The 144,179-nt window shown below is 36.0% G+C and overlaps 1 protein-coding gene across 1 annotated transcript; it reads left to right on the forward strand.

Moving 5' to 3' along the window:
- Positions 1-17,753: 17,753 nt before the first annotated feature.
- LOC131044528 (pentatricopeptide repeat-containing protein At1g09900) lies at positions 17,754-20,509 on the forward strand. Its single transcript, XM_057977873.2, has one exon. It carries the CDS (start codon positions 17,844-17,846, stop codon positions 19,053-19,055), a length of 1,212 nt encoding a protein of 403 aa, XP_057833856.1. The 5' UTR covers positions 17,754-17,843; the 3' UTR covers positions 19,056-20,509.
- The last annotated feature ends 123,670 nt before the right edge of the window (positions 20,510-144,179 follow it).

The following is a 144,179-nucleotide window of genomic DNA, read 5'->3' on the forward strand; positions in this document are numbered from 1 at the left end:
TGGGTCCTCCTCCTTCATCTTATAGAGAGAAGCGAATTACCTCTCCTATTGTCCAACCTAAAATAACCTCAACCCATTCATCCTTCCTTAAAAGAAGAGACGAAGCCTATACCTAATGAGCCTAACCCTTCTCAACCTTTAGCCAAAACTAGACAAAACCATTGTGTGAGAGAACGTCAATGAAGATGTCATGCTAGAGCTCGGTAAGTTTCTTCCCAAACCATTTCTTCTCCTAAAACACCAACAATTGATATGATTCCATTTTCTCCTAAACAAGAGATTCAACCTAATTCTCTGAGACGCAAAATGCTTAAGACAAATGATGGCTCAAGTTCTATTCATATTAGAGCTCCTATTCTTATTAATCTTGATGAAGAAATAGGTGAAAGTGTTCTTAATGAGGAAAATGTTGATCCTAATATTTCGAATGATGAATATGAATATGTTGATGTTGACAATGGCATCTGCAAAATTTTCAAAAGCATTAATCCTAGCTCCTAGTCACGAACAAAGTGACTCATCATTAGAGCATGGTCCTTGTTTGGAACTTGCGATAGCTCCATCTATCATTCTCCATGTGGCTCCTCTTGCATATTGTCCACCTTCCCAAAATAATGATCAGCAAGATCTAGGGGAGGACTGTTGGACATTGTTGCTGCTAGGATATGTTGTTGTCACTAATGTCAACATATTCCTATGATTTATTGCTCTGGTGGTTGCAGATTGGTTTATTGGGATCATGGTTCAGTATATGGAGTATTCCTAGTATCATTATATCTTTCTACATTGGATTTTGTGATCCGGAAGCTTACTTGATCATATCATATGATTCGGTTTACAACTTGGTTTTTCTTATTAGTACTTTGCAGAGTTTGGTATTTCCTTCGGTATATTCCAGTGTGATCAGATCTTGTGCTGCAATTTGGGGAGATTGTTTGGAATGTTCTTGTGTATCTTCTTTTTATATGGTTTTTGATTTGGTGCTCTGCAAGTTATCTTTCCTTGTGACAGTTGTTGTTGTTTGAGTGTTCTTGAGTTTCAGATGTTGATCGATGAAGATTTGATAAGTGGTGTTGGTACATGATGCAGTCACCAGTTAGGAGGGACCTCAAAGAGATCAATCTAGATCATTCAACAATAGGAAACACAAGGATATGATGGAGGCAATGTAGAACTGAATGAATTATATCATGAAAATTGTTTACAATCATTCAGTAACAACTAGGTTACAGAAACCGGCTCATCGGCCTGCTAAAACATGCTTAATTACAGAACAAGTCACAACCGAGACCTCAAGTCTTAAGATCTATCTTCTATATCTTTATTGATCTACATTATAATGCTCAATTACAATTATTTATACAATCCAAGGGGATCCAGTCGGCCCAAAAAGGGATCAAATGTTGAAGAACAAGACCTAACATGTAAAAATGACAAGGCCGACCTCTGCCAAAGAGATTCCTCCGTAAAATCCAAAGGATGAAGTGAAAATCAAAGGGAAGGTCGGCCACATGCCAGGGAACATCGAAATCAATGCTCAAGGCTCTGCAAGCTACATAAGGGATCCGATAGATTCCAATAGATTACAAATGCAAATAGGTCCAGGCAACCGGTACCAAAAAACTATCTCGGAAACCGGTAGTGATAACTTGCTGGAAAATGATCCAAATGCTCTACGGTTTGTGAATAAGGTAGATGATCAAGTCCTCAAGCAAAAATCAAACTCCTTGAGATCTGATGAGCCAATACCAGATAATGCAGAATGAAATGTTGAAACTGCAAAACAGAAAGGAAATATTTTTGGTTGATGCAAGATTGCCATGAACTGGGGATGCTATTGCATCAAACATCTGGGGTTGTTGAAAAAAAGCAAGTCTCTCAGTCTACCTCTTCCTGAGAAATCCAAGATGAATCTTCAACTGGTCTATCCTTCCATTTTACTAGATACTCCTTATACTGACTACTCCGGGTACTACACCCAATCCTACCGTCCAAACTATCTTCAATCTGATTTGGTTCCTTCTGTGGCAACTATTTCTCCAAGTCTACAATATTGTCCTCACTAAATTCTGGTTCATGATACTGATGTAGATTTGCAATGTTAAATATAGGTTAAATAAGATTTGCAATGTTAAATATAGGTTAAATACTTTGACTATCCTGTAACTCCACTTCATATGCATTTCTGGAACTTTCTCAAAATCTTTCAAGGTCCAAACTTCCTCATTTGCAACTTGTTATAGGTTCCAACCGGGAATCTTTCTTTTCTCGGATACACCATCACTTCATCACCAACTTCAAATTCCTTATGTCTCCTCTTCTCATTTTCTTTCTCCTTATACTTGTTGTTCATGTCCTCCAAATGTTGCTTAGCTTGAATATGTAAGTCCTTTATGTGACCTGCAAATTCTTTTGCTTCTGAACTTTTTTGGTCTTCACTGTTGATATCTCTTATTTCTGATAGACCTCTAGGGTGTGCTCCGATAACAATCTAAAAAGGTGTCCTTTCGGTACTCCTATTTATTGAATTATTGTAGGCAAACTCTGCTTGTGCAAGAATAAAATCCCAACTTCCAGTTTTGTCTCCAACTAAGCATCTTAACAAATTTCCCAAGCTCTGGTTAACTACTTATGTCTGTTCATCAGTATGTGGGTGAAAAGTAGAACCAAACTTCAAATCCATCTTCATCTTCTTCCAAAGTCTTCTCCAAAAATAACCAAAAAACTTTGTATCTCTATTTGAAACTATGCTCTTAGGTAATCCATGCAATCTTACCACTTCCTTAAAAAATAGGTCAGCTATATGCATTGCATTTGATGTCTTCTTACAAAGTATGAAATGAGTCATCTTCAAGAATCTATCCACTACTAAAAATATATAATTATTCCCTCTCTGTGTTTTAGGCAATCCAAGCATGAAATCCAAGCTTATATCTTCCCAAGGGCTCTCTGGTACTGTCAAAGGTTTATACTGTTGGGAAAAATGGTGTCTCAACCTTGCATTTATGTGAGGTTACTATTTATAGTAAGTTTTCATTTGAGCACGAAATGGTGCGAAACTCTCCCTGAAGCTTCTGGTTGGCTAGATAAGCATTCCGGTAAAGTTTCATCGCAAGGTCACAGCTAGTTTTGAAGATATTAAAGTTTTCGTCTTAGAGGGGTGTAATAAAATGTTTAAACTTAATTTTGGGGACTTTAGAGGCTCCAAAATGCCCTGAAAAGTGGCCGTAACTGGCGAAGCGGGTTACGAGGTGATAGAGAACTTCGCGAGCTTTCCGGCGCTTCAAACGGTTCGTCAATCGGACACCCGGTTCTCAAGTTATGGCCTCCGGAAGTTTGTACTCCTGAAATAGGAAAAATAATTTGTATCGGATACATAAATGAGTTGTAAAAGGGAGCAACACGTGTTGATGTGTGCTTTAACATGTCATAGGGCATCTAGAAGGGAGATAAGGTCGGCTACACCTTATTGGGTGGTTTTAGCCCATGGTTTTGTAATACCGTTTGACGGTTTCCTGTATTGTATCTCCTATTTATGAGGTGTGTGAGATAGAGGTTGTGTATAAAAAAAGTTCTATGGCTATTGAGTTGCCTCTGAATCTCTGATTAGTGATACTCCTGCGAAGAGCTTGCTCTGCGAGTATTTTGTAATCTGTTTTTGATTGCTGAATAAAATATTGAGCTGCTCTTGGAGGGTGGGGTTTTTCTCCCGAAAGGGTTTTCCCCACGTAAATCATTGTGTTGTGGTATGAATGCTATTATATCTATTTCTATTTTCTGTAACTGTTGTAATGATCTGAAAAAGTTTTGCATTACCCTCCTCTCAAGGTTAGTGTAGGAAGTTGTTTCCGCTACTTAACTTCCTTACAAGTGGTATCAGAGCCTGATCACCTTTGGTTTCAATTGTGGGCAGTTGGGTTTTTTGAACTAATCCAGATTTGAGTGGGAGCTTGTGCAGAAGACACTTTTTGATCTTGTTGCAGGAATATTCAGATGGCGAGTTCGTCAGGGAGAATAGAGGTGGAGAAATTTAACGGAAGTAATTTTGAGATGTGGAAGCTGAAGATGGAAGATCTGCTAATAGATCAAGATCTTTGGGATGCTATTGATGCGAATGTCCAAAGGCCCTCAGATCCTACTGCGGCAGCTCAGTATGATGTTATGGACCGAAAAGCCAAGGGTCTAATCAGACTGTGCCTGGCAGACTCTGTTCTAATCAATGTCCATGAAGAAAACTCTGCAAAGAAGCTATGGACTAAGCTTGGTGAGATGTATCAAGTGAAATCTTTATTAAATCAAATTTTCTTAAGAAAGAAATTGTATTCCTTGAAGATGGAAGAGGGTGGACGAATTGCAGACCACCTAGAAGCATTCAATATGATTGTGACTCAATTAGTATCCGTCGGTGTTAAGATGGACGAGGAGGAAAAATGTCAGATCTTGCTTTGCTCTTTGCCTGATTCGTGGGATTCTCTTGTTATGGCTATCGGTAGTACTTCTGTTGTTTTGAAATCTGAAGATGTGGTGGGTGCCCTACTCGGTGAAGAGATGCGAAGGAAGGTATCCATCAGTTCAAAGGAAGCCCTAACCGTTCATGGAAGACCTAAGGAGAAAGGCAAGAAGAATGAGAAGCGCGGCAAGTCCAAATCCAAAGGGAGATCGAAATCTCCTGGAAAGTCCAAAGTCATTTGCTGGAATTGCGGTAAACCGGGTCACATCCGTAAGGACTGCAAAGAAGAAAAGAAGAAGAAAAAGAAAAAGTTCGATTCTGATTCTGAGTCCGACAAGGAAGATGGCGATGCATTTATTGCGGCTTTGGCGACTCATGCAGGTAATGATGCCTGGCTAATTGACTCAGGTGCATCTTTTCATATGACTTCCAATAGAAATTGGTTTTCTGAATATGAAGGATTTAATGGAGGTAAGGTGTACTTGGGTGATGATTCACCTCTAGACATTGTTGGTCGAGGTAAAGTTAGAATCAAGTTTTCTGATGGTAGAATAAAAGAGATTAATGGTGTGCTGCATATCCCTGGATTAAAACGAAACCTGTTATCTATGAGCAAACTAATAGATGCAGGTGTGCAGGTAGTCTTTTCTGAAACAGGATGTAAGATGATTAAGGGTGCTATGGTAGTTGCTAGAGGTGTCAGGTTTGGCACTTTGTATAAGCTTGAAGCATATACTGTTGAGTGTAATAGCACTTCTGTAAAAAGTAAATCTGTGGATACTTCACTGGAAGATTTGAAGGTTTCACCTTCACCAGATGGAAATGGTTTTTGGGTACCTAAGGGTGCTCTTTCGTCTAAAGCAAAGTTACCTGCAGAGAAGACTATGTTATGGCACCAGAGACTTGGCCACATTGGAGAAAAGGGTCTAAGGACCTTGAAAAATAAAAACCTTGTTGAAGGTTTGAATGACTGTAACCTTGACTTTGATTTCTGTGAGCATTGCATTTATGGAAAACAAAACCGCGTTCAGTTTTACTCGAGTTCTCATAAAACTTGTGGTGTTTTGGATCTTATCCATTCTGATGTGTTTGGTCCAGTAGATGTCTCTTCGATTGGAAAATCCACATATTATGTTTCATTTATTGATGATTTTAGTAGAAGGACATGGGTTTATTTTCTAAAGAGTAAATCTGAAGTTTTTAGTCGTTTTAAAGAATTTAAAGCAATGGTTGAGTTGCAGACTGGAAAGAAAATAAAATGTTTGAGAACTGATAATGGCAGTGAGTTTTGCTCTAATAATTTTGATAGATTCTGTAAAGACTGTGGAATTAACAGGCAGAAGACAACTCCGTATTCTCCACAGCAGAATGGAGTTGCAGAAAGAATGAACAGGACACTGATGGAGAAGGCTAGGAGTATGTTGAGTGGTGCTGGTCTCGAATAAAAGTTTTGGGCTGAAGCTGTTGCCACTGCTTGCTACCTGATTAACAGGTCTCCTACATCAGCTCTTGTTGATAAAAAGCCTATGGAAGCATGGTCAGGTCACAAGCCTTCATTGAGACATCTTAGAGTTTTTGGTTGCGAGGCATATGCACATGTGCCAAAGGAGAAGCGGAAAAAGTTGGAGAACAAGGCTGTGAAATGTATCTTCATCGGGTATAGTTATGGTGTGAAAGGATACAAGCTTTGGGACCCTGTTGCACAAAAGGTAATTCATAGTAGAAGTGTTATTTTTAGAGAAATTAAGTCTCCTTCTGTTACATTGCAGCCAGAACAGACTAAAAAAGAAGATGTGATTCAACTTCCTTCTACACCTGAAAGAATTGAATCGAGACCCCTAGATAGGCAAGAATTTGAGGAGAGCTCGTCTAGCTCTGAATCTTCAGAAGAAGAGGAAGAACCTCCAACTTAGCTTGTTCGAAGGTCTACAAGACATAGACAACCACCTGAAAGGTATTCACCTGATGATTGGAGATGTATTTTTGCTCTGAATACTAGTGTGGATGAACCGAAATCTGTAGAAGAGGCATTAGGTATGAATGATGCAGAATCTTCGAAGATTGCTATGGAGGAAGAAATGGCAGCTTTGAAAAAGAATGATACATGGGATCTTGTACCATTGCCTGAAGGACGAAAACCTGTTGGTTGTAAATGGGTGTTCAAGAAAAAGATTGGTTCAGATGGAAGCATTGAGAAGTATAAAGCAAGGTTGGTTGCAAAAGGCTACTCTCAGGTTGAGGGTGTTGATTACGGTGAGATATTTTCTTCTGTTGCAAAAATGACGTCCATTAGATTTTTGCTTTCTATTGCTACTGCTTATGATTTAGAGGTTGAGCAAATGGATGTGAAAACTGCTTTCCTTCATGGTGATTTGGAGGAAGATATTTATATGACACAGCCGGGGCATTATGTGGTGAAAGGCAAAAGTAATTTGGTCTGTAAATTGAAGAAATCTTTGTATGGCCTCAAACAAAGTCCTAGGATGTGGTACCAGAAATTTGATACATATGTGTTGAGTTTGGGATTTGAACGTTCTAAATCAGATCACTGTGTTTATTATAAATCTTATGGTGATCATTTCTTATTCATTGCATTGTATGTTGATGATATGTTATTCATTGGCAAAGGGAAAGGTATGATTTCAGAACTGAAGTCTCAGCTCGCTACTAAATTTGAAATGAAAGATCTTGGTGCAGCAAAGCACATTCTTGGGATGGAAATTAGAAGAGATAGGGTGAACAGAAAGCTATGGCTAGGCCAGAGTATGTGAATTCAGTGTTACAGAGGTTCAACATGCAGAATTGTAGACCATTGAGTGTTCCTTTTACAGTTGGAATGAAACTATCTATTTCAGATTGTCCTACATCCCCATTGGAGATGGAAGACATGAGCAGAGTGCCTTACCAGAGTGTGGTTGGAAGCTTGATGTATGCTATGGTCTGTACTAGACCAGATATTGCCCAAGTAGTGGGAGTACTTTCTAGATATATGTCTAATCCTGGTAGAGTTCATTGGGATGCAGTCAAAAGAGTCTTCAGATATTTGAAGGGCACTTCAGAATATTCTTTGTGTTATCATGGTAATTCAGTTGGAGACATGACTTCCCTTGATATCCATGGTTATGTGGATTCAGATTGGGCAGGTGATATTGATAGCAGAAGATCCACCAGTGCTTATGTGTTTACTTTGTTTGGTGGTGCAATTAGTTGGATGAGTAAGCGACAGGCTGTGGTTGCTTTATCCACTACTGAAGCAGAGTATATGGCAGCTACTCATGCTTGTAAAGAGGCCATTTGGCTTAAGAGACTGTGTTCGGATATTGGAATAAAACAAGGTACAATGACAGTTTACTGTGACAGTCAGAGTGCAATTAGCCTAGCTAAGAACCCGACATTTCATGCCCGGACCAAACATATTGATGTTCAGTATCATTTTGTTAGAGATATGGTCGAAGATGGTAGGGTGAAGCTGGTTAAGGTGGAAAATTTGATGAATGTTGCAGATGCTTTAACTAAGGCTGTAAGCACAGAGAAGTTCAGATGGTGTTCAGAGTCTATGGGCCTTATGGCCCCTAGCAATTGATTCATTGTGTTGACATTCCCTTCCGCTCATGCAAGGTGTTCGACAAGTGGGAGATTTGTTGGGAAAAATGGTGTCTCAACCTTGCATTTATGTGAGGTTACTATTTATAGTAAGTTTTCATTTGAGCACGAAATGGTGCGAAACTCTCCCTGAAGCTTCTAGTTGGCTAGATAAGCATTCCGGTAAAGTTTCATTGCAAGGTCACAACTAGTTTTGAAGATATTAAAGTTTTCGTCTTGGAGGGGTACAATAAAATGTTTAAACTTAATTTTGGGGACTTTAGAGGCTCCGAAACGCCTTGAAAAGTGGCCGTAACCGGCGAAGCGGGTTACGAGGTGATAGAGCACTTCACGAGCTTTCCGACGCTTCAAACGGTTCGTCAATCGGACACCCGGTTCTCAAGTTATGGCCTCCGGAAGTTTGTACTCCTGAAATAGGAAAAATAATTTGTATCAGATACATAAATGAGCTGTAAAAGGGAGCAACACATGTTGATGTGTGCTTTAACATGTCATAGGGCATCTAGAAGGGAGATAAGGTCGGCTACACCTTATTGGGTGGTTTTAGCCCATGGTTTTGTAATACCGTTTGACGGTTTCCTGTATTGTATCTCCTATTTATGAGGTGTGTGAGATAGAGGTTGTGTGTAAAAAAAGTTCTATGGCTATTGAGTTGCCTCTGAATCTCTGATTAGTGATACTCCTGCGAAGAGCTTGCTCTGCGAGTATTTTGTAATTTGTTTTTGATTGCTGAATAAAATATTGAGCTGCTCTTGGAGGGTGGGGTTTTTCTCCCGAAAGGGTTTTCCCCATGTAAATCATTGTGTTGTGGTATGAATGCTATTATATCTATTTCTATTTTCTGTAACTGTTGTAATGATCTGAAAAAGTTTTGCATTACCCTCCTCTCAAGGTTAGTGTAGGAAGTTGTTTCCGCTACTTAACTTCCTTACATATACAATCCCACTTTCTGACTACTACCCTTTGCAACTTGACAAACTCTACAACTTTGCACATTATTTCTGACATCCTTATGAATTTGGGGCCAAAAGTAATGCTCACTCACCAATGCTATTATTTTATCAATGTCAAAGTGTCTGACTAATCCTCCACTATGTTTCTCATTTATCAGATTTTCCCTCATAGAACTCTTAGGTATGCACAACTAAACTCCTCTGAATAACATCTCATCCCGAATGAAGTAATCCAACCACTTGCTTCTATCTACCGTAAATAGTTCTCTACATGCTCTCCAAGGTTTTGCAAAATATGGGTCATTGTCATACAAGGTCTTCAACTCCTCAAATCCTAATACTGTCGCTCTCATAGCTATCAGCAAATTCCTCCTTCTACTCAAGGCATCAACAACTTTTTTATATTTCCCACTTCTATGCTTCAACACAAAGGTGTAACTCTACACAAATTCTACCCATCTCACATGTCTTTGATTCAACTTACCCTGACTGTTCAAATACTGCAAAGCACGATGATCCATATACAACACAAACTCCTTAGGCAACAAGTAATATCTCCACTTCTTCAAGGCTTGAACTATGGCATAAAATTATTGATCATACACTGAATATCTCCTCCGAGAATAATTCAATTTCTCATTGAAATAAGCTACTGCTCTCCCTTCTTGATTCAAGATTGGTCCTATTGTTGTTCCACTTGCATCACAATCCACTTGAAATACTTTATTGAAATCTGGTAAAGATAACACAGGCTACTTAGTCACTTTATATTTCAATAGTTCAAAACTTTTGTTTGCTCTGGTGGTCCACTTGAATTCCTTCCTATCTCCCCTCATTGTCTCAGTCATAGGGTTACAAACTGAATTGAAATTTTTAATAAACTTTCGGTAGAAACTAACCAATCCATGAAATGATCTTACCTCTCCAATGCTTTCCGATGTAGGCCATTCAAAAAATTGCTTTTACTTTCTCAAGGTCCATCTTCAAATCATCCTAAGATATTACAAATCCCAAACAGTCTCACTCTTCCTTCATGAGGGTACACTTCTTAACATTTATCAACAACTTTTATTCTCTCAACCTCTGCAAAACTTGTCTTAAATGCAACAAATTCTCCTCTTTTGCTAATGAAAATAAAAATGTCATCCAAATATACAATAATAAACTTACCCAATAATTTATTCAATACCTCATTCATCAGCCTCATGAAAGTACTCAGTGAATTTGTTAACCCAAAAGGCATCACCAACCACTCATACAGTCCTTCATTTGCCTTGAATGTTGTCTTCCACTCATCTCCTTCTCTGATCCTGATATGATGATATCCACTCTTCAAGTCTATCTTTGTAAAGTATTTGGCTCCACTCAAACAGTCTATTATGTCATCCATCCTAGGCAATGGAAACCGGTATTTCACTGTGATCTTGTTTATTGCTTTGGAATCGGTACACATCCTCCATTCTCCATTCTTCTTAGGTGCTAATACTCCTGGTACTGCACAAGGACTCAAACTTTCTCTGATAAAATATTTCTTCAACAATTCTTGCACTTGTCTATTCAACTCTTCATTCTCTGTCGGTGTCATCTGGTGTGCAGCTTTGTTAGGCAAACTAGCTCCGAGAATAAGGTCCATGCAATGACTGATATTTCTCACAGGCGGTAATCCATCAGGCACATTATTTGAAATGGTGTCTTCATACTCTGTCAGCAACTCTTTTATCTCTTCCGTTTGTTCTTCTTCATGCTCGAGATTCTCAGTCTTCTTAGGAACTAAGGAAAAACACACATTCTCATGTCTCATTCCATCCACCAAACAAATTCTAGCATTCGTACATTCTTCACTCTTTAAAGGTTCATCCAAGGGCAACAAGGTTTTCTTCATCCCATTGGCCACAATAGTGTATGTATTCTTCCTCCCATTATGTATTGCATGTCTATCAAACTGCCAAGGTCTACCCAACAAAAGGTGAGAAATATCCATACGCATAATATCACACAAGACTTCATCATGATAATTCCCAATCACCAAACATTGCTCACTTACCAACAACTTATGATCATCCTGAATCCATGCTATTTGATACGGCTTAGGGTGTTTCAATCTTTTCAAATTCAATTTATTCACCATCTCTTCTAAAAATAGATTATCCAAACTACCACTATCAATAACAACTTTACAACACTTACCAGATACCTTACATTTGGTCTTCAACAAATTCTTCCTCTACAAGGTCTCTTCATCTCCTCTAGTATGACACAAAGCTCTCCTCATCATCAACAATTCTCCATCTTTTGGTTTATTAGCTAACTCGGTGGGGCTTTCTTCTGGTATTCTCTATCTTCTTACACTCAAAGGCATGATGTCCTTCTCCTCCACATTTATAGAAAGTTCCTCTAAACACTCTCTTGCCTTATCTTCTACCATCTTTTCCAAAATTCTCATTCTGGTAGTCATCCGGTTCTCTCCTCTGGTAGAAATTTCTATCATCTTTTCGGTATAAATTACCTTCTTTGCTTACTTCCTTTTCCTTGTTCTGATCTGTATAGGTTCCTCTACCTCTAGTATATCCTCTTCCTCCTTGAATTTTTCTTCTAGAAAACCTTCCACCTCTACCTCTCTGCCTCTGCTCATGTCTTTTGTTCAACTTCTCTTCTGCTTTCAGGGCATACTAGTAAGCTTCTTCAACACTCTAGAATTTGATCTAACTGAGTTCATCTTGTATAGAAATCGACAATCCATTCAAATATCTTGTAACTTGTTCAAATTCTTCATCAACATGTCTAGATCTGATATTCAACTTGTAAAATGCTTCAGTGTACTCCTTCACACTAGATTCCTTCTGCTTCAAATTCTGCAACTTTTGGAACAGATTCACTTGGTAGTCAGCTAGCATAAATTTTGATTTCAACTTAGCAACCATCCAATCCCATGTCTTGATCTTCTCTTTACCTCTTCTTTGTCTATTAACCTACAAATACTCCCACCAAAGAGATGCATGACCCTTCAACCGGGTACAGGCATATTTCACCTTTCTTTCCTCTACGATGTTTTCAGTATCAAATATTTCTCCATCTCTGAGATCCAATCCATCAATTCATCTGAATCCAAGTTTCCATCATATTCTTATGGGGTAAAATGTGGTTTAGTATTCGCCCTACTCAAAACCCGTAAAAACCTTTCTTCATGTGGATCAATCGCCAATGGGTTTACTTGTTCTGTTGGGGATTCTTCTCCTTCATCTTCACTCACATCTTCAATATATCAACCTCTTCTCTGGGCTGTCTCAACGACTTCCAATAGGGCTGCAATTCCTCGCAACATTTCCATCACAGTAGGGTCTGCATTCCCACGTGCTCCACCATTCCTATTTCCTCTTCGCGCCATCTCCATGCCATTCCTCTGCAGCTGTAGATCAGATCCACAGTCTGCCACCCTACAACAAAATTTCTCAGGACAATGCAATCTCTAGAATGAAAGATCGCTCTGATACCACTTGATGCAGTCATTGGTTAGGAGGGACCTTAAAGAGATCAATACGGACTGGTTAGCAAGAGTAAACACAATGGAAACATAAGGATATGATGGAGGCAATGCAGAACTGAATGAATTATATCATGAAAACTGTTTACAATCAACCGGTAACAACTGGAGAAACCAACTCAGTGGCTTGCTAAAATATACTTAATTACAGAACAGGTCACAAGCAGGACCTCAAATCTTAAGATCTATCTTCTATGTTCTATATCTTAACTGATATACATTCTAATGGTCAATTACAATGATTTATACAATCCAAGGGGATCTAGTCGGCCCAAAAAGGGATCAAATGCTGAAGAACAAAACCTAACATGTAAAAACAACAAGGCCGACCTCTGCCAAAGAGATTCCTCCGAAAAATCCAAAGGATGAAGTGCAGATCAAAGGGAAGGTTGACCACATGCCAAGGAACATAGGAATCAACACTCAGGGCTTTGCAAGCTATGGAAGGGATCCGGTAGATTCTAGTAGATTACAAATGCAAATAGGTCCAGGCAACCAGTACCAAAAAACTGTCTTGGAAACCAGTAGCGATAACTTGCTGGAAAATGATCCAAATGCTCCGCGATTTGTGAATAAGGTAGATGATCAAGTCCTCAAGCAAAAATCCAACTCCTCGAGATCCGGTGAGCCAATACTAGGTAATGCAGAATGAAATGCTGAAACTGTAAAATAGAAAGGAAATATTTTTGGTTGATACAAGATTGCCACGAACCGAGGATGCTCCTACATCAGTATAGTTGTTATAGACGATTCTAACATGCTTGTTGGTGTTTCCTAATTGTGTCCTATTTTTTTTGGTGGTCTGCATTGATCCTTGTGCGTGTTATTTATAATTTTGTTGAATTGGTGATATTCTTTGTGTTATGCGGTATTCTTGGTGTAGCATGTTGTGATTGATATTGGCATGATTTTCGGTGGTGTTGCGTGTTTGAGAATTTGGTTTAGGTCCATGTTATGTCATGTATACCATTATATTGGTCCAGTGGTTGATCTTTGTATTGTGTGATGTAATTTTATAATTGTGAGAAGAGGGTTTAGCTGATCTTGTTGCCAAGGTTGATGATCGGTATATATAGATGATTTAGTCATGTAATTTGAGTGTCGATGTAGTGTTTTCACTATCAAAGAGTGGTATATGTGGTGCTTCAACGAATTTATCCTTCAGTGTGGTGTATTGAGCAAAGATTGTTGCTGGGAAAACAAATGTTCTTAACCAAAACTATCATTAGGCATAAGGAGATGCTACATTTGCAGTTCATGTAATCTGGATTGTAGTCTGATCATTATTGTAAGGTAGTGAACTTTCCATGAGGGTTGTAGCCTTCTGGTTCATCCTATTTTGAGCAGTGAGCTCTAGGCAGTGCGCCTGAATGCATGTGCATTCCCCTTTGCAATATTTACACATACTATTGTAGAGTATCATCTTATTGTGGGTAGGTTTCCACTGTGGTTTTTCCCTTAACTGGGTTTTCCACGTCAAAATCTTGGTGTTGTGTGTTGTGCTATCAATTTGCTTATCTTTGTTGTTACTGCAGTTTATTAGATTTGCATTTGAGGTTAAGTTTGATAATTTGGTGAAAATTGATTCACCCCCCCTTCTTAGTTTTCCTTCATTGTTGTTGCCAACAATTGGTATTAGAGCTAGATCCTCTGGAAGAAGCTTGATCACTTGAGGAGACCCGAGATGGCAACTAGAATTTTTATTTTTAAGAAGGAAAGTGCGAGATTTGGTAGAAGTAATTATGCTATATGGAAGAACCGGATGGAGGTGCACTTGAGATGTCTTGGAGAGGATTACTAGAAGATTACAAAGGGTGCCTATTCTGTTCCTCATAATGGACCGGTTACTGCTGTTGCGATCAAGGATGCTGAAAATAAAATTAGAGCTAAGGAAGCATTGCTGATTGCTTTGATTGATTCTAAGATGACTAATGTGATGGGACTTTAGACTACACATGAGATTTGGGAGAAGCTTGAGACCTTGTATGAAGGAAACAAACAAGTGAAAGTTGCTAAGTTGCAGATCTTGAAAGGGAAGTATGAGATGTTGAAAATGGGAGAAGATGAGAACATAAACTCCTTTATGGCTAAGGTGAATGAACTTGTCCTTGGTATTAGATGTGCCAGTGGAACCCTTGAAGAAGATGAAATTGTTGCTAAGGTGCTAAGATCATTGCCTCCTTCTTATAAACATAAGGTAGCCGCTATTGATGAGATCCAGAGTGTGACTATTGTGAGAAGAGATATGTTGGTTGGAAAGATTGCTGCATTTGAACTGAGCGTTCATTTGGTGAATCACATGGAAAGTCTGAGATAGCATTTAGAGAATCTGTATCCGGAAAGAAGAAGTGTGACCCTGATGAATGTAGAATATCTAGATATGAAAGAGAGAGAAGAGAGATGGAAGAGAAAGAAAGAGAATTGGATGATCTTGAAGCATTGATTGCCTGAAGATTGCCTAAAGGTGCTAGTAAGTATGATGGTAAATTGCCTTTGAAATGTTTTTCTTGCAATAAGATAGTACATTTTGCTTCTAGGTCCCCGAAGAGAATGTCTAAGTATGCACATTTTGCTTCTAGGTCCCCGAAGAGAATGTCTAAGTATGATAGGCATGATAGAAATGATAGATATGAGAAGCATGAGAAGTATGATAAGCCCTACAAGTCTAACCGGAAGTATAAGCATCAGAAGAACTATTATTATGTTGTTGATGAAGGTGTTATAGATGAAGAATCAAAAGGAGATGAAATTGTGTTTATTGCTATCAAAGAAGATGGGCCAATACCTATTAATTCCACAAGCTGCACTATTGAGGAGAAAGCTTTAGTTGCTAAGGTTGAAGAGAAAGATGAATGGGTGATTGACAGTGGTTGTTCACATCACATTGCCGGTGATAAAAGAAAATTTGTGAATATGGAGAGGTATGATGGTGGAATAGTAAGATTTGGAGATGGCAAAGTCTATGTGATCCGTGGTAGAGGTTCTATTTCATTTGATGGTAAGCATAACACTGATGATGTCTTATATGTTGAAGGTTTGAAGCATAATCTTTTGAGTGTTGGACAAATGGTGGACAAAGGTTATGACTTGCGATTTAGGAATGGAAAATGCAAGATCCTAAATGCCTCCCGTATAGAGATTGCATCAGGAACTAAGATTGAAGGTAATATATTTCATTTGAATGCCGGTGAGAAAAATTGCTTGATTGCTCAAATTGATGAAAGTTGGTAATGTCATAGGAGAATTTGTCATGTTAATTTTGACTCAATGATTAAGATCAGTTCTACCGAAGCTGTTAGAGATTTGCCTATAACTGTTAAGCCTGCTAATCCAGTATGTAAGGAATGTCAAATGGGTAAGCAAACACAAATTTCTTTCAAGAGTAAGCAACATTCATCTGATGGATTGCTAGATCTTGTGCATATTGACCAATGTGGACCTACTACAATAAGAAGCGTGCAGGGTGACAAATATTTCATGTTACTAATTGATGATTATTCCAGGATGATGTGGGTTGATTTTTTTAGGGAGAAATCTGAAGCATTGGACAAATTCAAGATATTTAAAGCAAAAGTTGAAACTGAGATAGGAATGAAGCTGAAATGTCTGAGATCTGACATAGGAGGATTGAAGTTGAAGTTGAACATAGGTTTTGTCACAAATGCAACAAAAGTAATATGAAAGTGAAAAATTGCCATTATGTGCAATTTATGACACTACGCTAATGCAAAGGGCTAACTTTTGGAGGCTATAACTTTGGATCTTAGAAGTTGACCTTGAGACTTTTTGTTAAATTGAAACTCTAAGAGACCTTCATGTCACCATAACTAACTTGCTTTTTTTTGATGAATGGGCATTTCCATTAAAATTTAAATAGAAATACACTATTCACAAAAAAATGTAGGGGGATACAAGATCACCCCTCAGGAGTCATACGAGCAGCACCGAAAAATAACATCAAACACAAATAGCATTGATTAAATACTAATACGATATTTTTTAGGGCTAAAATCAACCTCTATAACTCAAATAGCATTTTTTTGTTCCCAACATTATGATGCAAGGTTGAGACACATTTTTCTAATTAGACAAAGCATCCTGGTGAAATAGAGAACACTATGCCATATAATTTAATCCTATTTGTGACCACAAGTACAAATATATATGAGAGAAAAAATAAAACGAAAAGTGAAAATGTTTATGGATTAGCTACTGACTAGCTCACATCATTTTAAGTGTGAGATTAGAACGCAAACAATGTGATTGGGGAGATATACTATAACAAAATGATGTTACATCATAGAATGTCTAGCCAACAAAAATATCCAAATCTAATACATCTATATCTTGACAGTTGATTCCTTATTTGCTTATTTTTTATTTTAGTTTTGATGGAGGATTTTATATCATCCATAAAGAACTTTTAGCTATTCGATATGGCAACATGAACCTTTAAGAAGTCAAGTAAGGGCTTTGGGTTCTTCCTATGTAGGTCTCAAGTTAGATTCTCTTCAATTAGGTTTACCTAGTTGTAGGCTTGATCGAGCCAGATGTACCACTCGAAGAAGTGATAGGGGGCCTTGCCCTATCAACGAGTTAAGCTTCGACTCATGAGAGTGACCTCTCAATTCCTCTTGATATAAAAAAGAAAAAAGAAAAAATAAGCCAAAGACAAACAATATTTATTTCGACAAATTTACAATCTTGACCTCATCTCTTATGATTTTAGAACCTTGCACTTACAAGACTTGGTACCATTCAACTTCACCAATATATCAAGAACCTTTAAAAATATTCATTATCATATTAAAAACATTCATTCATTTTAACTATCTCCATGACCGCTCCATAATATAAAAAACATTCATTCATTTTAACTATCTCCATGACCGCTCCATAATATTAAAAACATTCATTCATTTAACTGTCTTTATGACTGCTCCTTAATAATAATTTAAAAATATTCATTATCATATTAAAAACATTCATTCATTTTAACTATCTCCATAACCTCTCCATAATATAAAAAAACATTCATTCATTTAACTGTCTTTGTGACTGCTCCTTAATAATAAATCGAATCCACAAAATTGACTTATTTAACTGTCTTCATGACCGCTCCTTAATCATAAATCAAACCCACAAAATCACTAATTATGACGGCTCATTCCTTCATTTAACTGTCTTCGTGACCGCTTCTTAATAATAAATCGAACCCACAAAATCACTAATTGGGGCTACAAGAAACTACAATTTAGAACTCGCAGAGCACATCTCAGTCTTAACTTTTTTGTCCATGGCTCTCTGGGCCATCAAATGTTCAATTTCACCCTACAATAATGGCATCCACAGCGAAGTGCCGCTTAATACACCCAACAGGTTTAACACACAACAGCCACTACGCCGATCTCCTCCTGCCATTCACACGAGCAGGAGGAAGAAGAAAAGGAACTTCTCTTCCCTCAAGATACTAACCCCCAAGCCTCCTAACAATAGAGATACTGACCTCGTCTTTTACAGCAGACGGCTCTACATGCTCTGTAAAAATGCACAGGTTGACGAAGCAATCAGATTATTACGTTCGATGGAGGACAACAAGGGATTGGTTCCGGACACGGTAACATACAATGTTCTCATCAATGCCCTCTGCAGAGATGGGCAGCTGGAATTGGGTCTCTTGCTGCTGGGTGAAATGCAGGACAAGGGCTGCACTCCCACAGTTATAACATATACTACACTCATTCATGGCTTTTGCGAAGCAGGCCGACTGGAATATGCTTTAAAGCTTCTGGATTTGATGCGAAGCAAGGAGATTGGAATTACCCCAACTACGGTCACATGCACGGCCCTCATCCAGGGTCTATGTGCACAAGGGGAGCTGAAAAGAGCCCTGGATTTGTTGAATCAGATGAAATCTATGGGACCCAATTGCGCCCCCAATGAGCTAACATATAAGAAGCTCATCCATGGGCTATGCCAAGAGGGGTTACATGAATTGGGTGTGGAGCTTTTGCACGAGATGGTTCAAAGAGGCTTCAGGCCTGATGAGATTACTTCTAGTGCACTCATTCGTGGGCTGTGCCAGTCGGGGGCGTTTTTAAGAGCTGCTCTTTTTGTCAGTGAGATGGTTTATGCTGGGGTTCAGCTTGATCTTGCGACCTACGGTTGTCTCTTAGATGCTCTTTGCAAGGTGGGTGAGGCAGCCCTTGTGAGGGATACAATAAGGCTAATGTGTGAAAGGGATGTGGCTCTTGATTCATCTGCTTACAGTGGTCTGATTCAGAGGCTGTGCGACAAAGGCATGGTGGATGAGGCTGTGGGATTGAAGGAGGAGATGAGAAGGAAGGGAATTGATCCTAACAGCGTGGCTTATACTAGTCTAGTTGACGGACTCAGACAAGCAGGGAAAAATGACCATGTATTGGAGCTGGTTCATGAAATGGAGAGCAAGGGGCTTCAGCCTGTTGGTAACATTTTAAAAGTATTGTTTCAGAGTTTTTACAGTTAGATTTGAGCTGCTTTAAATGGGTGAGATCATGAGTCTGTTTCAGTTGGGCTGTGTTTATTTTGAAAATTTATAAAGCTTAGCAATGGTGGTTTCTGGAATGTTGCTGTGCTCGCTCCGGGTATCTTAGGAAGTTAAGTGCAAAATGGTAGCTACATTAATCTAATACTTCTCTCTCTTATCAGCTCCAAAATGACTCTAGCAGAGCGGCAATTATCATCAACCATGGGACCATTTTACAGCAAAAATGTAGCAGAATTATCTTTGGGTGTATTGAGAATTGCAGCTTTAATGGGACCACTAGGAAAGCTATTTAGATTTGATGGTCTACAGGGATGTGGCAATTTCTTTTAGGATTAGATTTAATCCTCAGGTCATCAGGATCACCTACCTAACTTTCAACCGATGCGTACCCTCACTTTAAGCCCGCCTAGTAATTGAGCTATGAGCCTCATTAGCTGGAATGTGCCAAAGAGTACTAACAAGAGCTTATCTCAGATATTTCATTTTTATACCTACTATTTGGTCATTTTCTCACTTCTGCATGCTCTTTATTTGTCATCCTGATGATGGATCCAAAGTTGATTAATCTTGTTGAGATTGAGCCCTGAGGCTCAACAGCTGAAATATCTTAATGAAGAAAATTTGTGAGTTACACCTGCTTTCGAAGCAGGTATAGATAGTTCTTATCTGAAATTATCCAGTTAGTAGCTAAACTAATGTCATTTCTAATAATCAAGGCTGGCTAGCAGTCTTGTCCTGACTCCTAACTATGGGCAGTTGGCCAAAGAAGAGTCCGTTTCTATTTTGTTTGGGCAAGAAGTTTTAAATTCCTTTGGTGAAGAAACTGTAATGTGCCTTCAGTGCAGAAGGTTCAAAGCACCTCCAAAGGTGTTTGATATAGAAAAAATTTCCGATTTTATAAAATCAACTTGCTAGATCTGTGTATCTGACTCAGCCGTTTATCCTGTATCGAGTGACACAGAAGAATGCATTTTATTTGATGCATAATGAAAACCACTAAGAGGTGTTCTAATGAATAGGATGCACTTCAAAAAGCATACAGTAGAGATGAAGTTTGGTATGGCGTCAAAACTCCTCTGAAATAGTTTAGCTGTTGCAATTGAGTTGAATTAGCATGCAAATAGTGGAAGTTGAACTGGGCACTGGAAATGTACTTAGATGTTGTATCTGAAGTGGAAATGTTGACCATCAAATGGCACTACTTGCTGCTGTAAAGAAATGAAGTATGAACTAAGCTATGTATAAGACAAGAACAACTCTGAAATCCACCGTTAATTGATTATATTTAAATGAAGAAACAACTTGATGACTGAAAAACCATATTAATCTATGATAAGAATGACTTGTCCTCATATGCTTCAGGCATTTGGTTAAATGTAATCTCTTCACTGTTGAATGAAATCAAAGCTGAAACCACTGTAAGTGATTTGTTACCTTCATAAAATCAACTTTCATGCTGTTTTGAAAAAGGAACATACAACTTCTAAGAATCTTGCCAAAGAATCGATTGATAATGACCAGTGGTAACTTGTAAGAGTAAAATCTCATCACGAGCAAACTGTGAGATGACAACTCCGAGTACTTGCAGCTCAGGGCAGTTCTCCATCACCCCTCTCCAAGTTCAACATATTTTTACATACTTCATTAAATGGAATGATATTTAAACTCGAGTTAGAAGATATTAAATCAATTGTGTCTTTTCTCTTAGCAGGAGCTCTGCCTGTCAATACGAGGCAAAGAGCAATTTCACATGTAATATGTTACCAATGTACGTCTTAGCATAGACTCGACAGGCTGAGTTTTGTCTTGGAAATGGATTCAGTAAAAACGAAATACAGAATTGATACTTTAAAACAGTTGATTTTCAAATTTGTTTCTGCAAAGATTACCAGACTCAGATCCAGAACAAAATCAACAATCCCCCTTTGGGCCTGAGATGAAGCCCTTTCCTGTAATTCATGTGGTATGAAAATCATTTGCCTGAGCCCTTTCCTGTAATTCATGTGGTATAAAAATCATTTGCTTGAATCATGAGAGACATCTTGTTACTAAGACCTTCCAAACTGTTTATTCAACAACATCTAGGTACATGGGTGTACTTTGGTTTGGGTAAACTTCGATTTAGAAGATTCTGCATGGACTATTTGATAGTTTCTGAGTTTCACTCATTTGGCAGCACTTGAGTTTTTGACATTTTGAACTGTGGCAAATAAAAATTTCAACAAGGTAGAGGTGCCAGAATTTTGATTTCTGGAATATAGTTGAAGTTTCTAGTATGGAGGCTAAGGTAGTTTATAGTGTAAAAAATATTCTAGATTGAGCAATGAAAAGTCTAAAAATATTGTAAATTGGACTGTAGATGAAATTTCCAAAAATTTGTACATCTCCAGTTTCTATCAAATTAGAGAACATATAGTTGCCCCTGTAATTTGTCTCGCTTATGTGTCTAATTGCTGAGCCACTTTTTAACATGACCTCAGAAAGCTTTGAGTAATGTAGTCTTTAAAAATCTATTAGTGGTTACAAGTAGCATGGCTCAAACTGCCCTAGTTCTCAAGGCACAGAAAATTGTGTGAAGTTTTTTTCATTGCGGATCGCTGTAGACAACCTACAGCAATTTCCCAAATTGGAAACCTATAAATAGTATGGTGAACCCCAAAATATAGAAAAATCACATTACCATATACATAAAATTTTCAAAATAAAAAGAATTACTTGCAATATATACGAAGTAGTCCTGATCAACTAACTTGATATTGTACTTCGTCAAGCCCCCAATACGAAATGCTGCATAATACAACCATAGAAGGAAAACCCATGTTTAAGGTCAACCCCCAGGCAGCACACAAATTTGATGTGTGAGCGTGACTTCCCTTGTGAAAGCTTTTAGGAGGATTGTGTCTTCTTCATTCGCCTTGTGCAATGGACTCCCTCCAGATTTGAACTTATGACCTTCTTTATGGAACTAGTGCAGACCTACTCAGGTCTTCAAATGAGATTCACTGTACTGAAAATGCAAAACATACAAATATCAAACAGTCAAGTTTCAGTGTTCTAAGGTTTAAAGAACCACCTGTGATGCCAGTATTTTTTTTAAAGAGTAATCATGATGCTACAATACATCCCGATTTTTATCTTGGAAAATGCAGGGCATCATAAGAACACAACAAAAATGAACTGTCATTTTTCCTTCAAAAAAAGGCTATAAAGAAGAAAAGGTCCTACATATTTAATGACTTCAAATTAGAGATTGGATACAGCTGAACGTGTACCCTCGAAGAATTTTTTAGGCATAATGACGGTATAATATTCCTATCCTTTCCAAGCCATATATTTCAACAAATGATTCAAAGAAGCCGTTACATTGAATCCATTGAAGCCAATTATGGTAAAAGATTAGAGAGCATTTAATTGAATATTTTTTACAAATCATATCCTTATACATGATTGGCACCTGAAATGACTCCCTTGTTCTGATCAAATTGCCTGTTAGCATGCCAAAACTGTGATAATTGCAGAGTTCAGTCACAGAATGTTTGGAAAATGGACAATGTGTTCTTCTGTAAATAGCTTACCATGGAAGCCAAACAAAGCATATGCAAAGAAACGGTATATTATGGAAAAGGCACAGCTCGGTAATTAAACTCCAGCCGAAATTTGGAAATTATTGAATAACTCTGATCACTATGATGCTGCAGCCTGATTTGTCTCATCTTATCTGGATTAGTCTATAATAAATCAAGTTTTGCTCATTAGATCTGTTACAAACAGTTGACTAGAAATAGAAGTCCTGTACACTTACCCTCAACTCTAGTGAAAGGCTGAGAGCAGGAAGAAGATGATTCTTTTGCCTCCCACTTGTCAGGTGCCAAATAGTGCCAAATAGCAGCAAGTTCAAACCTGCAGGGGCATGGTATGTATGCCTTGTTTGTATACACTTAGATGTCTCCTGTACGGAGTATAAGGTAGTCCCATATATTATGTCATTTGTGAACCCAAAAACAGATTGCCTGGTATCGTGAACCAGGATCCCCTTCCATTTCCATTTTCCAAACTTTATGTTTAAAGCAAGTGCATACCAAAGAGAAATTGAAATCAAGATATAAGCATGATCGTTGTACCCTTTTGCATTATGTGATAATGTGCTTGTTTTTGACTTAAAGCTCTATGTATAACACAGCAATCTGGCAATCAGGTAGGCACAGTTGAAAATTCATCTTTACGAACAAGGTGACATTGGAAGCATATGTTGTACTTGTTAAATTCAACAAACCAGAAGTCATGCATCCTCAACATCAGCAGCAGTCCTCTGCATTATTTAGCTTGTTCATGTTTCATGAGTGTTTATAACACTACTCAATTGTGTTGTATACCATACATTATTAGAGGCTTATACAAACAAAACTATTTTATATTGGTGAACATTATAAAGTGGGTCAAATAACTAGTCTGACAACGTAGATTCATGTAAAGGACACTACACAGTTAAATGAATATGTATTGTCCCATACACCACATATTTCCTTTAGAATGAATTAATACAGTTCTATGCAATCAATTATTTGCATTGAAATTAAAAAAAAAAAAAAAAAAAATTTCATTGAACTGAATCTACACAATCTACTCCTTCCATACGCTAGTTATTATTTGAATCAATTTAGGCTCATTTTTATATTAACTAAAGATTTTAAAAGTCCAATCAAGATACGTATTTGTTCCACAAAAAACATAAATGGTATCTAATTTAAGAATCCTCTCCATAATACTTGCTAACGATTACTTATTACAAGTTTGTATTCAACACAACAATCGTTTGAGGAAGAAGAGTGGGTTGTTGAGGAAGGTGATGGGGAGTCTGCGCAAGTTTCTTCAAATCCTCCCTCTGAGGATTATCTTGATTCTGAGACAACCTCTAAAAAACGTGCTAAGACCCAAATTTCTTGGTTGAGGAGTTCTTATACTGGTGAAGGTGATGAGGAAAATAAGGTTTATTCCTCCACCGAGAAAGAAGAAAGTTTGTTCTAGATAAGGTGAAGGGTAAAGATGGCACCTCAGTGAAGAAACATGTGGAAGCGAAAGTCAAAAACAAAACGATTGAGAAAACGCATGTTGAGAGCAATCTGAAGATTTTTTCTACCGTGTAGGGAAGGATCATGGCAAGACCAAAGGTAAAGAGAAAATGGGGAGTTTGATATATTGATCAGAAGATTGACCAGCATGAGCCCTTGGAGGATTTTACCCGTTTCAATATAGATAGGGATAAAGTTTATGATCTTCTTGGCTTGGCTAAAGAGGGCATGATGGAGCAATTCAAACTTTCAAAATGGTTTTTCTTAGAAATCAACCATATTAATGTGAAGTTAAGGGCTATTCAAAACAGGTTGGATTTGGTTGAAGGTCGTGAGGATCTTTTAAAAAATAGAGCTGAGAATTCTAAGATGTTGGCCATTTTGGAGAAGGCTAAAGATGTTAGCCTTATGAAAAATGATTATGAGGGCTATATTAAGTCGCTGTAGGATACAATTCAGAAGGTGCACTAGAAGCTGGAAGTAGTTGTGAAGGTTAGCCAAATTACTATTGAAAATAGTGTTCTCCATGTTCTCAATGACAAGGTCAGAATTTGAACACTGATGTGCTGAAAGGGAAGTTGAAGAGTGCTGCTAATATTGGTAAGGGTTTGATTAAAGGTAAAAAGGTTTCGTCTGATTAGTAGGGGCCAAGTGCTCGCACCCGTAGCCATTCCAAGGTGCCCGTGGAAGATAAAAAAAATGGTGATTCAGGAGGTGGTCAGTTTCCATGATCGCTTGATGCAGAAGGATATTGAAGCTGCTAAGATCCTGGAGGGTTTACAGTAGTCTTTTTGGTCCCCTTTTTTTTGTTTTTATTTTTTATTGGTTTGTTGATGGTTGGGTGCCGGTTGGCTATGCATATGTTTTATGCAATGTTTTGTTGTAAAGAGTTTCAATATCCCTTCAAAATCTGTTTTTATCTTCAAAATCTGTTTTTATCTTTAATTAAAAAAAAAACATCTTATGCATGTTAAAAAGAATATAGATTGTCTTGCCATTGTTGAAGATTGTAATCAAATTAGCATTTGGTGATGTGTCTCACTTAACTTTCTTTGTCATATTGAAATCACTTATTTGACAATCGAAGTGAATTTATCATATGTATTTACAACAAGATAACAATAAATATAATGTGGTGGATAATGTGGATTTCTACCAACGTTGCGATTTGGTGTCTTGACTTGCTAGTCTTTGACCTTCTCTCTTGAGTCTTCATCGATGGGTGATGGATTCTTGGAAGGCCTTAGTTTTTGGTAACATTGAGCTTGTCCCTTGTGCTAAGAGGTTTTTTGTTGCTTCTTTTGTTTCTTCTATTGATCGTGATTCGGTATTGAGCAATCTGTGGGCTTTCGGGTGGTCACTCTCTCTCGGTTAAACCTTGGACAACCTCTTTTAACCCTCTTACCAAACCACTTAGAGTGCATCTAGTGTGGATTAGTCTTCCCAATCTACCCCTTCATTTTTTCAAAATTTTTTGGTTTTGAGGCCATTGGAACTCTATCGGTCACTTCTTGAAGGTTGATGATACCACATCCTTCATGGGTCTTTCTACATTTGCATGCATTCTAATCAATATTGACATCTCCATACCCCTTCTTGGAGATGTGGTTCTTATGGTTGGGGATAGGCCATGGACTCAATCACTAGATTATGAGGACATCCCCTTTCGATGTCGTCATTGCTTCTCTATTGGTCACTTGGCCATGAATTGTTCTCTCTCCCGTTGTGAAGGCACTACCATTTGGTGGAAGGACACTAATGGTGATCACCTGACTCTCTTGGCTTGGCTTCTGATTCTTCCTTTGATAACTCTTCACAGACTGATGATCCTAGAATGATGTTCCGCCTCTTACTACTGGTGTGGCCCCCTCTGGCCTCATGGATACTTCTTCACTTGTTGCTCTTGTTCTGCTCTAGCCTTTGGTGGTTGACATGTTGCTTGGTCGACATTCTGCTCCTTGTGTTGACAATCATAGTAAGGGGATTTCCCCTCTTGATTCCCCTTGTGATGGTGTTCCAAACGATAGTTTTGCCTGGACTGTTGTTTGTCAATGGAGGAGGGATGCTCTTCCTCCTTCCAAACTCGTCCCTGAGTTATGGGTGAAATTTCTCCCCACCCTTGATGTGGTTTACTAGCTATTCTACTAGAGTGTTGTATGTAGTCAACACCATGGATATTGTTGGATATTGTCATGCATTGTTGTTGCTAGGATATGTTGTTGTCATTGATGTCAACATATTCCCGTGTATTGCTCCGGTGATTGCATTTTGGGGAGATCTTATGATCTGGTTTGCAGTTTTGTTTTATTGAACTCTGTCAGTATATCCTTCAGTATATTCCGGTGTGATCAGATCTTGTGCTGAGACTTTGGGATATTGTTTGGGATCGTCTTGTGTATCTTCATTTCAGATGGTTCGTGATTTGGTGCTTTGGAAGTTATCTTTCTTCATGACAGTTGCCGATTGGTTGTGTTCTTGAGTTTCTGATGTTGATCGATGAAGATTTGATAAGTGGTGTTGGTGCAGTTGTTCCTGATGATTCTAACGTGCTTGCTGGTGTTTCCTAGTTGTGTCCTATTTGTTTTGGTGATCTGCATTGATCGTTGTGCGAGTTTTTGGTGGTTTCTATCAACCGATGATGATTTTTGTGTTATGCGGTATTCTTGGTGGTGTAGCGAGTTGCGGTTGATCTTGGCGTGATTTCCGGTGGATTTGTGCATTTGGGAATTTGATTTAGGACTATACTATGCTATGTAAACCATTATATTGGTCTAGTGGACGATCTTTGTATCATGTGATGTAATTTTGTAATTATTAGCTGTGGGTTAGGGTTTAGCCGACCTTGTTATCAAGGTTGATGAATTGTTTATATAGGTGATATATTCATGTAATTTGAGTGTCAATGTTGTGTATGCATTATCAAAGAGAGGTGTATGTGTGAACAAGTGTTTTATCCTTCGGTGTTGAGATTGAGGAGAGATTGGTGTTGCAAGGTAGACAACTGTGCTTAACCAGAATTGTAATCAGGCATTTGGAGATGCTATTCTCTCAGTTCATTTCTTCCGGATTGTAGTCCAAATCTTGTTGTAAGTCAGTGAGACTTCTTTGTGGGTTGTAGCCTTCTGGGCCATTATATTTGAGCAGTGACCTCTAGGCAGTGTGCCTGAATGCATGTGCATTCCCCATTGTAATACTTACACATACTACTGCAAAGTATCATCTTATTGTGGGTATGTTTTCACTGTGGGTTTTCCACATCAAAATCTTGGTGTTGTGTGTTGTGCTTTCAATTTGCCTATCTGTCTTTTGTTAGAGATGTTTTTGGAGATTAAGTTTGTTATTCCGGTGAAGACTGATTCACCCCCCCTCTCAGTATTCCTTCTTGGTGGTTCCTAACAGATATATCTACTAATCAACAATGCATGCATTTCAAGTTAGGAAGAAAGATGTTTGAATAGGCTTCATTTCCCTAAACAAGGAAGAGATAATTGTAAAAGAGATATCTGACAAAAAATGTAAAGGGATCCTTTTGAGGGATGCATGATTGACAAAGGACGAAGAGATATTTGCATAAAGATATCTACCTCCAAGAGTAGAGGAGATCCTTAATAAAGATGACATCTTGGAAAGGAGATGGGGAGTAAGAATACACACCTTCTCGAATGTTTAGGAAAAAGTGGAATCTTAGTGAAGGATTGCACACATTCACTAAGGAAAGATTATTCATAAAAGACAAACCATTTCAAGGAAGAATAAATCCTAAACAAGAAACACACATGTACTCACATGAAGGATAATTCTATACAAGAAATGACATCAAATTATAAAAAAATGCAACTCAACAAAGGAAAAGTGAATCCTTAGTAAGAAAGAATGATTGAAAGTCTATTCTTAACCCCCAAGCATGGAGACAAGAATAAAAATGCTATTATGTTGCCACCTAAGCATGATTGCACTTGATATTGTACCACCATGAATGACAAAGAACCCCCAATGAATAAGTTAACAAGGTCACATAGTGAGGAGTAACATAATAGGAACATAAATGTTATTTGGAAGGATTAAGATGAGAGTCCAACTCATTGTCATCTAGTATTTGAATGATACTGGTTACAATAAGTTGTTGAACTTTATCCACTAAATCATGACATTCATTAGTGGAATGACTATGTATTTGATGATACTTGCAAAAAGAAGAATTGTGTTGATAATTTTTACATTTCTTTCTTTGATTTTTTAAAGGGAGACTAATCAAGTTGGCTTTAAGAAGCTCATACAAGCTACTCTCTTCTTGTAATGAGAAGTTGTAACAAGACATAGATGTATTAGACAATGGGGGAGGGGATACCAACAAAGGAGGACTTTGGAAACCTAGACCTTCGTTGGAAAAATATGATGTAGATTTCTCATAAAAGTCAAAAATTTGTTGCACACATCCTAAACCATGTCCATTGTATCCATGTTTAGATGTTAAAATTTCTAGAGAAGAGGGTTCATTGTTAGTATCAAAATCTAAAGAGCCCCCATCATTATCAAGACATGTGTTGGAAGGAGAGAAAATTGATTTAGAAGAAGTTTGGATAAAAGACTCACAAGGCCCCTTCAAGGCTTCATTCTTAGATTGAGGGATCTTATACCTATTGAAGGAGGGTGTAAAGTCTAATGTACCCCAATTCCTTGCTAAGGAAGTGTCATTGATAGGGGATTGTGTTGTTCAAGGAATCATAGTATTAAAGAGGGAAATGCATCCCACTTCATCATGAATGAGATTATAAGGACTAGGATCAACCTTTATTATGTGAAGTTCATTGTTATATATGAATTTGATTGTACGATGAAGGGTAGAAGGAACTACTTTCATAGCATGAATCCACAATCTACCTAGAAGAAGATTATAATTAAGATGATTGGGCATGACGTGAATAGGAGTAGGTAAAGTCACGGGTCTTACTTTGATGGGTAATATGACTATACCAAGTGACTCTTTGGGAACATTATCAAAACAATGAACACAAAGAGAATTAGGTTGAATAGAAGAATAATCCCAATTTATCTTATCTAATAAGTCAACACAACAAATATTAAGTGCTAACCCATTATCAATTAAAGTACCTATTATATTTTGTTCATAAATGTGAGGAGTAATCATAAAGGGATCATCTCAATTTTTAACCTCTATAGAAGGCAATTCATCTTGTGACAATGTAATATCCTTTGGTTTAGAAGAAGGATGAGGAAACACTCTTTGTATGGCTTCTTGGATCAACTTATGGTATGAAGGGGAAGTTTGAATCAAGTCCCAAAGGGAAATATTAGTTAAGATTTCATGGAGTTCTCAATAAAATTAGGTTCCTTATCAAAATGCTTCTTAGGATGAAGGGGAAGGAAGGGAAGTGAGAAGAACATTGAGATCTTTCTTTTTGACACAACCATTAAATGAGTGATGTATTTCAAAACCATATTTTTGTTCTAATTGTCTTTCCATATCACCTCTTTCACATTAGTATTTTGCAACTTTAAGGATATTGGGAGGTTTCTTCGACTTAGGTTTCTCATAACTAGAAACATGAATGGTATCGACTTGATTAAGCTCTTTGTTTTCCAAGGATACATCTTTAGAAGGGAGAGCATCAAGAAAATTTCTACTAATTTCATCCTCTTGCTCCAAGGTATCTTTATGGGTAAGACAAGCTTTAGGAGAAAGACAAACATAACTCATTAATACTTCATAACTAGTGGGGAATTCATTGAAATGAAAAGAGGGTATGGTATCACTAGGAAAGGTAGTGACAATATCATCCACCTGCACTAAATGATCCTCATGGGGGAGGTACATTTTAAGAAAAAGATGAACATCATTCTTCAAAGCTTCATCTTTAGAAGGGAGAGTTTTTTAAGAATTGTTCATAACCTCTTCTTGCACCAATGTGCCCTCATGGGTATTACCAAATTTGGGAGAGGATAAATCATTGTCCATCAACACTTGTTCTCTAGGAGAGGTACCATGTATGAAAGGTAAAGTAACATTAAGGAAGGGGTTTATGATATCATCCTCTTACTCTAATATACTCTCATGGGAGAGGCACATTTTAGGTGAAAGATCAACATTATTCACCAAAACTTCATCCTTAGAAGGGAGAATTTTGATAGAAGTGGTAATAGTCTCTTTTTGCACTAAAATGTCCTCATGGGTAGGAGGATCCCTAGGAGAGGGATATAGTGAAACAAGGGAGGCTAAGCCATTATAATATCTATGAAATAAATGCATCATGGAACTAATTAAATGAAAACAAAATGACAACTATTTTCTTTTTCAAATGACAACATATGCAAAATGCATGATAAAAAGAGATAACAATGCACAATTTTTATGATTTTTTCACTAATGCAAGTACATAAACCATGAATGAATGCACCTTAATCTAAAAATTGTATGCAAATATTAAATGTAAGACTAAAAATTAAAAATATGCAAGTATAAGAATGTCGAGTTCACAAAAATGTAATGGACGAAAAATTAGGGTTTCACAAATTATGCCTTGTAAACTAGGAAATGACCCAACTTTCACATGCATCACATTAAAAGGAGGATATAATCAATAGATCCAACCTCAATTCTATTAGGAAGAGGGTTAAATGCTGATTGGAGTCCTATTCCCCTTTTGTTTGAGTTGATATTGTGTTTGAATTAGGTTTAAATTGCAATGCTAAATCTAAAACAAAAAATGAGGAATTGAACCAAAACAACAATAACAAAATGTTCTCGATTTCATGCAAAGCTGTAAACTGAGATCTGGAAAGTAGAAGAGGATAAGAACTTGCACCTGAAAATTCGAGAAAAAATCTTGGGACCAGGGAGAAATGCGCCCTGGTCCTCTATGAGCACCCTAGTCCCTTTTTAGCGCCCTGGTCCTGAAAGGTCTCCAAAATTTCTACAAAGGTCAATTTAGTTTGTCTCTATGTCCTCTATTCTTTTCCACTTTTACAGCTCCCAAATCTATCACCTGCACACCAAAAGAAGGGAAATTGTGTATAGGGGTTTGCCTTAGGTCAAACCACTAGTTTGGAATGAACCCTAATTGAAATAGAAATTGAATTGAAAATGTCTCTTTTGAGGGTAGAGGCAAGACTTGGAATTGAAATGCTTGAATGTAGATGATTATACCTTCAATAGGTGATGCAATTATCTTAGAATAAGTCTTCCATGTGTGTGTGTGAAAAGTGAAAAAGAGGTGTTGATGCAATAACATGATAAATCACGTAAAATCCATCATGAACTCATAATTGAAATATAATATGAAGATGCCTTGATGTAGTTTGTTACTCCTTGAATCAAATTTGCCTTTGAGGGAGCAAAATTGCTCTTGAATTGATGATAATGTTAGCATAAGATGTAATTATGAAAATGGATTGAGAGGGATGCCTTATATGGGGATTTCATAATTAAAATCACCTTTAGGATGACTTAGATTTGATATAATTTGACATAAAGTGGGATTTGAATTAGAAAAGACCACCAAATTATCCTCTCGAAATTCGGGGAAAAAAATGTGAGACCAGGTAGTATACTATCCAATCCTATCAACTTTTTTTTGAATTTCTAGGGATGCGAGATAACAGAATTCTAATGCCAAATCCAACTCGGTGGCCCAAACCATAATGCATAGGTATGTGAAATATGCTTTGAGAGTTGAAATTTGGGTAAGATTAAGAATAAATTAGGATAAAATAATAAAGAGAACACCTAGAATTAAGGGCCCAAATAAGAGTGTGATGATGTAATAAAGTGGAATAAGACCCATAATATTGAATTAAATATTAATTAATTACAATAAAGGTTCTATAATGCATAGATGAAAGGGAAGTAATAGAATAGGTGCTCGAAGATTGTGAAATTGGTCACATTAATACAGGTGTACAATTTATGATGCTACATCAACTTCAAAGGGTAATTAGACAAAATATTTGTTAAATTTATAGGATTTCTGATTAATCTACTAAATCTAGAGTTGCTACTAAAAAATTGCTAAAAATTTCCCAAAAGATTGACTAGTGCATGAGGATTTTAAAAAAATTATTTCAAAAAAATTCCAAAAAAAAGGAGAGGGGACAACTTTTTATGTTTTTCTTTAAAATTTGAAAAGAGTAAAATTTTTATGTTAGAAAATATGGTTAGGGGTGAGCACGGGTGGTAGACCCCATCCCACCCCATATAAAGGGGGATGGAACCCAAGATGACACCACCTAGATTATTAAAGGATGCAATACCTTATAGTACCACATCAAGGCCTAAGGGCCTCTTTCCCCTAATATGGTAGGAGGTAGGAACCTTGCAATCCCATGTGATTCAATTTTCTAGTAATATTTAAAAAAATAATTAAATTTCCTTTTTCTTTAAAAATTTACTAGGAATTAATAATGATTACACATAAAGCTAATTTACTAGGAATTAATAATGATTACACATAAAGCTAATTTTCTTTTGCAATTTATGAGAACTTGTATAGAGAATAAGACTATATATTAATGGTGGTCATACTATTGTACATATTTAAATGGATATATGAGCATTGATAGTAGTAGCTCAATTAACTAAAAAGAAAGGTTGAATTTCTTTTGTCACCAAACTCTTTCTAATATGATATGAAAATAAGGGTTTTTGGTCCTAAGCCTAGTTGTAGAGTTCATTTCACTCTATGAGGTATCTTATACAAATTACTAGCCAAAACAGTCAAAAAAATGAGGGGATTTTTTGATTTAAAATTCTAATACCATATAAAAAAAATGAAAGAATCGACCGGAGTAAGAATCTAAGTAGAAAGACAAAATACATTCCACATAAGATAAAATTTCTATATTTCTAAAAATAATGAATACAAAGTTATCCTTTTTTTTTGAAACAATGATATTATCTTATTATAAATACAAAAATCAAAACCTTAAATGAAACCCTAAAATAAACTAAGATCATAAAAGTGTCTTAATCACATATATAACTTTAGATGCAAAAATAAAATTGCCTTAGTAAGCTTAAGTAATAAAGTGTGAATAGTTCCTAAAGTGAAACTAGTTAGGTAAAATACATTTTTTTTACTCCAAAACCACATAGAGGTGAAGCAAGATATAGGTAAGTAAATGCAAGCTTTCTCTTGTTGTAAAAATAATAAAATATTTAGTGTAACATGAATGTCCTTGCTTACCTTACATGTTTAGAGAATGTTTAGAGAATGATTGTCTATAAGATATTCCTCTTGCTTTAGAGTTTCTTAGATAGGTCCTAATTGAAGATTAAATCAACTCTCTTAGAGGCCCTATTTTTCACATTTAATGGAGTGTGGCTAAGACTATAATCATTTCAAAAATAGATACATCATTGGAAATAGTTGAGAATATTTCCCAAGTATTTTACTTCAAAAACTCATTTATCAAATTCGAATGCAATGAGGATACATAGACAATCTTCACCTGGGGTCTATGGTTCTTATAAAAGTCTAACACCCATACAAATGCAAGAGTGTATATCACTTTAGGATGAAACTATCATATATTATTAAAGTTATCTATACTTATCTATCCATAGTTTTATTTTAATTACATGTACATAGACACTTATGGTTGTCATACTAGGCATTTTACATTTTCTAGAGTTATTTATGTATGTATTTTTAATAACATGTTGCATGATACTAAAATAAGACACGACAAAACATATATTCATGCATACAACATAGTCATATTTTAAGATAGAAAGCTAAGTAATTATATGTATCTTAGAGTCACTTTCCATTTTGTTGTATTTTATCTAGTTCACTTTTTGGAGAACTACACATTTTTTAGTCTAAAAAATGAGTCAAAGTTAATGTAAATATTTAGGTAACGTGGACATAATGGTTCATACTTTAAATTATAGCTATATATATATATTGTAATATATATAATATTGATTACAAATGTTAGTGGAGTGAAATACGAGGTGATAATTATGCAAGTCCTTAGTAAGTTCCACTTTCTATTACAAACTCAAAGTTGCTTTTGGTTTTCTCCAAGGTGCTAGTTTTATATAATTTTTAGACTCTTCATTCTTTGGAACTCCTACTTTGTGATTGTTGCAATCAAGGTGATAGGGTGAGAATGGAGTCGGGGCCTTGTGATGATTTTCATAATAATGATACTCTTTGACATATTTATAATGAAGGAGTGATCACCCCATTCTCGGAATGTCTTAATGAGAATGATGAAAATATCTCTATACAATTCACAAGTGTCAAGAAAAAGAACCAAGTGAGGATGGGTGAAATTTATTTTAAAGTGGGTGAAGAGCTTATTGCTTAGGCCACATGGATGTCATGTAAGGGACATGGATGTCATGTAAGGGATGAAAGCTGAAGAAACATTGCAATGTCCTTGACAATGAAATTATGTCTCTCTTCTTCAAATAAGGTAAGGTTCATGGTGGGTTTGATAGATAAGTGCTCGCAAAGTTGTGGGACAAGGTATGTCATCTACTCATGAAATACTTTATACTAGAAGGAAGACTTAAATGTTCCTACTAGTATCATTTCCCCTTGTTAAACCTTTTTAGACACAAAACCATCATTATTTTATCTTTAACCCTTTTCTCATCTTTGGAGTTCTCAATGAAGGAAGCAAAGGATTTGACTATTAAGAATCTGAAGAAGCTACCCACCTCACTCCACTAGGGGCTCATTCACTCCCTTTACCATTTCCACCTTGCTCTTTGTAGGCACCTAAAAATGTCCTTAATTAAATAAATATTTATTTAATCTCACCTCCTTCCTAAATTAAATAAATATTTTTTATTTAATTTATCTGGCCCTTTCCCTGTATTAATTAAATAAATATTTTATTTATTTAATTAATTTGTTTATCTTTTTCCTCTTTAATCCTAGCCCTCCAACTTGTTCACATGGATCACAATCAAAATTTGTAGGCATGTGACAAGAACTCATCACCCTCATATCTTTTACCTATCCAAATTCACTCCTTTCTTCTATGGCCAATTAATCATCTCACCCTCTTCCCTTTTCCCTAAGTAGTCTCACTTACGTTGACTAAGTATGCTAACACGCTAAAATATTAGGGGAATCTTCGACATTAGTATCATCCTTCATCACCACATGTTAGGACTACATATCATATAAGAATACCATGTAACATCACATCCTCCATCCACAAAAGTTAGATCATAATAAGTCATTGCATATGGCATAATCCATCACATAGCATACTCATAGCGCATCCATCCATACATAGATCCATCATAAAATAAATAAATGTATCATCTAGATCATGCAGACGTAGACATTATATAGAAACATAAAATAGTCCTAACACACATTAGTAAGATCACATGATAAGGAACATAATCATGTCATAATCATCATGTAGTCATAACTGTATCATAATCACCACATAAGACATAAGCATACCATAAATGCATTCATAAGAATCACATAGGAATATAGGCATATACATATAGTTTTTGCCAAAAAATTAGTTCATCTCATATATATATAATAAAAAAATAAGGTGTCAAGTACAATGATGTCATAATATCACAATGGCTACTAGGAGCCCCAAAATCACCCTATCCTAGGTATCTATATCTACAAAATTGATACATAGGGATCAAACAAATCTATGATGTGCTCCCACCCTCAGAATCGGTTAGTCTAGGTGAGTACTAAGTTTGAGATGATCTCACCCCTTTTGTCCCTAGTGGTGGTGGTGGTGGAGGTGGTCCCATGAATCCTCAAATCTCTATCCTAACCCTTCGAGGCTGCCCATAAGAACTCTGGTGATGGCTCCCTACCCTCTAGCTAGGTGGTATCATCACCTCATATAGATGTCTCCAATACAAAGTCTCGTAACTTTCCTTGAATATGAAGTTAATAGTACTTGCTAAATCACCCTACTGAGAAGCATTAGCTTGCTATATGATGGCCTTTGCCCTCCCATATCACTCAATAGTGGTATCCCTCTCTCCAATGAGGTCTCCTATATATTTCTCTTGAGGGATGCTATCTCTATATCCCTCGATGATATAATCCCTTGCAGGATCCCAATTTGCACATCATAGGTCTGAATCTAGGCTTGTAAGGCTACCACCTATTCTTCACTCTACCCCTTGTTGAATATCTCGAATACTGAGAGGGGAGGGGTGAATCAACATTCCCTTGAACTTATTAAATCTTATAACTAACCAATCGCATAACATAGTTTAAGAACAATAAAGAAAATTAACTCATAACACATAACAACAAATTTATATGTGGAAAACCTGATATGGGAAAAACCACGGAGAGAGTGTTCCCTTAGGAATGATGCAATATGTAACCCGTTACACAGTACAAGGGGTGTCTCATTGTCGGTTTGGGCTCACTGCCCGAATACAAAAAGGCTCATTGCTGGATAATGGAGTATATATAATTTGAACTGTTAAATTTGCATCTGACATATGCATAGATTACAATTCCCTTGAAGTATACAAAATTTTCTTCATACATTCACTACACTTAATCCACAAAACAATATTTACATCCACAACCTTTCTCGCATATACACAATACATAAATAGTTTTTTTTCAACAACCATCCTTCTAACATGCAACATTGATGGTAATATATATTCACATCGATTAAATTGACAAGTCATCTCAGCCAGAAGGGGTGAGACCAAACTGTCCATATGCTACAACAACCAAAATATCTCCATGCAGTGTCATCTTCCAACTTGAATCATTAAACATCTTGAAGAACACACTTCTATCATATCCAGATAGGACCGAACCTAAAGCATATTGAGGAATTTTCTCTCATCGATTCTAGATGGGACTGGATTCAAAACATCTTCCAATAAGAGTAAATACCGAACCCAAAGCTGCATGCAGTGAGTATAGCATGAGAAAGGAAACATCACATAAAGAAGAAAACTTCTGGACTGAATCACATACATACACACCAGACCAAAAAACATATCCATGACATCAATGACAACAATGACAATAGGCCAACAATCTCCCCCTTTGTCATTGAAGGTAATATAAAGTTATACATTATAAGTTTGTTGAAACTAATATATCAACTGTTTGAGAGTTTGCATAAAATAAAAGCTACAAGTTAACACCTAACACTACTCCTCCTTTGACAACAATGACAAAGGGTCAAAAGAAAAGTTAGAAATAATACATAAATAAAACTAAAACTCCCCCTAAAGGGGACAACCACTGTCATCCAAAGAACTACTTAAGATTTGGAGCATGTGCGGTCCAAACGTCCTTGTGCTTATCCCAATGAGAGATGGCCTCAAACAAGAACTCAATATGTATCATCAGGGATGTGTGCAACTATTATACCTATTGAATGGAGATGGGAACATAATACGTGATTTGAGTGTCTCAAGAGAGGGCTCTATTCATGATAGAAATGCCAACATTGCTCAAATCTCTCAATTTTCCTAAGGGAAGAATAATGGTGTCCCTTTGCTGCTACAATTCATAATACTTCTCATGGGGTTCCTCAATCTTGGATCTTCCAGAGCCCGATAAATTCTCCGATATTTTATAGTTGCATAGGCTTTCTGAATCTTATCCTCAATAATGTTCATTTCATCTTTGATGCTTTTGGTGACATCCAACCACTGAAGACTAAAGGTGAAGAGTATGTCACCGTTTTCTAAATAAGATTGACCTTGAGAAATAAGTTGTTTAAGCTGGTGATGTGCAGATTCACACTTGGATTGGAATTCATGCAAGAGATTCTCTTTGTCTTCTACTCCATCTTTTTCATACTTCTGTTTTAATTTCTCAGTGTGATTGCTCAATGAGGTGATTCACATTTTTCATTTCTTTGTATTGGGAGTGTTCGGATCTACTTGCCACTCAGACATTGCAACATGGAGTGCTACCAACAGATCCTCAATAATCTTGTCCTTTACCTTAAAGTCCTATCTCATAGATGAAATAAATTCTTCTCCAATATCATGGTTTTGAATTGGATCAACATTGGAGAAATCAACTGATTGCATGGATGCGATAATAGGTGGAATAATTAAGGAGTATAAAATAGTTTCTTTCAAGTATCTTCAGCAGTACCAGAATTGGTACCAACCACAGTAATTGATTTAGATACTTGCACATTGGACTCTTTAACCAAGTTATCTGCCTTATTAACTGATGGAACCTTCAGCTCAGGTTCATTATTTTGGGATTCATCAAACACTTGATCATGTTGACTCTTATAAATAGAACCATCAATTTATTTGTCTTTACCAGATTTTGAATTAACCAGAGAACCTCAAAGGTTCTGGGAATATCCATAACACTATCCATAACATTATCCATAGTAGATGAATCATTAACTGTGTTATCATCAAGATTATCAATAGGGGTGTTACCAAGATTGACTAATACATTCTCAGGCATACTAGTAGAAGTACCATAATCAATAGGAGGGAATAAACTAAGTTTCTTAGCAACTATCATTATAGTTTCCATGATCTCATTCTTAAGTTTTTCTTTGGCATTGGCCCCTCCAAGCATGACACTACCTAGAGTCCTCTTGGTTCTTAATTCAGTTTTGTAAGTTTTGATAAGAGTAGCCTTGTTATCATGGGATAAAGTAGAACCAACTAACTCAAAGACATAATCCTTAATAGACTTTTCCTCTTCCCTAGCAATATGTCTTATCCTAATCAATTCATCATAAAATTATTTTGAAACAATATTTCTAAACTGACCAGCCACTACATCATACTTGTCACAATAAAGTAAAAAAGCTTTAATGGTATTGTTTTGATCCTCAACACTAACTTTATAATAAATACTACCTATCTCTTTTGGGCTAGTACCTTGTGCAAGGGATTCACACAAAATTTTTGCATGAAGAGGCTTCTTGACTTTCTTTCCTTTCGACTTTCGGACATGTATCCGATATTGCTCTGCATCCTCCTCTTCTTCGAATTCAAGGATTATGGTTTTCCTTTTAGCTTCTACTTTCTTCTTTGGGGAACTTGATGAGGGAAGCTCCTTCTGAGAAACTTTAGATGCTTTAGAGGCACTCGCAAGCCTTCCAGAACATCTAATTTTAGTGATATCTTCCTTAGTCACTTTGGCCTTGTCCATGGATGCTTGAATCACTTTCTTCACATTCTTTTCACAATCTTTCTTAGTGAGCTCCATGTGAACCTGCAAGGAATTTTCATCTACATTTTCAAAATATTCTTGAGACTCATCAACCAAATTCTCCAATAGAAATTTGGTTGCACCTTCAAGCATCTCAAGGGTAGCTTCATATCCAAACAGAGGGACCCAAACTTTCCTTGGCACAACCACCTCTATATAACATTTGTCAGTTGTGAGCACGAATGTAATGTCATTCTTGTACTTGACCACAATCTCCTTCGAGATCCTATCTTTTCTCCACATATTCATCTAAAAAATGGCGAAGAAACCCACAAATGCTTCATTTCTTGTCTTTTCATTGATGAACCCTCATAACTTATTTGCAATTTGATGGGCTACCAAGGTATCCGAAGACCAAAAAAGCCTACCATGACTGAGTAACTCTTGCAAAAAATAAAATAATATGCACAGGGCTAGGCTTCCAAGCTTGAATGAGTGTTTCTTCTTCTTATATTGAGTAAAATTATCTAAAAAATGCTATTTCAATATTTCACAGAGGTCAGAATCCTTGTTTAGCTTCGCCATTTCATATGCGGTGTGAACTGCCATGGCTGAAATGGAGTTTTATCTATTTGTGAAATAGATCTTATTTCCGACCATCATTTACAAGTACTTAATTGCTAGTTTCCACACATTATCTATTGCCAAAGAGAAATTGTCAAATGTCACACTAGTTAAATCCATAACAACCTTGTTCTTGGTAGATTTTGGACTGGGAATCTCTCTGGAATCACTTAAGCTAGTTATATCTTTATTTACATCATTGGTTATGAGGTAGGTTTGATCTAATCAAAGAAATTCAAGTCATGCAACCTGCTCATGGCTAACTTAACCCATTTTTCATCATAACAGAAATCGAGAAAATTGTTCCATGTGTCCAATTTCTTCTCAATGAGGTTTGCAAATTCAGGGCTTACATGGTCATGCTCGTTAATCATTTTCTTAGTCCACAAATCCAACATCTTCCCACGATGGCCGAATTGTTCCAACTTGACATGAATATAGGACCCAACATCTTTAGCTAGAACAATTCCTATAGTAATGTTCAAAAAAGATCCAACTAGATCAGTCTCTATTGCCTTGTACAACATCTTGTCATACAGATCGAGGATTGGAAGCTACATCAACTATGACAAGAGTATCAATGATCTCATATTTGAACTATTGATTTTGCTCAACTTAGCTGAAGAAACCCTAATCAATTTGATCACCTCGACTACCTTCTTAATTACTTCTTGTTGGCATTGAAGTTGTCATTGATGTGAACATGTGTGTGTGCATGGATGACTTGAAGTTGTAGAAGAGATCACTATTTTTCCATTGATATCAATGAGGTCAGGTTGGTAGAGGTTGCAGATAAGGTGATGCAATGGATGGAGACATACATAGACATCCACTAGATAGAGGTGCAACATGATGTTTCCCCCATATGAATATTAGATTGATAGAGATGGTATTGTCCTAGGTTGGCAAAGGTGAGAATATTTCATTGTGTATATGTGTAGCTTGAACAAGCATGGAGTCAACAAAGGAATCTTGTCAAAGACCACAAGATACAAAGAGGACAAGTGCCATAGAGAAAAAGTGCATTTGTAGGTGTGCATAACACATCGTGTTAGTCACACAAGGGGATACAAAAGGAAAGGATGAAGTATGGTATTGGGACATGTTGGAGAAGGATGACATAGGTCATTAAGTTGGGAATGCACTGGGTGAGTTGTTTTGAATCAAAAAAAGTAAAGCTACAATTGTGTATAACATGCCATGTTAGTTGCATGTAGTTACATGGAGTGTCAATTGCAGTTGTGTATAACACGTCATCTTGGTTACACAAATGTTACAAGTGGTGTGCATAGTATGATGGTTATGTGACTATAGATGTCAATAACATGATGGTTATGTGACTGGAGATGTCAATAATATGATGAGATAGTCATTTTAGTTATGCAACATGTGATGTCAATAAAGCGACGGGTTTGTCGCCCCGCTATCTTGTGGCCAGGGAGATTGGATAAGGAAGACTCTGTGGGGAGATCACCATAGTACAAAATTTTGGTTATCCCACTACCCCGCAACAAATTTGATGGGCATTAAATGACCTTGCGAGATAACACATAAAGCATCATATCCATCACTATCAAATCCAACAGTTAACATTCTTTCGTGAGGAGATTTTGTGTCAGAAAGGAGAGGCTAGGTGCAACAACACTCGTTGATTCAAAAAACTAACTCCACTTTGATTGAGATGGCAAAAGACTGTACGGAAGTACATGGTCTCCATGTCTGTGGGTGGTTGATATGCTGTGTGTGTGGGGCCCTCTGCTTCACTTAGCACTTGGCATAAAAGTCTTCCGCGATTGGTTGAGCCCCAAGTGGTCTTGAGTGGCTGATGTGGCGATGACAAGGCTGATCCTTGGCACTCGACAGAGGAGTCTTCTATAGTTGGCCGAGCCCCGAGCAATTGAAGTGGTGAAAATGGTGAAGGAAAACATAGGATGGATAGGTTTGGTGTAGGGCTCACTTGAGCCTACTCTGTCAGAGTGTATGCATGGTGGCGCCTGAGTGGTTGTGTTGTGGGGCCCTTTTGGTCACTTGACACTCGACAAGAAGGATTTCTTTCTTTTGTTGAGCCCCGAGTTGGGGCTGAGATGTGTGTGTTTTGCCAACGTGTCTTCTCAATACTCAACAAGGTGGTGTTCTCTGGATCAACGAACCCCAAGTGGATGAGCTATCATGCCAACATGGAGGAGCATGTGTGGAAAATGACATGGAATGTGCTTGGCACTCAACAAGGTGGTTCTTTCTGGCCCAACAAGCCCTAAGTGGATGATTTGTCATGCCAGCATGTAGGAGCATGTGCTCATGTTGTGGTCCATGAAGAGGGTTGTCAACACTTGTGTTAGTCACATTGTAGAGTTTTATGCAGCCCAATAGATGAAGTGTCCACATAGATTGTTGATAGAGGTTGACCAAATGATATGGATGGATGTTTTGATGTCATGTATGCATCCCGATAGATGAAGTGTCCATGTAAATTGTTGACTATGATTGACCAGACGATTTGGATAGCTAATGGTTATTTTGAAGGGTACATAATACTTGTGTTAGTCATGTCACAAAACTTGAAAGTTTAGTGTAGCCTAATAGTTGAATTGCCTATGTGGGCGATTGACGATCATTAACCTGATGATGTGGAGGAATGGTTGGAAGGTTTTTAAGTCATTTTGACTGATAAACCTCAAAGTGATAAAACCCTAAGTGTGGGTTTTGACTAGAGGAAGATTTTAACACAATGTTTGCATCTCAATTAGTTATAGAGGCACACATAGCCGTTGGCCAAGTCCGACCAGATGATTTGGATGTCAAATATGAAGACATGTGGATTTCAAGAAATCAAAAATAAAATCTAATATGTAGAGGTTGGTGCCTACATGGTGCACATAACAAAATCAGTTGTCAATCCAATCAGAGCAGAATGACTGAAGATGGAGAATACATTAGTGGCGTCCTTGTTGAATTTTGTTTGTGTGGCTCGAGGTAGAATATCGGATCTCATGGGATAGATGAAGATTACTAAACTTAGTAATCAATACATAGAGAATGATCAGAGACATAAACAATACATTCAATGTGGGCGACTATCTATTTAAGTGGTTGTACAGAGAATCCAATCACCTTGTAGACATGATTTCTCCAAGGCCGAGAAGATCAGATTGAAAATTTATTTTTGGAGAATTTTTTTTGTTGTATAGTTGTGACCGAAATGAGATAGCCCTTGATGAGATGTGATAGAGGTTGGTGTGATTAGTTGGCAGAGATATCAAGGTGGTCACAAAACAAAAGAGAAAGGAAGTGAATTTGTAGAAGTGGTAGTGAGCCGCAGTGTTGCAGATGAGTGTGGAAAGATAGTTGTAGAGAAGAGACCAGACATAGAAGAGTAGCAGTGTGGATAGATAATAGAGTACATAAGACAAATAGGTTAGTGCAGAGCTGAGGAAGATAAAACAATGGTTTATACCCAGTGTGAGAGGCAGAGAAGTAGGAGTGATCAGGGCAAAACTAAGAGAGTTGTTTTCAGAGACAAGGAGAAGAGAAGGAGCAGAGAACATAGATTGATAATAAGAGCAACAAGAAAATGTTAGAGCTAGTAAGCAGAAAAGGATCAGGTCTATCTTGAAGGAAAAATTTGCAAGTGTTACAAAACACATTTGTAACAAGGCTATTCATTGTATCAAATTGTTATTAAATCATTGTAAATCTCTGAGTGGGTACTTAGAGCAAGGGTAGGTTCTCCTTTGAGTAGATGCTCAAAAAATCAGGGGTTGGTGCCCATAAAGGTAGGGGTTGGTGCTCCTTTGGGTTACTCCCCATAAACGTTGTAACCAAAGTATTTCTATTTTGAGGCTGGATTATAGCAGTAGACTCTAGCAAAATTTCTCAACAAGGTTTTCCCCCACCATGGGTTTTCCTCGTACATCATGTGTTAAGTGGTTGACTTGTGTGTGTATGCATATGAGTCTAATATATCTGCTCATAATTTCTTGACTTCTGTTATTAATGTTTTAATCATTTAGAAAGTGCAAGTTTTTGATTACCATTGATTCACCCCTCCCTCTTAGTGGTCCATTTGTGTTCAACATTTGGTATCAGAGCCCTAGGTTCCCTATTAGATAAGATTTCTCTAGCTTGGGTAGATTTTGGTGTGTGAACACAATGGTGATGCTTAGTCATCCTCTGCCAATGTGCAAAATTTTGATGGTTCAAACTATTTCATTTGGAGTTCAAGAATGGAGGTCTATTTGTCTTCCTTAGGTTATGATGTTTGGATGTTAGTTAAGAATGGTTACACTTCCCCTGCCACTCCTTTTAAACTTGCAGCTAAAAGAGAATATGAATGAAATGTTGAAGCCAAGAAGGTTATACTGAGCGGGTTGTCTAATACAGTGTCTTCAAATGTCAAGAGATGTAAATATGCCAATGATGTATGGGATAAGTTGAAGAAAATCTATGGAGAAGTATCATGCATTGCTAGATTAGATTATGAAGGGAAGAAGAAGAAAGAATCATGTAAGAGTATAAATGATAAAGGAAGATCAGATTGTACCTGCAATAAAGATAAAATGGAAACTCATCTATTTATGGATTAAGAGATTCAAAATGAGAAGAGAACATCAGGGTGTGATAGTGAATCTCGTTCCAACAAACATTACTTATTTGGCAGTGATGAAGAAGATGAAGAGGATGTTGAAGCTGAAGTAGATCTTGAAGGAGAGTTAGTGAGTTCACTTGAAGAGATTAGAAGATTGACGAAGGAAACTAAAATTATAAGAATGATTCAATAGAGGAACAAAAGTTATTGAATAAAAATCTTGAAGAATCGTTTTAGAAAGCCACTACATTAGCTACTCAGCTAGAAGAAGCTAAAGGAATGTGTGAAGTAATAAAATTAGATTTTGATGTTAAGAAGAGAAAGTGTGAGGAGTAAGATTCAGAAGTGGAGACAGAAAAAAGGGAGTGTTAGAGGATAAAAGATGAGATGACAAATCTAAAAGGGGAGCTTGAGAAGTGCAATGAATATCTCAAGTTGAGGATGAAGTATGAGGGAAGCACAAGTGCATTGAACAATATGTTGAATAAGAAAAAGAATTCAAAATATTTTAGGGGCTTAGGATGTGATGAAGGCCAATGTTCTACAAGTGATGATTCATCAAAAAGAGAGATAAACTTTGCATCCTCAAGCCAAGATGGTAATGGGAAAACATTCACAGTTGCTACTTCAAGGAGGGAAAATGCTACTACTACAAGAACCAATCATGCTGATCCTAAAGGAAAAGGTAAGTCAAGAATGAAGATAGCCTCATTAGAGATAAAAACACAAGGAGAAGGCATAGAAGACCAAAATGTGTTGCTACTTATCAGAATCAGAACAAGAGGAATTTAGGTCATGTAACTACTACAAATTTACAACCCAAGTCCAACAATAGGAGAAGAAGAATTGAAGCAATCCAGTTAACAAGATCTCCACACACTTGGAAAAATCAATTTGTAAGTTACCACTCTTCTTTCTTCGGCTATTGTTATTCATGCAAAGGTTATGGGCATAGGGAGATTGAATGTAAAAATAGGTCTAGGATAGGTCAAGTTGTTGTCTCTAGAAATAGAAATGTAGTTTGTCATAGATGTGGTGCATATGGACATAGAATGTGAAGTTGTAAACACATGCATAGATCTGCTTCCATCTATGATAGGAAGAGCCCATTTGCTGCCTCAATAAATGTAAATGTCATTTGTTATAGCTGTAATAAAATTGGTCATAGCAGTCATGAGTATAGAATAAAAACTTCTCAGTCTAGTGGCAGACTCTCAACCTTCCCCTTCCATAAAAAATGTAATATATAACAATTATGGCTCTCATGTATGGAAGGGTAGATATTATGAAACACAAGATTTGGCATGAAACAAAATTATAAATGCTCTTGTTATACCAAGAAAATATTTTTCTCCATCTGCTGGTAACAAGAATGTAGATTGCTGGAGAAACCAGATGAGACTATTTAGATATATCAAGAATGGTAGTGCCCCAAATGTGCATAACAAAGGCTCTGTGAAGGTATGGAAAAGAAAGTGCAACCAAGGAGATGAGAAATGGAAGAATGTATCTATGAGCAGGAATTGTGCATACCATGCATAAGTGATATCTCCTAAATCTTAAGAGATGCAGGACCTTAGGGGGAGTTACATATTGATCACATCCTCCACCCTCAAAATGTTGAATAAGATAAGTGTAAGGACAAGAACCAGTGATAGGGAAGCAGTCAATGAGGATGATTTTTTATGTATAGTTGATGAGTTAGTTTAAAATGTTTGTAAATTTGTTGTAGTCTGGTTGAGTTGCAAAAGTTTATACCTTCGCAGCATATCAAGATTCAACATTGTTCGCATGAAGGCTATTGTAAAATTGTCTTTGGTTGTAGCTCCATATCTATAGAGATAAAGTTGTGTACTACTACAAGTGTTGAAAAATAAACTATAGATATGATAATTGTAGCAGGAAGATTTCAAGAATATAAGAAAGAGTCTCACAGGAATGAGTTGAGAGAAAAGAAAAGTGGAGCATAAAGACTATATCTTTCAGGGGGAGTCAATAGAGTTTCCAAAATGAGAACTGATGCTGAAAATGTGCAGTGAACAAGGGATAAGATATAGGTGGTTTTTGCATGATATAAATCAAGAAATATCAACACTTAAAGGTACACGAGGTCTTTGATTAAGGGGGAACTTATAACTTCAAATTATACACCATTGAATATGTGTGTGGTCCAAGGGAAGTGGAGCACATAGGTTGTTGGTCTCAGGGAGAGACAATTGCTCAAGTGGATAACAAAAAATGGCATTTGTAGTTCTCAGGGGAGATAAGCAATTTTTTATATTGTAATAATGGTTCATCTAGCATACAAGAAATAGAGGAAGACCAACTTGAAGAAGGGACATGGAGGAAGAAGTTGTAAAGGAAATTTCTAATGTATTGCAGATGTGTTATGACCAAAATAGGAAGTTCCATTAATTACTATGTATCAAAAAAAGATGTATAGAAGAGAGAGAGGTTGGTGCAGAGCCAGGGCAGATAACACAGTGGTTTATACACATCGTGAGAGATAGAGAAGTAGGAGTGATTAGGGAAAAAAGTAGATAACTGTTTTCATAGACAAGGAGAAGAGAAGGAGAAGAGGACAATATTGATAACAAGATTAGCAAGAAGAGGTCAGAGCTAGTAAGCAGAAAATGATCAGGTCAATCTCAAAGGAAAAATTTGTAAGTGTTACAAAACACATTTGTAACAAGGGTTTTCATTGTATCAAATTATTTATTGAATCATTGTAAATCTCTTAGTGGGTGCTCATAGCAGGGGTAGGTTCTCATAAAATCAGGGGTTGGTGCTCCTTTGGATTGGTGCCCAAAAAGCTAGGGGTTGGTACTCCTTTGGGTTGGTACCCATAAATGTTGTAACTAAAGTATTTCTATTGTGAGGCTAGATTAGAGCAGTAGACTCTATCAACATTTCTTACCGAGGTTTTTCCCCACCATGGGTTTTCCTTATACATCTTGTGTTATTGTTTTTGACTTGTGTTTGTGTGCATATGAGTCTAATAACTCTGCTCATAGTTTCTTGACTTCTTTTATTAATGTTTTAATCATTTAGAAAGTGTAAGTTTTTGTTTACCATTGATTCATACCTCCCTCTCAGTGGTCAATTTGTGTTCAAAATTTTGTATCAGAACCCTAGGTTCCCTGTTAAGTAAGATTTCTCTAGCTTGGGTAGATTATTATGTATGAATGTTGGTATAAATAATTATTCATCTTGGATATTATTACACCTTACTTAAGTTTACTTAGGTAAATGCATTCCATAATAGTTTGGGTATGAGACACTTGGGTGTTTGGGCCACATTGGGATAGTGTGTGTAGGAGAATTTCCACCTTTTGTGGACTTATCTTGTTATTACATTCCACATTCAGTGGGTGATCCACTTCATGTGGAATATTATATTGTTTCTCCTACCTACCCACACCTATTTCCTACCTACCCTTGTTTCTTATTGAGCCACATGTCATGTTTGTGTGCTCACATATCCATAAGCCTTGCCTATATAAGAAGGCTCATCTACATTGTTTGTATTGACAATCACGGGCAATCAATCTATATCTTGTAATGATCTAGTTGATCATATTTTGCATCTTGATAGAAAACAGTTTATTCCTATCATATATTTTGTCTCTCTTATTTGTGCTTTCCATTGCCTCTAGATCTTGGCAAAATCTCATATGGTATCAGAGCCATTAGAGTGCTATTGGTTTGCCAATTGAGAGAAATTTGGGGTTTGCATTTTGGAGCTTTCTATTACAGGTTATTATTGGAGCTTGTTGGATTAGATCTGAGGTCACCATTGGATTGAGGAGGTTCGAGCAATTAAGAATCGCCTTTTATTTCATCCAAATCCGACATCCGAGGCCAAATCTAGAGCCGTTTGAAGGTGGAGGGTGGTGACTTGTCCTGACACCGATCTGCAATTTTGGAGCATTTTTGGTGAAATTTGTCATCTTCATTACGCTCAGAAGGCCCAAAAAACCTCAAGATCAACTGTCAATTCGTTGAAATTGGCCTCCTTTACCCCGCATCAGAAAAATATCCCCTCTTGACCCGCTGTACGGACTTGCAGGTAAAAGTTTGAAAATATAATTTTATTTTTTCCATTTTTAATTAATTTTTGGAAATAAAATAAAATAAAAAATAAAATTTAATTGTTTAAAAAGGGGGTGATTTGTTTTTTTTGGTTTTAAAAAAAAAGTGCTATCGAAAAAAAATATGTGGGGGGGGGGCATTATGGGCCCGTAGGTGTACCTGCGGGTACACCTGTGGCCACCCGTAGGGTGACACATGTTGCCTTGTGGTGGTCCCCGCAGGGGGCCTTGTTTGTTTTTTCTTTAATTTTTTTTTTTGTTTTTTTTAATAAGTTTTTTTTCATAACAAAAAAAAACTTTTTTATGAAGTTTTTTTTCTCTTTAATAAATTTTTATTAAAGTTTTTTTTCATTTCATTTTTTTTGCATGAGCTTTAATGGATTGTTTTTTTTAGATTTTTAAAATCTTTTAAAAACACAAACATCATTTAATAAGTCAAATTGGGAACACTTTTTTTCTTGTCACTTCACACCTATCTTGCAATTCTTCCAACTGGCAGTCAAGGGGGGGTTGATTTGCTCCTTTATATCTCTTGGCCACATCCCAATTGGAGGCGTATTTTTCTGCAGTATTCTACAAGGCTTCTTGGTGGCATCATCTTCATGTTTCCAGATTTGCACTATCATGTTGTATGCTCTTGCATGAGCAATGTTGTACTTGCACTATCATAAAGTGCCACACCTCTTTGTATCTTGTCATTGTTGTCATATTTGATGTAATCCTCTTGTACACTTAGATTAGGAATATCTTGTGAGACTTGGTGCATGGCTCCAGTTGAGACTTAGATTGTACACATTTGTGCATGGCTCCCGTGAGACTTGGATTGTACCATTATTTCTGCTATTTCTAAGTATCCAGATGATGCTCACAATAGGTTGTCTCCATGCTTGATCTTATTTTTGTGCAACGAGTGATTCATCGTCATCGACTTGGTACCTGGTTTTGTCACACTTTAACATTATTGGTACAACATTGGCTCTCTCTCTTCCTTATGGGGAGGAATTTTGGTCATCATCATTGGACCATCTTTGTAGGAGATTCGACATTGAGGGGGGGCTTCATGGTCTCTTCTTCTCTCTTATGGGGGGGACATATTTTTTGTTCATCTCATTCATCATTGAGAGCATTGTGTGCTTTCATCATCTCTCTTTTAGGGGAGGGTTTTTTCCCATTGGGTTTTTCTCTCTTTCTTCGGTTATGGGAGATTGCATTTGCATTTGTACATGGGCACCTAACATGGCCTTGTAGCCGAGACCCATCTTGCATTTCTTAGTTGTATTGTAGACTTTAGTGCATTCCCCTAAGTTGCACTTAAGGGGGTTTGTTGGTGTAAATAATTATTCATCTCTAATATTATTACACCTTACTTAAGATTACTTAGGTAAATACATTCCATAGTAGTTTGGGTATGAGACACTTGGGTATTTGGGCCACATTGGGATAGTGTGTGTAGGAGAATTTCCAACTTTTGTGGACTTATCTTGTTCTTACATTCCACATTCAGTGGGTGATCGACCTCATGTGGAATATTATATTGTTTCTCCTACCTACCCACACCTATTTCCTACCTACCCTTGTTTCTTATTGAGCCACATGTCATGTTTGTGTGCTCACATATCCACAAGCCTTTCCTATATAAGCAAGCTCATCTACATTGTTTGTACAGACAATCACGGGAAATCAATCTATATCTTGTAATGATCTATTTGATCATATTTTGCATCTTGATGGAATACAGTTTATTCCTATCATATATTTTGTCTATCTTATTTGTGCTTTCCATTGCCTCTACATCTTGGCAAAATCTCATAGTGAACACAATGGTGATGTTTGAGTCATCCTCTCCTAATGTGTGAAAGTTTAAGTTCAAACTCTCATTTGGAGTTCAAGAATGGAAGCCTATTTGTCCGCCTTAGCTTATGATGTTTGGATTTTAGTTAAGAATGGTTACACTTCCCTTGCCACTCCTCCTACTAAACTTGCAGCTAAAAGAGAATATGAATGCAATGTTGAAGCCAAGAAGGTTATACTCAGTGGGTTGTCTAATACAATGTCTTCAAAGGTCAAGAGATGTAAATATGCCAAGGATGTATGGGATAAGTTGAAGAAAATCTATGGAGAAGTGCCATGCTTTGCTTGATTAGATTATGAAGGGGAGAAGAAGAAAGGATCATGTAAGAGTATAGATGATAAAGGAAGATCAGATTGTAGCTACAATAAAGATAAAATGGAAACTCATCTATTTATGGCTCAATAGATTCAAAATGAGAAGAGAACATCATGGTATGATAGTGAATCTCGTTCTAGCAAACACAACTTATTTGGCAGTGATGAAGAAGATGAAGAGGATGTTGAAGTTGAAGTAGATCGTGAAGGAGAGTTAGTGAGTGCACTTGAAGACATTAGAAGATTGATGAAGGAAAATAAAAAGTATAAGAATGCTTCTATAGAGGAACAAAAGTGATTGAATAAAAGTCTTGAAGAATCCTATCAAAAAGCTACTACATTAGCAACTCAGCTAGAAGAAGCTAAAGGAATGTGTGAAGTAAAAAAATCAGATTTTGATGCTAAGAAGAGAAGTTGTGAGGAGTTAGATTCAAAAGTAGAGACAAAACAAAAGGAGTGTCATAGGCTAGAAGATGAGATGTCAAATCTAAAAGGGGAGCTTGAGAAGTGCAAATAAGATCTCAAGTTGAGGATGAAGTATGAGGGCAACACAAGTGCACCAAACAATATGCTCAATAAGAAAAAATAGTGAAAATATTCTATGGGCTTAGGATATGATGCAGGCCAATGTTCTACAAGTGATTATTCATCAAAAAGAGAAGGAAACTTTGCATCCTCAAGTCATGATTGTAATGGGAAAAATCTCATAGTTGCTACTTCAAGGAGGGAAAATGCTGCTACTGCAAGAAACAATCACATTGATCCTAAAGGAAAAGGTAAGATGAATGAGATAATAACACAAGGAAGAGGCCTAAAAGACCAAAATGTGCTGCTACTTACCAGACTAAGAACAAGAGGAATTCAGGTCATGTAACTACTGCAAATGTACAACCCAAGGCTAACAACATAAGAAGAAGAAATGAAGCAAGCCAGTTAACAAGATCACCACACACTTGGCAAAATCAATTTGAAAGTTACTACTATTCTTTCTTCAACTATTGTTATTCATGCAAAGGTTATGGGTATAGGGCAATTGAATGTAGAAATAGGTCTAGGATAGGTCAAGTTGTTGTCTATAGAAATAGAAATATAGTTGTCATAGATGTGGTGCTTATGGACATAGAATGTCAAGTTGTAAACACATGCATAGATCTACCTCCATCTATGATAGGAAGATCCCATTTTCTGCCTCAAGAAATGTAAATGTCATTTGTTATAGCTGCACTAAAATTGGTCATAGGAGTCATGAGTGTAGAAGAAAAACTTCTCAGTCTGATGGCAGACTCTCAACCTTCCCCTTCCATAAAAATGTAATATATAACAATTATGGTCCTCATGTATGGAAGGGTAGATATTATGAAAGACAATATTTGGCATGGAACAAAATCATAAATGCTCCTATTATGCCAAGAAACCATTTTGTTCCATCTGCAGGTAACAGGAGTGTAGATTGCTGGAGAAACCAGATGTGACCATTTAGATATAGCAAGAAGGGTAGTGCCCCAAATGTGTAGAACAAAGGGTATGTGAAGGTATGGAAAAGAAAGTGCAACCAAGGAGATGAGAAAGGGAATAATGTATCTATGAGCATGCATTGTGCATACCATGCAAAAGTGATATCTCCTAAAGCTTAAGGAGATACAGGACCTTAGGGGGAGCTGCATATTGATCACATCCCCCCCCGACAAAATGTTGAATATGACAAGTGTAAGGATAGGAACTAGTGATAGGGAAGCAAAAAACAAGGATGATTGTTTTATGTAAAGTTTATTTTAAGTTAGTTTAAAATGTTTATAAATTTGTTGTAGTTTGGTTGAGTTGCAGGATTCAACATTGTTTGCATCAAGGTTATTGTAATTTTTTTTTTGGTTGTAGTTTCATAGCTACATAGATAAAGTTGTGTACTGCTGCAAGTGCTGAGGATAATTATAGTAGTAAGATTTAAAGGATATAAGAAAGAGTCTCACAGGAATGAGTGTAGAGAAAAGGAAAGTGGAGCATAAACTTTTTATTTTACGGGGATTCAATAGAGTTTCCAAATTGATAACTAATGCTGAAAAATGTGTAGTGAACAAGGGAGAAGATATAGGTGGTCTTTGCATGATATACATTGAGAAATATCAACACTTAAAGGTACAAGAGGTCTGTGATTCAGGAGGAATTTATAGCTTCAAATTATACACCCTTGAATATATGTGTGCTCCAAGGGAAGTAGAGCACCAAGGTTATTGGTCTCAGGGTGAGACCATTGCTCAAGTGGATAACATAAAATTGGAATTTTGAGTTCTCAAGGGAGATAAGTAATTTTTATATTGTAATAATGGTTCATCTAGCATACAGGCAGCAGAGGAAGACCGACTTGAAGAAGGGACATGGAGGAAGAATTTGTAAAGAAAATTTCTAATGTATTGCAGATGTGTTATGACCAAAATAGGAAGTTCCATTCATTCCTATGTATTAGAATAAGATGTGCCTCAATTTACTTAATGATCAAGAGGATGACTATAGAGAATCTATTGATAAAGATGGTCTGAGCCAAAAGGGGAGAAGTGTTTTTGTTAGACAATATAGGTTTGTTGCAGAATGAATATTTTCTAGCTAAATATATGGCCTTAGGGGGAGCATATTTATATCCATGGTTTGTAGTCAATTTTAAAATCAAATGAGTTTGTGCAAGCAGTCAGGCCCCTTTGCCATTGTTGTCAAAGGTGGAGAGTGATGATTAGTTGTTGACATCAATGCCAAAGTTGAAGATTGTTAGCATTTAAGTTGCCATTGATGTCAACATGTGTGTGTGTAGTGATGACTTGATGAAGTTGTAGAAGAAATCAATATGTTGCTATTGATATCAATGAGTTCAGGTTGATAGAGGTTGCAGATAAGGTGATGTAGTGGATAGTGGCATACAAAGACATCCAATAGATAGAGGTGCAACATGATGTGTGCCCCAAATGAAGATTATATTAATAGAGATGGTATTGTCCTAGTTTGGAAGTGGTGAGAAGATTTAATTGTGTATCTATGTAGGTAGAATAAGCAAGGAGTTAGCAAAGGAATCTTGCCAAAGACCACAAGATGTAGAGAGGATAAGTGCCAGAGATAAAAAGTGCAGTTGCAGGTGTGCATAACACATCGTGTTAGTCACACAAGGGGATACAAAAGGAAAGTATGAAGTATGGTATTGAGATGTGTTGGACAAGGATGATAAAGGCCATTAAGTTGGAAATACGCTGGGCGAGTTGGTTCAAATCAGAAAAAGTAAAGTTACAATTGAGTATAACATGCCATGTTAGTTGCATGCAGTTACAAGGATTGTCAATCACAACTGTGTATAACACATTGTGTTGGTTACACAAATGTTACAAGTGGTGTGTATAACATGATGGTTATGTGACTACAGATGTCAATAACCTGATGGTTATGTGACCGAAGATATGAATAACACGACAGGCTAGTCATGTCAGTTATGAGATAGGGGATATCAATAACATGACAAGTTTGTCACCCCACTATCCTACGATAGGGGAGATTGGATAAGGAAGACTCTACAGGGAGATCACCACAGTGAAATTTTTTGGTTATCCCACTACCCTACAACAAATTTGATAGGCATTAAATGACCTCATGAGATAACACATAAAGCATCATATCCATCCTTGTCAAATCCAATGGTCAATGTTCTTTCATGAGGAGATTTCATGTCAGAAAGGGAGTGGCTATTGTGCAATGATAGCCATTGATTCAGAAAGATAACCCCACTTTGATCGAGCTATAAAATAATTGTGTGGAAGTAAGTGGTCCCCATGTTTGTGGCAGTTGATATGCGATGTGTGTGGGGCCCTATGCTTCACTCGACACTGAGCAAAAAAGTCTTCCTTGGTTGGTCGACCCTTGAGTGGTCCCGAGCGGCTACTGTGGCGATGACATGGCAGATCCTGGACACTTAGTAGAGAAGTCTTATGTAGTTTGATGATCCCCAAGTGGTCGTGAGGAGCTGAAGTGGAAAAAATGGCGAAGGAAATTGCAAGATGGATATGTTTGGTGTGGGGCCTACTCGGGCCTACTCTGTTGGAGTGTACACATGACAACATTTTAGTGGTTGTGTTGTGGGACCTTTTTGGTCACTTGACACTGGGTGAGAAAGATTTCTTCCTTTTTCTATGCCTTATGTTGGGGCTGAGATGTGTGCGTTGTGCTAGTGTGTCTACTCGACACTCGACACTCGACATAGTGGTGCTCTGTGGTTGAATGAGCTGTTGCACCAGCATGGTGGAGCATGTGTGGAAAATAACATGACAAGTGCTCAGTATTCAGTAAGGTGGTGCACTTTGGCTCAACAAGGCCCAAGTGGATGAGCTGTCACGTTAGCATGGAGGAGCATTTGTTCATATTGGGGCCCATAAGGAGGGTTGTAAACACTTGTGTTAGTCATATTGTGGAGTTTTGTGCAGACCGATAGATGAAGTGCCCATGCAGATTGTTGGCGGAGGTTGATTGGATGATATGGACAAATGTTTTGATGCCCGATAGATAAAGCATCTTCGCAAATTGTTGACTACAGTTGACCAGATGATTTGGACAGATAATGGTTATTTTAAAGGGCATATAACACTCATGTTAGTCATGTCACAAAACTTGACAGTTTAGTGCAACCCAATAGCTGACTTGCCTATGTGGGCGATTGATGATCACTAACCAGATTATGTCAATGAATGGTTGGAAGTTTTTTAAGTCATTTTGAATGATAAACCTCAAAGAGATAAAACCCTAAGCGTAGGTTTTGACCAAAGATGAAGATTTTAACACCATGTTTGTAGCCCGATTAGTTACAGAAGCACACTTAGCCATTGACCAAGCCCGAATAGATGATTTCGACGTCGAATATGAAGACGTGCATTTCAAGTGGTCAAAAATGAAATCTAATATGCAGAGGTCGGTGCCTACAGAGTTGGTGCACATAACCGAAGCAATTGTCAATCTAATCAGAGCAAATCGTTTGAAGATGGAGAATAAATTAATGGTGTCCCTATTGATATTTGTTCATGTGGCTCAAGGTAGAATATAAAATCTTATCGGATAGATGAAGAGTACTAAACTCAGTAATCGGTACATAGATAATGATCAAAGACAAAAACAATGCATTCAATGTGGGATGCTATCTGTCTGAGTGGTTGTACAAAGATTCCAATCACCTTGTACAAATGATTTCTCTGAGTCTAAGAAGATCAGATTGAAAATTCTTTTTTGGAGAAAAGTCTTGGATGTATAGGTGTGATCAAAATGAGATGGCTTTTGATGAGATACGACAGAGGTTGGTGTGCTTAGCTGATAGAGATATCAAGGTGGTCACAAAACAAAAGAGAAAGGAGGTCAATTTATAGAAGTGGTACTGAGCTGCAGTGTTATAGTTGAGTGTGGAAAGATAGTTGAAGAGCAGAGAGCAAACATACAAGATCAACAATGTGGATATATAATAGAGTATAGAAGACAAAAAGGTTGGTGCTGAGTTGGGGCAGATAACATAGTGGTTTATACACACCGTGAGAGGTAGAGAAGTAGGAGTGATTAGGGAAAAAAGAAGAGAACTGTTTGCAGAGACAAGGAGAAGAGAAGGAGCAGAGGACAAAGATTGATAGCAAGACTAGCAAGAAGAGGTCAGAGCTAGTAAGCAGAAAATGATCAAGTCAATCTCAAAGGAAAAATTTGTAAGTGTTACAAAACACTTTTGTAACAAAGTTTTCATTGTATCAATTCATTTATTGAATCATTGTAAATCTCTCAGTGGGTACTCAGATAAGGGGTAGGCTCTCATAAAATCAGGGATTGGTGCTCCTTTGGGTTGGTGCCCAAAAAGCTAGGGGTTGGTACTCCTTTGGGTTGGTGCCCATAAAAATTGTAACTAAAGTATTTCTATTGTGAGGTTGGATTCAAGCAATAGACTCTAGCAACATTTCTTACCGAGGTTTTTCCCCACCATGGGTTTTCCTTATACATCTTGTGTTATTGTTTTTAACTTGTGTTTGTGTGCATATGAGTCTAATAACTCTGCTCATAGTTTCTTGACTTCTTTTATTAATGTTTTAATCATTTAGAAAGTGCAAGTTTTTGTTTACCATTGATTCACCCTTCCCTCTCAATAGTCAATTTGTGTTCCACATTTTTTATCAAAACCTTAGGTTCCTTGTTAAGTAAGATTTCTCTTGCTTGGGTAGATTCTTGTGTGTGAACACAATGGTGATGTTTTAGTCATCCTCTCCTAATGTGCGAAAGTTTGACAGTTCAAACTCTCATTCAGAGTTCAAGAATGGAAGCCTAGTTGTCCTCCTTAGCTTATGATATTTGGATGTCAGTTAAGAATGGTTACACTTCCCTTGCCACTCCTACTAAACTTGTAGCTAAAAGAGAATATGAATGCAATGTTGAAGCCAAGAAGGTTATACTCAGTGGGTTGTCTAATACAATGTCTTCAAAGGTCAAGAGATGTAAATATGCCAAGGATGTATGGGATATGTTGAAGAAAATATATGGAGAAGTGCCATGCTTTGCTAGATTAGATTATGAAGGGGAGAAGAAGAAAGGATCATGTAAGAGTATAGATGATAAAGGAAGATCAGATAGTAGCTGAAATAAAGATAAAATGGAAACTCATCTATTTATGGCTAAAGAGATTCAAAATGAGAAGAGAACATTAGGGTGTGATAGTGAATCTCGTTCCAGAAAAAATGACTTATTTGGCAGTGATGAATAACATGAAGAGAATGTTGAAGTTGAAGTATATCTTGAAGGAGAGTTAGTGAGTGCACTTGAAGACATTAGCAGATTGATGAAGGAAAATAAAAAGTATAACAATTCTTCTATAGAGGAACAAAAGCGATTGAATAAAAGTCTTGAATAATCATATCAGAAAGCTACTACATTAGCAACTTAGCTAGAAGAAGCTAAAGGAATGTGTGACGTAATAAAATTAGATTTCGATGCTAAGAAGAGAAGGTGTGAGGATTTAGAGTCAGAAGTGGAGACAAAACAAAAGGATTGTCATAGGCTAGAAGATGAGATGGAAAATCTAAAAGGGGAGCTTGAGAAGTGCAAATAAGATCTCAAGTTGAGGATGAAGTATGAGGGAAGCACAAGTGCATTGAAAAATATGTTGAATAAGAAAAAGTATTCAAAATATTTTGTGGGCTTAGGATGTGATGAAGGCCAATGTTCTACAAGTGATTATTCATCAAAAAGAGAGATAAACATTGCATCCTCAAGCCAGGATGGTAATGGGAAAACCTTCACAGTTGCTGCTTCAAGGAGGGAAAATGCTACTGTTGCAAGAAACAATCATGTTGATCCTAAAGGAAAAGGTAAGTTGAATGAAGATAGCCTCATTAGAGATAAGAACACAAGGAGGAGGAATAGAAGACCAAAATATGTTGCTTCTTACCAGAGTGAGAACAAGAGGAATTTAGGTCATGTAACTACTGCAAATGTACAACCCAAGTCCAACAAAAGAAGAAGAAGAAATGAAGCAATACAGTTAACAAGATCTCCACACACTTGGAAAAATCAATTTGTAACTTACTACTCTTATTTCTCCAGCTATTGTTATTAATGCAAAGGTTATGGGTATAGGGAAATTGAATGTAAAAATAGGTCTAGTATAGGTGAAGTTATTGTCTCTAGAAATAGAAATGTAGTTTGTCATAGAGGTGGTGCATATGGACATAGAATGTGAAGTTGTAAACACATGCATAGATATGCCTCCATCTATGATAGGAAGAGTGCATTTTCTGCCTCAAGAAATGTAAATGTCATTTGTTATATCTGTAATAAAATTGGTCATAGGAGTCATGAGTGTAGAAGAAAAAATTATCAGTCTAGTGGTAGACTCTCAACCTTCCCCTTCCATAAAAATGTAATTTATAACAATTATGGTCCTCATGTATGGAAGGGTAGATATTATGAAAGACAAAATTTGACATGGAACAAAATTATAAATGCTCCTGTTATGCCAAGAAACCATTTTGCTCCATCTGTTGGTAACAGGAATGTAGATTGCTAGAGAAACCAAATGAGACCATTTAGATATAGCAAGAAGGGTAGTGCCCCAAATGTGTAGAACAAAGGGTCTATGAAGGTATGGAAAAGAAAGTGCAACCAAGGAGATTAGAAAGGGAATAATGTATGTATGAGAAGGCATTGTGCATACTATGCACAAGTGATATCTCCTAAAGCTTAAGGAGATACAGGACCTTAGGGGGAGCTGCATATTGATACCATCCTCCACTCATAATATATTGAATAAGACAAGTGTAAGGATAGGAACTGGTGATAGGGAAGCAGTCAAGAAGGCTTATTGTTTTATGTATAGTTGACGTTGAGTTAGTTTAAAATGTTTGTAAATTTTTTGTAGTTTGGTTGAGTTGCAGGATTCAACATTGTTCGCATGAAGGTTACTGTAATTTTTTTTTTGGTTGTAGCTGCATATCTGCATAGATAAAGTTGTGTACCATTGCAAGTGCTGAAAAATAAACTTTAAATAGGATAATTGTAGCAGTAAGATTTCAAGGATATAAGAAAGAGTCTCACAGGAATGAGTGTAGAGAAAAGGAAAGTGGAGCATAAAGATTTTCTTGTAGGGGGAGTCAATAAAGTTTCCAAAATGATAACTAATGCTGAAAAATGTGTAGTGAAAAAGGGAGAAGATATAGGTGGTCTTTTCATGATATACATTGAGAAATCTCAGCACTTAAAGGTAAAAGAGGTCTACGATTCAGGAGGAACTTATAGCTTAAAATTATATACCCTTGAATATGTGTGTGCTCCAAGGGAACTAGAGCACAAAGGTTATTGGTCTCAGGGTGAGACCATTCCTCAAGTGGATAACTGTAAAGTGGCATTTTGAGTTCTTAGGGGAGATAAGCAATTTTTATATTGTAATAATGGTTCATCTAGCATACAGGCAGTAGAGGAAGACCAAATTGATGAAGGGACATGGAGGAAGAAGTTGTAAAGGAAATTTCTAATGTATTGCAGATGTGCATGACCAAAATAGGAAGTTGCATTCATTCCTATGTATCAGAAGGAGATGTGCCTCAATTTACTTAAGGATCAAGACAACGACTATAGAGAATCTATTGATAAAGATGGTCTGAGCCAAAAGGGGAGAAGTGTTTGTGTTACACAATATAGGTTTGTTGCAGAATGAATATTTTCTATCAGAATATATGGATTGAGGGGAAGCATATTGATATCCATGGTTGGTAGTCAATTTGAAAATCAAATGAATTTTTTCAAGAAGCTAGGCCTCTTTTCCCTTGTTGTCAAAGGGGGAGAGTGATTATTGGTGTTGAAATTAATTACAAAGGGGGAGATTGTTGGTGTCGAAGTTGTCATTGATGTCTAAATGTGTGTGGGAAAGGATAAATTTATGAAGCTATACAAGAGATCATTGTGTTGCCATTAATATCAATGAGGTCAGGTTGGAAGAGGTTGTAGATGAAGTGATGCATTGGACAAAGACATACATAGATATCCACTAGACAAAGGTGCACCGTGATGTGTGCCCCAGATGAAAATTAGATTAATAGAGATAGTATTGTCCTAGGTTGGCAGAGGTGAGCAAATTTTATTGTGTATATGTGTAGGTCGAACAAGCATGGAGCTAGCAAAGGAATCTTGTCAAAGACCACAAGATGTAGAGAGGATAAGTGCTACAGAGAAAAAGTGTAGTTGCAGGTGTGCATAACACATCATGTTAGTCACACAAGAGGATACAAAAGGAAAGCATGAAGTATGGTATTGGGATGTGTTGGACAAGGATGAAACATGGCATTAAGTTGGAAATGCATTAGGCGAGTTGGTTTGAATTAGAAAAAGTAAAGCTGCAATTATGTATAACATGTGATTTTAGTCGCATGCAATTACAGGGAGTGTCAGTTGCAGCTGTGTATAACACACCGTGTTGGTTACACAAATTTTACAAGTAGTGTGCATAAAAAATGGTTATGTGACTATAGATGTCAATAACATGATGGGATAGTCATGTTAGTTATGTAACATGGGATGTCAATAACATGACAGGTTTTTCGCCTTGCTGTCCTGTGGGTAGGAAGATTGGATAAGGAAGACTCTGTGGGGAGATCACCACAAGGGAAAAATTTGGTTATCCCACTACCCCACAATAAATTTTATCTGCATTAAATGACCTCACGACAAAACACATAAAGCATCGTATCCATCGTTATCAAATCCAATGGTCAACGTTCTTTCTTGAGGAGATTTTGTGTCAGAAAGGGAGTGGCCATGATGCAATGATAGTTGTTTATTTGGAAATGTAACCCCACTTTGATCGAGATGGAAAATGACTGTGCGGAAGTAAGTATTCCCCATGTCTACGGGTGGTTGATATGCAGTGTGTGTGGGGCCTTCTTCTTCACTCCAAACTCGACATAAAATTCTTCCATAGTTGGTCGAGGCTTGAGTGGTCCCGAGAGGTTGATGTGGTGATGACATGATGGATCCTCAACACTTGACAAAGAAGTCTTCTGCAATTGGTCGAGCCCCGAGTCATCATGAGTTGTTGAAGTGGTAAAAATGGCAAAGGAAACCGCAAGATGGACATGTTTGGTGTGGGGACTGCTCGGGCCTACTCTATTGGAGTGTACGCATGGCGAAGTATGAGTGGTTATGTTGGACCATTTTGGTCACTTGACAGTAGGCAAGAAGAATTTATTCCTTTTGCTGAGCCTGAAGTTGGGTCTGACATGTGTGTGTTGTGTCAGCGTGTCTCCTCGACACTCAACAAGGTGGTGCTCTCTGGTTGAACGAGTCCTGTGTGGATGAGTTGTTGTGCTAGCATGGAGGAGCATGTGTGGTAAATGACATGGTAGGTTCTCAACACTCGACAAGGTGGTGTACTTTGGTTCAACGAGCCTCAAATGGATGAGCTGTCATGCCAGCATGGAGGAGCATGTGTTCATGCTGTGGCCCATGAGGAGGGTTGTCAACACTTATGTTAGTCACATTGTGGAGTTTTATGCAGCACGATAGATGAATTGTCTATCCAGATTGTTGACGGAGGTTGACCGGATAATATGGATGAATTTTTTGATGCCATGTATGTGGCTTGATAGATGAAGCATCCACATAGATTGTTGACTATAGTTGAATAGATAATTTGGACAACTAATGGTTGTTTTGAAGAGCACATAACACTCATGTTAGTCAAGTCACATAACTGGATATCTTAGTGTAGCCCAATAGTTGACTTACCTATGTGGGTGATTGACAATCACTGACCGGATGATGTCGATGAATGGTTGGAAGGTTTTTAAGTCATTTTGACTGATAAACCTCAAAGCAATAAAACCCTAAGTGTGGGTTTTGACAAGAGATAAAGATTTTAACGCCATGTTTGCAACCCGATTACTTACAGAGGCACAAATAGCCATTGACCAAGCTTGATCAGATGATTTGGATGTAAAACATGAAGACATGTGGATTTCAAGTGATAAAAAATGAAATGTAATATGTAGAGGTTGGTTCCTACAGAGTTGGTGCACATAACTGAATCAATTTTCAATCCAAGTAGAGCAGATCGACTGGAGATGGAGAATGCATTAATGGCATCCCTGTTGAAGTTTGTTTGTGTGGCTAAAGGTAGAATATCAAATCTCATCAGAGAGATGAAGATTAATAAACTTAGTAATTGGTACATAGAGAATGATTAGAGATAGAAACAATATATTCAATGTAGGAGGCTATCTGTCTGAGTGGGTGTATAGAGAATCCAATCAACTTGTAGACATGATTTCTCTAAGGTTGAGAAGATCAGATTGAAAATTCATTTTTGGAAAAAAATCTTGGATGTATAGGTGTGACTAAAATGAGATAGCCCTTGATGGGATGTGACAGAGGTTGGTATGCTTAGCTGGTAGAGATATGAAGCTGGTCGCAAAACAAAAGAGAAAGGAGGTGAATTTGTAGAAGTGGTAGTGAGCTACAGTGTTGCAGATGAGTGTGGAAAGAAAGTTGCAGAGTAGAGAGTAGACAAAGAAGAGTAACAATGTGGATAGATAATAGAGTAAAAAAGACAGAGTTTAGTACAAAGCTAAGGTAGATAACACAATGGTTTATACACATTGTGAGAGGTAGAGAAGTAGGAGTGATCAAGGTAGAAAGTAGATAACTGTTTGCAGAGACAACGAGAAGAGAAAGAGAAGAGGTCAAAGATTGATAACAAGAACAACAAGCAGAGGTTAGAGCTAGTAAGCAGAAAAGGATCAGGTCAATCTCAAAGGTAGAATTTGTAAATGTTAAAAAACACATTTGTAATAAGGTTTTTCATTATATCAAATTGTTTATTGAATAACTTTAAATATTTGAGTGGGTTTTTAGAGAAGGGGTAGGTGTTCCTTTGAGTAGGTTCTCATAAAATCAGGGGTTGGTGCTTCTTTGGGTTGGCGCTCCTTTGGGTTGATGCCCATAAATGTTGTAAACAAAGTATTTTTTTTGTAATGCTAGACTAGAGCAATATACTCTAGCAACATTTCTCACTAAGGTTTTTCCTCACCATGGGTTTTCCTCGTACATCTTGTGTTATGTGGTTGACTTGTGTGTGTGTGCATATGAGTCTAATATCTCTGCTCGTAGTTTCTTGACTCCTATTATTAATGTTTTAATCATTTAGAAAGTGCAAGTTTTTGATTACCACTAATTCACCCCCCCTCTTAGTGGTCCATTTGTGTTCAACACTTCTTTGATTCGAGGTGGAGTGAGATTCATCGAAGTGTTCTCCTTATATTCTTTCATGTAACACTTCACATTAAATATGCACAAGTTGTATTCCACTTTTTGAGATTTGCAATAACTTGTCGAAGCCTATGATGAGCAAACTTATTCATACTCTACTTTGTTGGTATTACGACCTCATACAAATTTGGTAGGGGATAGGGATATGCTTTTAGATTACTCCTTTTAGGCCAAATCCATAAACTATTTAGTTTCTAGATGAGGTTCTCGCACTGGAGCTAAGTGTTAATGCATCTACAGTCTCTTTTTTCTCCAGATCTTTTTCATTTCAGCTTTCACATCTTCCACATTGATCTTCTTTGCTAGTTTGGCTGGGCTAAGAATCTCATTTCTTCTCCACTATCTTTCCATATGTACGGATTTGTTGCTTTTGTAACACTTGATGTTCACTGGATTTTCTATTGACTTGCACTAGTTAGCTTTGTGTCCAAAAATATTGCATGTATAACATCTTCCTCTAAATTAGTTATATCTATTCTGATTCATAATCTGATTGCTACATTAGTTAGCTTTATGACCATATTTATTGCATGTGTAACATTTATTGATGATTTTTCTTGCTTCCTCCAACCCTAAGGGAAATTTGATGCTATAGGCCAAGGAAATAAACTCACACAATGTAATTCAAGCTATCAACAAGATGAATATAGAAAAACACAACACAAGGCCTTGGCGAGCCTTCTTCACTTTGAGCTCTACCTAACTTAGGAGTGTATTCCTACTTAGGAACTACATGCCCAGTATGCTTTCCAATTTGTCACAATCATATAGGTTCATGATTTGGTAGATATTTCTAAGCAATAAGGGGATTGTTTGTAATTACCCTATTTATAACCCTAATCCCTATGAATTTTACAATTTGGCTAAGAAAATAATACATGTTCTACTCCAAGGGTATAGGGCCATACCAAGTGCGCACTATGTAACCTACCCTTGAAGAAAAGAAGAAAAGAGAAATAATTAACAAGAGATGCTTCTAAAACATATTCACAAATGGATTCTACAGTCCAGTGCACATCCATAGAAACAAAGTCACACCCATAAATTAAAAGGACAAACTTGTTAGCATTATCTTATATGTTGTCATTGATGTCAAATCTTGTGGTTCGGATTAGGTCTGGATGTGATTTATTGAGCAATAGTGGAAGATAGGTATGTATGTGATAGTGATGGTCATTTGGTGATTTCTCGAAAGACTGGGATTATCGAAAGGTGTGTTGTGGATGCTACTTAATGCTTTGTTTGGGTCCAGATTGATCTGAAAGTCAAGGTTTTTGGTTCAGTCATTAAGATTGTGTAATGACAATTGTATTGCATGTGGATAATATTTTAGGACCAACTTTGGTGATGTATGTAATGTGTTGATGTGTTCAATGAGGAACGTTGTGTTATGGTCCACTTATCATTCCTTCCCACCACTCGAATGTTTAGTGGTGACCTATTTTAGATCTTTGTCTTGGCCGAATTATTATGTTTTTCCAAAGACAATATATGTAGGAGTATGATCTAGATGAGTTTTGAATGGTTTTTTGTGTTGATTATATGTGAGATTGAAAGAAGCTAGTGATGTGCAAGAGTTGTGTTGCAAATTGTTACCAAAAGTAGTTTCGACAAAGAAGATTGTGTTCTAGTGGTGGATTCTCTTTTATCTTTCTCTCTTTGGCAGTGAGGCTCTTTCTAGGTAGTGAGATGTGAGCCTTTCTAAGCAATGAGCATCTTGATAGTGAGCCATCCTTTATAAAAATCACCTTAACCAATATTTTTATATTGAGAATTAGCATTCTTCGTGGTTTTCCCCTTCTTGGGTTTTCTACGTAAATTTTGGTGTTCTCTTTGTTTGATCTCTTATGTTCATATGTTTTCATGCTTTATTTGTTTTGATTAAATATATTAGTTATTCCAAATCGGTGAATAAGAGTTTAAAGAAAAAGTTTGTTGTCAACTGATTCACTCCCCCTCTCAGTTGGCTAGATATTCAACAATTGGTATCAAAGCTTTGGTTCCTTTCTATAGATCTTAATTGTTTGAGGTAGATCCTGATCTGATGGTACATGAGTTATCTATTTTGATCTTTGAAGGATCTGATTATAGTTTTTAGAAAGTGAAGATGAGAGGTTATCTAGTTTCTCTGGGTTACAATACTTGGAAGGTTGTGGAGACTAAGTATGTTCAACTGGTGAATGGTCTTACTACTTTGGATGAGATTCAAGCCTATGAAGAAAAGGAAAAGGAAAGGTATGCTATCTTTAGTGCATTATCAAAATCTAAACTAACAAAAGCTATGTCTTTGAATACTGCTTAGAAGGTTTGGAAGAAGCTGAAAGACATTTATGAAGGAAATGAGAGAGTTAAGTTGACAAAGAGGCTAACAACTAAGTGAAGGTATGAAAATTTGAAGATGGAAGAAGGAGAAGACATAGTAAACTACTTTGAGAAGGTTGACAATGCAGTTAATAAAATTAGAGAACCCAGAAACACCTTGCATGATGAAGATATGATTGACAAACTATTGATGACTTTACTGGTGAGTTATAGTTATAAGATCTCAGCCATTGAAGAAACCTATGATCTGAAGTTCACTAGAGAGAAACTATTTGGTACTCTAATTGCATTTTTGTGAGAAAGCTTGGAAAGGACAAAGACAAATTAGAGACTACATTCAAAGCATCTGAAGATGATCTAGATGGTGTTGAGAGCTTAAATCAGATGTAAGCTAACTTTGTGAGGAAATTGAAGAAAAGTACATGCAAGTACAAAGGTATATTACCCTTTAAATATTTTAGATGTGGAAAGATTGGTCATATAGATACTAGATGTCCAGAAGGGAGAACAAGACAAAAGTTTAAGGAAAACAAAGGAAAGTTCAATAAGAAATCCTATTTTGTTAAGGATGATGTTGGCATTTCGGATGATTAATCAGACCATGAGGAAGGTGATTGTTTGTTTCTAGTAGAAACAAATGTTCCTAGGTTTGATATTTATAAGACTGTTTCTAATGCATTTCATGCTAGAAGTGACATGAATGAATGGTTGATTGATAGTGGATGTTCAAATTATATGACTGGTGATAAGAGTAGGTTCATAAAAATTAAAAAATATGATGGAGATTCTATTAGGTTCAGAGATGATCAAACAACACAAATTGTTGGGATTGGTTCAATTACTTTTGATGGAAAACATAACACTAACAATGTTTACTATGTGAAGGGTTTGCATCATAATCTTTTGAGTGTTGGGTAGATGTGTGAAAATGGATATAATGTTGTTTTTTAGGATAATGGATGCGAGATCCAGAAGGAGTCCAAAATGGTTATTACAGATGGAAGAAGGACAAATGGGAATATGTATCAGTTGGAAGGAGTTACAAGACACTGTTTAATATCACAACTTGATGACAACTAGCTATGGCATCAGAAGATGTGTCATATCAACTTTGACAACCTAGTGCAAATCATTTCAAGGAGTGTAGTGAGAGACTTACCAGAACTAACTAAACAAGACTATACAAGATGCAACTAGAACTATGATGAAAGCAACAAAATTATCAATAGTTTACTAGAGAGAATTAGTTCACACAACAACACACACTCTTAATAGAATTTTTTACAGACAAAAATATGGGAAGACATCTTATGAACTTTGGCATGCTAGAACTCTGCCAGTGAAATATTTTAAAGTATTTGGAAGCAAGTGCTATATCTGGAGAGATGAGGATAATCTTGGAAAGTTTGATAATAGAGAAGATGAAGGCATATTCTTAGGCTATTCAACAAAGAGCAATGCATACCAGTGTTACAACAAAAGGCTAAATAAGACTGTTGAAAGTGAAAATGTGAAGGTTGATGAAAGTACTTCAAAATAACCAGAAATAGTGGCAGGATATGAATTTGATGAGTGCAAAGAAAATAAAAAGGAAGAATAAATCAGAAGTGAAGAAAAGAATGATCAAGATTCTTTTACATCTATATCCAATACTCCAAGGTATGTTCAGAAGAATCATTCAGAAGACCAGATTATTGGAGATAAGAGAAGAGGTATCATCACAAGAATCAAACTTGCTCAAGAACAAGTTTTGTTGTACTTACAATCTGAAACTAAGATAAAGATAGTTGAAGAAGCCTGTAATGGTCATAATTGGATAAAGGCAATAAAAGAAGAGCCGGATCATATTGAGAAAAATCAAACATGAGAATTAGTTAATAGATCGAAAGACAAGAATGTAATTGGAACTAAGTGGGCATTTTGGAACAAGCTGGATGAAGATGGAAAGGTTGTAAGAAATATGGCAAGGTTGGTTTGAAAAGGTTACACTTAGATTGAAGGCATTGACTTTGATGAAAATTATGCCCCGATTGCTTGGATGGAGGCAATCTGAATGTTCTTGGTGTTTGCAACATTTAAGGACTTCAAGGTTTATCAGATGGATGTGAAATCAGCATTCTTGAATGGAGAATTGAAAGAAGAGGTTTATATTGAACAACTGAAAGGTTTTAGATTGAAACATGATCTGAACATTGTTTTCAACTTGAAGAAGGATTTGTATGGACTAAAACAAGCCCCTATAGCCTAGTATGGAAGACTAGACAAGTATCTAACTGATCAAGGATTTCAAAAAAGGTTCGGCTGACAACAATTTATACTTCAAGACTGATTCTACTAAAATCCTAATTTTTGTTGTTGTGTATGTTGATGATATAGTATTTGGAGGAAATGAAGGTATGTGCAAAATATTTGCTAATGAGATGCAAAAAGAATTTGAGCTATCCATGATTGGTGAGTTAAATTTCTTTCTTGGTTTACAAGTTAATTAGAATGATAAAGGAATTTTGATTTCTCAGTCTAAGTACTTTAAGTTGTTGAAGAAGTTTGGGTTGGAGAATTCCAAATTGGTGTGTACACCTATGACCATTGGATGTAAGTTAACTAAAGATGATAATTATCCTAAGGAAAATGCAAGTCAGTATAGATCAATTATTGGAGGACTATTATATTTGACAACTACCAGACCGGATATCATGTATGCAATTTGTTTGGCAACCCGATTTCAGCAAGAACCAAAAGAATCACATGCTGTTGTAGTAAAAAGGATTTTCAGATATTTGAAAGGAGCAAAAGAATTTGGTTTGTGGTATCCCAGGAGCTCAGATTTTACCTTGATAACTTATATAGATGTTGATTGGGCCAGAAGTAATGACAAAAACAATACTAGTGGAGGAGCATTCTTTCCTGGCTCCTAGTTGGTTGCTTGGTCAAGAAAGAAGCATGACTCTATGTCTCTATCTAAAACTGAAGTGGAATATATTGCAACATCTTCATGTTGCACTCAGATCTTATGGATGAAGCAATATTTGAAGGACATTGGTGTAAAGTTTGATGACCCTATCTCAATCATGTGTGACAATACCAGTGCAATAAATATTTCAAAGAATCCGGTATAACATTCCTGAAAAAAGCATATATCTATTTGGTAACATTTCTTGAGGGAAAAAGTAATGGAAAATGAAGTCAGATTTGAGTATGTACCTATGAAGGACAAGATTGTATATATATTTACTAAGGCATTGTCCAAGGATACTTTTGAGTATCTTCGGCAGAGGTTAGGGGTATTACCCCTTTCTAGTTTGAACTAATGTGCATTGGTCCAGTGAGAAGCTTTCATATTCTTATCTGGACTAATGCTTGGGCGTTTCCTCTTAAGTGGAGCATTAGTGAGTTTCACAGGGGGAGTTTTTGCCCACCTTTGTCATTGTTGTCAAAGGGGGAAAGGTAGTATGTTTATATGTTGATTTGTTGATGGATGTTGCCATCAATGACAAAGGGGGAGATTGTTATCATTATGTTATATGATGTCATTGATGTCAAATCTGTGGTCCATGTTATGTCCAAATGTGGTATATTGAGCAGCAGTGGAAGATAGGTATGCATGTGATGTTGGTGCAAGAGCACCCAAGGCCTATCAAGACCTCCAATGCAATAGTGAGGTCTTAGTTTGGGATTTGATTAGATTAGTATGGTTTTGGTCTAATAAGGTCATTTGAGACCAATTTGAGTCATTTTAGAATGTTTTGGAGTCATAATGCAAAACATATCAAAACTATAAAAGTTGCAAAGTTGTCAAATGCCACAAATCTTGTAAAAGTGTCATTAGTCTTAACTATAGAAGTTATGGTCGGTTGGGAAGTTGAAATGTAATTGTAATAGCATAAATACATGTTATAAAGATGAATCATAGGATTGGAGATGGGTTGGTGGAATATGTGAATAATTTTTGAATAATTATGGTTACCAATTCTATGTTTCTTTTCTGCAACATTGTTGCTCTATTGCATGGTACATATTGGTACAGGCTCATACAATCCTGAGTTTTTTTTTAAATTTTTTTTATAGGGGGGTGAACTAAATTTCATTTGCATTTGGTTTGGTGCCCTTTCATTGAGTATTTTCAAAATTATTGAAAATTTACTAGAACTCACTTGAATATGTACCTAGGGTTATCTATCTTGAGAAAACGACATAACTTTTGTTTCCACCGTTAGATATTTATAAAAAATTAGGAAAATTATATAACTATTTTATCTACAATCTAACTAGAGAAATTTATCTCATTTGGTGTTGTGTGAAAGTTATGAATGATAGGTTCATTGCATTTCACAGTGAAAATTCTGTGTTTTTCTATATTCTACAGATCTTTGTCATGTGTGTATGGACTTACATTGCTTTATATGATATGAATGATGGATGTATGATGTGAATTATTGTTCTAGATTTGATTTGTTTTTGGTTTGGTTAAATTTAATGAAGTATTTATTTTTATATTCCAGATCATTTACAAATATTTTTCTCATACAAGCATCAACTTGAGACCACAACCATGACACTAATACTAGCTCATTTCGAGCAATCACACTAGAATCAGCCTATGGAAGACCAAGAGTCACAAATTATAATTCACTTATTAAAAACCACCATTATCTCATTTCGAGAAACCACACTAGAATCAACCTATGGAAGACCAAGAGTCACAACTTAGAATCCACTTATTAGAAACCACCTAGAAGCCAACTGTAGAAGACTAAGAGTCACAACTTTGAATTCCATATTAGATGTCCCTTTGGGATTTGAACTTTGATATCCACATTGAGAAATAAATTCTATAACCAATAGAACACAACCCCTTGGAATAAATTTCATGAAGTATTGATGGAGATATCATTGATTTATTGAAACTCACTCCAAACCTTGCCTAGTTGCCTAATTAAGCCTAATTCCTATAAGGACAACCAACATTTGACCCAATCCGTACAAAGTAACCTTATTTGATTTTGAGATATGTTGTCGAATAACCAAATGGGTATTAAAAAATGTTTTATTTTGGTTTATGAAGTCTATCCTAAAAGTTATGCTTTGTCAGACCTATTTAGAGGGCTACTAGGAAAGAGGCCTAATTGTGAACAATCTACCATTGAACCATGCCAAAGATCTATTGTGAGTGCTTGATTGAGTTAGTTGAGAGATTATATACCCTTTCTATACATCAAATTATTATCAGATCTAGAAGACCATGAGAGTGCAAGGTATGCACCAGGTCAAGAGAGTTGTGAGAGAAAGTTTGTTGCAACTATGAAAGAGAAACAATGACTTATATCCTCCAATAGTGATGAAAATGGGTGGAAGGTGTGCAGATTTCTTCCACTGAGAGGAAGTGGGTAGAAAAGGTCTTGGAGAGTGTATCTTCCAAAATCATGTTGGGTAGAGGATAGTTGTGTGTGTGAAGGTATTGGGAGTTCATTGAGACTTGAAGAGTAAGGAGTTACCAAACAAGAAACAAGTGGTGAGAAGAGTAAAAAGTGAGATACAAAAAAAATGAGGAGAAATAATTAAATGTTCAGCAAGAGATAATAGAGACGAGGCACGCCTTGGAACAAATGAAAAACATTCAAGAAAGAATGAATCTTGAGATGCATTAGTGTCTTGAGAAAGTACACCAAGAAAAGAAAAAAGGTAAAGTGACCCATCCAAAAGGTCATTCAAAATAGAAGAAGGCCAGAGAGGACATCAGAACTAGACCTTGGAAATTTTTTTTTGATGATGGAAGAACCTAGGCAATCTATGGAAAGGGAAAAATATGAAGAAAATGAGTCCATAAAGACTCAAAATTTTGTTTCTAACAATATTTGTGAGTGTGTGTTTATAGGTACAATAGATGAAGATGAAGAGGGAGAAGTGTATACAGAAGAGGGAGAAGTGAATGTAATGTATGAATATTGTTATGCAAATGTAGTACAATATGGTGAAGAATATGTTGCCAAAACAATAGAGGTAATGGTTGCATTTTCTAATTATATGAATGATGAATATGCTAAAAATTGTATTCAAATGATGAAGATGAAGACATGGATAGTGGTAATAAGCTATATGAACCAAAACTAGAGTTTTGGAAACTTAAAGTTGAGAAGATTTTAAGAGATGGTGCAAGAAGAGGAAAAAGGATCCAAGGTAAGTCAAGAATGCAGGATATGTAGTGGGATGCAAAGAACATGTCTAGTTAGCCGATAAGTGGCAGAGAAGGGGAAGACCTAAGGCAAAGATAAAGCACACATTTGAATGTTTGCAAGATTCAACTCATTAGTTTTTTAGATTGCAAGGATCCAAGATGGAGGATATTTACCAGTTGGAGAGCATGTTTCAGATGAAACTAAGTTATTTCTTTCCCTTGGGAGTATGGTGCAGGAGCACCTCAGACCTGTCAGGACCTCAAATGCAATAATGAGGTCTTAGTTTGGGATTTGATTATTTTAGTGTCATTTTGGTCTAATAAGGTCATTTGAGACAAATTTGAGTCATTTTAGAATGTTTTGGAGTCATAATGCAAAACTTGTCAAAATTGTAAAAGTTGCAAAGTTGTTGAATGCAACAAATCTTGTAAAACTGTCATTAGTCTTAACAATAGAAGTTATGGTCAGTTGGGAAGTTAAAATGTGATTGTAATAGAATAAATACACGTTGTAAACATGAATCCTAAGGTTGGAGATGGGTTGGTGGAAGATGTGAATGGAATTTGAATCAATATGGATACCATTTCTATGTTTCTTTTCTGCAATATTGCTACTCCCTTGCATGGTACAGATTTCTATGTTGGTATTTTGGTATGGTTTTGTCATTGATGTCAACACCTGCTAAAAACACCTACTTTGGAGATCCAGCAACATTCACCGACAATCAGTAAACTGTTCAACAATCACCGGTATATGGTTAACCGCCAGGATATTATGTACATCGGTACATGCAATGACATGGAAGACACTTGGTAATGTCGAAGACATCATGTGGACACTTTTCCTTGAAGTAATATCATTGGTATATTCTTATTTGCTTATTTGCCTTTACCGACAAATAGGTCCAGGTTATCTCGGGTTACACCGGCAGGTTTATCTTTTCCAGATCAGCATGGCACGCTATGGAGATGATTTATTATTATTGTAAATGCATTAAGCCGACATGTTCAATTGGTTATTGCATTGGATATTATATTATTTGTAAAATGTTTTATTGTAATATCTTGTAGAGCCGACCTACTAAAATTGGTCTTAGGGTATGGTATAAATGTAAGATCTTATTTGTAAGATCAGATGTGGAATGCAAAAAAAAAGATTGTGTGAAGGTATATGCGAGATTAAGCAGAGGTATACACGAAGAAATCATTTGAAGGTGAAGCTAGGTTTTTGCAGAAGCATATCAGCATTACAATGGTACTGAATCCAGCATATGAAGATGCTATTTTGTGCAGAACATTCTCATTGGATTTAACCATCCAACTATAGTCAGTGTGACTCCAATTTGTGTTTGAGCAATGAGCTCTAGGCTGTTGGCCTTTCTGCATGTGCAGACCCCTCTTGTACACTTACTATCTGTAGTAGTATCATCTGATTGCGGGTAAGGTTTCCCACCATGGTTTTTCCTCTTACAGGGTTTCCACGTACAAATATTTGTGTCATGTGTTGTGGTTGTCTTTGTGCTTATGTTTCATGCATTAATTCTTACCGGTACAACATTTCTTGTTAACACTGTTTACCGACACAATTAACTGTCTTACTGGTATTAAGCAATAAGTTGGTTAATAAGATTTTGGTTTGAATTTATTTGACAACTGATTCACCCCCCCCTCTCAGTTGTCCCCGGGACCTACATTCTATGGGCTCATATGGTCCAGAGATTGGTTTTTTTTGATAGGGGGATGAAATAAAGTTCATTTTCATTTAGTTTGGTGCCCTTTAAATAAGTATTTTAAAAATTATTGCAAATTTACTAAAACCAATGCCTGAATATTTACCTAGGGTTATCTATCTTGAAAAAATGACATAATATCATAACCCTCTGTTTGGACCTTGATATGACTTGATATTATTATTATTATTATTATTATTATTATTATTATTATTGTCACTACTATTACTACAACTATGTTTATTATTATTGTTCTGAATTTCATGAGTAATGTTAGTTTAGAAATGATAAATAGAATGAGGTTGAAACTATTTTAAATAAAAAATAATTAAATAGTGGTGACACACTCTTGAGGGCATAAATCTATTTGGAAATTACTTATTTACTCAATATATTAAATGAACACATGTTGTAGGAGAAAAAAAGAAGATTCTAGAACAAAATTTTGAATTTTAAATTTTTGCATGTAACCCCCACTATGACAACAATCATTTTGCATGAAATTAATTTAGAAATTTCCTATTTTCTCAATATGTTAATTTAGCACATATTGTAGGAGGAAATGAGAAGTTTCTAGAAGATAATCTCAAATTCAAATTTTTGCATGTAACCCCCACTATGACAATAATCAGTTTTGCATGGGATTGTTTCAGGAAAAGAATCTCCAAAATCAATTAATTCCTTTCGTAGTGGGAAAATGGTTTTCATTTTATATATATTGAACACTAGATTTTTGAAAAAGGGGGAATTCATTGTTTTTATGTGATGAAACAAGTCTTTGAATTCTTAAGAAATTAGTTTCAATTTCATGTTAGTTGTAGGAGAAATTTTACCTGGGAAACAAGAGATGATTCAACAACATGGTTCTTAATTCAGATTCAGGTTCCCTCTTTTCATACTTTCTCATTTTCTTTTCAAAAAAAGAGAAAGGAAGGGTGGGGATTTCTGTTTGCATGCATGTATCTTCTATGGTAAATTTATGTAGTTTAAAGGGAAAAGATTTTAATTAAATCAGAAAGAGGGTGGGTTAAATGATATAGAAATTGTTTTTCTCATAGCTCTTCAAGAAATCTCGTTTTTTTTTTTCCAGATTTTATTAGAAGAAATTTATATGCATCTGGGAAATAATTCTGTATATCTTGCCTTGGATTAATTTAGTAGATTTCCTTACAAAATATATAGAAATGAGAATACATTTAAATCTATTAATTTTTAGAAAACCCTTCTCCTTGTGTAAATCAATTCAATTTCCATTTAAAAAAAAATAGATTAATAAAATAAGGTTTATATATATTAGAATAGAATAAAATAAAATATTCAAAATATTTTTGACCAACATAATTAAAATATTAGAGCAAAAGTAAACAAATATATATGTATGCATGTATATGTGTATATATATATATATGTATACACACACACACATATGTGTGTGTGTGTGTGTGTGTGTGTGTGTGTGTGTGTATACACATATACATATATATACACATATATGAAATAAATACAAATTAAATTTTACATTTAAAAAAAATAAAATAAAAAAATATATAATGTATTCTTTCAAATATTAGAATTAATATAATTAAATTTATTAAAAATGATATTATAATTATAAACAAAATTTATAAATTTAATAATAAAAAGGGGCATACGTATTAACTTTATTTAAAGTTTTGTTTTTAAAAAAAAATTTGAAAAGGGGCTTGATGGGAAGGGCCATAGCTATTCTGGCTCCAAAACGGACCTTTCATACAGTGTGATAGCGACATGTTAGTCAATCACAGTCATTTATTACAAAATTGACGGTGTAAAATGTGCGACTAACATGCGTGTTAGTCAATCCGTACTGCCATTTTGGAACTACAATAGATGCTTCCAGTGGGAAGTGGGAGGGGGTGGTTAAAGCCTCTCTCGCCACTCCCCTGTGGTCACCCCACTCCTGCAAACCTACATGCACAGGGACCGCAGGGGTGGTTTTTTAATTTATTTTATTCTATTTTTAAAAGAAATTAATTTCTAGTTTATGACATTTGTAATTAATTTTATATATTTTTAATTAAAGCTTATTTAAAGTTTATTTATATTATTGGATATTAATTTTATATTTGGAGTAAATTATTGTTAGTTATTAGTTTATATTGTTGATAATAAAAAAAATAAAAAAAATATTAATTTATATTGTTAGAGGAATGATTTTAATTTAAGTTTGAACTTTAAAATTTATTTTAATTATTAAAATTGATTAATTCATTCTAATTAAAAAGACTTTGATAAAAGGGCGTGTAATAGCTTGATTTGTTTTAATTAGTGATTTCTTTAAATACCACTCTTATGGAGATTATCAAATGGGGATTTATTTTGCAAGTTTAGACCTTCCCTTTAAATAAATGCTAAAGAGTTGTTTATCTCTTCATGATGGTAAATGACTCCCTTTGGGATTAAAATGGATCACATCTCAATGGACAAAATGATTGATTGATGCTTATAGATGTCAAATAATAGGTAAATCTCATTATTAAATAAATTAGTCTGAATTATGAAAACAAAAGTAAGAGAAATGATATTGCATCAATGATACACTTATTCTATAGTATTGGTTCTTTTTCATCAAGTATCACTAATTAGTCTCAAATAAAACCTAGTAGTAAATAGATTCCCTCAAGACTTTCAATACTTTTCAAATATGTAAGTTCTTTATTTGTTGGACTTCAAAACTACAATTTGTATATTTCAATTAGTGCAACTATTAAAGGCTAAGAGAATTTACCTACCAAGTAAATGTGTTTAGATTCATAGTTACCCTTTTATGTATTTCAAGCAATATGAATTAATGTTTAGTTAAAGATTTCTTTAATTCAAAAAGTCGAATGTTGGATTGTTTCTTTATACAAAATTAGATTTCAAGATCTATTAATAGCTAATTTTTTAAAATTGTATCTTCTAGCTTTTAGGGCTCATAAGACTAGCAAAATGAGAAGTTACATTTACATTTCATGAATTCGTAGTTAAATTCTTACATAGACAACTAAATAAGAGCAGTTGAAACCAAAAACCTTAGCAACATTTGGTATCTATGGTGCCTTTGGGTTACGCTTACGGGTAATGTCATCATGTTGAACTACTGCACTTAACACCTAATGAAGCTACAACAATGACACCTGTGGCATCGTCCCTCTAAATCGTTGGGGAGAAATAAGGGTCATTTGGAAGTTAAAATACAAGGGGCAGGTAATCCCCCTTGGATCGATAATCTAAAAAGATAAATCTTAAATGAATTTACATCTGCTCAATTAAACCTTAGAAAACCCCATTAGGGGTTGGTTGTGTGTTATGATTTTGGAAATTTATTTTATCTTGATGATTTTAGCGGATGATAACGGATTAAGGGTGATGCATTTAATAGGAAATATGACTTAGTTGATTTAGCCCACAAGCAGAAGACCATCTTGAGCCTTTTGGCTATAGAGCTACCATCGTGGGTAGCAACCGCAGAGAAACTGTCTAGGACATTGACCCTAGAAAGGGTTGCATACCCACCAAATGTTAGGTCTCGGAGACAACTGAGAAGGGGGGGGGTGAATCAGTTGTCAAATAAATTCAAACTAAAAACAACTTAACCAACCTTAATGCTGAATACTGGTAAATCAGACTTTATGTCGGTAGACAGTTTATCAGTTAATTACAGTACTGATAAAGATTAATGCATGAAACAGAAAGACAATAACATCCACTACACATAACACCAATATTTGTACGTGGAAACCCAGTAAGGGGAAAAACCATAGTGGGAAACCTTACCCACAATTAGATGATACTAATGTAGATAGTATGTGTATACAAATAGGGCCTGCACATGCAGAAAGGCCAAGCGCCTAGAGCTCACTGCTCAAACACAAATAGGAGTCACATTGACTACAATTGGATGGTTAAATCCAATAATAATGTACTGTTCAAAATAACATCTTCATATGCTAGATTCAGTACTGGTTCAGTTCTGATATACTTTCACAAAAACCTTACTTCACCTTAAATGATGTCTGCGTGTATAACTCTGCTTATTCTCACATATACCTTCTTATAATTCTCTTTCCTTATTTCCCATCGATCTTACAAATAAGATCTTACATATATACCATAACCTAAGACCAATTTTAGTAGGTCGGCTCTAAAAGATATTACAATAAAATCAATTTACAAGTAAATCAATAACCGATGCAATATTCGATTGAACATGTTGGCTTAATGCATTTACAATAACAACAAAATCATCTCGTGTTGATCTGTAAATACATAAGCTTGCCGATGCTTAATCTGGACCTATTTGCCGGTAACAACAAATATGCAAAGACAAATAATCCAATGAACATATCTCCAAAACAATGTGTCCAAACGATGTCTCTGACATAACCAGATGTTTTCCGTGTCATTCCAAGTGCGGGTGAACAATATATCCTATCAGTATACTAGATACTAGTGACTATGCATAAAATCACTTGCTTGTCGGTGAACATACCATTTCTCCAAAGTGCTAGAGTTGATAAGTGTTGATAGGTGTTGACATTAATGAAAAAACCATACCAAAATACCAACAATCTCCCCCTTTGGCATTGATGGCAACACAAGATGGAAAAACCATCAAAGTGCCAAAACAGAAATGCCCAAAACCAATAAACCAATAATCTCCCAAAAGAGATCATAACATGAATCAAAATTCAGATACATAGAGTAATCAGTCTCTTCCAAAGTAACAGTCTCTCCCCCTGAGAGTAACATTTGTTCTCCTTGTGTTTTTCCATATCAATATCTCCCCCTTTGAAATCACATGCCAAAGCCAATACAAAAGCCAGATTCAAATACAAAATACCAATCAATTCAGTATGCCAACTACTCCCCTTGAGAAGTAGCTCTCCTCATCAAAGATGGAATAAAAGATTTCTCTGTTAGTTTTGCCAGTTGATGACAAACATCAACTGTCTAAGTCTCTACCAGTGGGGGTATGACCCCAAGCTAGTCTCTGAGATATTCAAAAGTCTCCTTAGGCAAAGGCTTAGTGAAAATATCTGCAATATTCTCTTTAGTATTCACATAAACCAGTTTTACTTCTTTTGCTTCAACATTCTCTTTCAAAAAGTTCAATTTGATAAAAACATGTTTAGTTTTAGAATGTAGTACCAGATTCTTAGATATATCAATTGTTGCAGTGTTATCACAATAGATAGTTATAGATTCCTTGCATTTTACCTTTATATCTTTCAACATTTTCATAAGCCATAATACTTGTGTACAGTTAGTTGCTGTTGTAACATATTCTAATTCTACTGTTGATAAAGATGTGCAACTTTGTTTCTTACTCAACCAAGAAATTAATCTGTTTCCAAGAAAAAATGCTCCGCTGGTGGTGCTTTTTCTGTCATCCACATCTCCTACCCAATTTGCATCTGTGTATGCACATAATTCAAAGTTTTCATCTCTAGGATACCATAAACCAAGATTTGTAGTGCCTTGTAAGTACCGAAAAATCCTTTTTACTGTTGATTCATGATTTTCTCTAGGATTACTTTGAAATCTTGAAACAATACATACTGCATTCATAATATCAAGTCTTGTTTGTGTCAAATACAATAGCCTCCTATTATAGACTTGTACCTAGTCAGATTAACATTGGTAGATTCATCCCTTAGTGATAATTTCTCATTTGTAGTCATAGGTGTGCTTACCGGTTTAGAGTTCTCCATCCCAAATTTCTTTAGTAACTCGTTCAGGTACTTGGATTGACTCAAGAATATACCTTTATCAGTTTATGAAATCTGCAATCCTAAAAATAATTTTATCTCTCCAATCATAGACATTTCAAATTCATGCTGCATTATAATAGAAAAGTCTTTACATAGTCCATCTTCTCCTCCAAAGATTATATCATCAACAAAAAATTCTATAACCAAGATACTATCATTAGTCACTTTATAGTATAAGTTGTTGTCAACATTACCTTTAGAAAAACCAATCTTCAAAAGGTATTTATCCAATCTAGCATACCAAGCTCTTGGAGCTTGCTTCAACCCATACAAAGCTTTCCTTAGCCTACAAACCATATCTTTGTTATCTGTCAAATAAAATCCATTAGGTTACTCAATGCAAACTTCTTCTTCAAGATCTCCATGTAGAAATGCACATTTAATATCCATTTGATATACTTTTTAGTTCTTGTGTGCTGCAAAAGTCAAGAATAATCTGACTGCCTCAATTCTAGCTACCGGTGCAAAGGTTTCATTATAATCAATTCCTTCTTTCTGAGAATATCTCTTACACACTAGTCTTTCTTTATTTCTGATTACCTTCCCATCTTCATTAAGTTTGTTTTTGAATACCCATTTTGTTCCAATCACATTTCTATCTTTAGGCTGGGGAACTAATGTCCATGTGTTATTCTTCTCAATTTGTTCTAGTTCCTCTTCCATAGCTTTAATCCAGTGTTTATCTTCACATGCCTCATTAATTGATGATGGTTCAATTTGAGAAATAAGACACACCTCTTCATTTTCCAGTCTTCCTCTTGTCATAACTCCTTGATACTTGTTCCCAATTATCTGATTTTCAAAGTGGTTCAATCTTACATACCAGGGTGTCTTCGTTTGCTATTCTTCCTCAGTTACAGTGGAATTTTTAGATGATACCGGGGTAATTGGATCTTCATTTTGTATCTGTAGATTCAATGTAGGTTCATTTGTCAGTATCTCTGTTGCTAGTTTAGAGTCTATATACCTTGAAGTTCCTCTAAACTATTCATCAATCTTCACATTTGTACTCTCAACAATTTTCTCCAATCTCTTGTTAAAACATCTATATGCTTTGCTCTTAGATGAATAACCAAGAAATATTCCTTCATCACTTCTAGGATCAAATTTTCCAATATACTCATCTCTTCTAATATAGCATTTATTTCCAAATATTCTAAAATATTTAAGAGTAGGAGTAATACCAAACCATAGTTCACGAGGGGTCTTACCGGTTTCATCTTTGATGTGAAATTTGTTGAATGTATAGACCGTTGTGCTTACTGCCTCTCTCCAATATACATGTGGTAGATTTTCTTCAGATAACATATTTCTAGCTGCGTCCAAGATAGTTCTATTTTTCCTTTCTACAACTCCATTTTGCTGTGGTGTTTGGGGTACTGATAACTGTCTTCTGATTCCATTCACTTCACAAAATGTATTAAATTCCTTAGATGTGAATTCACCTCCTTGATCTGATCTCAAACATTTGATTTTCTTACCGGTTTCATTTTCTACTATTGCTTTGAATAGTTTGAACTTCCCAAGTGCTCTAGATTTTTCTTTGAGAAAAGTAACCCAACACATTCTATAATAGTCATCAATGATTAGCATGAAATATCTACCATCTTGTAAGGTTTTAGTTCTAGCTGGACCACATAAATTAGTGTGAATTAAGTCAAGGGCATTATTGGATTTTTCTGGAATACTTTTAAAAGATGCTCTAACTTGTTTTCCAAATTGACATTCCTTACATACCAGATTGTGAGGTTTAATAATCTTAGGTAAGTCTCTAACTGCCTTAGTAGTACTGATTTTTACCATGCAATCAAAATTTACATGATAGAGTCTTTTATGCCATAGCCAACTTTCATCAATGTGTGCAATCAAGCATGTCTTTTCACTGTTATTTAAATGAAATATGTTTCCTCTAGTTTGATCACTGATTGCGATTTCCAAACCAGTTCTGTTCATAATTTTGCATTTTCCATTCTTGAATTATAACTGAAATCCTTTCTCAACTAATTGACCAACACTCAAAAGATTATGCTTTAAAACTTCTACATAGTAAACATTGTCAGTATTATTCTTACCATCAAGAGATATAGTACCTTTTCCTTTGATCAAACAAGCTTTATCATCTCCAAATCTTACCAAACCTCCATTATATTCTTGAAAGTTCAATAATTTACCTTTATCACCAATCATATGATGTGAACATCCTGAATCAATGATCCATTCATCCTTAACTTCAACTTTAGCTACCAGGGCCTGCTCTACCGGTTGAATAGTAGGTTCTGGTTGATCTTCTGTTATAGCAACAAAAACCCATCCATTGTCTGTTGGATCTTCATCAGAATCATCAGTGACTCCTTCATCAGCAAAATAACAAGATTTATCTTTATTCTTCTTAAATCCATATCTCTGATATTCAGGGTTAGGCTTGTATATTCTTCTAGCTTCTTCTCTTAGTCTAGAATGTCTGTGAAGGCATCTTGAAGCCATATGACCAATCTTATTATAGTTAAAACATTTAAAGGGTGCTTTACCTTCATACTTACTTCCAACCGGACCTTTAGGCATTTTCCTTGCAAATAGTGCTTCAAGTTCTTCAAGTTTTTCATTTTCTCTCCTGCTTTCCTCAAGTTCTCTTGCATAAAAAGCTTTCCAATCAGATTTGTCAAAAGATGGTGTAGATGATGTTGATGCTTTAAAGGCTAAATCTATCTTTATAGTAGCAACAAGACCAAATTCCTCAATTTCAAAAGCTGAAAGTTTTTCAATCAATGTATCCCTAGTTACTGATGTATTAGGCATTGTTCTCAACTCATTTATAGCAGTAACTTTCATTTTATATGCCGGTGGAAATCCTCTTAAAACTTTTGAAACAATTTCATCTTCACTTAAGGTTCCTCCACAACATTTTATACCCAAAACAATTTCATTTAATCTTTCCATAAAAGCAGAAATCCTTTCATCTTCTTCCATTTTCAGATTTTCATACCTGACCCAGAAGCTTTCAAGTTTTGCAATTTTGAATGTGGAATATCCTTCATTCAATCTTTCCAAATGATCCTAAATAGCTTTAACAGTTGATCTATCTGATAATCCCATGACTTGCTGATCTGATAATGCGCTCAAAAGTGCTTCTCTTGTCTTGCAATCATTTTCCTCATCTTTAGCCAAGTTAGGTGGATTAGGTTGACTTTGAGTAGGAGCAATGTAGCCATTATTTGTAACATCCCAGATGTTCTTTCCAATGCAATTTAGATGTGTCTCCATTCTGATCTTTCATATGCCATAGATGGTTCCATCAAGTTTAGGATTGTCCTTCCTGAAATAATTAGTAGAACTTGGATCTCCTCAAGCTATTAAACTTTTGTAAAAAGAGGACTCAACTCTGATACCAATTGTTAGGCCCCGGAGACATCTGAGAGGGGGGGGGGTGAATCATTTGTCAAATAAATTCAAACCAAAAACAACTTAGCCAACCTTAATGCTTAATACTGGTAAATTAGACTTTATGCCAGTAGACATTTTATTAGTTAATTACAGTAACGGTAAAGATTAATGCATGAAACAGAAAGACAATAACATCCACTACACATAACACCAATATTTGTACATAGAAACCCTGTAAGGGGAAAAACCACAGTGGGAAACCTTACCCACAATCAGATGATACTACTGCAAATAGTATGTGTATACAAATAGGGTCTGCACATGTAGAAAGGCCAAGCGCCTAGAGCTCACTGCTCAAACACAAATAGGAGTCACACTGACTACAATTGGATGGTTAAATCCAATAATAATGTACTGCTCAAAATAGCATCTTCATATGCTGGATTTAGTATCGGTTCAGTTCTGATATGCCTTCACAAAAACCTTGCTTCACCTTAAATGATGTCTGTGTGTATAGCTCTGCTTATTCTCACATATACCTTCTTGTAATCCTCTTTCCTTATCACCCATTGATCTTACAAATAAGATCTTACATATATACCATAACCTAAGACCAATTTTAGTAGGTCATCTCTAAAAGATATTACAATAAAATCAATTTACAAGTAAATCAATAACTGATGCAATATCCGATTCAACATGTCAGCTTAATGCATTTACAATAACAACAAAATCATCTTGTGCTGATCTGGAATAGATAAGCCTGCCGGTGCTTAATTTGGACCTATTTGCCGGTAACAACAAATATACAAAGACAAATAATCCAATGAGCATATCTCCAAGACAATGTGTCCAAACGATGTCTTTGACATAACCAGATGTTTTCCATGTCATTCCAAGTGCCGGTGAACAATATATCCTGTCGGTATACCAGATATTTGTGATTGTGCATAAAGTCACTTGCTTGCCGGTGAACATAACCATTTCTCCAAGGTGCCAGAGTTGATAAGTGTTGATAGGTGTTGACATTAATGACAAAACCATACCAAAATACCAACACCAAATAGTTAAACTATAGTTAGAAACTAGAACTACATACTTTACGCCTTGATCCCGTGCCAGAACGAGTATGTAGGCAGTCTAGGGATGGAGTTGTCCTTAGTACTCAGGTGTTAGAGGATGGGGATTAGTATTTGGTTAAGGGTGAGTTGATCAAGGTTTTTGGAGGTCCTTAAGCCCCTCAATAAAAGGGTACAAATGATTCTAATTGGAAGATAAGCTTAATTTAATGCATACTCAGAAGGAATCTTGTATGGATTCTCTTGACTTCCCGAGGCTTTAGGACAAATTTCTAGGTGGAACTCATGCTTGTTTACGTAATTATTTTTATACTCCTAAGGACAGTTACCTTGGTGCACTCCTAGTAGGGGAGTGTAGTCTTTAGAGAGTGACTTAGAACTCAGATGGTCCCGATGAGTCTAAAGTCTTTGGCTGGAGCATTTCCTATTCTTATGAATAGATGTCTACTCTGTTTGGGTAGATGCCTATCTCGGATTGGATAGATGAAACCTCCTATCCCGCATGGATATATGCCTAACTTGTATGGTTAGATGCATAACCTATATTATTAGATGCCTAGTCCCATATGGATAGATGCCTAACTTGTATGGTTAGATGCCTAACCCATATGGATAGATGCCTAACCTATATGGTTAGATGCCTAACCCGTATGGATAGATGCCTAACCCGTATGGTTAGATGCCTATCCCATATGGTTAGATGCCTATCTCGGCTGGATGGATGCCTATCCCATTTGGTTAGATGTACCTAAGTATGCGATTGAATCAAATACAAGTAAGGATAAGTAATCAATCAAAAAAAAAATCAATTAAAATTTTGGGTTAAGTTAAGTGGGTTATTACACATAAATTTTGTTTCCACTGTTAGATCTTTATAAAAATTTGAGGAAAATTCTGTAACTATGTTATCTACAATCTGACTTGAGTGATTGATCTCATTTGGTGTTGTGTGAATATTTTTTATTAGAGCAAAAACAAGTTTTAAAGGGACTCCGAAACCCTGTAACAAGAGAGAAAGTTTTGACTTAACAAGGCATTAAGCCAAAATACAAAAAATAGAACAAAAAGCCCCACATAAACATATAGAGCAATACATACTTGGGGAAAAACAAAAAAGGATGGATAAAGAACTAAGCAGATATAGCCAACATAAAAACCAACAGAGAACCAACACAAGACTAGCAAAAAGACAACATTAATCTAGAAGCTGCATGGACTGCTCCATCTCTTTTTTGATATCACTCATGGTACTGGTGATTTTCTTCAGCCTTTGAAATCTAGGAGTAACCACAACCTTTCTCTTCAGTATACCTCTAGTCCTTTTGCTTGGTCCAGAAGTAGCATCTTGCTAAATAGTATCAGCCTCCACAACCTCCTTTAGTTGAAACTGGTCCTCGAGAATATTTATCATGTTTTTGAAGCAATCAACAGTGGCACTTAACACCCCATGGCTATTATTAACCACATCCTTAATAACTTCCTTGATTTTTTTCACTTGATCTTCTTGTGCAACCATCCTAGTCTTATAGCCCTATTTGAACTCATCAAAAGCTTCCATGGTAGATTTGATGCAATAAATAATCAAGGCCTTATCTTTCAAAGATCTAGGGCTAGGCTCATCCACAATTTGAGACTTCTCCAATTACTTGATTTTGTCTTTCACCATGTCAATATTGTTGCTACTTGCCCTTTGCTTCAACTGCAAATCCTTAATGTCATGAAATATTCATTTGAAGGTCTTGAATGTATCAATGGCCCCATCTTGGACTAAAGCCAACACATTAGTTACCACTTCCTTATTAGAGCTAAGCAGATTGGAAGAAGGATCTAGGTTGTTAGGGAAGGGTTGGTGAGTCTCAAGGTTTTGAACAAGATGAGAATCAAAAGAGGTTGAGGGAGAGGGAACTTTGCTTTGAGTAACTTTCCCTTTATTTTTCTTCGGTGACTGAAGGGAGAAATCCCCATCCTTCGAAATAATATGGTAATCATCCTCTTAGGATTGGGTCTTCTCAGAGTCAGAATCAACCTCAAGAGGAGAGGAGGGCGCAGATGACAAAGCTTTAGCATGTTCAAAGATCAGCGAGATAAGACCAACATGCAACACATGATACTTAAGAGGGTCCTTTTTGTGGCCGACTAAAATATCCTTTAAAGAGTTGACAAGAAAGAAAGGGAAATAAATCCTCACCTTGTGTTTGAAATGGTTGAGCAGGGCAAAATGGTATGCAAAAGACCTAGTATATCTTCCATCCAAAGTGACATATTCCATCAAAACCTTTAGCACTTCAGCCCAAATTGTCTTAATCTTCATTGTGTTGTCGCTGGTCGACCCATCTCTGACTAAATTCCTCCTTTCCTTCTCCTCCTTGGGGAAAAGAATCATGAAATTCTCAAAAAACTTCCTATCTTTGTAAAATTCTGCACCATCAGTCGAAAGCCAAGTGATTTCAGCAATAAGATCCTCATTGATCTCGAAGTCCCTATCAAACAAAGAAATAGAGCCTTTGTTATAATTCTTCACAAAGAGTCTAGTGATTTTGACTTTGTTCCCATGTAATTTCTTTATGTAGGTTGTGAGACCACCTTTCTCGAGGATCCTCCAGATGGTAGATTTGTTCTTCCACACTGTAAAATCCATGGGCTCCACTCTCTTGAGACCCCCCATTCTTTCAAATTTTCCTATACCAGAAATTTTCCTATACCAGAACTCTATCTGCAAACCGTTATCTTAGAGTCACTCTTCACCTTGCGAATGGACCCACAATGGCAATTCTCGCACATAAAATCCAAATGCACCCAGAAAGCGTGCAAAAAGAAGTCTATAGAAAGGTAGTAAATGCCTTTCTCTTGAGAATTGTCCTTTGCATGCCTCACACGAATGACATTCATAGCAAAATTTTTTGGAGCAGAATTAGTAATGATGATGGGCATCATTAAACCATAAGTTCACACATGGCGATACTATTGTTAGGATAACCAGTGAACAACTGAGAGGGGGGGGGGTGAATTAGTTGTTAACAGATTATAACTTTTAATCTACAATACAACCTCAAACAAAACAGATGGTGGTAGGAACATATACCAGTAAACAATATAACTTAACAATTAACTAAATAATCAATGCAAAGAAACCATACCACATAACACCATGATTTGTACATGGAAAACCCGGAAAGGGAAAAACCACGACGCGAAGCCTACCCACAATCGGATGATACTTATGTAGAAAGTATGTGTTACAATGAGGGGCCTACACTTGCAGGAAGGCACACTTCCTAGAGCGTACGACTCATTACAAAAGAGTCTCACTAACTACAGAGAGGCTACAACCATCTCAAGATAAATAGACAACAATCCAATAGAGTAAACTGCCAGAAATAACATCTACCATGCCTGATTACAATCCTGGTTAAGCTCAATGCCGGAGGACTAAATCATCTTCTGAATCCAATTTGATAACCAATGATCGACCAAGTCCTCTGCCTGAATGATATTAAAATATTGACACATTACATTCTTGACCATGACCTTTCTAATAACCATGATACTCTACAAAGAGTTTCTACCTCTTATTTATATAAACCCTAAGGCCTAAACTGATTAGGTCGGCCACCTAAAAGATATTACAATAAGATCATTACATAATTTCTTATTAAAATGATATTCCATGTCGACTTCACACCAAAAAAATAATAACAAATCCATAGATCCTCTCGTAACATCCCGGTAACGTGTAGAGTACACGTTAGCATGGTACCGGTCCATAACCTAGATAGGTACCAGACCTATTCTGGGTCCACCACGCCAAATCAATGTCTTCAAGCGGTTGAAGCATGATAAAAGAACATCTTCAGCATCCTGAAATCCATGAAGAAGTTGCACCAACAGCAATTATGCATCCTATCATGATTCCTGAATGAAAGCTCTGCTGGTAAAGCCTTAAACCATTGCCGGTAAGGGTTTACCAAAGTGTATGATAGCATCCGATTACCAAGCCAATACCAACTAACCAAAACATGCTCATGGAGCATATAACACATTAAATCAAACATACTTCACTGATCCAAAGCATGCCGAAAGTGTCCAGCAGATAGTCTCTTCTGCTGGTAACACTAGATCTTCTACTGGTAACCAAAAATTGTGTGCCAGTAACCAACCATAACATCTAGTGTTGACATCAATGACAAAACATCAATGCAACACATAATCAATTCATCCATTATGCCAACAATATCCCCCTTTGGCATTGATAGCAACACTAGATGTGAAAAATATCTAAGTACCAAGAAATACCAAGCAAGTCTCCCCCTGTGGAAGCCAACCAAGCATCAATAGCCCACCCCCTGTGAATGATATCTTTGTAAGGTTCTGAAAGATTTTTCACATTACTATCACTCCCCCTTTGACATCAATGCTAGAAATATGACAAAAATATCATAGCAATGATATAAACCTCTGAATCTTAAAGCTGACTACTCCCCCTGAGTAGTAACACCACTCATCAGTGTCAGAATGAATAACGTCTCTGATAATGCATGCCAGACTGAGGACAAGATTCATCAATCAAGTCTCTGCCAGAGGGGCAAAAACCCCTAACCTGTCTCTCAAATACTCAAATGATTCCTTAGATAGAATTTTAATGAATATGTCTACAATATGTTCTTTAGTGTTCACATAAACCAATTTGACTTTCTTTGCTTCTACCTTGTCCTTCAGAAAGTTATACTTTATTGAAATATTCTTTGTCTTAGAGTGAAATACCAGATTCTTAGACATGTCAATAGCTGCAGAGTTATCACAATAGATAACTACTGGTTCACTACAATTTACCCTAATATCCTTCAACATTTGCTTCATCCACAAGACTTGAGTGCAATTAGTTGCTGCTGCAACATACTCAGCTTCTGCAGTAGATAAAGAAATGCATGACTGTTTTTTGCTGATCCATGAAACCAGTTTCTTTCTAAAAAGAAAGATCCACCAGAAGTTCTGTTCCTGTCATCTGTATCTCCTGCCCAATCTGAGTCAGTATATGCACATAAAGTGAAATCATCATTTTTAGAATACCATAAACCATATTCTGTTGTTCCTTGCAAATACCAGAATATCCTCTTTATTGCACATTCATGATTTTCTTTAGGATTACTTTGATATCTTGAAATAATACTTATTGCATTCATAATATCAGGTCTAGTCCGAGTTAGATATAACAAACCACCAATCATAGACTTATACCTTGTCGGATTTACCAGTGTAGAAGTATCCTTGATAGATAATTTCTCACTTGTTGCCATAGGAGTACTTACCGGTTTGGAATTATCCATACCAAACTTTTTCAACAATTCCCTTAGATACTTAGTTTGAAAGATAAAAATGCCTTTGTTAGTTTGAGTAATCTAAAAACCTAAGAAAAATTTCATCTCACCAATCATGGACATTTCAAATTCATTCTTTGTGTTGTTAGCAAACTCCATGCACAATATATCTTCACCTCCAAAAATGATATCATCAACAAAAACTTCAATAATCAAAATATCATTATCAACGATCTTATAATATAAATTACTATCAACACTTCCTTTAGTAAAACCAAGCTTCAAAAGATATTTATCCAACTTTGGATACCAAGATCTAGGAGCCTGTTTCAAACCATATAAATCTTCTTCAATCTGCAAACCATATATTTATCATCTATTAGTGAAAATCATCAGGGTGCTCAATGCAAACTTCTTCCTCAAGTTCACCATTTAAAAATGAACATTTAACATCTATTTGATAAACCTTGTAGTTCTTATGAGCTGCATAGGAAAGAAATAGTCTAACAACCTCAATTCTAGCTATAAGTGCAAATGTCTCACCATAATCAATTCCTTCCATTTGAGAATATCCTTTACAAACCAATCTAGCCTTGTTCCTTATAACTTGACCATCCTCATTCAGTTTATTCCTAAAAACCCATTTAGTTCCAATAAGATTCTTATTTTTAGTTCGGGGAACTAAAGACGAAGTTTCATTCTTCTCTATTTGATCTAATTCATCTTTCATAGCCTTTAACCAATGTTTATCCTTACAAGCTTCAATGACAGTTGCCGGTTCAACTTGAGAAATAAGACATACCTCTTCATTTTCCATTTTTCTTCTTGTCATAACTCTCTTGTTTCTATCTCCAATAATTTGATCTTCAGAATGATTTAATCTTACATACCTTGGTGTCTTTTGAACTTCAGGTTCACTACTATGATCATCAGTCATAGGTGAATTTTTTGATTGTGCCAGTGCAATTGTCTCAACTTCTTGTACTGGTTGAGGCATTGTTGGTTCAATTATGATCATTTCCATTATTGGTTCCCTATCATATGATATAGAATAATTTATGTATTGTTCATCCACTTTCACATTAGCACTTTCCACAATTTTTTGCAATCTTTTATTATAACATCTATATGCTTTTCTCTGAATTGAATAACCAAGAAATATCCCTTCATTACATCTAGGATCAAATTTTCCAATTGAATCATCTCTTTTGATATATCATTTACTTACAAATTTTCTGAAATATCAAATAGAAGGTGTATGTCCAAACCATAGTTCATAAGGGGTCTTACCGGTTTCACTTTTGATGTGAACTTTGTTGAATGTGTAGACTGTTGTACTCATTGCTTCTCTCCAGTAGATATTAGACAATTTGGCTTCCATCATCATAGATCTAGTTGCATCCAAAATGGTTCTATTCTTCCTTTCCACTACTCCATTTTGCTGAGGAGTCCTAGGTGCAGATAGTTGTCTCCTGATTCCATTTGTCTCACAATAACTGATAAATTCATGAGAAGTGAACTCACCGCTATGATTTGATCTTAGACATATGATTTTCAATCTAGTTTTAGTTTCAACCTTCGCTTCAAAGATCTTGAATTTCTCAAAAGCTTCAGACTTCTCCCTTGGAAAAGTCATCTATCATCTTGAAAGCTTCTAGTCCTTGCTGGACCACATATGTCAGTATGAATCAAATCAAGTACATCATTAGATTTATCATGTATGCTTTTAAAATAACTTCTGACTTGCTTACCCAATTGACATTCCTTACATACTAGATTATGAGGCCTCATAATCTTAGGTATATCTCTAACTAACTTAGTTGAATTGATCTTAACAATACAATCAAAATTAACATGAAACAACCTCTTATACCATAGCCAAGTCTCATCAATATGAGCAATCAAACATATCTTATTACCAGTGTTCAAGTGAAAGATATTACTTCCAGTCTGAATACTGGTTGCAATCTCCAAACCAGTCTTGTTTATGATTTGCATTTTCTATCTTTAAACTGAAGTTGAAAACCCTTATCAACCAATTGACCAACACTCAAAAGATTAGGATTTAAACCTTATACATAATAGATATTATCAGTATTATACTTTCCATCCAAAGAAATAATACCTCTACCTTTGATCATACATTCCTTGTCATCTCCTAATCTGACTTGACCACCATTGTATTCTTGTAGGGACAAAAATTTCCCTTTATCTCTAGTCATATGATGTGAGCATCCACTATCAATTTCCCATTCATCCTTATCTTCAACTTTTGCTGCCAGGGCCTTTTCTTCATTTTTGATAACAGGTTCTGATTCATCTTCTTTTAAAGCATAGAACACCCATTCTTTTCCATTTCCAGATCAACTAGCACAGTCTTTTGCCGGTTCATATCCAGAGTCATCAATTACTCCTTCCTCATTTGCTATGTAGCATTGTTTACTCTTCTTAAATCTATATCTATTTTGGTTAGGCTTAAAATATTTCTTCTCTTTCCTCAAACCTTGCATTCCTTTCAAGACATATAGTTGCAAAATGACCAATCTTATTACATGCAAAACATTTAAAATGTTCTTTTCCTTCATACTTACTTCAGGTTGGTCCTTTAGGTATTCTTCTAGCAAATAAGGCTTCAAGTTTCTCAAGCTCTTCATCTTCTTTCCTCATGTCTTCCAATTATTTTTCATATAGGGCTTTCCAATCACTTTTGCTAGTAGATGTTGATGATGATGCATGAAAAGAAGGTTCAGATTTTACAGCACCAGAAGATCCAAATTATTCTAGCTCAAAAGCAGATAATTTCCTAATTAGAATGTCTTTGTTGACTGAAGTCTTTTCCATTGTTCTTAACTCATTAATTATAGTTGTCTTCATCTTGTAAGCCAGTGGAAGGGATCTCAAGACTTCGGAAACTATTTCATCTTCACTTAGAAATCCCACACAACATTGAATTCCCATAACAATCTCATTTACTCTTTCCATAAACACAACAATTCTTTCATTATCTTCTATTTTAAAGTTTTCATATCTTACTTGGTAACCATCAAGTTTAGCAATTTCGACAGTATGATCACCTTCATTCAAAGTTTACAATTTGTCCCACATAACCTTAGCCGATGATTTATCAGTTAATCACATGATCTGCTGATCAGTAAGTGCACATAAGAGGGCTTCTCTAGCTTTGAAATCATTTTCAATATTATTATCCAAGTCTACAGGAGTAGGATTGCCCAAATGCCGGATCATAAGGTGTGCATCCTTTCTCAGTGATCTCCCAAATATCTTTTCCAAGACATCTAAGATGAGTCTCCATTCAAATTTTCCATATCCCATAATTTGTTCCATCAAGATAAGGGATTTCTCTTTTGAAAATAGTTGTCGGTAGATTAGAAGTGTTAGTTGCTATAGGATCTACCTCAAGCGGTTAAGCTTTTGCAGAAGAGGACCAAATCTCTGATACCAATTGTCAGGATAATGAGTGAACAACTGAGAGGGGGGGGGGGGGGTGAATAAGTTGTTAACATATTATAACTTTTAATCCACAATACAACCTTAAACAAATCAAATGACGGTAGGAACAGATACCGGTAAACAATACAACTTAACAATTAACCAAATAATCAATGCAAAGCAACCATACCACATAACACCATGATTTGTACATGGAAAACCTAGAAAGGGAAAAACCACAGTGGGAAGCCTACCCACAATCAGATGACACTTCTGCAAAAAGTGTGTTACAATCAAGGGCCTGCACTTGTAGAAAGGCACATTGTCTAGAGTGTATTGCTTATTACAAAAGAGTCTCATTGACTACAAAGAGGCTACAACCATTTCAAGATAAATGGACAAAAATCCAATAGAGTGAACTTCTAGAAATAACATCTACCATGCCTGATTACAGTTCCGGTTAAGCTCAATGTCAGAGGACTAAATCCTCTTCTGAATCCAATTCGATAACCAATGATCGACCAAGTCCTCTTCCTGAATGATATTACAATATTCACACATTACATTTCTTGACCATGACCTTTCCAATAACCATGATACTCTACAAAGAGTTTCTACCTCTTATTTATACAAACCCTAAGGCCTAAACCGATTAGGCCGGCCACCTAAAAGATATTACAATAAGATCATTACATAATTCCTTATTACAATGATATGCCATGTTGCCTTCACACCAAAACAATAATAAAAAATTCAAAGATCCTCTCAAAACATGTCGGTAACATGTAGAGTACATGTTAGCATGATATTAGTCCATAACCTAGATAGGTACCAGACCTATTTTGGGTCCACCATGCCAAAGAAATGTCTTCAAGCGGTTGAAGCATGATCAATGAACATCTTCAGCATCCTGAAATCCATGAAGAAGCTGCACCAACACCAATTATGCATCCTGTCATGATTCCTCAATGAAAGCTCTACCGATAAAGCCTTAAACCAGTGCCGGTAAAGGTTTACCAGAGTGTATGATAGCATCCAATTACCAAGCCAAGACCAACTGACCAAAACATGCTCATGGATAATACAACACATGAAATCAAACATACTTCATTGATCCAAAGCATGCCAGAAGTGTCCAACATATAGTCTCTTCTGCCGATAACACTAGATCTTCAACCGATAACCAAAACTTGTCTACCATTAACCAACCATAATAGATAGTGTTGAGATCAATGACAAAAAATAAATGCAACACATAATCAATTCATCCATTATGCCAACAATTGTCCAGCCTAATTAATTTATTAACATCTTCATCAAGATGATCCCCTTCAAACCGTGTTATCTTTTGAAGGGCTCCATCTCCAGTATTTGCAAAATAGTCCGCCACAGTATTATTTTCCCTATAGGTATGGGAAATTTTGATTTCCTTAAAGGAATTGATTATAGACAAGGAATAAGTGATCCAATTCAAAATATTCCATGAGGGTCTAATTTCCTATTTAAGACATTGAATAATATTCTTGGAGTCTCCTTCAATCCAAACTCTGGCAAAATTACATTGCTTAGCTATCAAAAGAACTTGATAAGCTCCTATAGATTCAACAATATGACTAGTTTGATTGCCTAAAGGAATAAGTATAGTAGATATAAGTAATCTATTACTCGCACTTATCACTCCTCCACAACGTGCAAGGCCAGGGATACCATTAGCAACACCATTGAAATTTAATTTAACCCATCCCTCAGGAGGCACCAACTAGTTGGGACCCTCTCTGGATCTTCTCAGGGGTTTCAAGACTCTTGAAACTTCCAATTTGATTTTCTATCTGGTTGAAATATTAATATCATACTCGGTAAAACTATGGGTTTCAACTCTCATATTATCACCATTAAGACAATTGAGGTTTTCTCTAATACTTCTCTGAATTTTGTAGAAGACAGTTTCAATAGAAGAAGCCAAATATCTAAACATCCTATTGTTCCTCTCTTTCCAAATTCCCTAGACAAGATGTGGAAGGATATAAGACCATAATCTGCTAATGACTTGATTTTTACTAGGAGCCCCCCACTGAGAAAACAAATCCAATATAGAAGAAGGAAAAACCCATCTCAACTCCCAAGATTGGAGCACTCTACCCAAAATCTCCTAGGCAAAGGGACAACCAATAAAAGGATGGGGGGATAGATTCAACCTCAACTAGACAAAGAATACACACATTAGGGAGGATAAATCCTCTTTTACAAAGGTTATCAGTAGTAAGGATTTTATTTTGAAGCATAATCCAACAAAAAATATTAACCTTAGGAGTAAGTTTCTTGAATAATGCTTTAGTTCAAACAAGGGTGGAAAAGTGTTGAAGCTGAGACAAAAAGGGAAAAGAAGAAGACACAGAGAACCTACCAGAGGGGTCAAATTTCCATACCATTTGATTTTCCAACTGAGTCACACAGGCAGAGTTCAGAAGAGCTTAGAGGGGGCAAAGGTTCAAACTAATCTGATTCTGATCAACTGAGCAACTGTTTCTCCAATAGTCAACAACCATAAGTCCAAAACTTCTTTTACAAGAATCCATAAAGGGAAGAAATGAAGGATTAAGACATAGGGGTTCTGAGCCCAACCAAGAGTCTTCCCAAAATCGAATATTGGCACCATTACCAACCTTCCAACCAACACCTTTTAAAGCCAAATCTCTAGCCTTAACTACACTATTCCACATAACTGATCCATGGGGAATATTGCCAGAAGTGATGAAATATTATAAGGAATTGATTTGTCTTAAATAATTTTTGTGTAATAAATTCCATTTCATTCTTTTGGAATAACTTCTCCACATCTGTTTGGCCAAAAAAAGCATTTTATTAAAAGATCTAATATCTCTCAAGCCAAGTCCCCCAAGCTTCATGGGTTTGCAAACCTCCCTCCAAGCAATCAATGAGATTATTTTTTTGTCGTCAACCCTAAACCAAAGGAAGCTCTTTTGAATGCCATCAATGATATCGACATATTTGGTTGGAATTTTAAATAGACTCAAAGCATAAACAAGCAGGGTTTGTAGAGTATCCTTCAAAAGTTGAATTTTACCAGCCTGACTAAGGATAGCACCTTTCTAGCCAACCAACTTCTTGTTAAATCTATCCACCAGAGAAATCCAAAAAGATTCAGGTGGAGAGGTCCCTAGAGGAAGAACAAGGTAGATAGAGGGAAAATCCCCAATGGTACATCCTAGGATATTGGCAAATCTCTACTATCTCTCCTCTGATGTGTTAAGAAATAAAATAGAACTTTTACCTTTATTGATGAATTTCCCCGAGGCTTCTTCATAGGTAACAAAAGCCTTTTTGATAACTCTAGCTTCTCCAATGGAAAAGGTACCCATCAGGATAGTGTCATCAATGAATTGTTGGTGCCAAAAACAATAGAATCAGAAGAAGGGTGAAGCCCCTTCAAGTTACCTTCTTTGACCAATTTTTGTAAATACCTTCCAAGAATCTCTACCATAATATTAAAGAGGATAGGGGAAATGGGATCTACCTGTCTCAGCCCCCTTGGATTGAATTTTTAGTAGTAGAGATAAGTTGCCAAATGAGATCCAAAACCTAATTACCAAAGAAAAAGGCAACCAAAACTTTCATAAGGAAGTTCCAATCTATTCTTTCATTGGCCTTTGACATATCCAATTTCAACAAGAATCCATGCTTCCTAGATTCAACAATAGAATATATGTTTTCATGCACGGTGATAATGGAATCAAGCATTTGTCTACCTGACACAAACCCTATTTCCTGAGAAAAGATAATGGAAGGGAGCACAGTCAATAGTCTAGTAGTGAGCACCTTTGAAATTATTTTGTAGAAGGAGTTGCAATGGTTGATAGGGTGTTATGTTGTTAAATAGTTCAAATAATCGAAAGACAACTGAGAGGGGGGAGGGGGGGTAAATCAGTTGTCATAGATTACCAGAACATTTAGCAATTAAAACTTTAATACTAGAACACAAAACATTAATACCGGAATTCTTAAACCAAATACCAAAATAGAAGTTAAACCAATTAAGCATAGAAAATAATCAGACAATAAATACCATCCACATGCCACCAAGATTTATATGTGGAAAACCCGGTAAAGGGAAAAACCATGGTGGGAAGCCTACCCACAGTTAGACAATACTTCTACAGTAAGTATGTGAATTACAATCGAGGGGCTTGCACTTCTAGGAAGGCCAACAACCTAGAGCACACTGCTCATCACAAAAGGAGTCTCACTGAATACATGGAAATCCAGACTACAATCCGGAAGAATGAATGAATGACAAAGATAACATCTCCTATGCTTGAGTACAGTTCTGGTTAAGCTCAATACGAGAGGACTAAATCCTCTTATATAAATCCAATTTAATCTCCAATGATCGACCAAATACTCTATATGAATGATATTACATTATTTGTATATTACATATCCATATGCCATTACATTACCACATGCCTATGATAATCTACAATGAGATCTTACATCATATATATACAAACCCTCAACCATAAATAATCAAGTTGGCCACCTGACAATAAACCAATTACATAATTACACATCATGTCAGTCTTAGACCAAACAAACAATATCAAACTCATAAGATATCTGAGAAACACATCGAGAGGTCCAATCCACACGTTACATTAAGACGGTGTTAGGACTCGAAGGCAACTAAGAGGGAGGAGTGAATCAGTTGTCTATTAATTTCAACCCAAATATAACTTAACCAATCTTAGTGCATAATACCGGTAAACCAAACTTAATGTCGGTAGACAGTTTAGCAGTTAATAACAATACCGGTAAAGTTTAATGCATGAAACATAAAGAGAAATAACATACACAACACATAACATAGTTATTTGTACATGGAAACCCTATAAGGGGAAAAACCATGCTGGGAAACCTTACCCACAATCATATGATACTACTACAAATAGTATGTGTGTATAAATGGGGTCTGCACATGCAGAAAGGCCAACTGCCTAGAGCTCATTGCTCAATCACAAAATGGGAGTCACACTGACTACAATTGGATGGTTAAATCCAATGATAATGTACTCCTCAAAATAACATCTTCATATGTTGGATTCAGTACCGGTTAAGCTCTAATTGTCTTCTTCATACCTTCCTTGAATCTTCAAATGATGTCTACATGTATAGCTCTGCTTATATTCACATATACCTTATTACAATCCTTTTTCTACAATCCCTACATAATCTCACAAATGAGATCTTACATATATACCAAAAACTAAGACCAATTGTGTAGGTCATCTCACTAAGATATTACAATAAAATCAATTACAAATGAATCAATATGCATTGCATGATGTCGGCTCAATGCATTTACAATAATAACCAATCAATAAAACATCTCCATAATGTTCCGTGCTGATCTAGAATAGATAATGCTTGCTGGTCCATAACCTAGACCTATTTGCCGGTAACAACAAATATGCAAACTCGATTGTACCAATAATCAAATCACCAAAACCAAGTGTCCAAACAATGTAATCACCAAAACTAAGTCTGACATAACCAATTAATCTTCACATTTGCACTTTTAATGATTTTTTGCAATCTCTTATTAAAACATATATATGCCTTGGTCTTAGATGAATAACCAAGAAATATTCCTTCATCACTTCTAGGATCAAATTTTCCAATATAATCATCTCTCCTAATATAACATTTTCTTCCAAATATTCTAAAATATTTAAGAGTGGGAGTATTACCAAACCATAGTTCATGAGGGGTCTTACCGGTTTCACCTTTGATGTGAACTTTGTTGAATGTATAAACAACTATATTGACTGCTTCTCTCCAATACACATGAGGTAGGTTTGCTTCTGATATCATGATTGTCTTTTGATTTCATTCACTTCACAGAATGTATTAAATTCCTTAGATACGAATTCACCTCCTTGATCTGATCTCAAACATTTGATTTTCTTATCGGTTTCATTCTCTACCATCACCTTGAATAGTTTGAATTTCCCAAAAGCTTCTGATTTCTCCATGAGAAAAGTAACCCAACACATTCTAGAATAATCATCAATGATTAGCATAAAATATCTATCTCCTCGTAAACTTCTAGTTCTTGCTGGACCACATAAATCAGTGTGATTTAAGTCAAGAACATTATTGGATTTTTCTGGAATACTCTTAAAAGCTGTTCTAACTTGCTTTCCAAATTGACATTCCTTACATACTGGATTGTGAGGTTTAACAATCTTAGGTAAGTCCCTTACTGCCTTAGTTGTATTGATTTTCACAATGTAATCAAAATTTACATGATAAGTCTCTTATGCCATAACCAACTTTCATCAATATGTGCAATCAAGCATGTCTTCTCATTGTTATTCAAATGAAAGATATTACCTCTAGTCTGATTACCGGTTGCTATTTCCAATCCAGTTCTATTCATGATTTTGCATTTACCATTCTTGAATTGTAATTGAAATCCCTTTTCAACTAATTGACCAACACTCAAAAGATTATGCTTCAAACCTTCAACATAGTAAACATTATCAGTGTTGTGCTTACCATCAAAAGATATAGTGCCTTTTCCTCTGATCAAGCAAGCTTTGTCATCTCCAAATTTTACTAGACCTCCATTGTATTCCTCAAAGGTTAAGAATTTACTCTTATCACCAGTCATATGATGTGAACATCCAGAATCAATGATCCATTCATCATTTTCTTCAATTTTAGCTTCCAGGGCCTGCTCTACCGGTTGAATAGTAGGTGCCAGTTGATCTTCTGTTATTGCAACAAAAGCCCATCCATTGTTTGTCAGTTCTTCATCAGAATCATCAATAACTCCTTCATCAACATAGTAACATGATTTGTCTCTATTCTTCTTAAATCTGTACCTCCGATATTCAGGGTTAGGCTTATATGTTCTTTTAGCTTCTTCTTTCAATATTTCATGTCTATCAGGACACCTAGATGCCATATGACCAATTTTATTGTAGTTAAAACATTTAAATAGTTCTTTACCTTCATACTTACTTCCAACTGGACCTTTAGGCATTTTCCTTGCAAATAGTGCTTCAAGCTCTTCAAGTTCTTCATTCTCTCTTCTGATTTCTTCAAGTTCTTTAGCATAGAGTGCTTTCCAATTAGATTTTTCAGATGATGATGATGATGTAGATGATGAAGCTTTGAAAGCCAAATTTGTCTTTATTGTAGCAATAGGACCAAATTCCTCAAGTTCAAAACCTTAAAGTTTTCCAACCAAAGTATCTCTAGATACCGATGCATTAGGAATTGTTCTCAATTCATTAATAGTAGTTACTTTCATTTTGTATGCTGGTGGAAATGCTCTTAAAAATTTAGAAATAATTTCATCTTCACTTAAGGATCCTCCACAACATTATATACCCAAAACAATTTCATTAACTCTTTCCATAAAAGTAGAAATCCTTTCATCTTCTTCCATTTTTCAAATTTTCATACCTGACTCGGAAGCATTCTAGTTTTGCAATTTTGACAGTGGTATCACCTTCATTTAATGTCTCCAATTCATCCCAAATAGATTTAGCAGTAGATCAGTTTGATAATCCCATGATTTGCTGATCTGACAATGTGCTCAAAAGTGCTTCTCTTGCTTTGCAATCATTCTCCTGATCTTTAGCCAAGGTTGGTGGATTAGGTTGACTTTGAGTAGGACCAACACAACCATTCTTTGTAACATCCCATATGTCTTTTCCAATGCAATTCAGATGAGTCTCCATTCTGATATTACATATACAATAGTTAGTTCCATCAAGCTTTGGACTATCCTTCCTAAAATAGTTAGTTGCCATAGAATCTCCTCAAGCTGTTAAACTTCTACAAAAAGAGGACTTGGCTTTGATACCAATTGTTAGGACCCAAAGGAAACTGAGAGGGGGGGTGGGGGTGAATCAGTTGTCTATTAATTTCAACCCAAATATAACTTAACCAATCTTAGTGCATAATATCGATAAACCAAACTTAATGCCGATAGACAGTTTAGCAGTTAATAACAATATCGGTAAAGTTTAATGCATGAAACATAAAGAGAAATAACATACACAACACATAACATAGTTATTTGTACGTGGAAACCATGTAAGGGGAAAAACCACGGTGGAAAACCTTACCCACAATCCGATGATACTACTGCAGATAGTATGTGTGTACAAATAGGGTCTGCACATGCAGAAAGGCCAACTACCTAGAGCTCACTGCTCAATCACAAAATGGGAGTCACACTGATTACAATTGGATGGTTAAATCCAATGATAATGTACTACTCAAAATAGAATCTTCATATGCTGGATTCAGTACCGGTTAAGCTCTGATTGTGTTCTTCATACCTTCCTTGAATCTTGAAATGATGTCTGCATGTATATCTTTGCTTATATTCACATATACCTTATTACAATCCTTTTTCCACAATCCCTACATAATCTCACAAATGAGATCTTACATATACACCAAAACTGAAGACCAGTTGTGTAGGTCAGCTCACTAAGATATTACAGTAAAATCAATTACAGATGAATCAATATGTGATGCATGATGTTGGCTCAATGTATTTACAATAATAACCAATCAATAAAACATCTCCATAATGTGTTGTGCTGATCTAGAATAGATAATTCTTGCCGGTCGATAACCTAGACCTATTTGCCTATAACAAAAAATATGCAAACTTGACTATACCAATAATCAAATAACCAAAACCAAGTGTCCAAACAATGTCTTCAACATAACCAAGTAAAATTGAGATGATAACAGATCATCCTTAGTGCCGATGAACAATATAACTTGTCGGTGAACCAGATACTGGTGACTGTGCATAAGTCACTGAACATGTTAGTGAACATAACCAAAGATCTCCAGAAGTATACATGCTGACAAGTGTTGACATCAATGACAAAACCAATGCAACACATCCATAATACCAACAACCGGTCCATAACTTAGGTCAACCGGGACCCAATATAGGTCCTCACACTAAATCAATTATCCCAATCCGTCAAATATCAAACATGATAACCATCAACATCTTGAATCCATACTAGAAGTTGTACCAACACCACTTATGCATATCATCAAATATCTTGATCAAAAGATCTGCCGATGAAACCCTCACCAGAACTACAAACCAAGCTTCCAAGCAAATAGGATAGCATTTGATCATCAGATGAAAACCAACTTACTGAATATGAACATGACTAGCATGAATAAGCCAATTCCATAACCAAATCATACCAGAGCATACCGGATCATGTCAGATCGAAACCAACCAGAAACCACTCAACCTACCGGGACCATAAGGGTGCCTGTAAAGCATCCATAATAGCTAGTGTTGACATCAATGACAAAACATCAATGCAACACATAATCAATTCCTCCAAATGGCCAAAAATCTCTCCCTTTGGCATTTATGACAACACTAGATAGGAAAAACATCTAAGTACCAATAAATTCCAAACAAGTTTCCCCCAATGGAAGACAATCAACAATCTCCCACATAAAGATACAACAATGAAGTTTTGAAATAAAGACCAGACTCCCCTTGTAAATGATATCTTTGTAAAGCTCTAAATTACACATATATCTCTCCCCCTAATGTATGAAAATCCAGTTTTTCTTTTTCACATCAATATCTCTCCCCCTTTGATATCAATGCCAGAAAAATATCAAAGCAAAAATAAAAACCACTGAATCACAAAGCTAACTACTCCCCCTGAGCAGTAGAATCCCCACATCAATATCAGAATGAATGATATCTCTGATAATGCATATCAGACTGATGCGAAAACATATCAATCAGTTCTCTGAGAGAGGGGCAAAAACCCCTAACCTGTCTCTCAAGTACTCAAATGGTTATTTAGGCAAAGGTTTAGTGAAAATATCTGCAATCTACTCTTTAGTGTTCACATAAACCAGGCTGACATCATTTTCTTCCACCTTCTGCTTCAAAAAGTTATACTTGATAGATATGAGCTTTGTCTTAGAATGAAATACCAGATTCTTTGATATGTCAATAGCAACAGAGTTATCACAGTGAATAACTACCGGTATAGTGGAATGGACTTTGATATCCTTCAACATTTGCTTCATCCATAAAACTTATGTACAATTAGTAGCAATAGTAACATACTCAGCTTCAATAGTAGATAAATAAGTACATGACTATTTCTTGATGATCGATGAAACCAACTTCTTTCCAAGAAAGAAATCTCCACCAGAAGTACTTTTTTGGTCATGAATAGCTCCAGGCCAATCATCATCTGTATATGTACATAAATTAAAGTCATCATCCTTAGGGTACCACAAACAATATTCTGATGTACCTTGCAAGTATCTAAAAATCCTTTTCACCACACTCTCATGATTTTCTATACGATCACTCTGAAATCTAGATGCAATACAAACAACATTCATTATGTCAGGCCTAGTCTGAGTCAAATAAAGCAGACCTCCAATCATATATTTGTATCTTGTAGGATTTACTAGTGTAAAAACATCTTTCCTTGTCAATTTATCACTTGTAACCATAGGCTTACTGGTTTAGAATCTCCCATAGAAAATTTCTTCAACAATTCCCTAGCATACTTAGTTTGACAGATGAAAACACCTTTATCAGTCTAAGTAATCGGAAAACCTAAGAAAAATTTCATTTCCCCAATCATAGACATTTAAAATTGTTTCTCCACATTCTTAGAAAATTCCATGCATAACTTATCATCACCTGCAAAAATAATGTCATCAAAAAATAGTTTAATAATCAGTATATCATCATCAATGATCTTATAATATAAATTACTGTCAACATTACCCTTAGTAAAACCAAGCTTCAAAAGATATTTATCCAACCTTGCATACCAAGCTCTAAGTGCCTATTTCAATCCATATAAAGTTTTCCTTAACCTACAAACCATGTTTGTATCATCTGAAAGTGAAAAATCATCAGGTTTCTCAATATAAACTTCCTCATTAAGATCCCCATTAAAAAATGCACACTTAACATCCATCTGATAAACCTTGTAGTTTTTATGGGCAACATAGGCAAGAAATAATCTTACAGCTTCAATCCTAGCTACAAGTGCAAAAGTCTCACCATAATCAATTCCTTCCTTCTGAGGATATCCTTTACAAACCAATCTAGCCTTATTCCTTATAACTTGACCATCCTCATTCAATTTATTCCTAAAAACCCATTTAGTTCCAATAACATTCTTATTTTTAGGCCAGGGAATTATAGTCCATGTGTTATTTTTCTCAATCTGATCTAATTCTTCTTCCATAGCTTTCAACCAATATTCATCTTTACATGCTTCAATTACTGATACTGATTCAACTTGAGAAATTAAACATACCTCATTAGTTGCTAGTCTTCTTCTTGTCATCACTCCATTGTTCTTATCCCCAATGATCTGATCTTCTAAATGATTCAATCTCACATACCTAGGAGTCTTCTGACTCTCTGTTCCTTTTCTTGGTTCTTCAGTTACTGTTGAATTTTTAGATACTGCTGGAGTAACTGGTTCAACACTCTATTCTGATAAAGATGCTATTGGTTTAGATACAATCATTTCCACCACCGGTTCTTGCTCATAAATTCTAATTCGACCTCTATTAAGCTCATCCACCTTGACATTAGCACTCTCCATAATTCTCTGTAATCTCTTGTTATAACAAGTATATTCCTTTCTTTCATTAGAATAACCAAGAAATATGCCTTCATCACATCTAGGATCAAATTTTCCAATGATATCATCTCTCTTGATATAACATTTACTACAAAGATTCTAAAATACTTAACTATAGGTGTATTGCCAAACCAAAATTCATAAGGTTTCTTACCGATTTCTCCTTTGATATGTACTCTGTTGAATGTATAAACCGCTGTGATCACCGCTTCTCTCTAGTAGGTATGAGGTAGACGAGCTTCCAATATCATTGTTCTAACAACATCCAAGATAGTTCTATTATTCTTTTCCACAACTCCATTTTGTTGAGGTGTCCGGCGAGTAGAAACTTGTCTCCTTATACCATGCTTCTCATAAAAGTTATTAAACTCACCGGATGTGAATTCTCCACCATGATCTGACCTCAAACATTTAATCTTCAATCCTATCTCAGTTTCCACTTTAGGTTTAAATATTTTAAAATTTTCAAAAGCCTTATATTTCTCCCTTAGAAAAGTAACTCACATCATTCTATAATAATCATCAATGATTAGCATGGAATATCTATCACCTTGAAAATTTTTAACTCTAGCAGGGCCACACAAATTAGTATGAATAAGATCAGGAACATCATTAGATCTATCTTGTATACTCCTAAAAGAGGTTCTGACCTATTTTCCCATTTGACATTCTTTACATACCGGATTATAGGGCTTCACAATCCTAGGTATATCTCTAACTGCGTTAGTTGAACTGATCTTCACAATGCAATAAAAATTCACATGACACAACCATTTATGCCATAGCCAACTCTCATTAATTTATGCAACCAAATATGTCTTCTCACTAGAATTCAAATGAAATATATTATCTTTTGTCTGTGTACCGGTTGCAATCTCCAAACGAGTTTTGTTAATGATTTTGCATTTGCCATCCTTGAACTGTAATTGAAATCCCTTATCCACCAATTATCATACACTCAAAATATTATGCCTTAAAACTTCAACATAATAAACATTATTAGTATTGTTCTTACTATCCAATGATATAGTTCCTTTTCCTTTGATCATACATACTTTGTTATCTCCAAATATAGCCAGACCACCATCAAATTCTTGCAAAGATAGAAACTTCCCTTTATCTCTAGTCATATGATGTGAACATCCACTATCAATTACCCATTCATCCTTGTCTTCAATTTTAGAAGCAAGTGCCTTCTCTTGAGGTACATTCTCTTCTAGTGCTAGAACATCTTCCTTGATAGCTAGGAACACCCATTCTTTCACATTGCAAGAACCACTAGTAAAGTCTTTTGCCGATTCATAATCAGAATCAGTAACACCTTCCTCATCCTCTATGTAGCATGATTTGTCTCTTTTTTTCCTATACTTGTTCTGATATCCAGGGTTTGGCTTAAAAGATCTTCTAACTCTTTCTTCAAATCTTGAATTCCTTTCTAGGCATCTAGATGCAAAATGAGCAATCTTATTACATGCAAAACATTTAAAAGGTGATTTTCCTTCATACTTACTTCCTACTGGTCCTTTAGGTACTCTCCTAGCAAATAGTTCTTCAAGTTGCTCAAACTAATCATCTTCTTTCTTCATATCATCCAATTCCTTTGCATATAAAGCTTTCGAATATTGCTTATTGGTTGCAGATGCAGATGCATGAAAAATAGGTTTAGACTTCACAGCTCCAGAAGGTCCAAATTCTTCAAGCTCAAAAGAAGATAATTTCCCAACCAAGGTATCTCCATTGACAAAATTATTAGCCATTGTTCTCAATTCATAAATAGAAGTAGCCTTCATCTTGTAAGATGATGGTAGGGCTCTTAGAACTTTAGAAACAATTTCATCTTCACTTAGAGTTTTGTAGGGACCTATAAAAATTTTGAGATTTTGAGTGATCCATTTTAAAATTCTGCTATGCACTTTCTATTGGCACTTGATGAATCTATTATCACTGTTTCAACTATGTTAAAAATATTGCCTTTTACTATTGGAGTCCGTTGAAATTCAGAATTTGACCTTTTCCTGCGAGTTTGTGGCTCTAAGGGTTTAGGGGTTTTTTTTTTCATGAAAACATTTAGAAAATTAAGCCTTTGTAGTGCATTATTGTAATTCATATTGAACTTAGATCCTTGAACTCTTTTTGGTTCAAGGTTCAAGGTTCAACCTATTCTCTTACGTGTGTCATGGCTTTGTAATGGTTTTTATTAAGCAAGTGAGAATGCGTTATGTCTGTTTTGAACCATTTGCAAATCGGTTCAAGGTTCAAGGTTCAATGTGTCCCTTTCTTTTCATCTGAGGTCTTTGATCATTATTTTTCCACTTAAGTGGAAGGGTCTATGCATCGTCAAGAGGGGCCCCCTTTTAAGTCTAGGCTTGGGCGGGTTCTGATAAATTTTAATTTTGCCTAAGTCTTATGTCTCTTCCTATGTATCTATCGGGTTTTCGAAAGATCGAGCAGGTTCCTGTTGATCTTGTGGTTGTCGCTATACCGCAACCCAAAAGTGGTCGATGGTTATTCGCCATGACATGGCAACTAAGTGGTGGGACCTATGAGAAAGGTGTAGAGCGTAAAAAGTCATTATCGGCCATCAAAAAGGTTTTTAGACTATCCCGATGACCCGATGGAAAGGGCTAGGGCAAACCTTTTATCCCACATTGGCCGCAGAGAGGAGCATTTCAGTATTCAAATGAAAAGTTGCATATATCTTAAGTATCAAAGCTTACGAGATTTTGGCAAGTGGCAGCTTAGAAGTGGTGGCCCCCACCCACGTGCATCTCAGAGCACCCAAAATTTTGTAGTAAAAGGGGAAATTAAACAACGAGTAGGTTGTAGAAGATCGAATGATGGTCGCTATACCACAAGATGAAAGTGCTCGACTATTAATGGCTGTGACTTGGCGACTAATGAGGTGGCAGACAAGTGATGGACACGTGTTGACACCTTGGCATAGGATGTAGCCACTTAGAGGGGCTAAGGGTCGAGCAGATCAAGAAAGATCAACGGTGATCAAGATGGATCCAAGGGCTATCGCTATGTCGCGACGTAAAAATGCTTGCCAGGTATCACCCGCGACTTGGCGACAAACCACTAGCGGTGAATCATGGCCAGCAGTTAAGGCAGGTGGTTCATTCTGACGGTTAGTGGAGGCCATGCTAAGGTGTTAGAGTGGAGAGCCCATAATGAATACCCTCACGACAGGTGGTGCCTAGTTGTGAACTCCAGAGCCAATCAAAGGGTTCCACATGGCAGATAGGTGGCATATCATCAAGGTGTATATCGAGTAGACCATGGCTTCGATGGATCATTGAAGGGACTCACCAAAGGCATCCATTTTATCAACATGAAAGCTATCGATGAAACTAGGGTTTTGATAAAATATGAAAATGGCTAGCCAAAGAGGAAGTTTGGCCAAAAGGATAATGCCGAACAAACTAAAGGAAGTGGTGGGCCCGATGGTGATGACTGGGTGGTCCAGGTGTGTCAGGTGGTGAACCAGAGGTTGACAAGTGGCAGACGTGACTAGACAGGTGGAGTCCAGGAAGATCTTAGAGCAAAACTAGAGAGGCCAAGTCGACACCGTAGCATAGGCGAGAGCCATTCAAAGAAGCTAAAGGCCGAGCGGGTTTAGGAAGATCAACGACTGGGCGAGATGATCCAATGGTTGTCACCATGTCATGATGCAAAAGTGATCGCCAAATATCCCATGCGACTTGGTGACAAAGAACATGCGCTAAAAGGAAAGCGGCCTAGGCATTAAGGATCAAGCAGCTTGAGGGAAGATCCACGACCGTTGCTATACCACCATGTCAAAGTGCCCGATGGTTATCACATGCGACATAGTGACTGACCAGGTGGCGGTTGAGGTGGCAGTCCAAGTGGGTTGGGGCGAGTCAGGACGTGCCACGTAGTGGGAGTATAAGAAGAATCAGGGTGAGCCCAAGTCCAATGGAAATTCCAAGGTGGCAGGTAGATGGATCCAAGGGGAAGTTAGGATGTGACACATGTTGGGCTCGCTAGAAGAGAAAGTGATAGAGGGAGCCGCTTAGGCGAAGTAAAAGTTGGACAAGTTAGGGAAGATCAATGGTGATCCAAGGTAGATCAAAGGATGTCGCCAAGTCACAATGGAAAGTTGCTCGATGGCTAAAAGCCGTGACTTGGCGACCAAGCGGTGGGGCCCGATGGAGAAGAAGAGAAGTCTAAAGGAAATAAAGAACAAGCAAGTCCAAGGAAGAAATAAAGAGTTTCATTCCGATGATGAACCCAGATGGTGCTAAGGTGGTAGGATAAGGGCCCCAGAATGAATCTAAAGGTGCAATGTGGTGGCAATGCATAGAAGATGTCTGTGCAAGAAATTCAAAGATTTAAAAATATAATTTTTGACTATGGTAAACAGGTAGAAAATTAAACGAATGACCTGCAGAGGGATTAATGTGACTAAGGGATTTTTTTTTACCTGATATATAAGTGTTATATATTGTTGGAAAGCTCTTGATTTGAGGAATTTGATTCTGGAGTCAAGTGTAACCCATGGAATGTATTTTGGGGTAGTTACCTCATGATCTCATATTGGATTTTTCAGTCAGAAAGATTGGATGTTCTGCAGGCCAAGTTGTGTGAATCAGTTAATGCTGAAAGATAGGGTGGTTGCCATTGTCAGAGAATGAAATCTGATTTTTTCCTCCTTGCCTTCTTATTTCAGAGTCTTCTCATTTTGTAAGGGTTCCAAATTTTTGTGAGAAAGGTTCCTAAATCTCGGTTTCCAATTCTGAGCTTTTTGCCAAATTTGTAATACAATGTCCCTTTTCAAGTAATAGAGTATCTTCTTGTTGTAAATATTTTCTATTGCAGGTCACATATATGTAAGGCATATATACAGTTTATTGGATTGTCTCTAGGGCTTTTCTTATTTTCAATGAATCTAGTCTTCAAGGGAGTTTGGGTTTGTCCTCTCAAAGTGGGAGTATAATGGCTGTTCTTAGGTACTTTTCAAGGAAGAGTTTAAATTCTATGAGCAATCATTTTGGATTCAGGATAATGTCTGGATATGTATGTGCTAATAAGATGAGAAGGGGGGGGGGGCTGAATCATAAAAACTCACTATGCAGTATATTTATTAGATTCAACCTCGGTAGTCATTATCCGATATGCAACTTATGACTGTAAATAATTCAAACTCATAAACAGATACACTTAAGACATCATAACATATTTAACACTAGATTTAATGTGGAAACCCAAATAGGGAAAAACCACTATGGGATTTCAGACCCACTAAGAAATATACCCTTCTAGAGTATGCTCAGTTAAAATCTAATCCTGTTACAAATTACATAACACATTGCTAGATGTGACCCGGTTAAGGGATTTCCCTCAGACTTGCTAGAGTCTTGCACTATGTTAGAAGTGACCTTGTCAAAGGATTTCAAACACTCATTCAGAATGTTATCTTGCTAGAGGATTTACAAATAAGACTATTAGGTCCACTCGGTTAAGAGATTTCATGTCACTTGTAAAATAAATAACAGTATAAAATATATCTGCAACTTTATATCTGAAATGCTAAAGCAGATTCTAGGTGCTCAAAATAATCTTGTCTCAAGACTTATCTTGCTCCTTGCTGGCCTTCTCAATCTATTCTTTATTCAGATATTCAATCTTCTGTGCTCAGTGATCACTGTTGTAGTATCACTGTTCTTCTATTTGCCCACATGCATTGTTCATCAGCAATTTCTTATTTATAAACAATTTCTAACCGCTTAATCTCCTTGATCACATTTCCCATGATCAATCATTGCCATCAGATCTTCAAACGTGACTAGGTTCATTGTATTCTTTGATCTGAAATATTTTATCTCGCCTTGGAACTTGTATACCTTCCTTGGAACTTGTGCAAGGTTATGACCACTCAATCTGCGCTGTAGATCTATCTCTTGTATTTTCATTGTCGTAGATTTTCAACAAACTTCTTGTATGATATACCAATCATCCATACATCTCCAACTCATCGGCATCTTTCATTTAATAATGTTTTTATCCATCCAATGCATTCGGTTGTTACTCGATAAATACTGAACCTTTACTCGGTAGATATTCTGCCTTCTTTAACCGATAGCAATAATGTTAGGGTTTACCGACTGGCATCTTGCTTGGTTAACATAGGACAGTATTAATCTTTAACTAATTATATAGCTTGAAATCTTTTCTCCCTTTTGTTCAGTCTTTGAATACTCATATATAGGATATCAAAATAATCAAAACAACAAGATCTCATCATTATCTAACTTGGTAATAGTTGCCCATTGAATAACTTAATACTCCCCTTCATTTTCATTCTTTCTATGTCACTTACTGACATCTTTATACTTATCAAAACATACTTATTAAGATATAGCAACATCATATTGAATCGGAAAATTAATTTCTTGACATCAATGACAAAATGATATTATTAAGATAGTAATCATCCTTTATTAATTATCTCATCAATCTCCAACAACCTTCTCAATATCCTCATACCAACAAACTTACTGGAATGCCGACACTCTCTCTTTGTGAAATGCTAACAATCTCCCCCTTTGGCATTGATGGCAAAACCAACTTTTAATGGTAATACCAACTTGATTTGATTTAAATAGATTCAGATTCGGATTGCTGTTAATCTTCTTGAAATCTCCCCCAGTCATTTATCTTCTCCTATCTATCTTTACTAATTAGTCTTCTCCCCCTTTGACAACAATGCCAAAAAGAAAAACTAATTCATGATTCCTTCTGCTGTGAAGTAATTTTTATGTAGTGAAAACATAGACAAATGTACCATCACATTTTCAGTCAGAGCAACTTGTCTCCAATCACTAATTCTTGCACAACTTTAGGCAACCTCCTAAAGTGTGTAAAGAAGCATCAACTCATAAATAGTTGTCCTGTAGAGTCATAGAATTGATGCTTTCACTGAATTTTTTTAGTGAGTACTAGATAGGGGTAGGACCCCTAACTTACTTCAGAGATACTCAAAAGTATCGCTTGGTAGTGGTTTTCTGAAGATGTCTACTATTTGTTCCTTTGAGCTAATATATTCCAGCACAACTTTCTTCTCTTGAACTTCTTGTATGAGATAATGATACTTTATAGAGAAATGCTTTGTCTTAGAATGCATTACTGGATTCTTTGAAATGTTAATGGCACTAGTATTATCACAGAATATAGTTATTGGCTCGGTAACTTTCTCATTCATACCTTCCAATAGTTTCTTGATCCATGCTATATTGGTACAATTCAATGCTGCAGCAACATATTCAGCTTCAGCTGTTGACTGTGAAATGCATCCTTGTTTCTTGCTAAACCAACTTACTAGTCTGTTTCCCAAAAAGAAAGCTCCACTACTTGTGCTTTTCCTATCATCAATGTTTCCTGCCCAATCAACATTAGTATAGACTTTTAAGTAAAAAACATTCCCTTTTTTATATACTAAGACATAATTTTCAGTGCCTCTCAAGTATCTAAAAATCCTCTTGATTGCTATCATATGAGTTTCTTTGGGATCTGCAGAAAATCTTGCAACTATACCTACTGCATGTGCTATATCAGGCCTACTATGAACCACATATTGCAACTTTCCAATCATACATCGGTAAAGTGTCTCATCAATAGATGCCGATTCATCATTCTTTGATAGTTTACAATTGGTAGTCATAGGAGTGCTTACAGGTTTTGAATCCTCCATTCCAAATTTTTTCAAGATTTCCTTTATATATTTGGATTGAGTAATGAAAATCTCATTTTTCATTTGCAGTAGTTGTAGACCTATAAAATACTTTATTTCACCGATTAAGGACATCTCAAATTCTTTGCACATTTCATTTCCAAAGTTCTTCCATAAAGAATCATTTCCACAAAAGATAATATCATCAACAAATATGGCTGAAAGCAGTATTCCATTGTCCTCATCATTCTTCATATACATGTTGCTATTTTCACTAGTCCTTATAAAACAAATCTTGATTAAGTACGAGTGTAGTCTTTCATACCATGCTCTAGGTGCTTGCTTTAAACCATATAATGCTTTGTTTAGCTTACATACCTGATCTTTATTCTTGTCTTCAATAAATCCTTCAGGTTGTTCAATATAAACTTCTTCTTCTAGTATACCATTAAAAAAATGCAAATTTAACATCCATTTGATATACCTTGAAATTTTTGTAAGCAACATATGCCAACAATGTTCTCACTCCTTCAAGTCTTGCTACAGGTGCAAAAGTCTCACTATAATCTATTCCTTCTTCTTGAGCATAACCTTTGCAAACTAGTCTTGCTTTATTCCGAATGACCTCTCCTTTTTCATTTAGCTTGTTTCTAAAAATCGACTTTGTACCGATTACATTTTTCTCTTTTGGTCTTGGGACCAATGTCCATGTTTCATTCTTCTTGATTTGTTCAATCTCTTCTGTCATAGCATTTATCCAATCTTCATTACTAAATGCCTCTTTTACTATCCTCGCTTCAAATTCAGATATCAGACATGTGTTTTGTCTCAACTTGTTCCTTGACATTACTGGATCATCCTTATCTCCTATAATTTGACTTGATGCATGATTTCTTCTAACATACTTGGCTAATATAGGCTCGGTAGGCTCTATTTGATCTTCTTCTTCACTCGATAACTGGGTATTTTCTTCATTTTCTTCATCAGTTTTCTCAGTAGGACTTCTCGGTTGAACATATACAAACTCTTCATAATCTTCTGGTTCTTTGGAATTTCCTTCATCATTTCTTTTTGTAGATTCATTAATTTTCACATTTGCACTTTCCACTATTTTGTTAGATGATTTGATCAAACATTTAAATGCTTTACTTTTAGAAGAATAGCCAAGAAATGTTCCTTCCTCGCTTTTCTAATCAAGCTTTCCATTTCTGTCATCTTTGTGAACATAACATCTACTTCCAAATATTTTAAAATAACTTACATTAGGTTTCTTGTCATACCAGATTTCATACGGTGTCTTCAAAGTTCCTTTCTTTAGTTGTACTCGGTTCAGAGTGTAAACTGCAGTGTTGATTGCTTCTCTCCAAAATGTTTGTGGTACCCTCTTTTCTATCATCAAGGTTCTGACACAATCTACAATTGATCTGTTTCTTCTTTCAGCTATCCCATTTTGCTGAGGTGATCTCGGTACAGACACTTGTCTCTTTATACCATGATCATTGCAAAATAGGTTAAATTCATTAGAAATGAATTCTCCTCCTCTATCTGATCTTAGACATTTCAATTGTCTTCTTGTTTCTTTTTCAACTCTAGCCTTATACCATTTGAACATTTGAAAGGCTTCTGATTTATCTTTTAAAAACATAACTGGCATCATCCTTGAGTAATCATCCATAAATAATATGAAGTATTTATCTCCATAATAACTTTGAACTTTCATAGGACCACAAAGATCTGTGTGCACAAGATCTAAAATTCCTTGAGTAGTGTAGGACTTACTTGTAAAGCTTGACTTTGTCATCTTACCCATCTGGCATCCTCGACATATTGCATCTATAGGTTTTTCTAAGCTCGGTAGACCTCTTACTTGGTGCTTCTTACTTATTTTGATCAGGTTATCAAAATTTACATGACAAAACCTTTTATGCCATAACCAGGTATCTTCTATTTTAGCATATAGACAACTATTCTGAGTTGAGTCAAGATGAAATGTATTACCTTTTGTTTGTGTCCTGGTAGGAGCCAACTTTCCATGTTTGTCATGAACTTTTACATTTCCTTTCTGAAATTCTATTCAGTATCCTGTATTGTTTAGCTGTGCTACACTCAACAAATTGTATTTCAAACCTTCAACCCAGTATACATCATCACATTTAGCATTGTCAAGAAGTGTTATGGAACCTTTACCTTTCATCGGACATGGTGCATCATTACCAAATCTTACATAGCCTCCATCATAATCTTCTAGTTTAATAAACTTGTGTTTATCACCTGTCGTGTGATGTGAGCTTCCACTATCTATGATCCAGGAATCATTTTTATTTATGTGAGATATTAAGGCTTTTTCCTCATACCTTTCTTCATTTGATCCATCTTTGATAGCCACATAAACAACTTCCTCTGTCTCAGTCCCATCAGATTTGTCATCATTAGATTCCTCATTAGCTACTAGGTATGTCTTTCTATCTCTCCTTCTGAAGTCTTGGTGTCCTCTGTACTGATTGTCTTTCTGTCTATCATCTCGGTATTCTCTCTTTTCACTAGATTCTTTGTCAGGATAGTTAGAAGCCATGTGTCCTATTCTATCACAGTTAAAACATTTTAAAGGTAACTTTCCTTTGTACTTACCTTTGCCTCTTGGCAACCTTCTAGCTAATAGCACTTCAAACTCTTCTTTCTTTCTGATTTCCTCATATAGTTTGTGTGCCTCTTCCATGTTTTTGCGAAACCTCTCACTTGCTCCACTATGATTTCCTTCAGTATACTTATACATTCTATCATTGTAATTATCAGATTCACCAAGATGAAAATAACTAAATGCAGATTCAACTTTATTTACTGAAGACCCACTGTTATCAAAATTACTTAACTCAAATGCATGTAGCTTACCGATAGTAGCATCCAAGGATACTGACATGTTTGGTACATACCTTAATTCATTGATTGCAGAAACTCGAATGGCATAGGCAGGTAGAAGTGTTCTAAGCAACTTACTTGTTACATCCTTTTCTTCAATAGTTCCTCCTGCTCCTTTGATTTGATTGACAGTTTCCTTTAACCTTGTACTATATTGGGTTATGTTATCTCCTTCATTCATTCTCATGGATTCAAGTTGACCTCTTAGACTGTCTACTTTTTCTCTCTGAACATGTTCATCACCACCATACACAGATATAAGCTTGTTCCACATTGCTTTGGCATCATTGCAGCCTTCTAGATCATTAAACTCTGAGTCAGTTAACGCTGATGTTATTTCAATCATTGCTTGAATATGTTCTTGCTTTTCCTTTATCTCTTCCATTGTCATAGGGTAGGTGCTAGGTGCAATGTAATCATTTTCCAGATAATATGTTGCATATTCTCCAATTCCTGATAAGTGCAACTTCATCCTTTTCTGCCATGTAGAGAAACTTGACTTGTTCAAATTTGGTGCATCCCTTTTATACATCTTCGGATCTTGCCTCAAGTACCTTTAAACTTTTTTTTGAGTCCAAAGCTCTAATACCAATTGTTAATAAGATTAGAGAGGGGGGTGAATCAAAAAAACTCACTATGCAGTATATTTATTAGATTCAACCTTGGTAGTCATTATCTGATATGCAACTTATGACTGTAAATCATTCAAACTCATAAACAGATACACTTAATACATCATAACATATTTAACACCAGATTTAACATGGAAACCCAAATAGGGAAATACCATTGTGGGATTTCGGACCCACTAAGAAATATACCCTTCTAGAGTATGCTCAGTTAAAAGCCAATCCTGTTACATATTACATAACACATTGCTAGATGTGACCCGGTTAAGAGATTTCCCTCAGACTTGCTAGAGTCTTGCACTTTGTTAGAAATGACCTTGTCAAAGGATTTCAAACACTCATTCAGAATGTTACCTTGCTAGAGGATTTATAAATAAGATTGTTAGGTCCACTCGGTTAAGAGATTTCTTGTCACTTGAAAAATAAATAATAGTATAAAATATATTTGCAACTTTACATCTGAAATGCTAAAGCAGATTCTATGTGCTCAAAATAATCTTGTCTTAAGACTTATCTTGCTCCTTGCTAGGCTTCTCATTCTATTCTTTGATTAGATATTCAATCTTCTGTGCTCGGTGATCATTGCTGTACTATCACTATTCTTCTATTTTCCCGCATGCATTGTTCATCAGCAATTTATTATTTATGAACAATTTCTAACTGCTTAATCTCCTTGATCAATCATAGCCATTAGATCTTCAAATGTGACTAGGTTCATTGTATTCTTCAATCTAAAACATTATATCTCACCTTGGAACTTGTGCAAGTTTATGACCACTCAATCTGCGCTGTAGATCTATCTCTTGTATTTTTGTTGTCGTAGATTTTCAACAAACTTCTTGTATGATATACCAATCATCCATACATCTCCAACTCACCGACATCTTTCATTTAATAATGTTTTTATCCATCCAATACATTTTGTTGTTACTCGGTAAATATTGAACCTTTACTAGGTAGATATTCTGCCTTCTTTAACTGATATCGATAATGTTAGGGTTTACCGACTGGCATCTTGCTCAGTTACATAGAACAATATTAATCTTTAACTAATTCTATAGCCTGAAATCTTTTCTCCCTTTTGTTTAGTCTTTGAATACTCATATATAGGATATTAAAATAATCAAAACAACAAGATCTCATCACTATCTAACTCGGTAATAGTTGCCCATTGAATAACTTAATACTCCCCTTCATTTTCATTCTTTCTGTGTCACTTACCGACATCTTTATACTTATCAAAACATACTTATTAAGATATGGCAACATCATACTAAATCAGAAAATCAATTTCTTGACATCAATGACAAAATAATATTATTAAGATAGTAATCATCCTTTATTAATTATCTCATCAATCTCCAACAACCTTCTCAATATCCTCATACCTACAAACTTACTAGAATGCCGACACTCTCTCTTTGTGAAATGCTAATAGTATGATCCTCTATTGGAGTTTAGAATGTGTTAATGTCAGGAATTAATATAGGGATATCTTCCTTAATAGATTAGATTTGCAATAGAGGTTTTCATTTTCAATTTGATATATGACTCCATGCCCTTGGATAAGGTACCGGTCTTGCAGATTCTAGGGATTCTCAGAGATTTTAAAATATCAAGTATCCATTTGCTTTTATGTTTGTAGTTTTAGATGTTCCATCTATCTCATGCTCCATTCTTGTTGAGATGTCAATGTAGATCTAGCCCATCTGTAGTAACCTCCTTGTTGTTGAGCCTTATGAGATTTATCTACTTTTATTGATTCCATATGTTTATAAATGGTTGTACTTTGTGCATGAAAGGGTGTCCCCCCTCTAGGTCTTGCAGAATCTGAAGTGTAGGAGGATCATTAGGATCCTATGTTAATATTGTCCAAGCCTTGAAGATTTTTCATTGATTGAGATTGGCTTTCTCATAGATAGTTTGCAGGTGAACTTGGGTTTCTCTTTTTAAGACCAACAAGTTGCACCACAATATTGATTTCCTATAACAATCTCATTTACCCTTTCCATGAATGCAGTAATCCTTTCATCTTCTTCCATCTTCAGGTTTTCATATCTCACCCGGTAACTATCAAGTTTAGCAATCTTCACTATAGGGTCACCTTCATTAAGAGTCTCCAACTTATCCCATATAGCCTTTCCAGATGATTTGTTAGTTAATCCCATTATTTGTTGATCAAAAAGTGCACACAAGAGGGCTTCTCTTGCTCTATAATAATTCTCAAGCTCCTTATCCAAGTTTTCTGGAGGAGAATTGTTAGATGCTGGATTATGAGGTGTAACACCATTCTATGTGATCTCCCAAATCTCCTTGCCAAGACATCTCAAATGAGTCTCCGTCTGAATTTTCCATACTATGTAATTTGTTTCATTGAGCTTAGGAATATCTCTCTAAAAGATAGCTCCAGATGAACTAGATGAACTTGAACTATTAGTCACCATAGGATCTTCCTCAAGTGGTTAAGCTTTCTGCAGAGAGGACCAGAGCTCTGATACCAATTGTTAGAAAGTTTAAATAATCGAAAGACAACTGAGAGGGGGGGTGTGAATTAGTTGTCATAGATTACCAGAACATTTAGCAATTAAAACTTTAATACAGGAACCCAAAACATTAATACCGAAATTCTTAAACCAAATATCAGAATGATAGTTAAACCAATTAAGCATAGACAATAATCAGAGAATAAATACCATCCACATGACACCAAGATTTATATGTGGAAAACCTGGTAAGGGAAAAACCATGGTGGGAAGCCTATGCATAGTCAAATAATACTTTTACAATAAGTATGTGAATTACAATCGAGGGGATTTCACTTGTAGGAAGGCCAACAACCTAGAGTGCACTACTCATCACAAAAAGAGTCTCACTGACTACATTGAAATCCAAACTACAATTCGAAAGAATGAATGAACTGCAAAGATAATCTCCTATGCCCAAGTATAGTTCTGGTTAAGCTCAATACCAGAGGACTAAATCCTCTTACATAGACCCAATTTGATCTCCAATGATCGACCAAATCCTCTTTCTGAATGATATTACATTATTTGCATATTACATATCCATATCCCATTCCATGACCATATGCCTATGATAATCTACAATGAGATCTTACATCATATAAATACAAACCCTTGATCATAAACAATCAGGTCGGCCACCAGACAATAAACCAATTACATAATTACACAACATGTCAGTCTTAGACCAAACAAATAATATCCAACTCATAAGACATCCCGGAAACACATCGAGAGGTCCAATCCACATGTTACATTAAGCTGGTCCATAACCTAGATGAACTGGGACCCAATATAGGTCGACATGCTAAAGAAATAATCCCAACCTGCCAAGTCTTGAACATGATTACCATCAACATCCTGAATCCACACCAAAAGCTGTACCAATACCACTTATGCATATCATCAAAGATCTTCGTCAAAAGCTCTATCGGTGAAACCCTTGGCGAAACTACAAACCAAGCTTCTGAGCAAATGGGATAGCATCCGATCATCAGACCAAAACCAACTTATTGAATATGATCATGAGTAGCATGAATAAGAAAATTCCATAACCAAATCATATTGGAGCATACCAGATCATGCCGGATCCAAACCAACCAGAAACCACTCAACCTATTGGGACCAGAAGGGTGCTGGTAAAGCATCCAAAATAGCTAGTGTTGACATCAATGCAACACATAATCAATTCCTCCAAATGGCCAACAAAAGCATCTAGAGAGTCCTCTCCAGGCACTTTTGGAATAAGAACTATGGAGGTTGAATTGATTTTCTTTAGGATTCTCCTAGCACTAAAAAATTCCTTCACAACATTACACACATCTTCAGCTACAATATCCCATAAATTTTGAAATAAAAACATTGGGAAACTGCTAGGTCTAGGGGCCTTATTACCTTCAAAAGAAGAGACAACCTTTTTGATCTCAAGGTGAGACGGGATGACAACCAACATCTTATTATGATCATCATTTAGGATTTTAGGGATGGAATCAATTAGACACTCCTGCGCTTCAGGAATCCGACCATTATCAACCGTGAGAAGCTCACTGAAATACCTAACAACTTCCTTACTAATATCCTTCTCAAAGTCAAACCTAGCCCCATTCTTGGATATATAATTAATTCTGTTAGAGGCCCTGTGTTTCATGGTGGAAAGGTAATTTTTTTTTGTATTTCTATCTCCAGATGCCAACCAAGTAGCCCTTGATCTTTGCTTCCAAAAATCTTCTTCCTTTGAGATAATATCATGGTAACTAGTCAAAACTTCATTCTCAATTTCCAAATAATCCTCTTGGTATCCTTCCTTTTGAATTTTATCCTGGATTTCCTTCAACTTCAATTGGATAGCTGATTTATTAAAGAAGATATGTCTGAAGGATTCCTTATTCCAAATTCTAATTTTCCTTTTAACCTCCCCCAGCGTTTTAGCCACCCTAAACATTGTAGTTGCATTGATACTGATGTTCCACCACTGCTTAACATTATCATAAAGAGACGAATGAGAAAGCCACATTTTTTCAGATCTGAGGGGAAAGTTATTCTTTGTAGACAAAGAGTCAACAAAAAAACTGATAGGATAGTGATCAGAACCAAACCTAGAGAGAGCTGAGAGGGAGCATAAATAGAGGCACAACCAATCATTTGAGATCAAGGCATGATCAAGTCTGACCTGAATGAGATCATTCCCAATTCTCTGGTTCATCCAAGTGAAGGAGGCCCATTTGAGCTCCAAATCAATCAAACCATGATTGTTGATGAAATCCAACAGATCCATCTTAGTGTCCAGCTGAACTTGAGAGCCACCAAATTTTTCAGAGTCATTGATAGGCATATTGAAATCTCTCATAACTATCCAGGCTTCATTAGGATATTTTGATCTAAAATCTGCCAGAGACCTCCAGAATTTTCTTCTTGCCAATTTACTAGTTGGAGAATATATATTAGAAAGGATGGTGTTGTGTGAATGTTATGAATGATAGTTTTGTTGCATTTCACAATGAAAATTCTGTGTTTTCCAACATTTTGCGGATCTGCCACATGTGTATGTACTTACATTGCTTTGTATGGTATGAATGATGGATGCATGATGTGAAGGGTTGTTCTACCTTTTTTTTTCTTCTAGTTTGGTTAAATTTCATGAAGTATTGATGGAGATATCATTTATTTATTGAAACTCACTCCAAACCCTACCTAGTTGCCTAATTAGGCCTAATTCCTACAAGGACAATCAACATTTGACACAATCTATATAAAGTAACCCTATTTTATTTGAGATATTTTGTCAAATGGCCAAATGGGTATTCGAAAATGTTTTTAGGTTTGGTTTATGATGTTTTCTCTGAAAGTTATTCTCTGTCAAACCCGTTTGGAAGGCTACTAGGGAAGAGGCCTAATTGTGAACAATCTACCATTGAACCATTCCAAAGATCTATTGTGAGTTCTTGATTTAGTTAGATGAGAGATTATAAGTATCTTCTCTATATCATATGTTGATGGTCATTTGGTGATTTCCTGGAAGACTAGGATTATGAGAAGATGTGTTGTTGATGCTACTCAATGCTTTGTTTGGGTTCAGATTGATCCAGAAGTCGAGGTTTTGGGTCTGGTCATTGAGATTGTGTAATGGCAATTGTATAGCACATGGATAATTTTTTAGGACTAGATTTGGTGATGTATGTAACATGTTTATGTGTTCGATGAGGAACATTGTGTTATGGTCCACTTCTCATTTTTCCCACCATCGTAATGTTTAGTGGTGACCTATTTTAGATCTCTATCTTGGCTGACTTAGAGGATTATGTTTTTGCAAAGACAGTATATGTAGGAGTATGATCTATATGAGTTTGTAATGGCTTTTTGTGTTGAAGATATGCAAGATTGAAAGAATCCAATTGATGTGAAAGAGTTGTGTTGCAGATTGCTACCGAAAGCAGTTCTCACACTGTTGACTATGTTTTAGTGGTAGATTCTCTTTTATCTTTTTCTCTTTGACAGTGAGCCCTCTAACAATGAGCCTTTCTGGGCAGTGAGCCCACCTGTAGTGAGCATCTTAGTAGTGAGCCATCCTTTGTAAAAATCACCTTAATCGGTGTCACCTTAATCGATGTTTCCATATTCAAAATTAGCATTCTCCGTGGTCTTTCCCTTCTTGGGTTCTCCACATAAATTTTGGTGTTCTCTGTGTTTAATCTTTTATGTACATATACTTTCATCCTTTATCTATTTTGATTAAATCTTGTAGTTATTTTGGATCGGTGAATAGGAGTTTAAAGAAAAAAATTATTGTCAACTGATTCACTCCCCCCTTTCAATTGCCCGAATATTCAACAAAACTAACATTGTAAAGTAACTTTAATTAGGGAATTTTTAGAGTGTAATGCCTAAAATTTATACAATTCCACCAGTCAATTTCATTAACCGTTCTTGTTAATTCATTCAACATTTCTTAAACTTACTACAATTTGCAAACAAAATTTAACTCCTTGCTTGAAGGATACCCATAAGCACAACCACACACTAAAAGGAAAATACCATGACAAACCAACATATCCTTAATATTTTGATTCATATAAATTTAGAAGATATAGATGGAGATAGTATATGAAACCATTGAAACATTGCATTCAATACTAATTGAAATCTGCAATATGGAAGGATGAACCTTCTTCTCTACGAGCCTATATGAAACCCTAGATTAACAATGGCCTATTTCTACCAGCCTAGAATACAAAAATTTAGAATCCTCCTTTCATTGGCAGCCAAGGGCTGCCAAATAAGAAAAAAACAATGCTTACCTTTATCAAAAACCTGATTCTCATCATACAATAGTTTAATCTTGATCGTAATCTTACTGGGAAGGATTAGATTATGAATATTATCAGTGATATCTTCCATTATAGCCATGCTTACATAACAACCAACAACATGTTTATCATAATTATCCTTGTAGATAGATTCATAAGATACCTTATTACATGGTAGCACCATGCCATATTCATTTTTTGAATCATGCTTATGCCTTATAACACATTTTCCATCATCACAAACCTTGATATGTTCTTCAAGAAATCCTTTTACATGGCATGGAAAGGAGAAACAATCACATCCTACTACATTAATGATTCTACTACAATGTTGCATTTTAAGCACAAAAAATTCATAGGGATCCTTTTACATACCGATTAAACATTCCTCAAATGTATCAACCTTGTATCCCAACATGAATCTATATGTTTGGACACCTTACTCCTGAGTTTTGCATTTTTTAGGTAAAGCAAGCTATGTTCATCATCGTTTATTCCCCATGTGAACATTTCTAATTCAGATTCTAAAACATATTCTAGTTGGACTTTAGAAGGAAAATTAGAGTCAATCTAAGAAACCTCATAAACATGCCAAAACATGCTTGGAAATGAGTTTTCCAAATTGTGAGTGCTATTACAATCTTCTTCACAGTCACCTCTAATTAGATGCATATTCGCATGAAGCTCATTTCTTACACTCTTCACTACACTAATATCTTCTAATTGTTCACCTTCTATAATTTTTCATGCTAGGAAAAGCATCAAAATTGACCAAAAGACCATCATATCTTGCACAACTCAATTTATTCATATCTAAGGTTCCATCCTCTGAAAATATATCACAATCATTTATGTAATGCCCCTCTAGGTTGGCGACAAATAAAGAGGTATTGTGACATTATACCTTTGCTATCATGTTATTAATAGATAAATTCGATATTAAATGCTAATCAATATAGTTAGGAATATGGATAATTGAGTATGCGTGGTTGGCTTAGGACTCGATGCTTATATTGAATAAGTTTTGGTAATGTATGTTATTTATTGTTTTGTGTAGCATTTTATGTTGGTTTATGTTGGTCATAAGGCCCGTCTACATACCCTAACCCTTGCTCAGTCAGAGCAATGCCTATTGTCTTTGCAAGCCAATTGGATAGCCACTTGGGTATTAATCCAACATCCTTGTTGGTTGGTTGGTCTGCCATTTGTTTAAGTGTGGCTAATTATCTTTTGTGTTGGGTAATTTTTTAATTATTAAATTTTTATTAAATGATGGTTTTAAAGAAGTCAATTTGATTAATTATTTTTTCCTTTTAATAAATTAATTATCGATGTTTATGGTTTCACATTTAAAAGTTATTAAGAGATTAACATTAATAAGTTAGTTTGGATTAATGAATTAATATTAATCTTTTGTTTAATAAATTAATACCTTAGTTGTATTAAATAATGAATGAACAAGCTTTATTTATTTTATTTAAATTAATGAAAGCTCGATTTATTGATTTTCAAATCTTATTTTATTAATTAATAAATTTTATGATTTTAACTCCATGTGAATTTATTATTAAAAAATTTAATTTAACTTTTCTTTTAGAAGTTGCTTTTTGGAGCTTTTGTGCATGCATGAGTGATTTGGGAAATTTCCTTTCCGTTTGATGTGTTTTGGGATATATTCTGAAAATTTTCTAGAATAGGGGGTTGTTGTTGTTAGAGTAATTGGGTCTTTACTTGATTAATTAAACAATATTTGTTTAATTCTTTAAGTTCCCAATTATCGTTTTACACTTAAGCTAACTTTAGGTGCATATAATTAATTATTTTAATTAATTATTATGTGCAAACCTAGGTTTTCCTTTTAGGGTTTCTTGACCTTTTAAAGGTTGAGTTCTTTCTTTTCATTGTATGAAGAAGGATTATTATTGACCATACATTTTGGAGATTATTGAGCTCTCATCTTTTGGAGCATATTTTTCCTGTGTATTCTTTCCTTCTGTGATTTGCTTCATTGCTTCTCCTTGTAATAGGTTTTTTAGCTTGTAGAGATTATTTGGGCTCCTTTGGTGTTGTATTTTCTCAACTCCTATATGGTATCAGAGCTTCAGATCTGCAGCTACCTGTTCTTGTTTTGAGAATTTTTGCTTTGGAAGCAGATCTGGGGTTTCAGGAATTTTTTATGTACCTAGGGTTTGAGCTTTTTTTCTGAGCACTTTGGGCCTAAACGGACCTCACCATCGTGCTCAGAAGACTCGAAAACACCTATGGTCATATAAAATTTGACTTATTTTGGTTCCTGAGCCTGTGGGTGAATTTTTTTTCTCAGATCTAGGCCGTATGACCCTGGCACGCAGATCGAGAAAAAAATCAATTTTTTTTTTTTGTGGGGGCAACCCCATGGTACGCAGAGTACTGTGGGGCCCCTTGCCACCACGCAGGCCCTGGAGACCTCGGTCCCCACTCCCTCCGGCCCCCGCTGGCGTGTTTCCTCCGGCTCCCCTACGCTCCGGCCTCCGGCCCCCCTGCCGACAGTGCCACCACCGGCTTCTGCAAAACCCTGGCGCTGCTGCCCACAGCCTCCCTGCACCGCTCGGCCTTGCAGCTCCCAGCCTGCTCAGCCAGCTCCGCCGCCATGCGGCCTCCTCCCTAGCCCTTGCCGGAAACCTCCCTGCACCCCGACCTCCGCTCACGTTCGGCCGCCGCCGCTCGGAACCGCTGCCCCAGCTCAACCGCCAGCCTCATTTTCTAGCCGGCCACCACCAAGCCACTAGACCACCATTGGGCCGCCACCCGGCCGCCTCCCACTGGCCACCCATTGGCCATCGGACCACCAAAGAGCCACCAGACCTCTTTTTTGGCATTTTTCATGGGGGGTTTGGTTTTTTGGCCCTATCTTGGGCATACGGAGTCATTTTTTTGAAAACGAATAGGTGTCAAAAATCTGGTTCCGAGGCCGACCTCATGGTGTTGATTTTTCTTTCCAATTTTGTTGTTTGACTATGTTTTTTTTACAGTCAAAGTGAGGTCTAGTTTTTGCAATCCAGGAGATGTAGAATGAGCATCCGAACTCCGTTTTTCAAAAACTTTATATTTTCGGAAAGCTTGTGCTGTGCACTTTCCAAAAATATGAGTTTTATTTCTAGATTCTACTCCATGCATATTTTATTCATTTTTTTGCTTTTCAGCACTCTGGTGGATATCGTGGTTGTTTCAGGTCTTGGGATCTCTTTTTTGAGTAGGGTGTCTCTGTTTTGATTCTCATTTCTATTTCTAGTAGTCTTATCATTATAGCTTATATTTATGCAAACGCACTGAGATAAAGTGCCATCATGCATTGTTTACTTGGAATCTTGCATATCTTGTGTCTTGTTGTACATGCACTATTGATCAAGTGCCATGAGGGGGTTGATGTTTGCCGGTTGTTTGCCATCTTCCTTTGTCCAGTGAGTGTTCCTTCCACGACATTCACCTCATGATGATGTGTCTCAACACCTTTGATGTTCTTGGTTCTTTGTCATGCAGTTTTTGGCTATCCTTTTCAGTGTTCCTGTCCCTCTCCCACTTCCACATTATGAGGAGGTTTATCCTGTTGGTTCTACTACTTCTGTGGTTCGATTGATCAGCTCTTCAGGCTTTGGTTTTCTCATGCCATCTATATCTTTGATTTCAGTTGTTTTTGCCTTGTTTGCCTCCTGATTCTAGTAGTGTCATTTGAGGGCACTCATGCAGATTACAGTCTTCTCTACCTGGTCATGTTCTATTTTAGTGGATGTTCTTCAGATCAGTAGTTATTCTTAGACAGAGTTTGTAGATTCTTCATGCTTCAGTGGTATTCTTTTCCATCTCTTTTTGGAGTAGAGTTTTGTTCCCACATGGTTTTCTCTATTTCTCCAGTTCATAGAGATTTCATTGTATTTGGGTACCTGATCAGGCCTTGTTGCCGGGACCCATCTTTATTGCTTTCAGTAGCTGTTCTAGGTTTTAGCTTCTTCCTAAGTCTAGCTTAAGGGGGGGTGTTAGAGTAATTGGGTCTTTACTTGATTAATTAAACAATATTTGTTTAATTCTTTAAGTTCCCAATTATATTTTTACACTTAAGCTAACTTTAGGTGCATATAATTAATTATTTTAATTAATTATTATGTGCAAACCTAGGTTTTCCCTTTTAGGGTTTTTGGACCTTTTAAAGGTTGAGTTCTTTCTTTTCATTGTATGAAGAAGGATTATTATTGACAATACATTTTGGATATTATTGAGCTCTCATCTTTTGGAGCATATTTTTCCTGTGTATTCTTTCCTTCTGTGATTTGCTTCATTGCTTCTCCTTGTAACAGGTTTTTCAGCTTGTAGAGATTATTTGGGCTCCTATGGTGTCATATTTTCTCAACTCCTATAGTTGTTTCCTTTTCTCCTTTTTTTTGGGGAAGAAAGTTCTCAGCAAAAGAGGTTTTGGAAAATGCTTTGGAGGTTGGATCTTTCCCTTTGGATGCCTGAGTGATGCCGGGAGTTGGAGCTCAAGACTTCACCTGCAAGTGTCATTTCTGTGAATGCATTTGGAGGTAGGGATTTAAATCCCTTATGGTTGTGTATTCCTCTATTTAATTTATAGGAAAATTAGATTAGTTGTTTAAAAGATTGTTTAGATCTTTTGTGTATGATATTCAGGAAAATCTAATTGAATAGTCACATTAGCAATTTCTTTGTGCATAATTCTTTGGTTGGAGTTTTCTATTGTTTTAATTTTGGGTGTTGCCCAGGGTTGTTTTGATTTCCCAATATTTCCACATTATGAGTCTCCCAAGTTTTAACTTAAAAATTTATTAAACTATATTGCAATTGGTAGCATACCTATGTCTAGTTAAAGTTGGGATCTATGATTTCAATCATGAGATTTTTATATGGATTAGCAAATTTTATTATATATTTTTCCTTTCTGGAAGTTATATTTTGATTAGGTTTAAAATCAAGTTTATTGATTGATCTTAATAAAATTTTATTTTAATTTTTTTATTGTTTTTTTTTAATCCTTTTTTTGTGGGGCAACCCATAGTGTGAGAGACCCACGACTGTGGGGAGATCGACCCACATCATGGGAGTCTCATAGTTGTGGGGAGCTCACCTCATATCATGGGGAGCACCCACACTATGGGTAGCTCTTCCATAACATGGGGAGCTCAACCCACACTGTGGGTAGCCTCCCACAGTCTGCTGCGACAGACCTTCAATTAATTTTAAAAAGGGAGTTTTCTATGTATTGTAGTTTATGTTCAATGTGTGTATTTTATTTTGATTAATGTAGATACGTTTTGGTTAATTCAGATGTATTATGATTAATAGAGTATATTGGATTAAAATATATGTATAGATTAATATAGTGATTTTTAGATAAATATAAAATTACATAATGTAAATTCAGTTATATTGGCATGGTTATGTTGGCAAAATGTTTAGATAAAAATATATTTATATTTTGATGATTGTAGTATATTTTGATTAATAAAATTATATTATGGAAATATACATATCTTGATTAATATAACTATATTTTGGCTAACCATTGATATATTTTGGTAAATAAGGCACATTTGGATAAAAATAAATGTATTTAGAATAATACATTGTTGTAAGTTTAATTTCTATAAAAGAGTTTTTTATTCTTAAAGAATTGATTTGGTGTATTTTCTATATGAAGGGGGTGATTGATTAACTAGTTAAAATGATTGTTTGGGAAACTTATAGGAATAATGTTAAAGGGGAATGTGCGTACTTTATGTTCTAAATGTTTAATTAAAAGTTTAAGATTTTAGGAAATAACTTGTATTATACGTTATGGCTTGTTGTTGTCATTCTTGGTAATTTCCTCTTTGATGAGGTTTAGTATAGTTGAGTTGACCCATTTATTAAATGAATTACCTCTAGGTAGGTTATCCCTTGTAGAGGTTGAAAGTGGTTGAGTATTAGATTTCTATGCATGCTATTTCATGTAATTAGTTAATCATGTGGTTAAGTATTTAAATATGAAATATAAATTTAAGAATTATAATAGATTCTAATAATTGAATATAAACATATGTTTTATGAAATTATAATCCTAAATGAAAATTTATATTTGAGGAGTATAATGATGATGCATAAATTCATAATTTTAGATTATGGTTCCTTAGTATCGGGTAAAGTGTGTTTTGTATTTTTAGGTGAATCTTGTACTTGAATTCTGATTGATTGAGATAGTTAGTTGAGTGTGTAAACCTTCTTATTATAGTCCTGTTACCTTTAATTTAGCATTAAGTAATACTTGTTGTTAGTGGAGTGCTAATTCTATATGTTAGAGGCTATCCCTTAAAAGAAATAGCTATCCCAAATATATTCTTGTATGAATATACTATATTGAAATTAAGATTCAGTTATGCAGATTTAGGTGTGAGTGTTTTAGTGATGCATTTCCTTGGTATTAATCTATTTCATTATGTCAGATGTAAATTATAACTAGCACTTTATATATTCTCAAGGCTCCAAGGTATCATTTTGGTTATATTAGTGTTGGAGTTGGTTTTTTGGGATCCTTGGTGTAGTTTTGTAGGAAAACTATTATACAACAACCTTTATATTAGGCTATTTATGACTTCGTCTCTGTTTCACCTAAGTGGGTGGCAACTGATGAGAGAATTGTCTGGGGTAGGAGGCAATAGAGAATATTGTGTACCCACTTTTTTTTATGGTTTTTTTAAATCAAACTACGAAGTCTCTGTACATTCACGTAGGCAAGGCTATCTGCGATGAGCTCCCAACACTGTAGGTCTAGTCCTTAGGTCCATCTCTTTTGAATTGTCTGGTCTTGTCACTCTTCCTAGGATATATGTTTACCCTTGTGAGATAAATGGTATATGTTTGATCCAATTTAAGTCTTTGTATGAATCCACCATGTTAAACATATATCTAACAATTAATAGATCTAATGTGTGCATCTAGTGGTGTAGGCTTGTGTGCAGGATTGTGCGGCAAGTCGAGACATGTACTGTACTGAGAAGAGAAATCTCAGGTATGAGGTGATAGGTTTGTTGGTTAAGTATTGCCTAAATTAGACTTCATCATGTTATAGTGTGTATGGTCCTAATCTTTTAGTAATGTTATAATATGTGGTTGTTATTTTTAAATTTTTTTTTCTACTTCTTAGTGATGTTCACTTGTATAAAAGTGGGCATTACAATTGAAGCTTCCCATAGAAATTGACACTAAATCCTGATCAATATTATCAATGCATATGCTTGAGTCAACCATAAGTGAACATAAACTATCATACACTTATGTATCAATGTCATTTTTAGTTACTCTGAATAATTCCATTTCAACCTCTATTAAGTCATTGGACTTGGCAGAACAATAATCAGTTGAATTAACCTTGCAAGGAGATTCGTCATTCTCATACTTAGCACTATTATGTAGATCACTATCATCTTCATATATTTTGCACATGTTTCTATATTAGCTTCACACAAGCCACTTTGAATATCATGATGGTGAAAGACATCACCATAAAGAGGTTCATCAATAAGTTGGAAAGTGTTGTATTCACAATCATCTAAAACTTCAACACTTGAATATATACACTCAACATCACCACACATTTGTTTACCTGCTAATAGATGCATCCATTCTCTGTCATCAACAATTTCTAATTCTTCTTCTATATTATTTCCATCACCAATAATCCCTTGGACTTTTGACAATACAACATCTCCATTATTTGCAAATTCCTCTACCAATGTGTCACTCAATCTTTGGAGATGTGATTGTGAATCATGGATGTGTGCACACTGTTGATCTGTATTCTGGGATTCTTCTTGATGTGCTTTGGGAGAAAATAATAGTGGGAGGGTATTAAATTCATGCATATGTGTAGTAACTTCTTCAGGAATATACATGTCCAATGACTACTCATATATACTTGACATTAAAACGTGAGGTGTTATTTTTTATTGAAAAACATTTACCTTCTTCAAGTCCATTTTATTACTTAGTGATTTAGACACCACCTCAAGATTAATATTTCCAGCCATTTGAGTGGGCATGGGTTCTTGATCAGATAGAGAAAATGTGTTTATTATATGCTCAAGGATGAGATCTAGTATGCGTGGGGTGTAGCCATGTTGGGGCAATTTTACCATGATATGCATATGTGCTTATATGGAGGTTATAAAAACCCGAGGACTGGTGTGACACTTCTACACATATGGGCATGGGAGCATATTGCAATCATACGGCCCATTGGAGCACAAGAATGGTACCTTAGGCCATTTCAGAGAGAGATATCGAGAGAGCCCAAGCCCAGACCTTGCAAGATCAGCTAGCAGTCGAGAGGCAGATGTCCAAGCAGGAGAGGGTTAGGGAAGACAACCTATAGGTTGAGATAGACTGGGTTAGGGAGGAGGGGGATTCCTTATGACAAGATTTGGAGGATGCTATCGTTGAGCGAGATAGTTTCAAGATAGAGGTAGAAATGACCTTAGAGCTGCTGGAGGCTACTAGGAGTGGAGGAGCCATGGGGCAGATGGGGGATGAGATGAGAAAGATGGATGAGGAGATAGATACTCTTAGAGATAGACTTAGCAGGGAAAAAGAAAAGGTAGTGAAGCTTTGGGGGAGAGGGATGTGGTGAGACAAGAAATAGATCCCAGACAATAGATGACATTGTTAACTAAGGAAATGGATGCATGAAGGGCTTTAGACAGGTCACTGTAAGAGGCCTAGTACTATAGGAATTTATATGAGAAAGAAGTGACTAAGGATCAGAGATCTTTGACCTATGTGGAGCATACATAGTCTAGACAGACACAGGCATGGACAAAGACATCAGGAGAGTCTATGGGCATGAGAGCTCCCTGACCACCACCAGTAGAACCTTCAGGTAGTGCAGGAGATAGGGAGAGTGCAAGATAGCACTCTTATATACATGTGTGATATTTTTGACCCTTGGGGGCTATCATTGTATTATGACTAGATACATTATGATTTTTGAGATATTTATGAGACATGATTTTGGCAGTGTTATACATGTGTACTTTATTATGGGTTGTTGATGGACTTTATTGATGATTTCACAATTTTATGATTATGATGATGAATATGTGCTGACATGTTTATGATGCAAGATATATGCCTATGTGATATCTATGCTTATGATTTGATTGATGTGATGTTCCTAACATGTTGTGGATGTAGGATGGATGCATATGATTTATGTGATGTGTGTGATTATATGGTATGTCATGAATAACTCTATAATGTATGCAATATGTATTATTGATATGATGACTTGACACATGATTCTATATGCTATGATGAAGTGTAATGATGAGATGTTGATTTTTATGTATGATGTAATTCTTATATAAAATGTAATGTCATGGATGATCCTGATGTTGTGTATTATTGATGATCTCAACATGAAATGGGTGTACAATTAAAAAATAGTTTATTTCAACTTGTTCCTTTATTACATTCATGTTGAAAAATAGCTTGTAAGATGAATGTAACTATGATGGGATGCAGTGCAAATGGTAAAATGATAATGAATCTCATGAAAATACAATTAAAATAAAAAGTTAATGAAAAGACAAGTAAGATTGAACTAAATTAATAATGAAAGTGTAAATAAAATGATACTGAAAATGCAACTAAGATGATATGCAAAATGCCACTAAAATGATATGGAAAATGCAACTAAAATGAAAATATGACCGAAATTGTATGCAATTTTCTTTTTGGATAATGAGACAACCATAATACAGTGGTATAAGAGTATATAGAAGAAAGAGGAGAGAGAAAGTAAATAAATTGGAGTCTCCAAGATAAGGGAATGGAATGAGAAATGAAATGAATAGGTGATGGGTGATTTGTTGTTGTGTAGATGTGGAGAGAAAACCTAGTTTAATATTGCCAAGGATGATGTACATCACTGATAATAAGAATCGAGATGTTGTGAAGATCCAAGCCATGGAATAGAATCTCAAACAATAGGTAACTTTGTGCATGCAAGCTTGCAAGCATCATGACGATGTAAATGCAGGACCGCAGGTTCATGCAAGAGAAACCTTCAAACATGCCATACCACAAAATGATGCCCCAATATACACCAATCCAAGACATACCAAGATATATAATGATCCTAGCAGACTTTAGATAGGAGTATTCAAAGAAAAAAGATAAGATCATACAAATCAACACACATGGCCAACTGACATCTCTTGCCAAGAGCAAGACAAGGATTAGGATAATAGTGCTAGATATTGGGAAGGATGCATCTCGCTGCGAAAAGGTAACTGGTAGGACTGATTATGAAATAGAGGCAAATGACATGTATAAGTGGATACAAATATGCAATTGACTACCGAGATTTGATTAGGCTCACGTGGATGGATTCTTGGAAGATGCGCAAGTCAAGAAGAAGCTCATTTTGGTGGGATAAGCTCAAAAAATGAGGGAAATCTCAGTGTGATGGGATAAAAGCTCAATGTATTGGGACGATCCTTATTCATAGTTCGGATAGGATCATCATCTCATGAGGGGAAGGTGAGTATGGTGGATGTAGGCAATAAATCATGGTAGAAGTGACCTGCATAGATAAGGGATGTGAATGCATGGGATAGGCAATGAATTCATTCCTAACATCACTAATGGAATATGGAGGCCAAGCAGGGTGGCACAAAGGAGGGGGGTTTGATGATCATTGTCATATTATCACATGTGCAAACTTAGCAGAGAATTGATTGATGCACAATTTTCTATATCAAGAGAAGCTCTTATCGATGATATCACTAAAGGATAGGCATCTATGGGGTGATTAAAGTGATGGACAAAGTTTGAATGACTAATGTGCAGTTCTTCCAACAAAGAGGCAAGCTATCTCATCAATGATAACATTAAAGAATAGGAATCCATGGGGTATATGCTAGGGGAGTGAGGTGTCCAATTAATGGGTTACACTACAAAATGTGGATAGTGGGCGACTGGATGGAGAAAAATGAGCATATGAAAAGATGGTGGATCTGACTTATTTACCTTGACGCTTGAAACTAGGTTTTCACCAAATGTACTTGCCCATAGCACCACAAAGTGGTTTTCACCGATGGATGAATTTAATTTTTTCTTTGTTTTCACCAATGGATGAATTAATTTTTTTCTTTTTAATTTTTCTTTGTATTTTTTATAATTTTTTTGATCTTTTTTTGATTTTTGAAAACTGGAAACCTTTGAATACTAGGTATAAAATCTCTTTAGATGCATGATGTTCATAGGCTCATTAGAGGATATCCTTCAAGAGTAGAAAATTGATAGGATCCTGATCCATATTTTGTAGTGATCACATAAGGTCCAAGCCAATAAGGCTCAAACTTGCCTTTCTTTTCATGATCCTAGAGATTCTTTTGATTTTCCATGAGCACAAGGTCACCAATGTCAAATTCTCAAGTTCTAACTTTCTTGTTGTAGCTGAGTTGAAGGTGATTTTGATATACCTGAAGGTGATTCAAGGCCTTGAGATGCCTTTAATCTAGCATTTCTAGCTCTTGTAATTTGGCCACTCTGTACTCTTCTTTAAGGAGGATGTTCTACAACGAGACTTGTAGTGAGGGGATCTCAATTTCAAGGGGAAGTATGGCTACAAAACTAAAGACTAGGGAATATGGAGTGGCTCCTATGGGAGTGCAGATACTTGTGTAGTAGGCCCAAAGGGTGGGATGAAGTTGCAAGTGCCAATCATAGCCAACTTCATTGACTGTTTTCTTGAGGATTTTGATAAGAGTTTCATTTGAAGCCTCAGTTTGATCATTACCTTGCGAGTAGTATGGGGTGGAGAAGTGGTGTTGGATGGAGAAGTTTTGGCATAATTATTTGACATCCTAATTTTGGAAGGGTCTACCATTATCTGTGATGATAACCTTAGGAACTCCATAGCGATAGATAAGATAATTCAGGATGAATTTAGAAATTTGCTTACTAGTGGTGAAAGTGAGTGGTATGACTTCTACCCACTTGGTGAAGTATTTTGTAGTAGTTATAATGATTTTATGTATATTGGATAAAGTGGGGTTGATTTTTCCTATGAGATCAAGTCCCCATTGAGAGAAGGGTCAGGGGTGATAAAGGGTTGTAGATCCTGAGAAGGTGCATGAATCTTGTCACCATGTTTCTGACAAGGGATACATTTCTTGATATAATGATATGCATCTTTCTCCATTGTCAGCTAGTAGTATCATGTGCACAAGAGTTTCATAGCTAAAGTGAGGCCGCTTGAATGTGCTCCACAAATACCTTTGTGCACTTCATGTAGTTCCAATTCAGCCTCCTCTTTGTCTAAACAACTTAGGAGGGTTCCATAAAAGTGCCTTCGAAATAGGGTATCACCAGGAATAGTGTTGCGAGCGATCGATGGATGAAGTTTTATTAAAGGGTTTTAGTAAGGTGAGGGTGAATAATGTTGTCTTGGAGGTAGGTAAATGTTTCCTAGTACCAAGGGGAATTAGGACCAATAAGGACACACACCATTTCTGATTTAGGGACATTGCATGATGGTACTAAGAGTTGATCAACAAAGAACTCACACTTGTGGGTGCTTACAGGCATCTGTAGAAGGGAACCAATTGTGGCCATTACATTGGAAAATCGTTTGTTGGTTCTAGAAACTTGATCAAACTAAATGAGAGTGAAATGTTGCTTGAGATCTTCATCACTTTCATGATAATGAAGTAACTTGTTGTCCTTTGTCTAGTATTCATCATTGATTTGTTTTATGAAAATTTGAGAATCACTGTAAACTTGTAGTTCTGTGATGTTCCATTGAATAGCCAGTCAGAGTCCATTGAAGAGAGCCTCATATTTCACAATGTTGTTTGTACATGCAAAGGCTATCTTGTAGGACTTAGGGATACAATCTCCTTGAGGTGTGATCAACAATATGCCTATCCTCAATCCATGTTTTGTGCAAGAACCATAAAAGTATAACTGCTATTTTAGGGATGTGGTGAGAGTCATGATGCCATCATCGGGGAATTCTATGATAAGGGGCTGGTCACCTTGAAGAGGTGCATCAACTAGTTGATCAACTACGACTTGTTCTTTTATTGTCTTCCTATCTACATACTCAATGTTGAATTTTCTCAAGAGCATGACCCATTTTGCAATGCAACCTATGAGGGCAGCTTTAGACAACAAGTACTTGAGGGGATCAATCTTTGCTATCAATTTGGTCTTGTTGTTGAGCATATAGTGGTGAAATTTCTATGTGCTGAAAACCACTACAAGGCAAGATCTTTCTATAGGAGTATAATTTAGTTAATACCCTACAAGAGTGCAACTGATGTAGTAAATTATGTGCTCTTTTCTTGTGTCATCTATTTGTGCTAATAATTCCCCTAGTGCCACTATAGTTATTGATATATACAAAAGAAGAGGTTATCTTGTATTAGGTGGCATCAAAACTAGAGGGTGTTAGGATTAATGACAGTCCCGAAGACACTGAGAGGTGGGGGGGGATTAATCAATGTCTAACCGATTAGTAGAATATTTAAACTTATTAAGAACTTTGCATCCCAAAACAATGTACCGGTAAATAAGAATTAATGCAACAAATAAGAATAACATAGAGAACACACCATAACACAAGATATTTAACGAGGAAAGCCAGTGTGGGAAAAACCTCGGTGGGATTTGTGACCCACAATATTCAGTCACTGGCCAATGGATAAATATTACTTACAATGAAGGGCTTGCACATGCAGGAAGGCCAACTGCCTAGAGCTCACTGCTCAATAAGAGTCACACTGACTGCAAAAATGGATTATGAAATCCAATACAATGTATTGCTTCAAATCAGCATCAAATATGCTAGGTTCAGTACTGGTTTAAGCTTAGTCTATAACCAAAACCTTATAGCAAATTCAATCTTTCCTCTATACCTTACATTCGTTCTCTCATACATTTGACTTACAAGATCTCATACATATATGAGTCTTTTATAATGTATCATGTCAACTTTACAAAAGATAATTACATTAAAATACAATAAACAAAAGTTTATTCCCTGTCGGTTGGACTGCCAATATGCATTGTTGCCATTGCCGGTGAAGTGCCTACTGGTGTATGTAGAAGTCTATTGTCGGTGCCGGTAATTATTGGTGGGTTACCAGGTGAATGCTAGTTGGTTGCCAGATAGTTGCCATCAATGACAACATCAACTATTCTCATAAGAGTTTAGAATGCCAACAATCTCCCCCTTTGGCATTGATGGCAACACTCATGAGAAAAATCCAAAAATAGAAGTCCAAAAAGTTTCCAAAAAGATGTGCTCCCCTTGAGAAAATGATCTTCTCTAAATAAGTATTTTTCTCTCCACTACTCCCCCTTTGACATCAATGATAAAGGCTATCAAAATAGTCAAATGAGTGCAAAAATTTCACCTCAAAGTTTGTAGCCGGTAGGTTACAATTTGAAATATGTTTGCCAAAACCAAATTTAGACTCTACATGAATCTTTTGCTATCGGTCAGGGTTGCCTCAGTCTATTGGATCGTGCCAATGAGATAGTGCATGTGTTCTTTCAGTGATCACTCTCCTTGAAGTAATGCCTTAAATATTTCATTTCTTAGAGAGATAAGATTATCCAACTTAGGACCAAGTTTATATTTAAGTTCTCTGGCATTAGACTTAATCCTTGCCTTCTCTTTCTCAAGTTTCTCCAATTTTTCCTCAAAACTTGCTATTTCCTGCTCAATAACTAATATAGGTTCGGATGAACCAATTTTGTTATTAGCTATGTCATCAATTTATTTTTGTACTCTATTGATCTCCTTTTCTAAGTCCTCTGTCAAAAGATGGGGTTTGCATGTTTCTCTATAAAGCTCCTTGTATTCCAAAATCGTAGAGTTCAGTGTCGGTAATAGTGTATTAATGTGTTTTGTGCACTTCTTTATTGTGTCTTCAAAGAATTTGTCCTTTTCCTTTTCAACTTTCTCTCAGAAGGTGTCCTCATTCACCTTGTCAATGGTTATTACATTGTCCAATTTTCCTATAGAATCCTTAATGTGATCAATGTTACAATTTGGTGCAATCAACTTCAAAACTGGTAAGGTGTCATCAATTGCCTTGTAGGCCAATGCATTGCAGTCTGTTATCTTCTTGATTGAATCTAAAAGTACTTCAGTAACATTTGTAGGTCTGAATTCACTTGTTGAAGTGTCGGATGTCTGACCAATTACCTTTGTTACCTTTTTGCTTCCATCATTAGTAACCATTTTGCTTGTGTTTACCTTTGGTGGATCAGTTTGAGTTTGTATTTCAACCAGTAAAGGTTTGTCTGATTGTTTAGGTTTCTCAGTGATTGTCGATTTCTCTATCTCAGTATGTACCTCTACCTCTGTAGGTTTTTCAGTAAGTTCAACTGTCGGTATTTCTATCTCTAATGGCCTTGTGCCAACATCTTTTTCTTTAATAGGTTTCCTGTATCTGATGGTTGCTCTGTTTGGGTTGGGATCTCAACCTTAGTAGTCTCTACCAGTTTCTCAGCTATGTTGCCACTATCAATATTATCATTCTTAACCTCTGTACTATCCTTATCCACAACAATATTTACTTCTTGTTTATCGACATTAATGGTGAATAGTATCTCAGATTCAAGATTAATGTCATCATGTGTGACACCTTCAGTGTCAATAATCAGTGTATCATCAGCATGTACCGGTGTAGTATCCAAAGGTGGTGGCGGTATATTATCAGTAATCTTGATGTTCAGAATTCCATCGATCTTTCCTTTGCCCTTATCCTTATCCTTCTGATACACTTTGATTTTTTTCTTTGGTCAGTTCCTTTCCTGTTGTTTTTCTTTTTTCATAAAAAATATATCCCAGTTATCAACATTCTCTTCTACAATGTTATTTACTCTTCCTACCATTAAACTTACTTGTCGGTGCCCACTAGCAAAAATAGATCTATTAGCCTCACAAATCAATTCATCAATTTCCTCTTTTGAATTCACAGGATGAATAGCTAGAAGTTTTTCAACTTTTAGTTTCTTATCTAATTCCATTACTGCTATCCTTTTTGCATCCAATCTTGTATACAGTTCATTTGGTAAATCATCCACAACTTCAATTAAGACTTTCTTATATATGTCCAAGTATAAAATAATATTGTTCTGAATGCTTTGCTTGTCAAAATAATTAAATGAATTATACAGTTTACTCACATTAGCTAAATTTCTATCATCAGTTATTTCATTCAACAAATCATCCAATGAAGGTGTGATCGGCTTCTATTTCTTCTTAGGAGTTAGTTTCTTGGCCGGTTCCCTTATTGCCTGTTGTTTCTTCCTTAAGGTCCTTGTTCTCTTGGGTGAAGGAGAGGGTACTGGTGAAGGTTTTCTCTTCCTCCTTTCTACTCTTTTAAACTTTGTTGCCTTGTCATTGTCGGTTCTAGAAGATGTGCCAACCGATGAAATGTGTGCCTCCGGTTGCAGTTCTTCAAGCTCACTAGCCGATATCCCAGTAAATTTCATTACATTTTCCTTGATTTATTTTACTTTCTTAGAAGCATCTCTCATATATTTTCCTCTTCTCTTCCTTTTCTTCAATGTTTTTACATCACTTTCAATAGTTTTTGCAATGCCAAAAACTTGTTCTGATGGTTCTCTCGGTGCATCTAGTAATGCTTTAGCATATGTCTCAAGAATGTTTAGATCTACCTCATATCCCATTTCAGTTACCCATACAGTCCTAGGAAGTACAACTTACCCATGTCTCATCTTTCTTGATAACAAAACAAATTTCTTTGTCATATTTCTCTACTATACTCTGTGGTAATCTTTCTCTAGTTTTCATTTTAGCCTGGAAGGTTTTGAAATATTCAATTATGTTGTTGTCCTTAGTAGTTCCCATGCCGGTGAAAGTTTCCTATATTTTTTTTCCTACCGGTATAAGATAACCAAAGTCTTTGGGTCCTGTACCGGGAATCTCCTTAGTGAAATGCAACATTAAACATACCAAAAGGTTTCCAAAGCGGAATGTGCCTTTCTTGTCACCTTTGATCTTTTTTAAGTTGTCAATAAGTTCATCTTTCAGCCATTCACTTACATCAATCATTGCATTGTTGTTAACCATCTCATAGGCACTGTGTATATAGAGACTAGAAACTGAATTTACCCTATTAGCATGTGTAGTCTTATATCCTAGCACCATACTCACAAATCTCACATTGATGTCCTTAATATCATTCACTCTTAGTGATTTACTGTCAGATGTTGCTCTGGTTAGGCTTATCACTATGTTGTTCAGAATCTTCTTAGTTTTATCAGGTCTCTTGCTGGTTGAGGGTAAACCAGTTACTGCCCTAATTGCTTGTCCGGTTATTTTGTAGACAAAATCCAACCATAAGAATTCTCCATGTGCTCTACTTAAAACAGTCCTGACTACTTCCTCTAGAAATTTAGGGATATTCAATATCTCAACAAAACCTAGAGTTTCTACAATCTTGTGTTCAGGTTTAACAACACCATTTTCATCACAAATTACCATTTTAAACATTTTCATCAATTCCTCAGAACCTAACTCTTCAATGTTGCAATGTATATAAATCCTAGGGTCTTCTGCAAATGCTACACCTTTAGGAATTTTAGAGAATGCCCCTATAGAGTCATCTTGCTTCGCAATTTTGGGAATTATCTTAAACACGAGCCTAGGGTGTTTCACATTTTCCACAATAGTAGGGTTTTGAACAAATTTGGTAGTAGAAGAAGAAACCATTGAAAAATACCTTTAGCCACTTGAAAATATTCTGAATGCTTGGAGAAATCACTTCGTACCTTTTCCATGGATGCCTTCGCTCAAATTTCACGCTCTCTACTAATTTGAATGTTCGGTGTGTCGAAAAAGAGGGAAAACATCTGATTTATAATGAAATTTCTCTCAACAACTGCATTAAATGCTTGCTAGTTAAGTGAAAACTTAACACATCTTTCAGTAAGGAAGAAATATATCTTCTCACCATCAACCGAGGGTACTCTGCATGATTTTCAACTTTCTGCAACACCCCCAAAATAGGTTACTTCTTAGTTGGATGAAGAATCTCCTGCCGGTGGAGTGTTACTTTGTTCTACCGGTATAGAGATAGTTTCATCAACATTCAAATCTCTCTTTCTAATCCATTGTTTTGAAAATTCTTGCTTTACCTCATCTACCTTTTCTTTGTCTTTCAAACTGGATCCTTTATTATTTACCGGTGAAGTCTTACTTCTACATTATTCTACGTTGGTTTGTGTTCTGCATTGATTAGATAAGTGCCCAAATCTTCCACAAACATAGCATCTCACATTCATTCTGCAATTCTTTGAATTATGACCAACTTTGTTGCATTTGGAATATTGATCGGTGGGTGTGTTAATGTTCTGATTGTTTGTAAATCTACACTGATTTTCTCTATGACCATACTTGTTATAGTTAAAGAATTTCCCATTAAATTTATAAGAACTAGGTTGTCTTATCGGTTTACTATGATCATGATTGTTTGCAGTACCAAAACTTTCTCCAACTTCAAATCCAAGTCCATTAGTATCTCCATTAGGTTTCTGATTTTTCAGCATATCATCAAGTTACTATGAACTTTTTTTGAATTTCTCTTTATGTTTATTTACAGTATCCAGCTCATTTTCTAGAGTTCCCTTTTGTCTCATAAGCTTAGTTATATCATGTTGCATGTGAATTAGATCCGTCTTCAACATATCATTTTCATGACTAAGTCTTAGATTTTCATTTCCAGCATCAATGAGTCTCCTAGTCAAGTCTTCTTCATTGTTCTTCCTGTCTTCAATATCTTTACATAACCTCATAGTCATATCTTGTATTTCATTCTATATGTTACTGTTCTGTATTCTCAACTTATTCACAAGTTCATTAAGAGTTTCCTTTTCATCATTATCTTTCTGCATCTTCTCATGAAGTTCTTTTCATTTATTTCGAGCTATAGTAAGATTCTCCCGAAGTCCTTGAATGAATTCCTGTGCAGTCCTCAAGTCATCTTCAAGTTTGATATTCTTCAATTTATCTGCATCATAGTCTACAAGAGCTCCTTCCAATTGTTTTCTTAAGTTCTCCATCTGTACCGGTATCAGAATCGTCCTCAAGCTATTAGGATTTTGAAAATAGAGGACCAAGCTCTGATACCAATTTTTAGGATTAATGACAGTCTCAAAGACACTGAGAGGGGGGGGGGGTGAATCAATGTCTAACTGGTTAGCAAAATATTTAAACTTATTAAGAACTTTGCATCCCAAAATAGTGTACCAGTAAATAAGAATTAATACAACAAATAAGAATAATATAGATAGCATAGAGAACACACCATAACACAAGATATTTAACAAGGGAACTCGGTGTGGGGAAAACCTCGGTGGGATTTGTGACCCACAATATTCAATCACTAGCCAATGAATAAATATTACTTACAATGAGGGGCCTGCACATGTAGAAAGGCCAACTGCCTAGAGCTCACTGCTCAATAAGTTTCACACTGACTACAAAAATGGATTATGAAATCCAATACAATGTACTGCTTCAAATCAGCATCAACTATGCCAGGTTCAGTACTAGTTTAAGCTCAGTCTATAACCAAAACCTTATACAAAATTCAGTCTTTCCTCTATACCTTACATTCATTCTCTCATACATTTGATTTACAAGATCTCATACATATATGAGTCTTTTACAATGTATCATGTCAACTTTACAAAAGAATTATATTAAAATACAATAAACAAAAGTTTATTCCCTGTCGGCTGGAGTGCCAGTATGCATTGTTGTCGCTGCCGCTGAAGTGCCTGTCAGTGTATGTAGAAGTCTATTGTTGGTGCCGGTAACTACCAGTGGCTTACTAGATGAATGCTAGTTGGTTTCCAGATGGTTGCCATCAATGACAATATTAACTATTCTCATAAGAGTGTAGAATGCCAACAAAGGGGAGGCTAGATATTCTTTTAATTTCTCAAAGGCCTTCTAACATAGACAGTCCCACTTGAAAAACATGTTCTTGCGCAAGAGGCATGTAAATGGGTGGCACTTATCTACGAGTTGTGCGATGAATCGACAAATAAATTGATGTTTCCCTTGGAGATAGCGAAGTTTTCTAAGTGTCTTGGAAGGAGGTATTTCCATGATAGATTTAACCTTAGCTGAGTCCACTTTTATTCCTCTGCGAGAGACTATGAATCCCAACAACTTTCTTGATGTAACCCCGAAGACACATTTCTTAGGATTAAGGTGTAGCTTATATTTCTCAAGTCTTTCAAAGATCTTCCTTAGGATTGGAATGTGTTCTTCTCTTGTTTTATATTTTCCAAGGAGATCATCCATATAATCTTCCATTATATTGTGCAAAAGGTCATGGAAGATGGTGGTCATTTCTCTTTAATAGGTTTCTCCTATGTTGTTGAGACCAAAGGGAATAACTTGATAGAAAAAAGTTTCCTAAGGGTTAGTGAATGTTGTCTTGCGTTGATTCTCTTATTTAATTCTTATTGGTTGTACTTGAAGAAACCATCCATTAGGGAGAGCATCTCATGTCTTGTTGTGAGGTCTAAAATCATGTCTATGGTTGGCAAAGGGAAGTCATCTTTAATACATGATTTATTGAGATCTCTGAAGTCTTTACAAATTATGATGTCTCGAAGGGTTTTCCAACATGTATAATATTTGAAACCCACTCAAGATAGTATATGGGTTTGATGAATCCAACATCCACCATTATTTGAAGTTCTACTTTGACTACAAGGGCAACCTGCAGATGCATTTTGCGTAGCTTCTACTTGACAACTTTGGCATCTGGTCTAACTACAAGGTTGTGTAATACTAGCTTCAGGTCAAGGCCTGGCATATCAACATAAGACCAGACAAAGTTGATTTGTGTCTTTTGTAGGAAGCTCATGGAATATTGTTTCTCTTGATCTGTAAGGGACTTAGCAATAAACACATTCTATGGACTATCATTTGTTCCCATTTTGATGGTGTTAGTCTCTTCAATGAGCAAATTCTACTTTTCTTGATATGAGAGAACCATGGTAGGTAAGTCAAGACCCTCACCTTCTAGTGTGTGATCCAAGTTTTTGCTAGAAGATGTGTCCTTTATTATTACTTTTTTCTGAGCCTAGAGGTGCCCCAGGGAGGTTTTTACCAAGGGACTTTTGATTTTTCTTGTAGTGAGAGAATTGAATTTACTACCAAAGTATGTCTCTCAATGAAATTTGTAATTTTTTTTAGAAAAAGTGCCCGCGTTCGTCGAAATTCCAACAATCGCGGGCATTACTTAAGAAAAAAAAGACCAAGTCATTTGATAAACATTATTCCCACCTCTTCATTCCACTGACCTCTACCATCACAAAAAAATTGGGGGAGGGAAAAAGTTCTGGATTGGGGTGCTGCCAAGATCCGGTTGAAGAAAAAAGGTAGGGTAATCAACCAATTCATTCATAGGATGTTTTCTTGAAGAAAAAAATGTTATGTTTGTGACAATGTGTCGAATTTTCTTGATGTAGTAATGAAATTATTTGAATTTTTTTCATAC

The sequence above is a fragment of the Cryptomeria japonica genome, chromosome 9 (genome assembly GCF_030272615.1).
Source record: "Cryptomeria japonica chromosome 9, Sugi_1.0, whole genome shotgun sequence".
NCBI lineage: Eukaryota > Viridiplantae > Streptophyta > Pinopsida > Cupressales > Cupressaceae > Cryptomeria > Cryptomeria japonica.

What these genes read in the sequence shown, in the direction of transcription:
- LOC131044528 (XM_057977873.2), top strand. Translation starts at nt 17,844, where the DNA reads ATGGCTCTCTGGGCCATCAAATGTTCAATTTCACCCTACAATAATGGC.